General features: G+C 39.7%; 1 protein-coding gene across 3 annotated transcripts; it reads right to left on the bottom strand.

Moving 5' to 3' along the window:
* Window positions 1-23,250: 23,250 nt before the first annotated feature.
* RAB2A (RAB2A, member RAS oncogene family) lies at window positions 23,251-112,911 on the bottom strand. Of its 3 annotated transcripts, XM_002915709.4 has the most exons (8): window positions 112,588-112,909; window positions 79,921-79,992; window positions 71,108-71,175; window positions 61,404-61,486; window positions 60,901-60,993; window positions 52,021-52,132; window positions 26,623-26,691; window positions 23,251-24,572 (listed from the first exon to the last, which is right to left on the bottom strand). In XM_002915709.4, exons 1-8 carry the CDS (start codon window positions 112,631-112,633, stop codon window positions 24,477-24,479), a joined length of 639 nt encoding a protein of 212 aa, XP_002915755.1. In that variant the 5' UTR covers window positions 112,634-112,909; the 3' UTR covers window positions 23,251-24,476. The 3 variants fall into 3 exon arrangements, with proteins under 3 accessions (XP_002915755.1, XP_034523992.1, XP_019651378.1); XM_034668101.1 differs by lacking the exons at window positions 23,251-24,572; window positions 26,623-26,691 and adding an exon at window positions 43,906-44,004 and having other exon boundaries at window positions 112,588-112,911; XM_019795819.2 differs by lacking the exons at window positions 23,251-24,572; window positions 26,623-26,691 and adding an exon at window positions 46,427-47,444 and having other exon boundaries at window positions 112,588-112,911.
* Window positions 112,912-140,599: the final 27,688 nt, after the last annotated feature.

Genomic DNA, 140,599 nt, shown 5'->3' with positions numbered 1-140,599 from the left:
CGGCGCGGTCCCGCGGGCGAGGCGTCCGTGACCCGCGTGCCGGCCTCGGCGTCCGGGCCCGGGCGTCCGCGAGGTGGGGGCGGGCGGCGGCGGGGGTGTACCCGGGCTGGGGACTCACGTGGCCCCGAAGGCCCCCCCACCCTTTGACCCGGCGGCGCTCCCTAGCCGCGGCTAGTCTGGCGTCCCGCAGGGACTGGGAGCTCCCCGAGGGGCCGTCGTCGTCGCCAGCCCGGTAGCCCGGATGTCGCTGCCCCCCGCGGCGGGGCCGCCGACGCTCTTCTCTGCCCCGGGAGGAGGCTCGTCTTAAAGGGACAGCGCCGAGTTCGAGCCGGAATGGGCGGTGCGTCCTGCCCTCCGTGCGCGACCCGTGTCCCGAGGGGACGCCGCGGCGCCCGCACCACGGGTCCCCTCCTCTCGGCAGGGCGCAGTTGGAGCGCGGCGCGCCCTGCCCCGGGATGGCCGCAGATGGCCGCCCAGAGGCCGGGTTTTCTCGGGCCCGAGCCGTGGCCGGTGGCGCCGCGCGGGGCCGGGAGGCGCCGGCCTGTGATTGGCCGAGGCCGCCGTGAATGCAGGACATTGTCTGGTCGCGGCCGTCTCTGTCCCTGCCCGCCGCCCTTCCACAGACCAAGATGGGTGCGGAGCGAGGGCTCTGGTCGCCGAGGTGCCCCCGGCCAGGGAGTGCCTTCAATGGTGGGCACACCACAGTGGGAAAACGTAACTTTTACGAGATCGTGGATTCTGAGAATGGCAAAAGGTGCTGTTTCAAGATACAGAATCATTCCCAACAAGGAAATAAAATCATTGTGTTTGATATAAAGGTTTCCTTTAAGATGAAAAATATTAAGGTAATCGGAAAGAGCCAACTGTCATAAAAACGGAGTAGTTTTGTCTTCAAGAGTCCTTTGATTAAGACCTATGATAATTCATCTAAATATCCTTTATGATATTTTAAGCTATATAGTCATACATACATATTCATATGTATATGAAATAACCTTTTCTGGATAATACAGCCTCTCTGGGTCTTAGTTTCCATATATGTAAAAAAGACTGAACTGGTAGCTTTCCAAGTTTGTTTCTATTGTTAAAATGACTCTTATTCTGACCCTTGACTTAAAATCCTGGTATGTCCTATGTGTTGGATCACATCTCAAGGTCTTGGAATAAATGAGATCTTTTAAAGAGCCCTCGAGGAGATTTCAGTTCTCAGATCATCTTTGAATATATGTGGGAGTTATTTAAGTGGAGTTGTAATCTTTCAGTGTGTAATTTTGGAGTAAAGGGAAATGAGAGCAGTAGAGAAATGTATGGAGATCAATCAGTTATTAGTCAATGTGAAGAGCAGGGTTTTCTTTCATCCTAAAGAAGTTTTCTAGGTAATGGAATATTATAATAAAGAATAGCCATCTTTCCTATTTTGTTCCCAGTATCAAAGGAGTAGAAAGATGGTAAAGGAAAGAAGAGATAAACAAATGGAAAATGTTTGGAGAGTTTTGAATAAAACTAAGTTGTATTTGCTTTTTAAAAAGCTGGCTAGGAAGAATTATTGTAGAGTTAAAAGCAGACTTGTGTTAATACAGATTATGTATATGTTTATATATGTATGTATACGATTACATTTATATATTTAAATCTATTTTATCTATTTTAAGATTTTATTTTCATTCCAGTGTAGTTAACATACAGTGTTTCTATTAGTTTCAGGTGTACAAAATAGTGATTCGACAATTTTAGGCATCACCAAATAGATTATATTATAATATATTGTAGCTTCAGTTTAATGCCATGTTCAAAATTAGAAAAAAAGTCAATGATTTCATTTAATTGAACAATCAACAAAAATTAGAGACTTGGACATGACAAACAAATGAAGGAAGGAAAACATCCAGAAAACAAGATAAATTTAATGGACATGATTCATTGCAAGAGACATGACCTCATTCCTTATTAGAGGGATTTCCACTAAACCAGTTTTGATGTTAAATAAATTTATTTTACAGACTTTCCTCAAAATTATACTAATTTAATATGTTTTCTCGTTGTCGTTGTTTTGTGGTATGGAAAAGGGGAAAAAAGAAGAGATACAATGAAAATTTTAAAACATTGTTGCAGCTTCCTTAAATGATAGTTGTTCCAATCTCCTCTACATCACCCATCTTAATATAGGAATGAAAAACAAATCATCAGCATAAAGATTCTAGCTGTCCCCAGAAGTGACACGTGAATAGCTGTGATGTGAATTTAGTTTTGATTAAACTTCTAGAATTTAAATTGTTGATTTCTAGAATAAAACTGATTTTACTTACAAGTTATTGGATAAATTATTGAAAGGGATTAAGCTAAGTGAAATAAGCTGTTTATAATAAACACAAGGTTTTAGAGTCTCTAAGGCATGAAATGACTAGCCAAGTAAGTTTGAGACTTTTCCAGCAAGTCTATTCCTTAAGACTTTTGCTTTGGTATTCCATATAGAGCTATAGAATAATGTGTACAGAATCATAATATTTATGGAACAGTTGGTATACACCAAACACCATTTTAAGTATCTTCTTAGATCCTCACAAAAATCCTAGGGAGCAGTTACATTACTCTCGCCATTTTATTTTATTTATTAAATAGGACATGTTTTATTTTTTATTTTATTTTTTAAGATTTTATTTATTTGAGAGATTGAGAGCATGAGCGGGTAAGGGGCAGAAGGGAATCAGAGAGGCGGACTCTCCCGCTGAGCAGGGAGCTCGATGCAGGGCTCCATCCCAGGACCCTGGGATCATGTCCTGAGCCGAAGGCAGACGCTTCACCGCCTGAGCCACCCAGATGCCCCTGTTATCCCCATTTTAAAGATGCAGAAAGGTTGGGCAGCTTGCTGAAGTCAGACAGTTGGGGGGCAAAGCTGAGAATCGGGCCTCGAATCCTATCTGACTCTGCTCAAAGCCATGTGGCTCTGTGTTCTCAATCACTCGCTGAACAGACTTCATTATTTCTAAGGATGTGATCATTCATCCACTTTTGATCAGATTTTTTTCAACAGTTACATATTTAAATATTTTGCCCTCTCATCCATTTATATTTCAGGTGAGCCTGTGGCTACCGGAGTGCCATCTGTGCTTAGTTTGCTACAGAAAGTCAAGCATGCTTGTCACCTTTGAAGAGAAACACCCCCTGAAATTTGCATCTCTGTTCTCTTTTAAGCAGACATGGACATGGGCAGTAGCACATGGGAAAGTCCGCTCACCTTCTGCTTTTCTGCATTTTCTCTTTCTCTTCTTTCTTTTCCTTCTTTTGGGCGTATGGCTTCATGGGACCCCGAGAATACCGGCTGGTACATCTAATTGGTGTCAGTCCCAGAAGAGGTGCTGGCGTCCTCACTCATTCAGTATTGGCCGAAGGCTGACAAGTCCCTCAGTTGTTCAGAAGATGGAGAAGGGAGGAGGAACCAAGAATACATGACAGGAATTTGGGGATTCAGTAGTGTAAAGCTGAGAGAAAGCGCTGGTACCATCAAGACTTATTTTTTTCTTTCTTCTTCGGTCTGTACCTTTGGCTGAGAAGTGGCACAACCTTCATAACAATCAAGGGTAAAGGGCTGCTGCCCCTCGCGTTCACCTTGGCCTCTTTAGGCCTGGTTCTACAGGCGGTAGACAGCTAGCCTCTGTAGTTCTGCCAAAGACAGGGGAGAGGGGGCAGTGGGTCTCAAATCATTCCCTGTCATCGCATGTTCACGGTGCCTGGATCGGGAGGGTTACGAAATTAGAAATAAAATTATTCTGCAGGGGATCACTTGCGACTCATTAATCCATGTGATTTCTGATGCTCGTTATCACTGAAAATTGAGTTGCCTGAGTCTGTTTAACTTTTGTGATTAAGGATCAGCGTTAGGATTTGAGGTTCCGGGGACAGAGAAGGATGAAAGGATTGTGTTCAGCTGTCCTCCGCCCCCACCTGCCCTACAGCCAGCACCCAGTGCTCTTTGTCTTGGCCAACAAGTGCTTCTCCATCTCCCCGTGAAACACTGACTGGGAGGCTGACAGCTCAGCATGGAGGACGGGCCAGCCTTGGGCGACCCGATCCACAAGTCCCACTGCCATCAGTGGATGACAGGCACAGCCGCAATCAGTGTCTTTGTCCCTAAGGTGCCTAGAGGGGCAGATCCAACTGAAGACTGGCCACATTAGCCAGGGGTTGTCTTTTTATTTTATTGTAGTTTTACAGTGTTCCATAACTAAGCTCTTACCAGCTGATATTTTTCAAATTCAAATATTTAAACATCTTTTGAATGTGTAACACTATTTTAAATCTAATAGCAAGCACCTACTCATGCGTCCTTGTACTAGCACTTCTCACTCAACAGGTGGCCACCCTCTCTTCCTGGGCTCCAGCACACAACCAGATTCTGGCGCGCCATCTTCTTTCTTCAACTCCTCAGCCTGGGGTGGGGATGGCTTCCCATGGCGGCCGACAAGGATACCTCACCTTGCTGATTCCTTTCACTCCGCCCATACTTCTCAAGTCTTTTCCAAAAGTCCAAGTGAATGTGTCCTTCCTTCCCTCCTTGGATGGGGCCTGCCTCAGACATCCATCATGATCTGGGCCCTTATGGACACCTCCAGTTTCGTCTGTGGCCTTTCCCTGCTGCGTTCTTTCCTCCTCTCACACAGCAAACTACTCCTGTCCCCCTCACACTTTGACCCTCGAGGGTGCTGTTTTTTCTGTCAGGAAAGCTCCATGAAGAGTTCCTTGGGCTCCTTCCACCTGGGCTGCGTCTCTTACGACATGGACCACATTGTATCGGAATAGCTGCTTCCCCAATTGGCCCTTCCCGAAATGGAGGCTCCTTGAGGTCAGAGCTCACGTCATTCATCCTCACATCTTCGTGCTTAGCTCCAAGCCGAACACACGCAAGAACAGGATGAAGGAATAGCTAAATACAAATCGAAAATGGTTCATTTCCTCTATTGATTCTTTTTCCAGATCAGCTGTCTGGCATTTTCAAAATTTAATCAATTCAAAATTGAAGTTTCATTTATTTCAATCTTGTCAATATTGATGTAGATAAAATGACACCCATTAATTAACATTTCCATGATAGCATGCTTTTACTACACTGGATACACCAGATATGCTCTCAAAACTTGAGTAAATTAATATTTCGAATCCAAGTGTTTACAATTTAAGGCAATTTGACTTCTTTATTAGTGGCAAAGCTTCTTCTTTTGTATAACAGTCATTTTCTAGGTTATTTATTTGGGAAATGCTGCTTTCCTTGTATCATATTTGCCTTAAGAAAAGGAATTCTGTGTTGTACTCCACTGCATAAGCAGGTTTAACCGAGAAGCGTCATTTTGCTATTTTTTTGCCTTTGTAAATAACAAAAATAACAAGAACAATGTAACAGCCCTATTCTTTTCAAGGCAACTCCACTGTCTGTGTGTTTTCGGCAGTGAGAGCAGAAGGACCAGCTTCTCCCCTGTCCCTTCCCCGTATTTCTTTAGCTCTAGCAGAGACGGTTTCTGTAATTGGTTTTCCACATTTGCCAAGAGTCTGTTTCCTCTTAACATTCAACATGTTTAACAGAAGTCTTGTAATACTTCCAAAAATAATAAAGCTGGTCCCAAGCATAAAAATGATCCATACACAACACATTGTTTTTTTTGTCGTGGCTTTGGTTTGTTAAGTTCTTTTTAATAATTTTAGTGTCAAATCATGTGGTAGATATAAAAAGATTTTCTTCACGGTAATAAAAGCCACTGTAGAACCAGAATCAATGACTTGTGCATTGGGCGAGTGTTACCTGCCGAGGCCGCCCTGGGACAGTGTGGCCACCTCAGTGTCTAGCTCTTCTTGCTGTGAGGGAAGTGGGGGGTTCCAGTTAAATTTAACGCTGCACCCCCAGAAGGAACAAAAGCGTGTTCGAGGTACATACTTCCGATATGTTGGGAAGGCTATTCTTTTTTTTTTTTTTTAAGATTTTATTTATTTATTTGACAGAGATAGAGACAGCCAGCGAGAGAGGGAACATAAGCAGGGGGAGTGGGAGAGGAAGAAGCAGGCTTCTGCCGAAGGAGCCTGACGCGGGGCTGGATCCCAGAACGCCGGGATCACGCCCTGAGCTGAAGGCAGATGCTTAAAGACTGAGCCACTCAGGTGCCCCAAGGGGAGGCTGTTCTTAATCTGATGAAATTTATTTCTCACATTGTCAAATGCTAACATAAAAAAGCATCACTAGCTTACATTTTATCCGCCCCCACCCATCACTCCTAGGAGGTGGTTAAAGTGTCCCAAAATAACTTTCTCTGTTTTAAATAATTAGATACTGGACAAGTGAAAAAAATGTAGATTTCCTTTAAACTTGTTACTTAATTTATTGTTGTTGTAGTTATTATGATTATTACCACCACTGTTGTTATGAATGAAACATCTTTAAGTGTTTAGGGCATCTGGACTTAGGAAGAGCTTTACAATTCCATAGAGAAATCAGAGGCACTGGCAAGCAGGTAGTTGTGGAGCTGACAACACAATCTCTATGATTTTGTGCAATTCATTTTAACCTTTTCTTCATCAGTGAATTGGAATCCAAATGATAAGCCCGGGGTACCTCAATGTCTATAGCAGTGATGTCCACAACAGCCAAACTATGGAAAGAGCCGAGATGTCCATTGATAGACGAATAGATAAAGAAGATGTGGTGTAGGGGCGCCTGGGTGGTTCGGTCGGTTAATCGTCTGCCTTCAGCTCAGATTATGATCCCAGGGTCCCATGATCAAGCCCCGCGTCAGGCTCCCTGTTCAGCGGGGAGTCTGCTTCTCCCTCTGTCTGCTGCTCCCCCTCCTTGTTCTCTCTCTCTGACAAATAAATAAATAAAATCTTTAAAAAAAATCTTATATATATTTATATATCACATTTTTTGATGGAATACTACTCAACCATCAAAAAAAAAAAAGGAAAGAAAAGAAATCTTGCCATTTGCCACGACGTGGATGGAACCGGAGGGTATTATGCTAAGCGAAATAAGTCAATCGGAGAAAGACAATTATATGATCTCACTCATATGTGGAATTTAAGAAACGAAACAGAGGATCATAGGGGAAGAGAGGAAAAAATAAAATAAGATGAAACCAGAGAGGGAGACAAACCATAAGAGACTCTTAACCATAGGAAACAGACTAAGCATTGCTGGAAGGGAGGTGAGTGGGGGATGGGGTAACTGTGTGATGGGCGTTAAGGAGGGCATGTGATGTAATGAGCACTGGGTGTTATATGCAACTGATGAATCACTGACCTCTACCTCTGAAACTAATAATACAGGATATGTTAATTAATTGCATTTAAATTAAAAAATTAAAAACCAAAAGATCAGCCTGGGGCAATAAAAACAATAACCCTGGTGAAGGGATGTTGCCCCCTGCCTCACTGTTAGAGTGAGCATCCCAGAACCCATGGGATTCTGTCCCCTGACACACACCCATGTTTGGGAAACCTGTTTCATCCTTTCCCCAGATCCACTTCTCTCTTCTGGGGGAGCCCACTCTTTCCCACAGGACCTGGACAGACCCTGAGCTAAAAGTCTCGCTGCTCCACGCCTGTCTGGGATCCAGCAGCACCCATATGACCAGAGACCACTTTGGAAACGCAGAAGCTCAGGCTGAACCCGGATCTTTGGAATCTGAATCGGCATCTTAACAAGGTCATGGGGGGACCAAGGACAACCCTAACATGAGAAGCCTGGCTTAGAGCACCCCCAAATGAAGATAAACCAAGAGTGCCACCCCTGGGGAAGTGAAACCCCCTTATATATTGTATATTTTATCCCCGTGTGTATTATACCCCCTCGTATATTTTGGTGTATGTTTCCAGGGAATGGAGATATTTGGGGTGGCGGAGGGATAAGAAAGAGTACTTACCTCGCTGCGCTTGGTCAATACATGTAGTTCAAATGATATGACCACCCTCACGGTAAACAAAAGGAAACACTGTGCTGGGCCCAGGTGTCATTCTGGGGAGAAGTATTACATTTTGAATCTGTATCGGTTTCCCAGGGCTGCTGTGACACAGTAGCAGAGGCCGGCTGGCTTCAGCGACAGAGCACCCCCTGGTTCTGCCTGCTGGAAGTCTGAAACCCACGCTCCCTCTGAGTCTCTGGGGACAGCCCTTCCCTGAGTCTTCCGAGCTCTGGTGGCTCCGGGCCTGGCTGTCCTTGGCCTGCAGCTGCCCTGCTCCGCTCCATGCCTGGCTCGGCACCTGGCACTCTCCCCGGGCACCTGCCTCCTCTCCTGGGGCTCTCTCCCTCCTCTGTGGAAACCGGTGATCATGGATGAAGCCCCCTCTCCCCCAGCTCCAGGATGTCCTCTCCTGCAACGAACGATGTGCTTTCCTAGTAAGGCCACATGCTGTTAGACCTGGGGATCCTGAGATGAGGAAGACGTGGCCTTTGGAGGAGGTCCAAGTCGGGGAGACCGCGGAGCAGCAGGAGGGGCTCCCAGGGTGTCTTCCAGCTCCAACTCCTACGTGGATTCCATGGCCCTGGAACCTGGATGTGTAACAAATCCCAAGCGATTCTGCCGCAGACAGCCTCACTTGCAACCCACCGCCAGAGGCATCAGGATCCTAGCAGAGGTCCCCATGCCTCCCAGCTTGCCCAGAGTGGCCCCCAAGTGCGCTTGCAGACAGACCAGCATGGTGTGTGTGTGTGTGTGTGTGTGTGTGTGTGTGTGTGAATGACTCTGAGCAAGAGTCCCTAGTTGTGGAGAGAGCAATCAGGAATTGGTTGTTAATGTACAGGGACAAGTGACAAGAGCCCTTCACAGTGTCATGACAGGCACTTTTATTGTTGTGAAGTCTATACACTAAACTCAAGCATTTCAAAACAGAGGTGGTTCATTCCTTCATCAAATACTTCAGTGTCAAGTCGTACTCAGTGCTTTGGGATTTAGGGGGGTTTGCTCTTAATTAAAAAAAAATTAAATAAATTTAGGAAACTAATATAAGGTTGCAAGTAACACATTTTTATTTTGCCAATTCTGGACATGTAAAAAGTGCCATCATCACCGCAAGGACATCAATTATTGTATTTTAAATTTGTATGTATTTATTTCTGAATAGGTTAGACCAAAAGGTATGAAGGATGGTGGTACAAAGTGAATGTCTCTCCCACAGAGGTGACTGCTGTTACTTGAGAAAAACTGTTTTAACACCAAAGAAGTAAGAAGGACATAATCTTAGAGAAAAAGAGAGCTTTTCCCAAAAGGTAACAGTTAGGAAAAAGAAAAATATGTGTATATATTTTTCCTTTCTTTTTTATTTATCCATCATTTTTTCCCAAGTATTTCCACACTCCTTTTATGAATGAGGCACTGTTCCAGGGGTGAGGAGTACATCAGAGAACAAAACAATGAAAACATCATTTCCTGCCCTCTTGGACTTATATTCCTGTGGGAACTGAATTTGAAATTGGGACACAGAAGTCCAAGCAAATGAACAGGGAGAAGCCAACGGAAGCTGAAGGAAGAGGATGTCCCAGCCAGCCACGAGTCCCCCGGTGTCCTCCAGGCACAAGGCGGACAAAGGTGGGCATGTGGTTGGAAATCGCCAGGTGGCCATGCCCAGCACTGCTCAGAGACTATGGAGGTCAGACCAGGTGAAGGACTTCATGTCTGGGTCTCATTGGCACTTGAGAAGCAGAGCCTGACCAGAGAATTTGGTCCAGACGTGAGTACAAGTGCAAGAGATGTGTGGTGAGGTGGAGAGAATCTTAAGGAGCAGAGAGCAGAGAGATTTTAATTTTTTGATAGGGTTTCTGTTCATGCAAGGAAACCAGCTGAATCTGTTTGCCATTTGCCTGCTTCCTTCTTCATTCTTCCAGTATCTGGGCGTGCCCCTCAAGCCAGGTAGCGACTGAGCTGTTTTGATAAATTACTGGCTCTCTGCCAATGGCTCTCCAATCAGGATGTCGGGTGGGAAGCATCAATCTCACTCTTCACACTTTTTTAAAATTAATAGACTTTTTTAAAAGGTTGTTTTAGAAAAAAAAATGAAATAAACAAAAAGTAGTTTTAGGTTGTTTTTTTTTTAAGATTTTATTTATTTATTCATGAGAGACTGTGAGAGAGGCAGAGGCTGAGGGAGAAGCAGGCTCCCCACTGAGCAGGGCGCCCAACGTGGGGCTCGATCCCAGGACCCTGGGGTCATGACCTGAGCCGAAGGCAGATGCTTAACGACTGAGCCACCCAGGCATCCCTAGTTTTAGGTTTATAGAAAAGTTTTTGTATATGCCCTCATCCACCCCAATTTCCTCTATTATTAACATCTTGCATTTGTGTGATAATTTGTTATAATCGATGAATGCATATTGACACATGATTATTAACTAAAGTCAGTAGTTTACCTTAGAGTTCCCTCTTTGTGGTGTACATTCTGTGAAGTGGTTTTTTTTTAAGATTTTATTTTTAAATAATCTCTACACACACTGTGGGGCTCGCTCGCAACTGAGATCAAGAGTCACATGCCCATCTGATGGAGCCAGCCAGGCGCCCCACGTTCTGTGGATTTTGACAAATGTATAACAACATGTATCCACCCTGTTAGTGTCACACGGGATCATTTCACTGCCCTAAAAATCCCCCGCACTCTGCCTAGTCCCCCCTCCCTCCCCTTGAACCTCTGGCAACCACTGCTCTTTTTACTAACTCTACGGTTTTCACCTTTTCCAGGATGTCACATAGCTGGAACCATACAATATGTGGTCTTTTCAGATTGTCTTCTTTCACTTAGTGATATACATTTAATGTATATACTATATGTATATGTAGATATACATGTCTTTTTGTGCTTAAAAGCTCATTTGTTTTTCGTGCTATCTAGTATTCCATTGTCTGGACGGACCACATTTGGTCCGCTTTGGTTGCTTGTAAGCTTCTGCAATCATGAACAAAGCTGCTATAAACTTCCGTGTGCAGGTTTTGGTCTGAACATAAATTTTCAACTTATATGGGTAAATGCTAAGGAGAGTTATCCCAGGAGAAAATGACAAGAAAATGTTTAACCTTTATCCTTTTCCTTCAGGAAACTCTTCCCTTAGTGTAAAATTTTGAATGGAGAAAAAAATGCAGCATAACATTTCGTCTTAAAATACTATATTGCATGTAAATTTTTTCTTGATATGAGCTTGTCAGTTTCGGAAACTGTATTTCACATTGCAACACAAAGCCAAAAAATGTTTTTAGTACAACTTCTTGGGCATTTGGCTTTAGAAAATAGGCTGTTTCTTAGAGTATTTTTATGTTCACAACAAAATTGGCGTTCCCATATACCCCTCCCCACATTCGTTTTTTAATGCTGTCATTTTTTAAAAAAGATTTTATTTATTTATTTGTCAGAGAGAGACAGAGAGAGAGGGGGAGAGAGCACAAGTGGGGGAGGGAGGGGGCAGAGGCAGAGGGAGAAGCAGGCTCCCCGCTGAGCGGGGAGCCCGATGTGGGGCTCGATCCCAGAACCCTGGGATCATGACCTGAGCTGAAGACAGACGCTTAACCGACTGAGCCACCCAGGCTTCCCTTTTAATGCTGTCATTTATAAAAATATAGTTACATGTAGATTTATTAGTGAAAATGCTGATTTAAAAAAACTTCTACAGGGGCACCTGGGTGGCACAGCGGTTAAGCGTCTGCCTTCGGCTCAGGGCGTGATCCCGGTGTTATGGGATCGAGCCCCACATCAGGCTCCTCTGCTATGAGCCTGCTTCTTCCTCTCCCACTCCCTGCTTGTGTTCCCTCTCTCGCTGGCTGTCTCTCTCTGTCAAATAAATAAATAAAATCTTTAAAAAAAATAAAAAAACAAATAAAAAAACTTCTACAACTTCTAAAGTCCAGGAGCAATAGCAGCTCACAGAAACAAGTATACGCAATGCACACTTGTGTAACCTCAGCATCATTTCTCCTGTTCCCACCCCGTCTGTCTTGGTCATCACTCAATTTGTGTGTAAGCTTGACATCAGTTTTCCATGCTTTGCAAGCATTTTTACACAGAAGTAGGGTTTTCTTCTTTTGTCATTATTTTCACAAATATGGATCCTACCATAAATATTGTCCTGCTAGCATAATTTGTTTTCTTTATATTATGAACTTTTCAGCTTAGTGCATAAAAACTGTATCTATTTTTTAAGATTTTATTTTTAAGCTATCTCCATACCCAACGTGGGGCTCGAACTCCCAACCCCGAGATCAAGACAATTGCCATATTCTACTGACTGAACCAGCCAGGTGTCCCTAAACCTCATTTTTGGAATTTTTATCTTTAATAAAAAATTTTTGTATTCCTTAATCTATCCCTTCTCCTAGTGTGGAAATTTAAGCACTTTTGCATTAAAAATCATGTTTAAGTAAACATTCTACATATTCATTTTTATGCATTTATGCTAAACTTCTGTAAGATAGAGTCAGAAGAATAGAATTATTATCATCTGGTCATTTTTCACACACACACACACACACAAACACACGCACACTCTCACTCATATATACGATTTCACCTCTTTAAATTCCATCAACATTTCATGAACAAGTAAATCCTTAATCCTGGATGTTATTAAGCATTTTTTTTTTTCTGACTTGAAAGACAAAAAATGGGTATCTCTTTGTTTCAACTTATATTTACTAATCTTGAACGTCTTTTCATATTCTTGGAAACTTTGTATTTCTTCTTTTGTGAATTGTCTGTTCACGCCATTTCCCTATATTTTCTCTTAATGTAATTTCAATTTTCACAAGTCATACTAATGTAATACTATGATTTAAAAGTTCAAACAGTATAGAAGTGTAAAGAATTAAAGATAAAAATTCTCCATCCAGAAACTAGTTATCATAGTCAAAAGTTGGGATGTATTTCTCTAATTTCCTCTGTGTGGGGGTTACATACATATCCAATGTGCATTTGTGTGTGTGTATGCATATGTGATCAGAATATATATATTATTCTCCATCACATTTTCAACTTAACAATATAGTTTGTATCGATTTATATATTATATAAATGGTTTTACTTAATAATATGTCGTATACATCTATCTAGAATCCTGATTTTTTTTATCATTATTTAGTATTCCATAATTTTTTCCCTTTTTTTCCTTCCTATTTAATGAACAGGTATATACTGCCCACTGTGCATAAGGTACTCTTCTAGTGCTTCCTAACAATTAGCCCATTTCATTGTCACAGCTAGCCCATGGAGTAGATATTACTGGAATCCCCATTTTTATCAAGGAAACTAAGTTACCAAAGATTAAGTACTTGCTCAAAATCACACTGCTGGTCAGTTGCAGAACAGATTAAAATTTGACTTGAACATTCCCGTATTGATAGGCTTAAGTTGTTTCCAGTTTTTTGCTCTTTCACTTAGTGCTGCAATAAACATCCCAGGGACCCAGCAAGAGGCCTAAGGAAGGGAACGGCAGGAAGTCAGGTCCAGAAGCGCTGAGAAGGTTTGAAGGAAGTGCCAAAGAGGCAGGAGAAAGAAGGGCTAAGGCACCTGATATAGTCTGCAGGCAGTCTACAGAAAGAACACATCCTTACAGCTTTTCTAAGGAAGGACTAGACCGCGGAGCCAATCGAGTACAATATGTCTTAAGGACAAGGTCAACAAGAGCCAGCCTGCTGGGCAGGCTACCATGAGGAAAACTTGATTATTAAGCCACAAGCAAGAACTCTGATAGTCATTATTTTTCAATAATTTGGATGCTAAATATGAAAGATTATCACATTATGTTATCAAGTAGCATATTAATATGATTTTACTCTGTTTACTTGGCAAATACTCTGTATTTGCGGAATGTTCACTCATATTGAATTGAATGAAATGCGTACAGAGTGAATATTTGCTGTTTCTTTTTGGATGACATTTTATAGCTAAAAGAAGAGAAAGGCTATTTTTTAGGATAAGGAACTAAGAGATGTATAGAAGAGAAAAAAAGGAGTTGAAAAACAAAAGTAGACGGGAAATGATAAAAATTAGTAGAAATTGTGAAATGCCTTAGACTGGTTAACCAAAAAGCAAAATGGGCAGAAATTTCCTCCCTAAGTTGCACTGAATTTGAAAAGGCAGACGTGAGATTAATTTTAGATTTTGAAAAAATCGAGCTCCTCAAAATTCTATTTCTAGAATGAACGTCATTATCTTAAAAGTCCTTGTTGCACAGAAGGACATATCTTGTTCCTGGGTGGGAGCATTTAATATCACAACAATATCAACTTTTCCCCAAATTAAACTATACATTAAACACAGCTTTTTGAAATTCCAATAGAGTTTGGAAGGTTTTGGGGCGCCTGGGTGGTGCAGTTGGCTAAGCAACCTACCCTTCATTTCCCCCCAGGTCGTTTTCTCAAGGTGATGAGTTCAAGTCCCCACATGGGCTCTGGGCTCTGTGCGGAGTTTGCTTAAGATTCTTTTTCCCTCTCTCTCTTTCTCTCTCAAATAAATAAATAAATCTTAAAAAAAAAAGAATTTGGGGGTTTTGAGGGGTAGTGGTTACAGAAATGTAGAAATCTGTGGCATAATAAGAACATCAGAAACAGGTCCAAATATGCATATAAAATTTTTGTCATCTGACATTGAAGCATTTAGATGTAACGAGGAAAAGATGAACTGCTTCATACATGGCACAAACCAAAGATCTGGGGGTTGCCCATCAAGCTGCAAAAGATTTTTTTTTTAATAAGAATTTCCATTGCTGGTAATACAGTACAGAAAACAGAACACTCCTGAAGTCTAGGTGGAATATAAATTGATACATTTCTTTTCTCTTTTCTTTTCTTTTTTAAGATTTTATTCTTAAGCAGTGACCACACCCAACTTGGGGCTCCAACTCGCAGCCCTGAGATCAAGGGTCGCATGCTCTGAGGACTGAGCCATCCAGGTGTCCCTAATTTGATACATTTCTGGAGAGAAATTACATATATAGAATCTTTAAAAATGTCTATACTTTATGAACCAGTACTTCTAACAATGTATTTTAAAGAAATAATTATTTATGTGTCCAAAGATTTAGCTATAAGAATGTTAACTGAATCGTGACCATTTTGTCTAAATTATTTATAAACCTAGTCAACAGAAGGTGAGGGTTAGAGCACATCCACACAATGAAGTCCTATATAGTCACCAAAATTATGTAGAAAATCGATGAGCTAACATTTATTGAGTACTCACCATGTGCCAAGGAAATTTCTAAGAACTTTCCATGTAATAGCGCATTTCACCTCCCGGCCACCCTATGAGGTAGGGCAATTATTACTTTCATTTTATAGATGAAGAAGGTGAGTGAGGGGGTCTGATCCCTTGCTAGTAGGTGGTAGAACCAGTATCAGAACTAGACAGTGGGGCTCCTGAGCTTACATTCCTACTCATTACAACTGAGGAGATTAGGTCACAACAATGGGAAATTTGTATAATAGAATAGGTGAAAAAGAGTGGTATGCACCGTATGATTCTATTTTCATAAAAGAACATATGTCCGTATAATCATAGAAAGAAACTGGAAAGAAACACAGCAAGATGCTAAGTCGTTTTCTCTGGGGGCTGGTACTAAGTCATCTTTTTTTTTTTTTTTAAAGATTTTAAAAATTTATTTGACAGAGAGAGACAGCCAGTGAGAGAAGGAACACAAGCAGGGGGAGTGGGAGAGGAAGCAGCAGGCTCCCAGCGGAGGAGCCTGATGTGGGGCTCGATCCCACAACGCCGGGATCATGCCCTGAGCCTAAGGCAGATGCTTAATGGCTGAGCCACCCAGGTCTCCCCTAAAATAAATCTCAGGTAGAAAGAAAGAAAGAAAGAAAGAAAGAAAGAAAGAAAGAAAGAAAGAAAGAAAAAGAAAGAGAGAAAGGAAGGAAGGAAGAAAGGAAGGAAGGGAGAAAGGAAGGAAGGAAAGAAAAGAGAAAAGAAAAAAGAAAAGAAAGAAAAGAAAAGGAAGGAAGAAAAGGAAGGAAAGAAAAAGTATTCAGGCTGAGAAAGAAGTGGGAAGGCAAGAAGAATTGGAAAGCAGAGCACCACAGCTCATGCCATAGTCTGAGGAATTTTGTTACGCAGACGGGTGATGCTGCCTGACAGGATGACACGAGGCCCTCAGAACAGGCGACCCGATGGAGACATACACCCACAGCCCCATGAAGTCATGAGCCAAAGGGCCTGGGTTCCAATGGGTCTAGATTATGTAGGAAGATATTTGGAATCAGGAAGAGAATTCCATGTGCTGAGTTTTTCTCTAGATTTAGTAGACACAGATAAACATAAGAAACATTAAGGGAGCGTTCTTTAAAATCTCTTTACAGCCAGCTTGTTCATGTCCCAGATGGTGTTCCCCAAATCCCAGCTTCACCATGAACACTTATTGGGCTGATTAAAGAGCTAAGTGCTTCTCTTTCTTACTCTCTAAATCCATAATCCACAAGCACATTTGTTATGCTCTGAATTGTGTTCCCCCACTTCTGAAATCCTAACCCCAGTACAGACAAGGGTGGTGACCTTATCTGGAGAGAGAATCTTCACAGCGGTAATCCACTTAATTTGAGGTCACAGGGGTGGGCCCTAATCCAATAGGACTGGTGTCCTTGTCCTTATAAGAAGGGGAAGTTGGGATACAAACACACACACATACACACAAAGGGAAGATGATGTGAAGAGACACAGGGACAGAGGGCCTTCTCCTCCCTCACAGCCCTCGGAAGGGGCCAACACAACCCCTGAGATCAAGGGTCACATGCCCCACTGACTGAGCCAGCCAGGTGCCCCTGAACTGCACAGTCTTTAATACTTTGTTATGACAGCCCTGGCAAACTAATGATACATTCCCTAACAATCCTTGCTTTTCCTCCCTAATATGCCCATTGTCTGCATAAATACCTTGCCCGTCATGCAGTGGCTGGTTGCATGGAATAAACTCACTGCGCTTTCATTTTTTTACTTATTCTTTAAAGATTTTATTTGTTTATTTGCGAGAGAGTGAGCACAGAGGGAGAAGGAGAGAGAGAAGCAGGCTCCGCGCTGAGCAAGGAGCCAGACGTGGGACTCAATCCCAGGATCCTGGGATCATGACCTGAGCCGAAGGCTGATGCTTAACCAACTGAGCCACCCAGGTGTCCCCTCACTGTCCTTTCAGACTGTAAGAGCCATCTGTGACAATGCTCCATAAGTACTTTTATTAGACTAATTGCAAAGAGGGTGTTGGACTCAGTGCTTTCACAGGAACTGGCACCCGCTCGAGGGAAAGGTATCAAGTGGAGTCTGGCGAACTTGTACGCCAGCAGCTCCCAAGTCGCACACGGGCACGTGTGAGAAGGCGTAGCAGAGGGTTGACTTTGCGGCCACTTACCAAGTTCTTGTAAATGTGAGTTCTGTGGGACAGCAGCTCCCGGGGACCGAAATGCGGCTATTTTAATGCAAGATTAATTGTCAGATGTGAGACCGCAGCAGCCCGCTCTCCGGTGACTGGCTCGCCCTCTCGCTGAGTGCCTGCCCTCGGTCCTCGATGCTCCATAGCTTGCTAGCAATGCTCGCATTATCATACATGATTTCAGTATCTCAGACCCAAAACACAACCCTCTTGGTCAGCTCCCCCCCCCCGTAATTTGTTCTTTCTCGCTTATTTCCACAACACGAAGGACATCGTTTCTAGAATTTGTATGATATCTCCACTCCAGTTGTATACCGTTCACACCTGCTTCGATTTTAAGCTGAATTCCGGGCATAAGGAATGATAAAAATTCTATCTTTAATGTCCCATCAAGAAAGTCCTATGTGTTACACCTGTGATTTTTCATGCAATCTCTGTGTACAAATATTTCATGTTCCGAATAGCATCTTGATGTGTAGATTAAGTTACTTTGAGGCGGGAAGATGTACTATCCCTAGAGACAAACGCTTCTCTCAGGAGAAGCTGTGCGTGTGCGGGGCAGTGAAGCGGCTGTTACTCTCCCCAAAGCCCACGGATTCAATGCGACCTTTTACTGAAGGTACACAGACAACCCATCAAAAAATGCCCCCGTTCACAGGATAGAAGGGATGTATCAATTTCCTAGGGTGGCTGTAACAAAAGGCCCCAAATGGCATGGCTGAAAATGGAAACTTACACTTTCACAGTTTGGGAGGCTAGAACAAGCTCCAAGTCAAGATGTCAGCGGGGCTGTGCTCCCTCTGATACCTGGAGAAGCCTTCCTTGCCTCCTCCTAGCTTCTGCTGGTTTGCTGGTGATGTCTGGCACTCCTTCCAGCCTCTGCCCTCATCGACACGTGGCCTTCTCCCTGGTGTGTCTCTGTGTCTTCACGTGGCTATCTTCTTATGAGGACCTCAGTCATACTAACTTCATTTTAACTAATTCACATCTGTAATAATCCTATTTCCATATCAAGACACATTCTAAGGTACTGGGGGTTAGGACTTGAGTATATTCTTCTGGGGGTGGGAGGGTGTAATTCAACCCATAACAAGGGGATAAGGTAAACCTCACACGTTTCAGTTTTAAGGGCAACTCATAAGGCAGCATTTTTGTTTAACGAGACGAGATCTTATTTACAAGAACGTGTGCGTAAAGCACATAAGCATAGTTAAAAAATCGCAAGGCAAGTATCTATGTAACCCCCACTCGGATCAAGAAACAGAAACTTGCTCATTCCAGAGAAGCCCCCTGTGCACCCCTCTTTCGTCGCAACCCTCCTCCAGGGTCCATCCAGCATCCCACATTGAATTTAGTTGTCATGTCCCTCGAATCTGACAGTTCCTCATTCTTTGTCTTCCATGACCTTGGTGAATACTAGTCACTTTTTTTTTTTAATAAAGATTTTATTTATTGGAGAGAGAGTAGGAGTGGGGAGGGCAGCAGAGGGAGAGGGACAAGCAGACGCTGCCCTGAGCACAGAGCCCAATGCGGGGCTCGATCCCACGACCCTGAGACCATGACCCAGAGCTGAAATCAAGAGTCGGAAGCTCAACTGACTGAGCCACCCAGGTGCCCCACTAGTCACTTATCTTGTAGGATGTTCCTCAATTTGGGTTTGTCTGAGGTTTCTTAACGATTAGGTTGAGACTATACATTTTTGGCAATAATCCCACAGAATCGTGCTCTTCTCAGTGCATCCCACCAGCTGGTACATGATGTCCTTACATCTTATTGATCATTTGATGAAGGTGGTGTTGAGTTGGCTAACCGTCAAGTTAGTATTTTTCCTTCTGTAATATCTTGTGGGGATACACTGAGCCTATGTACATATCCTGTTTCCTGTCATTCTTTTGCCCACTGCATTTAACATTCATTAATGATACCTATCTTTGACAGTTGCTGTGTTTCTGAGGATTTTGTTTACATCATGTCTTCTAGCTCTACTAATTGGTATTCTACTGTAAGGAAAAGCTGCCTCTTTCCCTCATTTATGTATGCAATTATTCATTTATATCATGGATGCTGAGTTCCATGGTTTACAATCTATTACTGGCATGAGTTATTTTTTTCAAAGCATTCCAGATTTGGCCATTGGAAGCATTGAGTCCATTGTCATACCCCCCTTTCCATCCCTATCATTTTATGAGCACTCCCTTACTTTTTTACCATCAAAGATGTTCTGGACTTTATGATTTCCCTGCCTCAGCTGTGGAATCAACCATTTCTCCAAGGTGCCCTAGCTCCCTTTATAGGAGAAGGTCCTTAGAAGCCAGTATCTGTGTACGAGGTATGCTTACTGCTGCTGGGGTGTCTTTAAGGTCCTTCTCTCAGTAGACAAAACTAGGAAAGATCTACGTGTATTCTCACACTCATCTATCTGTATTTCTCTATGCATCTGTACATATAAAAACCGTGAGTTCCTAACACCTCCGATTTCAATGCAACACCACAGGGCTCATTCTAGTTTTTCCCAACTTTTACTTGTGACTCCTTTTTTCAATAATGAAAAAGGTTTTCATTATGGATCTTTCATTATCCACAATATATTTATTTGCTCTATCTAAATATGCTAAAGGTGTTTTTAGAATTGCTAACCTATACCCTTTACTACCTACAGTTTAATTGCGTATAGTTCGTTATGTCTTTAGCCTTATACGGTCATCCTGTTTTCCAAAGTTGCTGGTTGTATGCTAGTTTTCTTTCCTGTCCCCTTCAGTGTGGTAATGTTACTCACTCATTTGTAATACAGGCAGGTTCATTCATTGCTTTTTATTTCAAGTTCTCTGAACATCATGGTTGGTTTTAATTATTTTTGGAGTACTGAAAACACAACTATGGTTCTGAGTCAGAGCTAAACAAGAATGTACACTGAAAGAGGGGTCACTTGTCCCAAATACCCCATTCCCAATCCTCCTTACTTTCCACACTGAACCCACTCACTCTCTGTAGGTAACCAGTCTCAGTTTCTATTCTTGCTGTGTTTCTTTTACACAAATGAGCAGATACCTGCATATTTTCTTATATTATCGTCTCTACCACGTTATGATAACCTATAGACACCCTTGCATTTTGCTTTTCTCACTTAACTATATCCTGGATATGATGACATCAATTCATAGAGCTCTTCCGCATGTTCTGTACAGCTGCATAGGACTCCCTTGGGTGGGTGTACCATAGTTTATTCAATCACTCTATGTATAGACATTTAGGTCATCTCCAATTATTCTGCAATCACAACCAACGTTGCAGTGAGCAACTTCGTGCATTATGTGCTTTTGCGCTGTTGAAAGGTTACCGTCAGGCTATTTTCCTGGAAGTGAGATCACTGGGTCGACAAGTGCACTTTGGTTTTCTTAGGTATGACCAAGTTCCTCTCCAGAAGGGCAGCGCTAGTTTGCACTTCCACTGACAACATCTGAGTGTGTTTCACCAACAGAATGTGTTCTCATACTTTAAACTTCTTCCAATCTCACAGGTGAGAAATGTTATGTTTTAATTTCTGTATGTTTGAATTTTTATATTTTAGGGATATTTAAAAATCTTAAGGGTGAACTGTCTCTTTTTCCATTTTTTTTCTTCCTATCAGGATTTTGGTCCTTTGTCCTTCAACTTTGGGAGTTGGCCTCATGATATGAGAAAGTTTATGAATACTGAAATATACACACTGGCCTTTTAAAGTTTCCCATCATGACTTCAACCACATACTATTATCTAGTAAATACCAGTGCAGTATGAAATGCTCTACCATGGGGCTAGGTTCCATTTTCATTTGAACACCAAAGCACATGTAAACTCTTTTCTTAAGAAACACAGGTCCGTATTTTAGTTTGTCTCTTAGTATAGTCAATTCTTGTTTATTATGAAACAAGATCTTCTTTGTATTATTTTTTAGCTTATATAGTCAAACCCTATCCTGTCAGCCTTACTACTGAGGTTCGAAAGGGTTCAACTACCTATGAAAGAATGAATATTTAATGTGTTCCAAAGCCAGACATAAATCATTGTTTGAATGATTAGACACATTTTGGTATCATTTACATTCCCACCCTCTTGACTATGAGAAGATAAATAGGGGCTATTTTCCTGTTAACAGGCTATTTTATTTATTTATTTTTATTTTATTATTTTTTTTTTAACAGGCTATTTTAAAATTAAAAACAAACTGTATGAAGATGAGGGAGTGAGTACTGTGGGTGTCTGTGATATCCAGAGAGGATAGTTCCAGGCAGAACAGCATGAGCAAAGGCCCTGAGGTGGGATCAGGCATACCTGAGGCTGTGGTCCATCCACACCCCTTCTGCAGGGCCCTCCCAGCACTGCAGACCTATCAGCTAAACCAGCCCCATACGAATGGGGTTCAGCTCCCATGCTGTTTGAATTACCTATCAAATTATAGCTACTCTTTCAAAAATTTGCTCCTGATTCAGTTGTCTTAAATTCAGAGGACAATAGTAACACTGTCTTTATGAAGATTACAACTTTGGAATTTTACATGTTTTTTTTTTTTTAAACATTTTATTTATTTATTCGACAGAGATAGAGACAGCCAGCAAGAGAGGGAGCACAAGCAGGGGGAGTGGGAGAGGAAGAAGCAGGCTCATAGCGGAGGAGCCTGATGTGGGGCTATCCCATAACGCCGGGATCACGCCCTGAGCCGAAGGCAGACGCCTAACCGCTGTGCCACCCAGGCGCCCCTGGAATTTTACATGTTAAGACATTAAAAGTTGTATTTAGTTTTTTTAGTGACTGATTTTCTAGCTCTTAAATGTGTTCACAAATGCTGCAAAAATTTATCAAAGATCAATTAAAGACTCCAATATGGTATTAAAGCTTCAATTATAGGTGCCAATATTACAGTATTTATGATAGGGATAATAAAATGAGCAAAGAGTAGAAACCAGACACTGACACCGCTTTGTCAACTGACGTAAAGGATTCATCACACATGTTTCTAAATTGTAGATGAGATCTGTGGAGAAAGTGGTAATGAATTATCGAGAAGTCTACTACTCACCCCTGCTGCCCAAGACGGAAGCAAATTAAGGTTGCTGTGGTAGGGCTGTAGGAGCGCTCCATTTTTTCTTAGGGTATTAAAATACATGTGCTAGTCTGCTGTTGTTTGTTTTTACCATTTGTTTCTCCTCCTATACTTGATTTATAAGAGAATCAGGGGAGATGGCATGGAAGAGAGACACATTAAACTTTTGGAAAAGTTCGCAGTGGCTTATAACTACCAATTTCCAAAGACGCATCGCATCCCCTTCCCGGTAGAGAGCAGAACAAGTCCTAGCTGTCCAAGGCTTTTCTACTCATCATTAATGACAGCGAATCGTGAGATCCGTGAATTTTACATGACCACTTTAAGGAAAGACAAGTTTAGAATAACAAAACTCAAGAAACCTGAATTCCTCTCACCTTTCCCTCTGGCCTCCAGGAGCTCCTTAAAACGAACCTAAGGTAACAATAGGTGTTTTCCCACAAGAGTAATGGCAGAGCTCTGACAGAGTACTGCTGAACCTTCGGGGAAGACCCGCAGAAGGCTGAAGTCAGTGAGTGAACTGAAAGTAGTTTCATACTTAGAACTTCTTTATAAACCCTGCTTACAGCTTGAATGCGCTTCTGTGCTGGTTTGAGAGGTAGGAAATACTTGCTTACATTGTCAGTAACAAAAAGAATTTCCATATCGTGAAGAGTTTGATCACATTTAAGCAAAATTCTTAAAAAGGGTGTTAAACATGTTGACCCTTTAAAAAATATACTCAAATAAATACATGTGGACAGACTAAAAAAATACATTTAAAAAAATGATGTGGTCATAATAAAAAAAAAAGGAACACTTTTATACATAGGATTTTATTTTGCACTGCTGTAACAATTTCATTATAGACCAAGGGAGAGGAAAAAAAAAAAAGGGATAAAACCACCACACTGAGTAAATTACTAAAGCTTTTCTACTTTTGACAGGATTTTCCATCTGGTAGATTTATTGTCATATCCCCTTCAAAACAGACAAGATGCTTACCATATTTTAAAGATTATAGGTTGCCACTGAAAGAAAAATTTTACACAGTCACTGTACATCAAGGTTGAAAAACTGTCCTGCATGAAAAATATACTTAGAAATCATGTGAATAAAAGCAAAAGAAAACATTATTGTGTTTAAGGAAAGATTAAAGTCCTCATAATGTGCCATCTAAAAGTGGACATTCATTCTTCTTGGAGTCGCTTAGATGTAGGGAGTTCTTGCTTCTGCCCATTTCACTCATTATACTGTGTTTTTACCCAACAGTATTCATTAAGGCAAACAAATCCTTTTCTGAAGAGGTCTTAAAGAAATTGTGGACATACAGCAAACTTTTGGCATTAAAACAGGTTAACACATACATAGCTTTTAGTAATGTACATTAAGCATATTTTCTTGGACTAGTGACAAGAAAAGATGAACATGCTTGTTAACAATGTCAAAAAGTTTAAAATTCAGTGTCCAAGCAATTCCTAACAATGCTTCTGTAGCTTTAAGCTCTAAACAGTATAGAATTTATGCAAATGCATTAAAGAATTCAAGCTTGGCAAATTACACCCAAGCAGGTTAAACTGTATATACAGAAAGTAAGTGATAAATACAGAATTAAAAGAGTCCTTCTGGTTTTCCTTATAGCCTTGAAAATTGACAAACTTTTTGAGGACAGTTCTAGAATATTAAACATTAGGTCACCACAGGTGTGAAACCTAACCACACAAACTGATTTAAAATACTCAAGATGACTTTGTAGTGTTTAATACAGTTCAGTTCGTAGGTAAGGGCACAAGACAACATTTAACAAAAATAATCACATCAATTGACCTAGAAATCAAATGCAAATAGATATGAATACAATCTGCAAAATCTGTCTTTTTAAGTGAACAGTAACCATTTATTCAAAGTTATACAAGAATTTGAAGGATTAAAGTCTCCTGTGACATAAAACCATGTCAAATAGTTTCATGTCTCAGCTGAGCAGGAGGAGAGCGCGAAAGAGGAAGTGAGTTGCCGCATTTGGGCAGCGAAACAGTAAAAACGGACTCAACAGCAGCCTCCCCCGGCCTGCTGCCCTCCCTGATTGCCTGCGTGTGTGGCGTTAGTAGCAGCGTGCTGAGGGCCGATTTTAATGCCGTTTGCCTGGAAGAAAAGGGGGAAAGGACAAAAAAATGTTAATGGAACCAACCAGACAGTATAGTTTAACTCAATTTCAAGAACTCTGGTAAAAATGACATAATTTTACCAAACAACTCGAAAAAAAATACGTTAAGCAGATTTTTGCAACAATTACAACAGTATCTCTGAGGGGATGTTCCTTCCTTTTAAAAATAATACTGTGGAAATCTTTCTGAAAATAATTCTTTATCCTACCAGGTACTTGTGAGTAAACAGAACCCGGGTAGTGCCGCTTTCTAGGGCGTTCACATGGTGGAGAAACTGTTTCAAACCATGCCTGCAAGTACTCTTTTTGAAAGACAAAAATATGCACGGCCCTATGCTGCCCGAATACAACGTCAACTCTTTTCTCTAGACAGCACTTCTGCTCCATGTTGAATCAGCTGTGCGGGCTAAGGCCATATGAGTGTTCTGTGTCATCAATAATTTCTATGATCCCCAAAGACATGGCAGCTTGCCAAGAACCCACACACAGAGTAGCTCTTTCATTCATCAAACTCACACTTCTGTCTTAGCCCTCACTCCCTCAAGTGGATTTTACCTACAAATACAACACTTTGAGAAAAGTAATACAGTAGCTTCAGAAATTAAGCTCTTAAGGAAACTTTACGTCACAGTAAATCTCAGATTTATAGCGCTTGGCAGTTGCTCCGCAACAGTAGTAGCCCGGGGCTTTCTGGCACTAGCTCAGTATTGACAGCAGCTGATGTGGTTTCTTTTCGCTCTTTTGACTCCTCTTTAATAAAAAGCATGCCCTATGGCTCATTGGTTTTGCCCCCTCTGGGCTGGTAGCAACTTCTTGAGGAATCAAGGAGTCAGACTTGGCATCAGGCCAAATAAATCGCACGGCCTGTTGGCTCCTGACAGCACATTACAATCAACGCCGCACCAGGCCAGTAAAGCAGTCAGCTACTATATATGAAACCAGACAGAAACAATGAACGTGCCCTTTTAAACAGAGGCCCAATTACTGTTCAATCTATCTGGCATTAGTCTCTGAATGGTGTTGTCTTTAAAGGAACTCAAAATCTACTGCCATATAAGCCTACAAGATAGGATTTAGAAAATATATTACTCCAAATTAAAAGAAACGAGAAAATCAAGTACTTTTTGGAACCTTTAGGGAAGCTGTTGTTTGTTTTAGCAAAGAATATGGAGGCAGATATGGAAGGGCCTCGTGTATGTACAGGCCAAGAGCCACACATGCAATAAAGGATTCCTAACACCATGCTTTCCTAACTGTGACTGTGGGAGGGATAAGGTTCTTCTCTGGGAAGCACAAAGTCTCAATACGGAATGGCAAAACTATTCATGTAAAAGTAATCTACCATACAGCCACATCAACATTCTGAAATAAGTAAGTGCACTGTGGGAGTCAGGTCAGAATGATAACCTTTGGTAAACACTCTGAATTACATACTTCAAAGCTTTACATTTTATCCTAATCATATTCATCAAGTTATTTTACAAAGAAGACAAAACCAAAAACAATGCCAATTGCCAATTATATTTATTAGTCTCCTGAAAACATGCTATGCTATACTGGAAGTCATTTCCAAATTGGGTATTTCCCTCTTTCATACTAGACAACAGAGCGAGCATCTTGCATTAGTAACATAGTATGTGCATTTACACACTAGAAAATTATTCCCCAAAGCAGATGACACCATATGGACGCATGGATGAAAGTGGATTTTCTTCTCTCTTTGGAGGGTTTATCTTTTTTTGCATTGCTTGCAATAAATGGCCACTTATTTTAATCCATTTTCACAGACAGAGGGGTGCCCTACTAGAACATAAACATTACCTACTATAGAACATAGAACAAAATCTTCAGTTAGAGGGTTATAAACTAATAATGTGCTGACTGACATCACAGACCCATTTTAGGAATTTAAAAGAAATATAAACTCATGAATCCATGTAGTAATTAAAATTCAATTCTAAATTAGTATGAGCCAATAGTATTTATTTATACATATACATACATATATAGATAGAGATATAGGTATACCTCGTTATTAATGTCAAAGACTCCTTCTTGGATTTTCTCATAAATTTCTTTTGCTGTATTAATAAATGCCTGAAATATAGAGAAATTGATTTGAATTATTTAAAATCACAAAGATGAAAACATTATGTAAAAACTCTGTAGAATGTCATAAAATTCCACATAAGAAAATCAACCAATGTAATGCAGCATGTTAATTAATAAGGGACAAAAACCATATGATCACTTCAACAGAGGCAGGCAGAAGCAGCATTTAACAAAATCCAACAACCTTTCATGATAAAGGGACTTCGCAACAGCATCTATGAAAAACTCACAGCTAACACCACACCAAGTGGTGAAGACTTAAAGCTTTCCTAAAGATCAAGAATGAGGCAAGGGTGTATACGAATGTTCGTCATCAGCAGCAATAGCCAAAAAGTGCAAACAACACGAATGTTAATCTACTGATGAATAAAAAACCCAAAAGGTGGTATAACCTTTAATAACGCAGTATTAGTCATAAAAAAAAATGAAGTACCCTTCCTACTACAATGTGCATGAACCTTGAAAACACTGTGCTAAGTAAAAGAAACTAGATGTGGAAGACCACACAGAGCATGACTCCATTTACTGAAATGTCCAGAAGAGTTCAACCCATAGAGAGAAAAAGTAGATGAGTGGTTGCCAAGGATTAGGGAAACGGAGGTGACTGCTAATGCGTATGAGGTTTCTTTTGGGGTGATAAAAATGTTCTGGAATCAGATAGTGGTGATGGTGGCACAACTTTGTGAGTACACTAAAACCTACTGACCTGTACTCTTTAAAAGGGTACCCTATGATCCAGCAATTGCACTACTGGGTATTTACCCCAAAGATACAGACGCAGCGAAGAAAAGGGCCATATGCACCCCAATGTTCATAGCAGCGTTGTCCACAATAGCTAAATCGTGGAAGGAGCCGAGATGCCCTTCAACAGACGAATGGATTAAGAAGATGTGGTCCATATATATACAACGGAATATTAGCCATCAGAAAGAACGATTACCCAACATTTGGAGCAACATGGACGGGACTGGAGATTATGGTAAGTGAAATAAATCAAGCAGAGAAAGACAATTATCATATGGTTTCACTCATTTATGGAACGTAAGAAATAGCAGGAAGATCGGTAGGAGAAGGAAGGGAAGAATGAAGGGGGCTAAACAGAAGGGGGAATGAACCATGAGGGTCTGTGGACTCTGGGAAACAAACTGAGGGCTTCAGAGGGGAGGGGGGTGGGGGTTTGGGATAGGCTGGTGATGGGTAGTAAGGAGGGCACGTATAGCATGGTGCACTGGGTGTTATACGCAAATAATGAATCATGGAACATTACAGCAAAAACTAAGGATGTACTGTATGGTGACTAACATAACATAATAAAAAATTATAAAAAATAAATAGAGAGATAGGTAAATTTTATGGTATATAAACTATATCCCAAAAGAAAAATTCATCACTGGAGGCGGAAGGCAGGGATACCATAATGTGAGACTAGCACACAGAAGAAAAAGCTGTCAGTTCGGTAAACTGCATAAACTTTCTGTTGAAACCAGCTTACTTTTAGAGGCCATTGTTCCACAAAGGATCCTCTTCACCAGGGCAATGTGTTACTTAATACACAGTTTAAGAGGGAAAGAATCAAAGGACGCTTATGATAAAGACAGAAAAAGCAGCTCAGCTTGTTGAATGAAGTTTCACCCTTTTCCCACATAGCACACTACTAAATTGACCAAAAAAAAAAAAACAAACCCAAAAAACCAAAAACAAAAAAACAAAAACACCCCCCAAAACAAAACAGCGTTAAAACACTGACCAAATTACGCCTCTTTTTTTTTTTTTTTAAAGATTTTATTTATTTATTTGACAGAGATAGAGACAGCCAGCGAGAGAGGAAACACAAGGCAGGGGGAGTGGGAGAGGAAGAAACAGGCTCATAGCGGAAGAGCCTGACGTGGGGCTCGATCCTGGAACGCCGGGATCACGCCCTGAGCTGAAGGCAGACGCTTAACCACTCTGCCACCCAGGCGCCCCCAAATTACGCCTCTTATTCCCAAATGAATCCACAAGCATTCTACATGCATGTAAAATATCAAGCTACCAGGGGGCACCTGGCTCAGTCAGTAGAGCATGTGACTCTTGATCTCGGGTTTGTGAGTTCTGGCCCCATGCTATGAGTAGAGATTACTAAACACACCAATAAAAACAAAATATTAAGATGTTTTATACAAATAGTGCCAATGCTACCAAAGGTGTTCAGAACCTCACGTCTGAACTCTTCTGAGAGCTCACAGATAGCAGGGCTCACATCCTAAGTCAGGGCCTCTTCGGCAAGCAGTCTATGAAAATTCATACAACAAGGCTATTCTCCACTAGCACTGCCACAGATTTAATTCCAAATTTACAAAGCAAACAGGTTCATGGAGAGGAACCAGTCCTACCTTTCGTCTTCTCCGCACTGGAAACATCTGACTGCTGAACTTGCCACCGGAGCTTTTGTTTCCTAATTAACAGGACTGATATGTTTTCACCTTTAAAGGCCTTACAGCTCCCCAGAGTCATCAATCTACGGCAGCTCAATTACTGCACCAAGAACACACCAGTCAGCGACGGAGACGCCAGTGACTGCGGCAGGAGCGCAGAGATATGAATATGCATAAACTCTAAGTGGCTGATCGAATCATCAGAGAGGGTCATGAGAATTTGCAGCAAAATAATGAGAAGAATTAATCACTGCAGATTCACGAGGCACTTAGGAAGCGAGTGCGCTTTTCCTGTGTGGAGTTACAGGGAAGGAGAAATTGGCTTCCAGCCAACTCTGAATTGATTCACATTCCTCAAAATTGAAGTTACCCTTATAAATAAGGAAAAACTTAACTTTATTTCCAATAACATGTCAATTACGGTGATGGCCTTAGAAACCAGGCTAACTAAATATTGAAGTCAACAGATTCATAAATTCACAGGGCTCGAAATCCTTAAAGGGGCACCTGCATGGGTACATCTCCCTAGAACAGACAGAACTACAAGATCCCATAAATGAGTTATACCTTCATATAAACAAGCATTTGTATTATAAAAGATATATAAATGTGCCAATTTATGTAAAGAAATGCACATTTTTGCTAATCTGTTGATGAATCATTCTAAAAACTGGCCAAGAAAGCTATGCTATATGAAATTTTCTAAGTCACTACTAATTTTATGACCTGAATAGTACTTAATATTATTAAGCACCTTTAAGAACCGTTGTACCCAATGGACTTAAGATGTATTTTATATCTGAAGAACATGCAATTAATTTCATTACAATTGAGATACATACAAATGTATATATTTCCTTTCGTAATTCTCATCATCAATGAAATAGTCTTTGGACAATGCTTTATTTACTTGCCATCCAACTCATGATTATATACTGAAAACACTGAAATAAAGTATCTTCCACTCCTCTGGGTGTATTATAAAGAGAATATTATATAAATGGGTTGTTTTGTTTACATGATGGCAAAATTAATTATATTTAATATGTATTATTAAATGATTAATGATCAATTTTAATGAATCCTTAGTTTAAAACCCGATGTGACAAATGCAGACATTAGTTCACATGTTTTAAAAGCCGGTGGCTATCAATTGAAACTGTTGAATCCCCAAATATAATGAACATTAACCAAATACTGTTAAGGCTTACTAGAGATGAAATGAAACTTCTAACAGCAGAGCCTTGGGTGTTACAGACAGTATCTGTCCCCTAGAGCTGCAAGCATTTCAAGAACTCGGAAAGACAAGAGATACCTCTTAAAGTAACTGGCTAGAATTTTAATTGCAAATCATTTTACTCTAGTCACTAAAAAGCAATCCCCACATAGATCTTTCAGTGTAGCAATGTGAAATACCTCTAGAACAGACACCAAAGAGGAAATGAGCAACAATTTAACTAGATACTACAAAGCCTTTACACCAAAGCTCTCATGTTTTCATAGGATAGTCTTAACTTGAAATTCCTTCCAGTTCTAAACATACCTTTAACCAGTTTCACTTCTTCTTTTTTCCCATGCTATAGAAACAAATTCTAAGGAGGGAGCAGGATAAAGAAAAGGGGAAGGGCGCCTGGATGGCTTAGTCGCTTAAGTGCCTGCCTTTGGCTCAGGTCATGATCCCAGGGTCCTGGGATTGAGTCCCGCCTGGGGCTCCTTGCTCAGCGGGGAGCCTACTTCTCCCCCTCCCTGCTGCTCCCCCTGCTTGTGCTCACTCGCTCTGACAAATAAATAAATAAAATCTTAAAAAAAAAAAAAAAAGGGAGCATGCATGAGGGCGTGTCTGTGAGTGGTAGGCTGGGACAAACCCGTGTAGTATTAGGGCAGAGGAAACAGGGGAGCCTGCATATGGCGGCAGCTGTGGGGACAGCAAACCGTGGACATCTCACAGCTCCTGACGGCGGAGTACATGCACTAATGATGATGGTCCATGTCATTAAGGAGAGAGGCTATAACCTGGTAAACTAATCTACCTGGAATACTTATTTCTTTATTATCAGAAAAATGAAGTTAATGGCACAGCTACAGAAAATTTTTAGCATAGTGCAACACTTTCAAAGCATGACAACCTTAAGATCACTGTTTTGTAACTTGTAAGTTAGAACTGTAAGCAAGAACATTATACACTTCTATAATCCACAAATACGATCAAATCTGAATATTAATAAATAGGTTACAGAACAGGAAAAAACATTTGCTAAGAAACCGATGTCAAAAGATTTCATTATTAGCACTGTGAAACAAACAATATCTAGGCAGAGCCACAATTATGTAGTAGAAACAGATTTCTGTGTAGCTAACTTAATTTGGTGAGCCTCTTGCTTTCCCATGCAAAATCAAAGGCCTGACTCTCTTCATTTTGCCATTAGCTCTCCCCCTTTGCCCTATTTGATTAATTGCCATGGTCAGTTCTTTACCTTCATTAGCCATTAATTGCCTTCCACCTCAGACACTAATCTTTCAGCCCTTGGCTGTAGTTATCTGAATGGTTCTAATACCTAAAGTTAAGTCAATTTTCACTGACTTCCCCAGCAAAAATTAAAATGAACATAACCACAAAGAACTATAAATGCATTATAATTCAAATAAATATTCAACATACAAGCTGATGCGTATCCTATCATTCATCATTCACCCAGGGATACCTACTGCTACCTGAGACCCAGCACTTCCCTAGGTACTATGGAAGATATAGGGAAGAGGATATAGTTCCTACTATTGTGAACGAACACAATTTAGTTGGGAGAATTGAAGCATAGGGACTTAAATCTCTGTTGAAGATGCAGGAAAAAGAAACTTTCTGCACTGACAGAGGGAGAATGCGTGCAGGGCAGGACTGAGGGAGGTCTAGATGTGGGCCAAGGACAATGCGTTCAGGGCCTTCCTTTACAGCCGATGAGAGAGGACAGAGGCAAAGGGGTACACAGAACAATGTTTCATTTTTATTATGGTTTAACAGTTTTTAACACGAAATACTGAAAATAGATTGTCTACAACAGAGTAGAAGATTTAAATTCTTTCTTTATGTCACATGCTGCCACCTGGTGGCAAGAGGAAAAGTATACCATCTGACAGGTAAGAATTCAAAATAAATCAAAGTATCTTGGTTTCATTTAAACATCTTGAACAGGGGTGTACCTGGCTGGCTCAGTTGGTGGAGCGTGTGACTCTTGATCAGAGGGTTGTGAGTTCAAGCCCCACGTTGGCTGTAGAGATTGCATAAAAGTAAGACTTTAAATAAATAAACATCTTGAACAGATACATGCTAGACAGCAAAGTACCCTGTGAAATCAGTGATTCTGTAGTTTTTTTCTTACAACTGGGAAACGTGAGGTAACTAGAATGTTGTTTAATTTTCTCCTCAATTCCGAATCAATGCTATGAACACTACAGGTGTCCATGTGATGAAGCTAATAATAACCAATATTTACTAAGTACTCACTAATGGGCCGGTCACTATGCTAAGTAATTTGCACAGGTTTTCATTATTTCTGAAGGAAATTCAAAATATGTATAAAAATGAGGAAATTAATTTTAATTTTCTTTCATTTGCTTCCAAGAAGATCTGTGGGATGAAGGTATCCTTATAAGATTAGGAGAATGGCTAAGGGGGGAGTTCTAGAACCAGACTGTTTAGGTTCTGACTCTAGCACCACCGCTTACTAGATGTGTTGCTTTGGACCCACTGCTTACCCGCTCTGCAGCATGAGGATAATAACGGTGTCTACCTCACAGACTATTTGGGAGGGTGAATGTGTAAAGCGCTGAGAACAGAGCTTGGCAAGCAGTAAGCACTCATGCCTTGTTAGCCTTCAGCATCATAAATGTGTGAGTGCAATGACGTGTGGGGAACAACAGAAGAGGGTAGAATGTGTCCTGAAACACAGCAGACAGAGTAAAGGAGAGAGATGGTGATCAAGGGGTGCCTGGGTGGCTCAGTCGGTTAAGCGTCTGCCTTTGGCTCAGGTCATGATCCCAGAGACCCAGGACAGAGCCCTGCATTGGGCTCCCTGCTCAGTGGGGAGTCTGCTTCTCCCTCTATCTCTCATCCTGCTTGTGCTGTCTCTCTCTCACTCTTTCTCTCTCTCCAATAAAATCTTAAAAAAAAAAAAGGTTAAAAAAAACCAGTAATCAATATTCTTCAGTGAATTAAAGCATCTTGAATAAATAAAAACTAAACATTAAAAAAGTAAATTTGGAACACGCACCACGTACAGTGAGCTCTGAGAATAAAATATATTGAGGTAAGGCTTAAATATTATGCAAAGACAGGGAAGTCTTGTGGAAAGACCATCAGATCAGAATTCAAGATTAGGCAGTTTAAATACAACCTCCTTCAGATCCTGTGGCTTTAAAATGTTCTATCTGATCTAGTCTCGGGAAGAGAGAATTCATACACATATCGTCCAATACAATGAGTTTCAAATTGTATTTCACAGACATCTTGCAGGGGCCACCTCTTGGGATGAGGTAGGAAGTAGGGAGAGCCCAGTGAAAGGAGAATGAAAACTCCTCTTTCCCCCTTTCCCATGGCATCCCACTCTGCTTTTCTTTCATACAGTTTCCTGCATTTCATTAGAAGGAAGAGGGCCACTGCTAAATCTACTGATCTATAGTAACTCTCACTTTATAGACAGGACTGAGCTAGACAACGAGAGATGACTCGTGTAAGACCACGCACAACTGCGGCAGAAGCAAGATTAGCAGGACTGACATTCTACCCTCGTTTACCTTCCCTTTATCAGGATGACTTAATCTTTTTTTTAAAAGATTTTTATTTTTATTTATTTATTTGACAGACAGACAGAGAGAGAGAGAGAGAGAAAGCACAAGCAGGGGGAGCAGCAGGCAGAGGGAGAGGGAGAAGAAGGCTCACTGAGCAGGGAGCCGAACTCGGGGCTCGATCCCAGCATCCTGGGATCATGACCTAAGCCGAAGGCAGGCGCTTAACGACTGAAATACCCAGATGCCCCAGGATCACTTAATCTTTAACACAACTCAAAGGAATTTTCATTTATTTCATGTTTTCATTTTATTTTATGATGAATTTATAAAGAGGCAAGATTGGCAACAGGGAGACCAGTACAAAGTCTAAAACAATAATCCAGATAAGAAATGACAGCCTGACAAATTAACTGTGGCAACCAGAATGGAAAGCAAAGATCAAACTTAGTATCTACTTTGGGGAAATTAACAGGACTTGGTAAATAACAGGGCAAGAATGGTAAGGTATTTAAGGGTGACTCCACTTTTGGCTGAAGTGAGTGACATGGAAGGCTATGCCATGAACTGAGATAAATAAAATAGGAGGGGCACCTGGGTGGCTCACTCAGTTAAGCCTTCAACTCTTTGATTTCAGCTCAGGTCATGATCTCAGGGTTGTAAGATTTAGCCCCGTGCTAGGCTCCACGCTCAGCAGGGAGTCTGCCTCTCTCTCTCCTCTGCCCCTCCTTCTGCTAGTGTTCTCCGTCTAAAACAAACAAATCTTAAAAAAAAAAATAAAAAGGAAACATCGGGTTTCAAGGAGAGAATGAAGAGTTTATTTTAGACACATAGAATTCTAATGCTTATGTCAGATACAAGGGGAAAAGTCTTGGTAGCTGTGATCTAGATAACTGTGGGCTTATATATGAATATGCACTATAAATGTGTGAGTACGTAAGTGTGTGATATGCACATATCAGCAGGACTTTCTCCAGTCATGTTTAGCTACCATAGTTTAGTAGAGAAAGCAGATGTAACTTTCAAAGTTAGTTTGGCTTGGATGATCCAAGTTGTTGGGTGATGGCCAAGTAAGGGGTGGAGAAACCAAGGCTAGGCAGCAAAAATCTTCCCATTAGGGGAAAAGAATAAGTATTTATTAAACACTCCTCCACGGATGCTGGAAACCTGATAAGGTCAGGTCAAATTTCCAGTGAAAAAGTCGTGTGGTACCCTTGACACTGAGAACAGGGTTAAGGGGACAAGAAAGCCTTCGGTTTACGCCACATTCCAGCCTTATAGAAATACCTGTGCCATCACTTACAATACAGCCCAAGGCAGGTAAGATGTCCTCTCAACGCAAATTAGGTCTGGAGGTACTGGGACAGGAAACAAGCATTAGCAAGGGGTCTTGAAATTGGTGTTCTTAGTTACACAAGTCATGTGTTTTCTCTAGACACAAAAATCCACCTATCCTGTGAGATGGCTTGGCAAGCTACTGCAATCTGTCTCAGGGCCAGTTAGCTGACTATGTTTTTAGCTATTATCTTGGCTGTATCTTTATTTATTTTTGCTTAGATTTTATTTACTTGAGAGCATGAGTACGAGAGAGAGAGAGACAGAGAGTGTGTTTAAGTGCACAAGCAAGGGAGAGGGGTAGAGGGAGAAATAGACTCCCCACCAAACAGGGAGCCTGATGCAGGACTTGATCCCACGACCCTGGAATCATGACCTGAGCTAAAGGCAGACACCTAACCGACTGAGCCACTCAGGCGCCCTTGGTTGTATGTTTTAGTACTTCAGCAGCTAAGCCAGGAATTGCCAGCCTTGATTCTTCAATAGCTCAAGATATTTTATTTAAAGATTTTATTTTTTTAAGTTTATTTATTTAAGTCATCTCTACACCCAACACAGGGCTCAAACACATGACTCCAACATGAAGAGTCAGTCAGTTGCATGCTCTTCCAATTGAACCAGCCAGGTGCCCCTCAAGATTTTACGTACTCTACACTCAACGCGGAGCTCAAACTTACAAACCTGAGTTCAAGAGTCAAGTGCTCCACTGACTGAGCTAGCCAGATACTCAAAGAGTTTAAGATTTTTAAAAAGATATTTCAAATTACTAGACTTCTGCCTCAACGTTGTTTGATGTTTATGTATTTTTCTGGCTTCCCGTAAGTAAAATGATGAACATAAGTAAAAATAACCCATCAAATGGCTAATAGAGTGAGAATACCTGATACGGAGACAACTGTTAAGCAAATGGCAAGTTTAACCACAATACACACCACAATCATCTTTAGTTCCTATAGGGAATATAATACTATGAGTTTTGGTAGTGTAGAACTCTTGAGAAAATGGAATTTTACTTTACAGAGAAAATACACAGAGAAAGACAGGGAAGGATATATATATATATATATATATATACACACACACACACACATATATATATATAACTACACACATACACACAGTTACATATATAACTATAATAATATATCACTTCTGGGGCATTTTAATCTTCATGAAGTTAGCATGAGGCATTTGGGAAGGGGTATTTTTCCTAGCCTACTGTAATCTTTGTGACATTTATTCCTGGGTCTAAAAAAATCTTTTCAAATTACCAAGACCTTAGGTAGCTAGTGAAGGAAGCTCCTATCAAAGGAGGAGCCAACCTGTTCTTCTGGGTTTCAAAAATCTCATGGGTTTTAGAATGCTTAGAGCAAAGGTTTAGGGCAGAATTCCACCTACATATTAACAAGTGGGACCAAAGCATAAAAGACTGAAGACTGAAGGAAAAAAGACAAGACTGAAGTAATTAAATAAATACTTAACCATCCAAACATTTATTATCTACTATGCCGAGGAGAAATTGTGCCAGGTGCTGGGAATGCAGAGATGAAAAGAAAATCTGTTTTCAAGGAATGCTGCCCTTATGCTGAACGAACATGAAAAACAAGCATCATGACAGAGTGCTAAGATAAATTCACACTCAGGAAGATATAGGAGGCATGAACACAGAGAAAAGAGCATGTAACTGCTGACTATGTATGCATGTGGCTGGTGGCTGGTGGTGGAGGGGGCAGGGAGGGTGTGCTGTGTCACGGCATTCCATGAGGAGGCATGAGACTTCGTTATATCCTTGAAGGATCAGGTAGGAAGAAAGGGCATCTCAAGAGTACAGAATACTTTCTGTGGAGGCAGGCTGAAAGAGCACCACCCAGCTGATGGACTCTTAGTATAAGAGAGAGAGCACATTGTATGGAGTTGGCCAATAAGGGACTTGTCTTCCAAGCTAATGAGTTGATTCTGAAGCTCTAGGGAGCCACCGCACATGGTTTTAATAAAACTGGGGAGTGACATTCAATTTCCATTTTTAGGAAGATCTTAGAAGCAACATCGTAGAGGAATGAAAAATTAAGACAGGAAATCCAAAAGCAATGATAGAAGAGAACAACTTGGGGAGATATTTAACAGGGAGAAATAACAAGACACAAGTGGAAAGCAACATATATTCACTGAATAAATGACTATAAAGGGGTAGAGAAAAAGAAACACTTTAGGACATATTTGAAGACTGAAGATATTTGAAGATTCAAATATCCCAAAGGAACTGTTTAAGGTAAAAACAGTCAAGTATTTGTTAGGACTGGCAATTAGGAAGTCCAGGGTAACCCTGGCCATGGTAGAGGAAGTTGACCTGTGAACTGACGTGTGAAGAAGAATGAGGAAATGGAGATGGATCTTACTAGAAGATAGAAGAAGAGGACATATCCAGAACTGGGAATGACAGGTTTCTGTTTTTAAAATGCTTGAAACTTGATTATGTAACTATATGCTGAGAGTTAAGAATCACTAGAGAAAGGGAGGATGAAATCATTTGAAGGAATGTTTCTGAGGAACAGAAAAAGATAGTAGTCCTCTGGGTTCTTCTGTTAGGTGACAGAGCTGAAGGAACTTCAGTTCTACACTTCTCAGAGCCTGCCCAGGAGCAACAGCCACGACAACACTAGACAGCTGCGTCCAAATGTAGGCTTTCAGGCCATACCCCTGACCTACGGAATCAGAATCTGCATTTTAACAGGATTCCTAGGTGATCTAAGCATACATTAATGTTTGAGAAGCACAGCTCTAAATATAACTGATTGGGGGGAAAACTGTTTATTTTTATTTATTCTTTTTAAAGTAAGCTCTATATCCAATGTCGGGCTTGAAAACTCACAACCCCAAGATCAAGAGTCATACCCTCCACTGACTAAGCCAGCCAGGCCCCCCTGGAAAAGAATGTTTTTTTTTTTTTTTAAGATTTTATTTATTTATTTGACAGAGATAGAGACAGCCAGTGAGAGAGGGAACACAAGCAGGGGGAGTGGGAGAGGAAGAAGCAGGCTCATAGCACAGGAGCCTGATGTGGGGCTCGATCCCATAACGCCGGGATCACGCCCTGAGCCGAAGGCAGACGCCTAACCGCTGTGCCACCCAGGCGCCCCTGGAAAATAATGTTTTTACAAAATATTCTGAGCTAAGGAAAAAGCAGTCTCCACACCCCCAACTGCAACCCATATGTTACCATAAAGTAAGAGAATGAGCAAAATAAAAAAGACATTCATCTTTCAGATATCACATATCCCCTACCCCAATTCCATTTTTTGGGAGAATGGTTAAATCACATTGGGAAACCTCTGGGTTAAATAAAAGTGAACTAGTTTCTTAACAGGGGGTTCTCAGAAACTAATAAACTATCGTGAATTCTGGTTTTCTACAAGGGGGATATACAACAGCTCCTCCTAAGCACATCTGACCATGGAACCCTATGCAGAGGTGACCATTTTATTATTAAAAAAGATTTTATTTATTTGAGAGAGAGAGAGCACAAGGAGGGGAGCGACAGAGGGAGAGGAAGAAGCAGACTCCCCGCTGAGCAGGGAGTGGACCCTGTTATCATGACCTGAGCTGTAATCGACTAAGCCACCTAGGGGCCCCTAGAGGTGATCATTTTAATTAATACTCCTCAAAGGAGGACAGAATAGTCTTCAATACTGCTATTCTCTACTGTGTGGCACAGCAGAAAGGGGCTAACACATGAAAGAACTTTGACAACGTGCCACACAAATATACAACAGCATTATTTCAGGTACTTGGCATGTTTTAATGACCTGAGAATTTTTCTGAAATAGATTTTCCCCTTAAGAAACACTTTTCTGAATGCCGATACCACATGTGTGCAACCAACACCACTGGGTTCCAGTGACAGCGGAGCTTCTTGTAACCTTCATACAACTCCTCCGTTTGTCACAGGGCAGACCACAGAGGCCAGATTTTCCTGGGACACTGCAGAGTAGGACACTAAACAAAACTGTGGTTCTAGAATGAACCGCCAGAGAGGCGCAGCTGAGGAGGTGAGGTGTTTCCATGAGGAGCCAGGGCAGTTACCAGGTACACATGGTATCTTGGTGTCCTCAATGACCTTCAGGTCTTGGATGAAAACAGAAGTCAAAACTAATATTCAAAAATATTTACTGCTGGTCACATAGCTGATCCTTATTTTCCTATCGGCAAAACCTTTAGTAAAATGGAGGTCAAAGTAATTTTTTTCTTTTTTGTCAGAGAGTGAAGAGCCTAAATCTCATTTTCCTAAAACGTAATGACACTATAAATGCTCTGTATATTCAGCATAAGTATTAGTTGAATAAATGATAGGCAACTAAATGGGTTTTTCCCTCCACATGCTATGAACTCAAATACATGTGTATAGCATCCAAATATCATGTTTAAAAAAACAGTACCAACAACTGAAAATGCAGAGTTAAGTTCTGGTCTCCTATTACTGTGGGAATACCATATAGACAAGCCTATTTTGGTTGAAATTGGCTTTTTGATTTCATTGAGGTTTAGGAGGTGAACTCTGGGGTGTATTTCTACTATCATATTTATGGGTGTATTTCCTCAGTTAATAACAAAAAGGATAAATAATAATAGCACATTTAGAGCTATCCCAAGTTGTACAAAAAGTGACTAAAATCCACTTCATAGGAAGGATGAATTCCCTTATTATAACTTGTAACTCAAAAATTGTAACTTACGGTTTGGAGACCAATATACTTAACATAATATTTGTATCCTACAGTAGTTTGCTAATACGTGGAGGTTTTACATGGAGAAAGCTTTCTATGTGTGTACATAATGTTTATATGTGTGTGGCATTAATGTTATATATGATTTTATAAATAGTAGATCTTGAGGAATTCTTATCTTTGTAAGTAATATCTAGTTTAGGTAGACTAAGGTATTTTATTTTCATGCTCTCTAGAAAATAATTTGAAAAATAATTTTTTTTGAGGGGTGGAGGAGGCAGAGGGAAAGGGAGAGACGGAATCCCAAGCAGGCTCATGCCCAGTACGGAGCCCAATGTGGGACTCAATCTCACGACCCCGAGATTATGACCAGAGCCAAAATCAAGAATTGGATGCTTAACTGTCTGAGCCACCCAGGCGCCCCCCAAAAATAATATTTGAAAGTACAGTCTTGGCGTCATTTTAAATTTAAGATCCCAGCTGAAGATCAGAGCATAAATTTGGGTAAGAGCAAGACAGTTGGTATATGAGAGGGTAGAGTTAAGGAAAATATAAAGTTCGAGGTATTGTAAGTAGAGCAGTGCTGAATGATGGTGTTAGTGGTGGCTGACATGGAAAGAGGTCAGCAGGGGTGTGGGATAGAACGAACTTGGATCCAGGTGTCAACACCATCAGGAAGCTGCTGAGAACAGCTGAGGATACTCACTGCAGAACTCACAGGTCAGAGAGAGCCCGTCAAACAGAAGAAGTGGTGTCACTTCCTAATAGCACTTTCCAGTCCTCACTCTCTCCCCCAGATTGTCATTGAAATTAAACATTTTTAAAAAAGATTTTATTTATTTTAGAGTGAGGGGGAGAGAGAGAGAGCGAGAGTGAGCGAGCATGCGTGTGCACAAGGCGAGGGAGGAGGGGGAAAGGGAGAGAGAATCTCAGGCAGACCCTGCAGTGAGCTCGGAGCCTAACCCAGGGGCGGCAGTGGGGGGGGGGCGGATGGACACTCGATCTCACTACCCTGACATCACATCTGAGTTGAAATCAAAGAGTTGGATGCTTAATCAACTGAGCCACCGAGGCGCCTCTGAAATAAAGCATTTTTAAAAAAGATTTTATTTGAGAGAGAGAGAGAGAGTGCAAGTGAGAAAGAGCATGAGTGTGGGGGAGAGGTAGAAGGACAAGCAGACTCCCTCAAGGAGCAGAGAGCCTGATGCGGGGCTCAGTCCTAGGACCCTGGGATCATGTCCTGAGCCAAAGGCAGATGCTTAACCAACTGGGCCACCCAGGCGCCCCTAGGTTTAAATATCTAAAAAGAACTTTCAGTCAAATGGCCGATGATCAGACACTGGCTCTGTGTAAATCATTCTATCTTTTAACATACAGTAGTCCCCCTTATCTGTGGTTCTGCTTCCCATGGTTTCTGTTACCCCTGGTCAACCGTGCTCCAGAAGCAGATGACCCTCCTTCCGATGTACAGTCAGGTCACCAGCAGCCTAGAGCTACACCACAATGCCTACGCCATGCACCTCACCTCATCTTATCACACAGGCGCTGAACCATCTCATAGCACAAAGGTGAGTACAGTGTAGCACAATGTTTTGAGAAACCACATTCACAGAACTTTTATTATGGTATATTGTTATAATTGTTCTATTTTATTAAGTTGTTGTCAATCTCTTACTGTGCCTAATTTATAAATTAAACCTTCACTGGTATGTATGTGCAGAAAAAACAGTGCTATATAGGGTTTGGTGCTACATGCAGTTTCAGGCAACCCATTGGGGGTCTTGGAACATATCCCCCCCACCCCATCTCGCAGATAAGAAGGGGAGAAACTACTGTAATTCTCTTCTATATAAAAAAATGGCCTTTAAGAGAGTTGTCTTTCAATGCAGGGGTTCCCCAACTTCCTCTCTACATATTACAGTCCAAGACTGGCTAGGAATGAACTCTCAACGGATTACAAAAAGGGGATAACGGGGGTGCCTGGGTGGCTCAGTCCACTGAGTGTCCAACTTTTGATTTCAGCTCAGGTCATGATCTCAGGGTTGTGGGATCGAGCCCTGTGCCGGGTGCTGTGCTCCACGTGGAGTTGGCTTGAGATTCCCTCTCCCCCTCCTTCTGCCCCTCCTACGTGTATGCATGAGGGTACACTCTCTCTCTCTCAAATAAATTAAAAATGGGGGTGGGGGATGAGCTGCCCGAACAGCAACTACCACTCTCACTGGGTGAGAAGGATGTGTCATTAGGATAGCTGTCTTACTCTTTTAACTGCTAACATGATCCACTCTCCCAGAAATGGGTCCTCCAAGGTAAAGCAGTAAGCTGACCATAAATTCTGTCTGAGCTCAGAGCCTGAGGCTCTACCCACTGTGCTAACTGCCTCTCCCACAGAGGATGGCATGGTAAGACACAGTACTTAGAACTAACTTCCCTGAAATTCATTCCTATGTGCTCCAACGCCAAGTTTAAGCCACTATGAACCTGCAGACCCTGTTAAACTAGCATACTTATCTCTTGGGTTTCATCATGATTCCTCTTTGGATTTAATTCTAGCAGGCTAATTCTTGCTTAAATCCTGGAGGTCGTATGTTGCAATTTTATGTGCTGTACACTTTCCCCCGAGGTATTGGCTCTCCTGCTACAGGCACTGGTGCCGAGTGCCTATTACAAGGCAGATGCCTGATAAACGCTTAGCTCTCCTTCTTCCCTCTCCTCAAAGCAGAAACACCACCTGTTAGACTTCTCTGATCTCAAAGAAAGAAACTGGCACTTGTTTTCCAACATTAATTGCTGAATGAAATAAAAAGGATGCCGTTCATACTTGATATCAGATACTATGAAGGAATTACTAAGTTTGCTATGTATAATAATGGTATCATGGTTATATGTTTTTAAAATTATTGCCACTGAAATATTTATAGGTAAAATATTTCTGGAATTTCCTTTAAAAAAAACCAGAGGACGTAATAAAAAAAAATCATCAAAATGTCAAAATGGTGATAACTTCTGAAGCCAGACGATGGATATATGGGTTTACTTTTTTTTAAGTGGTGACAGCTATTTAAACTGATTTAAAATAGCAGCGCCACCAACCTTACTGAGTCAACCAAAATGCTTTAATATGGGTGACGTAGAAAAATAAACTAATGGATAAACATACACTGTCATATAAATGCTCTTTACTTAATGATGTACTTAATAGGGTTTTAAAGTCTGACATCCACAAAGGTCATGAATGAACTCAGTTTGTTTTAAAAAAAAATACTAGATTATATACGAAAGTGCAAAACATCTAATGTTTAGCCCAATTTTGGAGTTCTTCCCTTAGTTACTTTGCTCTACATAAAACTCATTATTTCTTCCAATCAGGTCTTTCTAAGTGGTCTCTTTTATGAATATTAGTATAATTTCTTCTTTAGTTACTTCTGAGCAACCTTACTAAGAGAGTCTATGCATGCATAATAAAAATCTCAATAGTAACTTTATTATTTGTTAGGCATAAGCTAAAACACATAATATTCAGCATGGAAGAACTTGGTTGTTGTAAAAAAAAAAAAAATTGCTCTGTGCAAAAATGTGACAGACTCACCAAAGAGCCATATTTTAAAAAAATGAGTAACTTAATAATTTGAAAAAGAAACTGTGTTCTTTGTAAATCTAAAAAATATCACTTATATAACTATGCTCCATATTCTCACATTGGTATTTTATTATAATACAACTGTGAGGCTTCTTAATCTTTAATTTCTTTTAAAAAATTGCCACTGTGATCTTTAAGAACAGGTTACTTTAATTAAAGTTGTTTGTATGTGGTTATTATTATGTTTTGATCAAACTTTCTGAGGTAATTATAGATTCATATGCAGGTTTAAGAGATAATACAAAGAGGGGCGCCTGGGTGGCACAGAGGTTGAGCGTCTGCCTTCAGCTCAGGGCGTGATCCTGGCGTTGTGGGATCGAGCCTCGCATCAGGCTCCTCTGCTGTGAGCCTGCTTCTTCCTCTCCCACTCCCCCTGCTTGTGTTCCCCCTCTCGAGCTGGCTGTTTCTCTCTCTGTCAAATAAATAATAAAAAAATAAAATCTTAAAAAAAAAAAAGAGATAATACAAAGAGATCTTATGTAACCTTTACCTGGTTTCCTCTTATGGTAGTATCTCGGGAACAAACGGTACATTGTTACATTCAAAATGTTGAAGAGATACAGAACACTTCCATTATTATAAGGATCCCCCCTATTGGTCTCTTTATAAACATACCCACTTTCCTTCCACCCTGACACCCTCTCTTAAACCTGACCATGACTAATCTGTTCTCCGTTTCTCTAATTTTGTCACTTCAAGGAGGTCATATAAATAGAACCATATGGTGTGCAATCTTTTGGGATTGACTTTATTCACTGAGTTCATGTAATAAAAAAATAAATAAAATGTTAAAAGAAAGAAACCAGACATTCGACTACCATGCAACCTAGCAGTTGCACCTCTGAGTATTTATCCCAGAGAAACAAAAATTTTCTGGAGACTCATCTAGGTTGCTGCATATATCAACAGTTCATCCCTTTTTACTGTTGAGTAGTATTCCATGGTGTGGATGTACTATATTCCTTTGTCTAACCATTCATCCGTTGAAGGACATCTGGGTTGTTTCCAGTGTTTGGCCATATTGTGAATAAAGATACTATGAACATCTGTGTACCAGTTTCTGGGTAAACAGAAATCTTTATTTTTTTATTACGTGAACTCTACCTCCAACATGGGGCTCAAACTCATGACCCTGAGGTCAAGAGTTGCATGCTCTATACGCAACTAATGAAGCATCACTTTACATCAGAATCTGGGGATGTACTGTATGGTGATTAACATAATATAATAAAATAAAATTAAAAAAAAAAAAAAAAGAGTTGCATGCTCTACCGACTGAGCCATCCAGGCGTCTCTGAATGTATAATATTTAAAGAAACTGTCAAACTGTTTCTAGAGTGGCCTTATCATTTTACGTTCCCACCAGTAATGTATGAGTGATCTAGTTTCTCCATATCCTTGCCAGCATTTGGTGGTGTCACTTTTTTCACTTTAGCCATTCTGATGGATGTATAGTGATATCTCATGGAGGTCTTAAGTTGCATTTCCTCAACATTTGGTTGATGTTGAGTATCTTTTCAAGTGCTTATTTGCCACTTATATATAATTTTTGATGAAATCTCTGGTCATGTCTTTTGCCCATTTTTAATTGGACTGATTTTTTTTTAAAACTATTGAGTTTTGAGAGTTTTTGTATTCTAGATACTAGTCCTTTGTTGGTATTTGGCTTACAAGTATTTTCTTCCAGTCTGTAGCCTGCATTTTCATCTTTTTATCAGGATCATTCATAGAGCAAAAGTTTTAAAAGGCAAACTTATCAATTTTTCCTTTTACAGATCATGCTTTTAGTGACAAGCATGTCTACCACTATGTCCTCAAGATTTTCTTTTTCTCCCCCTAAAAGATAAATAGCTAAATGTTTCACATTTAACTCCATGATCTGAGTCAGTTTTTGTGTAAGGTATGAGACTCAGGTTCATTTATTTTGTCTACGAATGTCCAATTGTTAGAGCACCATTTATTGAAATGGCTATCCTCTTCTGTGAATTGTTTTTGCACCTTTGTTAAATCATTTGGGTGTATTTGTGTGGGTCTATTTACTGTTTCTCTATTCTGTCCCACTGCTGTATGTATCTATTCCTTTACTAATATCACACAGTCTACGTTAAGGCTTGAAATCAAAGAGTGACTCCTCTACTTTATTCTTTTTCAAAACTGTTTTAGCTATTCCAGGTTCTTTGCCCCTCTATATTTTATAATAATACTGTCAAATCTACCAAAAAATCTTACTGGAACTTTGATAGGAATTGGGTTAAACCTCTGTATCAATCTGTGAAGAAGTGACATCTTTATTAGGTTGAGTACTCCAAACAATGAACATAGTATGTCTCTTCATTTACTTACATCTTTCTTTCATCAGCATTTTGCAGTTTCTAGCATACATGTCCTGTCCTGTCCATTTTTTAGATTCATAGCTAGGTATTTTTCTTTTTGTGTGATTATAGATGCTACTGTATTTTAAATTATGGTGTTCATTGCCATATATATATATATATACACACACACACACACAAATTTTTATGGGGCCAGGTGCCCCATAAATACAACAGATTTTTATATATTTGTCTTTTATCCTGTAATTTTCTTCAACTCACTTATTAACTAGTGTGTGTGTGTGTGTGTGTGTGTGTGTGTGTGTGTAAATTCCTTGGGATTCCCTACAGAGACAATCGTCAGCCACAAATAGAAAGTTTTATTTCTTCCTTTCTGAGTTGTCTGCCTTTATGTCCCTTTCCTGCTTTATTGTACTAACTAGAACTTCCACCAATATCTTAAATAATGGTGAGAGCAAACATTTTGCTTTATTCCCAATCCAAGGGCTAAAGCATTTAGCCTTTTATGACAAGTATAATGTTAAATGTGGGTGTTTTTTGTAAATGCTTTTTAACAAGCTGAGGAAGTATTTTTCAATTTTTTTTTTTTTTTTTTTTAGTTTTAAAACATTTACGGGTGTTGAATTTTGTCAAATGCTTTTTCTGCCTTGACTACTACAATGTGGTTTTATTTCTTCTCCTAATTAGAATGCTAGATTATATTGACTGGTTTTCAAATACTGAACCAGCCTTGCATCCCTGGAATAAATTCCATTTGGCCATGATACATACACTTTACATATGTACATGGTTATGATTTCATATATTGTTGAAATTCTGTTTGTTGATACTTTGTTGAGGAATTCTGCTTATACATTAATAAGAGGTGTCAGTCTGTACTTTTCTTTTTTGATACTTTCTTCAGTTTGGGTTATCAGTGTAATAGGAGCTTTATAAAATAAATAGGGAAATGTTCCATTTCTTTTTTTGGGAAAGATGCTGTAGAATTGGTGTTCATTCTTTAAATGTTTAGAAAAAAAATGAGTGATTGTATCTTTGGTAGAATTCTCCAGTGAAACCATCTGGACAGAGATTTCCTTTTAAGGAATATCAGTTTCCTTAATAATTATACAGGACTATTCAAATAATCTATCTCAGGGACACCTGGGTGGCTCAGTTGGTTAAGTGTCTGCCTTTGGCTCAGGTCATGAGCCCAGGGTCCTGGGGTCAAGCCTGGCATCGGGCACCTTGCTCGGAAGGGAGTCTGCTTCTCCCTCTGCCTGCGCTACCCCTACTTGTGCTCAGTCTCTCTCTCTCTGATAAATAAATAAATAAAAATTAAAAAAAAAAAAGGTCAAATAAAAAAAAATCTACCTCACATTAGGTGAGTTGTAGTAGTTTGTGCTGTTTTTTTGTCCATTTTATATATGTCTGCAGGATCTGTAGTTTTATGTTCAGTTTTGTTCCTGATATTGGTAATCTCTGCCTTCTCTCTTCACTTCTTTGTCAATCTTGATAGAGGTTTGTCAGTTTTATTGACCTTGAAAAAACACAGTTTTTCATTCATTTTCTCTATCATTTTCCTGTTTTCAATTTCACTGATTTCTGCTCTTACCTTTATTATTTCCTTTCTTCTTTTTGCTATGGGTTCCTGAGGTGGGAGCTAAGATTCTTGATTTGAGATTTCTACTGAATTGTATGCATTTAATGTTATACATTTCCCTCTCAGTACTGAATTACCTGTTACTTATAAATTGGTATGTTATAGTTTCATTTTTATTCAATGCACTGTATTTTTAAGTTTCCTTTAAGTCCCCTAGACACAGATTATTTAGAAGTGTGTTGTTTAGTTTCTAAGTCTTTGGAGATTTTTTCCCCCAGTTATCGCTTATTGATAACCAGACTAATAGAACTGAAAGGAGAAACAGACAAATCCATAATCATAACTGGAGACTATTTTTGATAGTCAGTTTCCACTGTTTAGCTTATTTCCAGTTTCTTACTGGTTTTTGTTTCACATGTCCTGCAGCTCTATTGTTTGATATACACACATTTAGGATTGCCATGTCTTCCTGGCAGACTCTTGTTTTATTATTATATAATGTCCCACTCAGTCTCCGGCAAATTTCTTTGCTCTTAAGTCTACTTTATTTGATATAAATAGAGCCACTCTTACTTTCTTCTGATTAATGTTTATATGATATATCTTTTCCAATAATTTTATTTTCAACTTGCCTGTATCATTATATTTGAAGTGAGTTTGTAATCTTACAGACACCCATATAGTTGGGTCATGTTCTTTAATCCCCTCTGCCAATTTCTTTTGATTTGTGTATTTAGATCATATACATTTCATGTCATTATTGCAATGTGAGGGCTTCAGTCTGCCATTTTGTTTTTTGTGGGTGGTTTTGGCTTTCTTTTTCCTGCTTTTATGAGGGTTAACTGAACCTTTCCAAAAATTCCATACTGATTTACTTATTGTTTATTAGTTTATCTCTTTGTATAGTTTTTAGTATTCCATAACTACTACTTCCATATTCCATTTATATATATGTATATATATAAAACTTATCACAGTCTACTAGTGTTGTCATTTTACCAAATCAGGTGAAATATAGTACCCTTACCTCCCCTATGTCCCTTTCTCTACCATGGTTTATGGTATTTCCTGTACATACATCAAGAACACATTAGACATTATTGTTCTGCTTCATTTGTCAAACATAATTCGTAAGACTTGAAAGTTTTAAGAAAAGTCTATTGTAATTATCTGTACTTTGGGTTACTGGTGTTCCCTAAAAGAGTCTTTCATCATTTCATTTCTGTTAGATAACTTCCATTAGCCACTGTTTTCTAGATCTGCTATTAATAAGTTCTTAGCTTTCTTTCATCCTGATTATGTCTTCATTTTCCTTCATTCTTGAAAGGTATTTTTGCTAGTTCTAGAATCCTGAAAATTATTCTCTTTCAGCTCTTGAAATTGCTGTGTATTTCTTTCTGACCACCACTGTTTCTGATGAGCAATCTGCTGTCATTTGAATGGGTAAGCTGTTTCTTACTGCTCTTGTAATTTTTGTCTTTAGCTTTCAGAGATTTGACTGTAAACACAAGTTTGGCGTGGTGTGGATTTGGCTGGGTTTATCCTGTATGGAGTTAGCTCAGCCTCTTAAATCTAAGTTCACGTCTTCTGCCACACTTGGCAAGTTTTTGGTCATTATTTAAATACTTTTAGAGACATTTTCTTTCTTTCTTTCTTTTTTTTTTTTTTTAAGATTTTTTTTTATTTATTTGACAGAGAGCAAGAGAGGGAACACAAGCAGGGGGAGTGGGAGAGGGAGAAGCAGGCTTCCTGCAGAGCAGGGAGCCTGATGCGGGGCTTGATCCCAGGACCCTGGGATCATGACCTGAGCCGAAGGCAGACACTGAACGACTGAACCATCCAGGTGCCCCAGAGCCATTTTCTTTCTGCTTTCTTCTAGGAATCTGATAACACAATGTTAGAGTTTGTGTTATAGTTCCACAGGTCCCTAAGGCACTGCTTGTTTTTTTTTTTCCAGTCTATTTTCTGTCTGTAGTACAGACTGAGTAATTGCCATTGTTCTACCATCCAGTTCACTATTTCTTTCCTTTGTTCCCTTCATTCTGCTGTGACCCCATCCACTGAGCCTTTTTTATGTTAATTATTATACTTTTCATTCTAAAATTTCTATCTGGCTCTTCTTGTAACTTTTGGCTTTTACTTATAACTTTTGCTGAGACTATTTTTCACTTGTTCCAAGCATGCTAATTGTTTATTGAGGCATTTTTATGATGGTTGCCTAAAAAATCTTTGTCAGTTCTAACATCTCCGTCATCTTGCTATTAGCATCTACTGATTTTTTTTTTTTTTCATTCAGTTTGAGATCTTTCTGGTTCTGGGTATGAAGAGTGATTTTCTAATGATATCTAGACATTTTGGGTACTGTGCTATGAGAGTCTGGATCTTATTTAAACCTATACTTTTGCTGGCTTCCTCTGGCACCAATACCACAGGAAAATGGTGAGTATGGGAAAACCTCATTAAAGCAAGCTAATGGTAGAAGGAGCACTGCAATTTTTTTCTGCCACATTTGGCTATAGAAGAATGACTATTTTCTAAAAGTTTTCTGGCTAGGCTTTCCTGGTCCTTTGGCTAGAAAGTAGGCTTCTTTTTTTCACCCTCCTCCTGCTGGCCTTTCTGGATTGTCAGTTTCTCTTGAACCCAGTCTGACAAAAACCAAGGGAAATCACTGCTATGTCACCTTCCTCAGGTCCCAAGGCCTCTAAGCTGGTCAGCCTTCTTCACTCTACCTTTCAGTCTTCTTGAAATTGTCTTATGTACAATATTCAGAGTTTTAGCTGTACTTGGCAGGTGGAAGAGGTGAAAGGAAGTCTACTCCATTCTTCTAGATGCTGAAGCCCTTTGGTTATTGCTTTCATGTTCAATCAGTTCCAAAGTCATAGAGATATTCAGATTTGATTTTGCCCTTTGTGGATCACAGAATGGTCCTCCCTCTCTCTACCTTCTCAAAATACTTTATCATGAAATATTTTTAGCTTTTAGGTAAAATCTCATGGATGATTATATTATGTAATGCTTGTCTCTGAATATTTTAAAAATGGAATTAAAAAAGGATTATTTCTTAGTATGTTTCGTTTCTGAAAAGCAAATTAATTTACATAATTAAGTAAAGTTCTCTCATGAGTATAGAAATTCCTGTCCAGATCAAATTTAAACAATTATTTTTATTACTAACACAGAATTTCTGTAATAAGTGCTGCCAAAACATTAACGGAATTTATTTAAGCGTTCAGCCAAATGACAATAGTAATTTGCTGCTTACAAATAAATACCTACTGTTACTAGTTAAGAATAAAGAAAATGAACACAAAGGGATGAGAAACAGAACTAGAAATCTAGGATTACTTTCTAGTATTTGATGCTTTGTCATCTGACTTCATAGTATGGTCTTTATTCTTTCCAAGTTTTATTTACTTAAGTAATCTCTACACCCAACATAGGGCTTGAACTCACAACCTGGAGATCAAGAGTTGTATGCTCTTCTGACTGAGCTGGCCAGGTGCCCCACAGTATGGGTTTTTTTAATCAAAATGTACTCAGTTTTGGCCTTAGGGTTCTCAAAATCAGTAAGAAAATAAATTATAATCCATAAGGATATGTTTCAGAGGTCTTGAAATCCTCAAAACTCATTAGCTATTATGGTTTCCAAATACAACACCTCTAATAAAGGAGTGCCTCTCTGAAACAGGCAGCTTTACCTCTCTATTTTAAGTTGAACAAAGAGGCAGAACAAATTTCTCTCTGGGTACACTGTGCAAAGTACAATATTACTCTTGTATGTTATCAAGTTGTAATTATGGGCAACAAGTAAAGCATTAATTGGTGGCTGTAGGAAATGCATTAAAGGACAGTCACAGAGCGCCTCATCAAGTGTAGATAAGTAGAATAGCATGCCTTAGAAAGAACTTTCCAGTGAAAATACCAATGCTGTTGAATTACTATAGTCAATTTCTGGTTTCAAAGTTAATTAGAAGAGCCCCAAGTACATTCTTAATAAAAATTTACTCACTGTTTACTATACTAAAGGCATAGTGTTAGCTGCTGCCTAGCATCTTACTCTCTGCTATCCTTAGAAAAATGACATTTTAAAATCATTTATTTTCTAGAATCCCTTTTTGTAGCTGCTGCTAAGATTCTTACCCAGAAGGTGCAAAGAACAGCATTACTCTAGGCAAACTACTTATTTTTTTAGCCTCTTTCCTGCCTTTTATAAAATAGAGTGTAGCAATACTTTTACTTAGAATTAACTACTACTCATTTCTGTATGGTATATAAATACCATATCCAAATACAGAAAGCATAAAAAGAACATGTGTTCAGAAAACTTGTAGCAGTTCAGGCTGATCAACGGAAATAACTGAGATACAGCATTTCAAACAGAAGAATTTTCCTACTCTATGATACTCAGACTAAAAAGCTTTTGGAAGATATACCAATAAGTGAATATTAAAGTATACAATACATTTCAATTAAATGAAAAGATGATGAACATTTAAAAGGGCCTCTTATTTACCTCTTCTACATTGGAAGCAGTCTTAGCAGAAGTTTCCATGAAGATAAGTCCATGTTCTCGTGCAAAAGCTTCACCTTCTTCTTTTTTTACTTCTCTTCTAGATTCTAAATCACTAAATATAGGAAATAAAAGGCCATATTATTAACCAACACAGTATAAATAGAGGTATCTGTGGAAAGTGTACCAAAAGATTAAAAATTGTGCTGACTATAGTTTCAATTAATTTTTAATCAACTGCATTATTCCAGGTATTATGAAGGTCAAATGGCTAGAACACAGTACCTAGTTTCAAGGAACAAATGATCCAACAGGAGAAGATTCTGAGTTAGAGTCCTACAGCACTAGAAGTAAGAGAAACCTAAATGGAACATCTACCCAACACCCTGCTCTTGAGTACAGTGGGTTCCCAAAGAAGGGAACCTTTTTACTCAAAATGATTCAAGAGAGTAGAGCTACACCAGTCTAATCTTTCAGTCAGACTGAGTTTCTATGAATGTGATTTAAAAATAAATCACATAATTTCCGGAAGCTCTAGGAAATTGCTTAATAAAATCCAAAGTACTAAAGACACATTAATTAGATTATTAATCTTACTTGGTTTAACTCCTAGTAAAACTGTTCATAGAAAAAGGGAGAGAGAAACAAAAGTCTAAATTAGAAGTTTTGGGGGGAAAGCACAGTATTTTTTTTTATTATACAGGAACTGTATTAATAAGATGGGGGGAAAGAGTAGTGGTCTCTTTCATGGGTATTTTACTGTAAAAATTTTAAAACTTTATTATAAAGTGTTTTTTTATTATTATAAAATATTTTAAGTATATAGAAAAGGATGGAGAATAGAATACCCACATACTTGCATCAAGCCCTGACATTATTTTGACACATTTATATCAGGTTTCTTCACTGTTGAGAAATAAAATCAAGTTACAGTTGATTCACTTGTGTACCTTTCTGTTCCTGATCTCCTTTTTTCCTTTCACCTCCAAAGGTAACCACTTCTCTGTATTTGGTGTTTTCACTCTCATGCATGTTTTTTATATGTATACACGTTTATAGCCATACAGTAAAGGGTTTTTTGCACATTAAAAAAATTCAGATGTGGTGATCATTCTACAACTTGTTAATTTTGGTCAACATGATGTTTTTTGGATTCATTGACATAATATATGTAGATCTAGTTTCTTAATGTTTTATTGCTATATTATATAGTCTACCGAATGAATGCAACACAATTTATTTTTAATTTTTCATTTGAAAAAGTTATTTATAATTTTTATTATAAACAACGTTACAATGAAAATGTATACATTTTTTGGTGTACATGTGCCAAAACTTTTCCAAGGTAGTGAAATGTTACAAAGTACTGTATTTTCCAAGTACAGTATTTGGTGTATATGCACCATGACTCAGTGAACTTTTCTTCACTTAATATTAGAATCTGTATCATTGTATCTTTTCCACAAACACAATTTTTAGTGACTAATTAATAATATCCCATCACAATTCACTTAACCATTTCCTTGGATGATGAGTAACACAGTATTAAACCCAGTACTGTGAGGTGTTTTACATGGATTATCTCATTTAATGCACTTGACAGATGAGGAAATGGAGGAACAAAGAAGGTAGGTAAAGCAACCAAGTTCACAGCCTAGGAAGAGCTGATGGAGGAGGTAGCATCACCACCCAGATCACCATGCTATATAAGGATTACTTTTTCTGATAATAATTGAGGACGTTTTTGTCAAATATGGAAAAATACAAAGAAAAAATTACCCATAATTTTAATTTCCACAGGTAATTAACATCTTGAATACAATTCTATATTACTCCTTTATTACTGTCTATTTCTTCCTACTGGACAATGCTCATACCCATTACTGTATTTTGTCTTTTTTTTACTTACTGTATTTTGTGGATCGTTTTCCCATTTTGCAGTCTTTTACAATATTACTTTTACTGATTGTAAAGAATGGTGGTATTTTATGCAAACTTACATCATACAAATTAGAGATAAAACAAAACAAAGATGTTAAAGTCTCATCCACCTAGTTAAGTCATATCACTGTTTTAACTTTACAAAATTCACCAGGAATTGGATACCTTTAAGCTGGCTGACCAGATAAGCTGTCAATTATGTTTACAAAGTTGTCACTTAGCTCAATCAGTAACCACTGTTTACATAATTGAAACTTCTGAGTGATTTTAAAACTTTCACAGTTGTTATACTTTAAAAATAATTTACAATTTATAAAATGTCTATCTAAGCATTTAGTGGTGCAAACACTCAAAAAACACTCCTAAAAACTGAAATGTTAGAAAGTTTGATATAAACTACTACAAAGGGAACTGCAAATATGTGACATGCTCTTTCAATGCCCATGTTATCAAATATTAGTGGTAAGATGAGAACAAAAAGGAAGGCAAACTAAGCTTACAAATATTATAGCATAGTCAGGGATAACACACCCAACTATAATCTGAGGGCCTCCTGTGTGCCAAGCCCTTTCCTACATCTGGGGACAGACCACTCAGCAAAATAGATAAAAATCCCAAACCCCTGCAGGCCTCAAGGAGCTTATATTCTAGTAGGAACACAAAATGGGGGGGAAAACACTAGCAACAGCGATGTGGTAACATGCTCCTGGAATTCAGCCCCCTTATCTAACAGTCATTCTTAAGGGAAAATTAGCTTTCAAACACAAAATCTTCAAAGAAACAACTCTCCCTTTAAGTGCCCTTTATCCTATTTTAAGCATATACCATATCTTATTTAAACAATACCTTATTTGGGGATAAAATTACTGTTTTCCATACCATTATCTCTGATTACATTTGCATTTGCAAATGTTATCTTAGCAAAGAGGGTTAAGACCTGTACCTTTGAGGGAGTGTTCAAAAACAAAACAAAACAAAAAGAGCAAGTGGCAATTTAGGATGCATAATCTTTTTTTTTTTTTTTAATCATATCCTTCATTACTTTGGTTGTTTCCTCAGTTTTCCAGGCATAAAAATCATAAAACATCTGAACTGTTTTCATTACTTAATTATCCTTCTTTCCTAAACCTTCTCTTAATTCACACCCCCTTTTTGTTTAGGGTTTGTATAATAATCCTTGACTATTAAGAATTTTTCATCTTTGTAGACTCTGCATCTTCTTTTTTGTACAACCAATTTAAAATGCCATAGTAAGAAAAATCCGTGTCATCTGTTACTCTGACTAGGTCACTGCCCTTCTCAAATCCCTTCACTGGCTCCCTACTGCTTAATGCATCTAATTCAAAAATTGCCTATTCCCTGTTTCCATGTCTACTCCAATTCACCTCATCCAATAATAATCACCTCATTTATCTCTGTTCATTCCCATTCACTCTTTGCATGTCATATATTCTTTGTTCCCTTATCCTAGTTTCTTCCTTAAAATGTCTTTCCATAGCTACTATACTCTTAATTATAAGGGCCACCCACCTATAATCATTAGGAACACCTCTTGTATATCATATGCTTTTTCTTTTTACATTTAGACTATAAGCTCCTCATGGGCAGGAACAGAATTTAAGCCATCAGTAAGTTGCCACCCACCATGTCTGAGACACAAGGAAAACACTGGTAAGATTAAAAGTATGAAAATTCTCTTTATTCTCCAAATATTCTATTATTTCACACATCACCACTGAATGGTAGTATGAATACTTCTATATCACAAAGGCTAAAGTTTCCCTACAAAAGCCTTAATCTTCAAAGGTTTATTAGTGAGAGAATTTGAATGAGGAAAGAACCACCATGAAAGGCCTTGAGCAAAGGCCAAGATGATAGATATTTCCAGTTACAAAGAAGTAATGAATAATTGGCCTTTTACAATTGAAATATCACTTAAGTAAATATTTTCTCTTAACAGCAAACTTCGATTTCTATTAAAATAACTTTCTAAAACTAAATGTACACAGTAAAACACTATCTGCTATCTTACTATTTTTACAGCTTTACTGTGGTATAATTGACATAAAAGAAACTGCACATTTAATATAAATGTTGAGTCTGGCATGTTTACCTGTGAAGCCATTTTCCTCTCATAGGTCTCCTCATAATCCATCCTCTTTCCTCTCACTTTATCCCAGGCAACTAATGGTCTGCTTTCTGCATTTTCCAGGATTTTACATAAATGTAATCAAATAATATGTCTTCATTTCTGTCTGGGTTTTTTTCACTCAGCATAATTATTTTGAGATTCATCCACTTTGTTACACATATCAATAGCTCATTCTAATTCTTTATTGCTGAGCGGTATTCCATTGTATGACTATATCACAATTCACCCATTCACTTATTATTTGAAATGTGGGTTGTTTCCCACTTTTGGGCTATTACAAATAAAGCTGGTAGAATATTTGTGTATAATTCTTTGGCCCTATGAGAACATGTTTATGTTGGATAAATACCTAGGAATGGAATGGCTAGGTAGTATGTTAGATGTATGTTTACTTTCTAAAGACACCACCAAATTGTTCTGCGATGTGGTTGTATCATTTTACATTCCCAAAAGCAGTAGAAGGGTTTCAGTTCTACATCCTTGCCAACACTCAGTGTGTTAATCTTTTTAATTTTAGCTATTTTAGTGAGTATGTAATGGTATATATATCATTGAGGTTTTGTTTTTTTTTAAAGATTTTATTTATTTATTTGAGTGAGAGAAAGAACACGAGTAGGGGGAGGGGCAGAGGGAGAGGGAGAAGCAGGGAGCCTGATGCGGGTGCTTGACCTGGGGACTCCAGGATCATGATCTGAGCCGATGTCAGATGCTTAACCAAGTGAGCCACCCAGGCACCCCATCACTGAGGTTTTAATGTGCATCTCCCTCATGTTTGTGGCGTTAAATATTTTTTATGTGCTTACTTGCCAACAGTACATATCTTCTTTAGTAAAGTGCTGGTTCAGATATTTTGCTCATTTAAAAAAACTGGGCTGTCTTTTTATTAATGAATTGTAACAATTCTTCATATATTCTAGATACAAACGTTTTGTTGGATATAGGTTTTATGTTATGATATTTTCTCCTAGTCTGTAGCTTCCCTTTCATCTTTGAAACTTTTTTTTTTGAAGAGCAAAAGTTTTCAATTTTGTTGAATTTGAACCTTCAACAACATGGGTTTGAACTGCAAGGTCCATTTATGTGTGAATTTTTTTCAATACATACAGTATGGTACAGGGGAGTGCCTGTGTGGCTCCGTTGGTTAAGTGTCTGACTCTTGACTTCGCCTCAAGTCATGATCTCTGGTTTGTAAGACTGAGCCCTGCAAAAGGCTCCACGCTGGGTGTGGAATCTGCTTAAGATTCTCTCTCCCTCTGCCCCTCCTCCCCCTGCAATTTACAGTATAGTACTGCAAATGTGTTTTTTCTCCCTTATGATGTTCTTAATAACATTTTCTTTTTCTCTAGCTTATTTTATTGTAAGAACACAATATATAAGACATATACAAATATGTGTTAATCGACTATTTGCTATCAGTTAGGCTTCAAGTCAACAGTAGCCTATTAGCAGTTAAGTTTTTGGGGAATCAAAGTTACATGCAAATTTTTGTGTGTTGTTCAAGGACCAAGTATACAGCTGTTGTTGTTGTTTTTTTCCCCTTTTACACCTTTTTTTCTGTCCCATTTAAAAAATGTTTGACGAATCAACAAAACTAAAAGGCAACCAATGGAATGGAAGAAGATATTTGCAAATGACATATCAGATAAAGGGCTAGTACCTAAAATCTATAAAGAACTTACCAAACTCAATACCCAAAAAATAAACAATCCAGTTACAAAATGGGCAGAAGACATGAACAGACATTTCTCAAAAGAAGACATACAAATGGTTAACAGACACATGAAAAAGTGCTCAACATCACTCATCATCAGGGCAATACAAATTAATACCACAATGAGGGGGTGCCTGGGTGGCTCAGTTGGTTAAGCGTCTGCTTTCAGCTCAGGTCATGGTCTCAGGATCCTGGGATCAAGCCCCATGTTGGGTTCCCTGCTCAGCAGGGGTTCTGCTTCTCCCTCTCTTTCTGCCCCTCCCCCTGCTCTCTCTCAAATAAATAAAGAAAATCTAAACAAAGAAAAACAAAAACCCCACAATGAAATACTACCTCACAGCAGTCAGAATGGCTAAAATTACCAACTCAGGAAATAATGGATTTTGGTGAGGACGCAGAGAAAGAAGAAACCTCTCATACTGTTGGTGGGAATGCAAACTGGTGCAGTCACTCTGGAAAATAATACAGGGGTTCCTCAAAAAGTTAAAAATAGAACTACCCTATGACCCAGCAATTATACTACTAGGTACTTATCCAAAGGATACAGTGATTCGAAGGGGCATATGCACCCCAATGTTTACAGCAGCAATGTCCATAAGAGCCAAAATATGAAAAGAGCCCAGATGTCCACTGATGGACAAATGAATAAAGAAGATGTGGTACATATATATATAATGGAATATCACTCAGCCATCAAAAAGAACAAAATCTTGCCATTTGCAACAATGTGAATGGAACTAGAAGGCATTATGCTAAGTGAAATAAGTCAGTCAAAGACAAATACCATATGATTTCACTCATATGTGGAATTAAAGAAACAAAATAGTTAAACATAGGGGAAGGAAAGGAAAAAAAAAAAAGTAAGATAAAAACAGAGAGGAAAGCAAGCCATAAGGGACTCTTAACTACAGGGAACAAACTGAGGGTAGCTGGACCGGAGGCAGGTGGGGGGATGGGGTAAATGGGTGACGGGCAGTATGGAGGGCACTTGTAATGAGCACTGGGTGTTATATACAAATGATGAATCACTAAATTCTACCACTGAAAGTAATACTACACTGTATGTTAACTAACTTGAATTTAAATAAAATCTTGAAAGAAAAAAATGTTTGGCAAAACAAGAGTCACTAAAATTGTTTTCTTCTAGAATTTAAAAATATTTTTATCTCTTACCTTTAGGTCCATAATCCACTTCAAGTTAACTTTTGTATATGGTGTGAGGTAAGGGTCAAGGTTCATGTTTTGATACATGGCTATTCAATTGTTCCAGCATCATTTGATGAAAAGATTATCCTTTTCCCACTGAACTGCCCTGGCACCTTTGTCAAAAATTAACTGACTATGTATATAAATGTATGAATCTACTTCTGGACTTCTTACTCTGTTCCACTGATCTATGTCTATCTATGCCAAAACCAGACTAAACTGATTACAGTACCTTGTAATAAATCTTGAAATCAGTATAGTGAAACCAGTAAATCCCCCAACTTTGCTATGACCTTGGCATTTTCATACAAATTTTAAAAAACAGCTTGTTAATTTTTGCCTCCTTAAAAAAAAACCTAAAAGAATTTTGATTGGGATTTTAATGAATCTTTAGGTCAATTTGGGAAGACCTGTCATCTTAAAAATATTTAGTTTTCCAGTCAATGAATACAGTATATCCCTCCATTAATTTAGGGTATTGTTTTGTTTTGTTTTTTTGACTGAAGGACTCTACAGTTAAGAAAGCAGTCATCTCACACAGGAAGTTTAGGAAGACCATGGTAACTATAGCTTAGAACTGGAGGATCAAATAGCTGTGAAAAAAATATTTTCTTAAAAATTATTTAGGGATTATTGGTTTATTTTTAAAGATTTTATTTATTTGTTTCAGAGAGATTGGGGGAGCACAAGCTGGGGGGAGGGGCAGAAGGAGAGGGAGAAGCACTGAGTAGGGAGCCCGATGCGGGAACTGATCCCAAAACCCTGGGATCACAACCTGAACCGAAGGCAGACACTTAACTGACTGAGTCATCCAAGCATCCCAGGGATTGTTTTATTTTTTATTGAGATACAATTGACATATAACACTGTGTTAAATTTAAGGTATACAATGTGTTGATTTGATACATTTATATAACACAATATGATTACTGCCACAGGCCTTAGCTAGCACCTCGATCACATCACGTAATTATCATTTCATTTTGTAGTAAGAAAAACCTTTGTTCATGTTATGCTTTTCTTTTTCATACTGGGACCATAAGGTTCTCATGGGCAACAACCAATTTTGAGTCATCACTAAGATGCTACCCACCATGTTTCAGACACAAGGAAAACACTGGTAAGATAAAAGTATGAACGCTTAAATGTGCTAATTTTATTTGCTGCCACTGTAATTTTAGACTAAATTAGTGAAAACTTTCCTACACTCTTTAAAATCTGGAGAAACGATGGCCAAAAAACTGTTTTCCCATGTACTATTATTTTAAACGCAGAGCACAAGGACATTCATTGCAAATAATGCTCCCTAGAGTTCTAAAATGAAGTAAGATAAAAAAACCAACATTAGGATGACACGAAAATAAAGCCTTAGACAAAAGCTTAAAAGTACTACTAAACAATATTAAAAATGTGTAAGTGGAAATAAACCTGATTAAGAGATGTATTGCATGAACTCGCAATGCACATTAAGTCATAAAAAAAGAGAAAAAATATTTGAGTTCTGCACACATATTTCTACTGTGAAGTATTTAAAATAATCTGGATGATATTTAACAGTAACCTATCCCCCAAATAAATCAGTGGGTTTTCTTTCAATTACTAAACAGATGAACTTCCTTCAGATTATTCTTTCAAGTTTACCTTCCAAGAAAAACTATTTCTTACAATAATCATGATGATGACGATAATGATTTCCAACCATGCTTATTATCTGTATTTTAAAAACTAAAAGAAACATCTTAGGATTTTCAAAATCTTATAATTTAAGAAATCAATAACTCACATTTGGACAAACACATAAGATAAGCAGTTATTGCATAAACAGCTATCCACAGCCTTCATCATTAAAGCAAAAAAGATTTAGTCTTTTTACCTTTTATTTCCAATAAGCATAATGACCATGTTGGAATTGGAATGCTGGCGGGCATCCTCTAACCAGGTTGTCAAGTGGTTGAATGTATCTCTCCTAAATATAAAAGAAAATTTGATTACTATTTTCAAAGTGTTTCCCCTAGTAGTGTACAATGAACAATATACATTCCATTAAAGATAACTATTTTTAGCCATATCCACTTATGTAATGAGAAACAGATCTCAAGTACAGTATTTGGAAATTAAATGTAACCTTACTTTGGAAAATTCCAATGTATAAATACTATTACCAAATTGATTAACTTGGGGGTACTTATTTATATAAGAAAATAATTTTGTTGCAGATCTCTGTAGTAAATTTAAATTTAATTAAAGACACACAAGTTTTAAAGTCAAATAGCCAGGGAAAAAAGGCAAAACCATACTTTCATAACTGGCAATCATGTTTATTTAGGGAAAGTCTCTGGATTGACCAAAAGAATGGATACATTTCCAAGTTCTCACCTGGTAATATCATACACTAGTAAAGCCCCTGCTGCACCTCTGTAATATGACCTTGTGATGGAACGAAAGGACTCTTGCCCTGCCTGTGAGGAAAGAAAAGGTTGAGAGTTTTCTTTAATAAATTGTCATCTACATTTTCTTTTTATTTATATATAGAATATGGGCAGATAGGGAATGAGCACGTAAAGGAAAAGAAAACTTCACCAGTCTTAGGAAAAAGTCACAAAATACCACTATCGCTCAAGTCAACCAGACGCACATGCACCCCCCCACCCCCAAACAAGACCTCTAAACCTTTTTTTGGCAATCCCTGACAACCCAATTTACTGAATGGCTTCACAATACATGAATCATTATTAGAACACAGAATGGACTCCTAGCAACTAAGCTCTGAAGACAAATTTGAAAGGAAGCAAATAACCCAGAGCCTCACATTTGAATTCAATAACCCACTCCCTGGGGCAGCTGTTGACACTAGAATAAATAAAGTCCATTGTAAATAAATGATGAATGACATCTTTACGCCCACCATCTGCTGGTGTAAAGGTTGTTGGAAGGCCAAGGATGCAGATTTTATCAGTTATATCATAAACTGCAGTGAGCTTTCAACAGTCATCAGATGGAATTCTTTGAGCAATCATTTTATTATGAAAAACAGAAAATGGTTCTGAATTGAATTTATATAATTTTTTCTCCACACTTAATCAATCTCCTCTGTATGTGATATATAATGCTTGTCAAACGGCAACAGGATATAGAAGTCATCTTTACATCCACTTGTGAAAACAGACTTCAGAGATTATGCAAAATTAGTTAATTTCTCTCTTTTACTGGTGGCACTAATGTTCTGGTTTTTAAGAAGGCTGGTGAGGGTGAGAGACTGTGGACTCTGGGAAACAAACTGAGGGCTTCAGAGGGGATGGGCGTGAGGGATTGGGATAGGCCGGTGATGGGTATTAAGGAGGACACATATTGCATGGAGCACTGGGTGTTACACGCAAATAATGAACCAGGGAACATTGCATCAAAAACTGGGGATGTACTGTATAGTGACTAATATAACAAAATAAAAATTATAAAAAAAAAAGGCTGGTGAGGGATATACGTATTGCCTCTGAGTTTAAAACTGAGACGGTTCTTATTAAAAATACTTTTGCATTTTTAATCACTTTTCTACTTTTGAGAAAAAGTATGTAAATTAAGTAAACACAACACCAGTTTTCACAATCTTTGTATTCAATATCTACTAACCTAGAAAATATTCATGTTTGTATGCTGAGTTTGATCTTTCAGTTTAACTACTAAGCCCTTCCAACCCTCAGAATTCACACAGACAACTCAAGTTCTGCAATTCTTGTTCTTCTCCGGCCCTCGCAATATACTCCCTCCCTCCCACGGCCCCCACCCCCAGTGCCTAGCACTGGGTCTGGCACACAGCAGGCATGCAGACAAAGCCTTACCAATGAAAGAATGGACCTAATGTTTTTTTTTTTTAAGATTAAAAAAAAAAAATTTATTTATTTGACAGAGATAGAGACAGCCAGCGAGAGAGGGAACACAAGCAGGGGGAGTGGGAGAGGAAGCAGCAGGCCCATAGCAGAGGAGCCTGATGTGGGGCTCGATCCCATAACACCGGGATCACGCCCTGAGCCGAAGGCAGAAGCCCAACCGCTGTGCCACCCAGGCGCCCCCGAACCTAATGTCTTAATCAAGTGCACAAAATAGTCATTTTGTTTTTTAGGACATCAGTAAATCTTAACATGCCAAGATTCAGTAAAAATAACTTCTCTTATGTGGAAACTAAAGATTAGGCTCTCTCTTGGTAACTTGCAAGCAATTCTGGCACTTTGAATAATGTCTTATGCTAAACTGAATACTGAGAAAGCCACCACACAAAAGAACTGTACAAATAACCAACTCATTTCACATAGTTTGAGGTTAAAACATTAGATGATACTAGCTGGAAGCATGAAATTTCATTAAAATTATTTTTATATAATTCATTGAGATGTATCTTTCCAAAAAAGTTTTTTTAATAAGTCCAAGTTCAAAATGTAAGCATTATGGGAATTTCTTTTTTAACTGCTTAGCATGGTTGAAAACTAAGGACTACATTTTTAGATTTATTTCACTGTGAATTATATATACCAACGAAGAAGTCTTCGTAATAATACAAAAAAGATAATTTTTTCTTTAGTTAGTAATCAGGTTTAGAGCTCTAAATATTGAGAAAAGGCAAAAGTCCTTTAAAACAATCTTGCAAGGACATTCTGTGGGGTGAGTTAAATGAATATACTGTCGAGAGGAACATCACTGTACAATTTAAAAGCTCAGATTAAAAAAAAACAGTAAAAGGGAAAACAGATTTTTATTATTTATTTTTAAGATTTTATTTATTTGTCAGAGAGAGAGAGAGAGAGAGAGCACAAGTGGTGGCGGGGGGCAGCAGACAGAGGGAGAAGCAGGCTCCCCACTGCGCAGGGAGCCCAATATGGGACTTGGTCCTGGGATCATGACCTGAGCCGAAGGCAGACGCTTAACCGACTGAGCCACCCAGGCGCCCCAGGAAAACAGATTTTTAAAAAGGAGAACAGCACATGTCTATACACCATTCTCATTCCTCCTGTATTATTTTACCAAGAAGATGTTATAATATGGATATACTGTATAATGGATCACTTTATATTGAATCCATTCAATCTGGTTTTGCCTACCATTACAAATCAAAAACTCGAGCAAATAAAAATCCAAACTTTCCAAGTGAAGTCTATGAACATAACCACACATCTTAAAATCTATGATTACTTTATAGTAAGCAAAGATCAGTATTCAAAATAGTTTCTGAGTTCTTGAGATCTGCCTGGTAAGAAAGACGCCCCACACATTGGCCTAGTCTCTCTGTTAATGGTACTGATAGCCATGAAACAAATCGTGCCCTTAAATTTTTTACTATGGCTTCTTTAACTATACACAAACTGTTAAACAACAACCGCATAAAGCTAGTCCAATGTTAATTATCTTGAGCATATTAAAGCAATCTAGTTTTTTTTTTTAAAAAAAAGGTTAATATAAATATGTCCAAATGCTGGTTAACCTATAAAGTTTTACATGAAAAAGAAGGTTAACTTAGGAAATACAGATGTTATTTTTGACTCTCTTCATTATAAGGTGTTGGCTTAAAGAGATTGTAGAAGCTTGAAACTGAACAGTATATAGAATTATTTGCAGTAAGGGATTTCAGATAGTAGCTAAGGGTATTAAAGAAAAACGCATTTAAAGAACCGAGAATAACTGGCTAAGTGGACAGCACCAGAAAAACCTCGTCAGGAGTGACCACAGCGGATCGTGAGCTTACCAGCTCACGATATAACTCTTTGAGTCCTGTAAAAAATCAGCAAGATACCCAGATATCAGCCTTGCCAGATAACGGAACATGATCATTTTCAGTAATGCTTAGTACTGAACAATCAGAATCATAACATCTCTGTGAAAAAGCTTTACAGACCTTCGTTTTCCATGTGGGGACTGCTAAATCAAATAAACTTGATTATTGAGCCCATCATTTTCTTGCTTATTTATTTAGTACAATCTACCCCTAACGTGGGACTTGAACACATGACCCCAAGATCAAGAGTACCATGCTCTACTGGCTGAGTCAGCCAGGCATCCCTAGCCTATACCTTTAAAAGTGATTTCCAACTGCCAGATAAAGATCCCCCAATTTCGATTCCCCATGTGCCTGCGTCTTTCCATTGCCAACAATTTTTGTGGTAAACCGGCTGGGAATTTAACTCCTCTTCCTCTCCTGTTACCTCCATAACATACAACTTTTCACACAGTAAGATACTGCTGAAATATTTCTAAATACCCTGGTTTTAAGTCTTAAGCTCTTGGGAATCTGATCTCCATTTGTTTCTCTAGAACTTTATCTTCTTATTCAATAAAGTCTTGTTCATACAGCCAATTTGTTTTCCTACCGATAGCCTGCCTCTACTCTGAATATTCCTGCTTTTGTATTCCTGTGTAACTCTGCCTGAAGAACTATTTTCCTCCATCTACCCAATTTCCCTTTTCCTTGAGGACCTGTTCAAATGCCCTGATTCTCTCACAAAGCTAGGAAACTTGTCTACCAGAGTCCATAGTTACCCATTTCTCCTCACATACCTAAGAGCACTTCCATGTGATCATTTGGTTCCAGTACTATTGATTATATAAAAGGTACACACTGCTCAAATGCTGGTCTTGTTTCCTCTTTTAGTTCTCTTTGAGGGATAGCCTAACTCAGAATACTGAAGTACATACAGCAGGCACTCACATTATGTTATCCTAATTCCAAAGGGCCAATAAAGTTAGAAAATTAAGATTTGTGAGAATCAATATTATAGTAATGCCTCTATTTTCATTGTTAATGATTTATCTAACAATTCCAGCTATACAGAACCCAGCCAAGAACCAAAAAGAAGAAAAGGATTTCTAAGTAGCCAGATAAGTTGTCCAGTGCCCAAGAATGAAATCTCAGGTACTCTACTAAAGATTCAACTTAAACATCTAGGTCTGTGATCAAGGAACTGCTATCACTCAGGAAAAATGATTTTGAAAACTACACACATGAACAAGACTTGTTTTGGATGACAGTAACATTAGTAAAAATCAAAGTGACTTTTAGGCTGCCTGTGTTCACAGTAAGGACAGAGAAAAAGTCAACCTGGGACTATTTAAGTCTAGGCTTTCTAAGGGAGACTCCCGCAGAAACAAAAGTAGTTCACCCTGAGAAGAGAAACAGGATTGTAAATATCTAGAAAAGAACACAGAAGTTAAATTCTTTAAAAAAATTAAGCACATTTACTTTGAAAAAGAGAGGATTTCAGATTCTTTTAACACTGCCATATAAAAAAAACTGGAGACCATAGGTGGGAAGTAAACATTAGCGAAGAACGAAATGTCTAAGAGAGTTCCCTGTCCCTGCAGTTGTTCAAGAGAAGGCTGGTGAACAGCAGCCGCAGGAGACAAAAGCCTCTCTACCCCCGGGGTTGTGGGCATGGGGGCGGAGAGGAGTGCCAGAGGCAGAACTATGTCCTGGTGCTTGGTTCCAGGCCCCTTCCCTGGTCCTACTGAATTCTGGTCATCTCCTTACCACTCCACTGATATATAAAAACATCCATTGTTTGGTGTAAGAAGTTGGGTATAAATGGACACATTTTACAAAGGAGAAAAATGCCTGTCATTTGCTGAAAAAGGTACTTTCAGCATGTAGGCTGCACACGAGTGTTTTTTTTACACAGTTTCAATGTCTTATTTGAGGGGAAAATATTAGTCAATCTAAAATATTTTGAGGGAAGTTGAGCAGAAACATAGACTTTTAAAACATCCATAAGATAAATCTGGGGAGAGAGAATAAAATTTATTTGGATATACTGGGAAGGGAACTGAAAATCTGACAAAAAACAAAAAGAGGAATAAGAATTAAAAAAAGGTGGGTAAAGGCTAGATGAGAGTCTAAGAGTGAGAATGGACTTCTTTTTTTTTTTTTTTAAAGATTTTATTTATTTATTCGACAGAGATAGAGACAGCCAGCGAGAGAGGGAACATAAGCAGGGGGAGTGGGAGAGGAAGAAGCAGGCTCATAGCGGAGGCCTGATGTGGGGCTCGATCCCAGAATGCCGGGATCATGCCCTGAGCCGAAGGCAGACGCTTAACCGCTGAGCCACCCAGGCGCCCCGAGAATGGACTTCTTATGCCCTCCTTCCATCAGTCAAGGAATAAGAACTGGGAGCAACTTGTTTTCTTCTTTGACTCACCCTGACAGAGACTAAGAATATCACACATCTGACTTCTGACAAAAGAAAAAAAGTCACACAGGGACAAAGGAAAGTGCTTTAGGGGAGGCACCGATACACTGTTACCACTGCTTGCCGCAAGGCCTCCCACCCGGGAGTTATCTGCTGGCCACTATACTTACCATATTCAAAACAAAGCAAACATGCTGGATGGTGGATATGGAAATTTTGCAAGGAAAACTCCTTATTTTTATTTTCTGTGAATGGAAATGGATATACAATGGATGATAAACACCCTAAGATACTGGGACTTAGTCACTGGGGGGAAAAATCATTTCTTTAAGGCTGATGAAACAAATAACTGTATTTGGCAAATTTTTGCCTTAAGGAGCCTAGGATGGTTTTGTAAATGTCCTGGGCCAGGAAAAGACATGATTCTTGTACTAAAAATGTAGTTTCCTATCCAAATGTATAGACACACTGCAAAACATCAATGATATGGGAAACCACGTTCCACTCGGATATAAAACAAAGTGTGGGACCAACCTTAATGTATGTCAGAGAATAGTTTTGCAAGTTAGGTGAAAGTAAGAAGAAAACCACTAACAGTAAGAGGCAAACCTCTAAGGCAGAGACTCAAGAAGTAGCTTTTAAAAATAATAAGTTAACAGACTTGTTTGAACATTCTTTAAAATCTGAAACAGGCTACTGTGTTCCTAGTACCCCATGTGGAAGCCTCAGAATTCTTTTTTGGGAGTCATGATGTCTTCAAAGGTACCAGTCTTTCTCTTTTAGATACAGAGGAGAGAAGACTATTCCTCTGCCTTTATAGAGGAAGTGTGAACAAGGTTTTTGTTTGTTTCTATTTCCCTTTCATACTGGTCCAAAATAAGTAATTACTACAGATTTCTTCTGAAAGATCACTGCAGTATAAAATAATCAACTCATAATCTAAGGGGGGGGGGGAAGGCAGGACTAGTTAACCTACAAAAGAAACAACTGGGAAATGAATGATTTGTTCAAGTTTCAAAAACTGGAGGGCAGGGGACTATTTAAGAGAATACCTTAAGGATAGAAGAACAATTGAATACACCAGAATAAACTACAGTGAAGTGGTTTGTTCCTCTAATGTCACATAATTCTCATTACAATATCAATCTCCCCTTTGGAACTATGTACTTCAGTAATGATATCTCATGAATATATCCAATGATCCTACAAGCTGCTTAGAATGAGAGGTTTACACTCATTTATTCAACAAAATTTACCAAATATTGCATCAGTCAATCATCTATGAATCTAAGACACAAAGTTGAGTACAGTACAGATGGTCCTTTCCCTCATGATTATTCTGAGGAGGGTAAACAAACAACTATAGTAACAACAGGATCAGAGCTCTAACAGAAATATGCATAAAATACTATGGGGAGAATCACCTATCCCATGGGTGTCAGAAAGGCTCCACAACAGTTGACATCTGAGCTGGTCTTAAATGGAAAAAGGGGGTAAAGTACTTTAAGCAAAGCAAGTATTCATGCACAGTAGAAGGTATGAAAAACGTGTTTATTATAGGACACCAAGTAGGCTGGTTCACACTTACACTGTGCTGCATGAGTTTATTAGCTAAATAAGCAACGTAGCTTATGCAAAAAATTCAGTTCTGAAAAAGAAGAGTAAACTATTTTAATATAGAAGTAGAAAATACTTCCTTTTAGCTGGAGAGCATTAATTTTAAATCTCTAGAAAGGAAGGGACTTTGCATATTTCATTTTTCTCTTTTCCATGCAGTTTTGAAATAATATTGCCTGAGAGAATATAAATCAAAAAGGTTATGACACTACAGGCTCTGGGTAGGGGGGCCCCTAAGAAATAGTAAAAGCATAAACCTTCACTTAAAAAGAAGAGCTAAGAAACCACAAGAACCTAGAGTCCAATGTATAACTGGGACAGAGCAAGACAGAGATTTAGGGTTTTCCATTTCAGGACGATTATGTGATACGTAGGAAGTGTCAGGAAACCTAGGTCTCACAACAGCCTGCAGCAACTTGCTTGGTCTTCTTGGGAATCCAGTCTGTGAGACTGTCCAAGGTTGCTTCCTTCAATAATTGTTATATGTGACAGGTAAGAAACCAAAACTGAGTGACAAGAGAAAAAAACAAAACAAAACTGGGGTATATAATGATAAAATTCCCCATATTTTATATTTCATTTACTAGTTTACAGAATATGCAGAAATAACAGGTGATCTTTTTTGATCTTTCTCAACTGGGGATCTGTGAGGAATTAAGTCTTAATTGCCCTACAGCAGTGGTTCTCAAAGTGTGATTCCAGGACCCCTCGGAGTTCCCAGTTCTTTAACAGTCCATGAGGCCCTCTGGTTCCCAACTACCTATTTGTGTGAGGTTGTAGCTTCTTTATACACTCCAACTAAACAACACACATAAGACTCAAGGCATAAGCAAATATGAGAATCCAAGCTGTTTTCTATTAAGCAGACAGTGAGGAGATTTTTCAAGATGTAACAAAACAACATTTCTCACTAGAAAAATAAAGTTTTGTTTTGGAAAAACAGTCAATTTTTTGTTTTGGAAAAACATAGTCAATTCTCATAAAAAATGCTTTGCTTACCCTAACATATACTGAGTTTCTTATGCTTATTTTTTAAAAGATTTTATTTATTTGAGAGAGAGAGAGAGAGAGAGAAAATGCGCATCAGTGCACGGCAGGGGAGAGGGGCAGAGTGGGAGGGGGTAGCAGACTCCCCGATGAGCAGGGAGCCCTACAAGGGACTTGATCCCAGAACCCCAGGGTCATGATCTGAGCTGAAGGCAGATGGTTAACTGACTGAGCCACCCAGGCGCACCATTATGGTTACTTTTAAATGTCTGCACTGGGCAGGGAGCCTGCTTGAGATTCTCTCTCCCTCCTCCTCTGCCCCTCTCCCAGCCTTTCTCCCTCCCCCTCTCTAAAAAAAAGTTTTTTCCCCCTCAGTTTTGATTTCTAATATGGTAAATACTGATCGCTATAATAAGGCACATAAGCAAAGGCTCTCTGGGGTCCTCATTACTTTTTAAAAGTATAAAGAAAGGGATTCTGAGACCAAAAAGTTTGAGAAACAGTACCTTAAGGCATTCACTGTATATAATAAAGTAACTTCTCTTTTATGCATTTAAGCTGGGAGAACCGAGAAAACAAGTCACTCAAGTACAATTCTGTGGTTCAGATGACAAACTGCTATTAAAAGCCATACAAGATGGCACAGAATAGCACTCAATGAATTTGAGTGAGAGAAGCAAGGTGGCTTCAAGTGGTTGAGACTAAATCAAACTTATATTTTTATCTTTAATTAAAAAAATTTTATTTGACAGAGAGAGAAGAGAGCTCGCGTGAGTGTGCACAGGCAGATTGAGAGGAAGAAGGAGGCTCCCGGCTGAGCTGAGAGTCCGACGTGGGGATCGATCCCAGGATCCCAAGATCATGACCTGAGCGGAAGGCAGACACTTAACCGACTGAGCCACCCAGGCGCCCCTCAAACTTTTATTTTTAAATCAAACTTTTAAAATTAACAAACTTGATCAAGTGACTCCATGGTGTTTACATTCATATTTTATCTTGTATGTGTACTTTAAATAAGCTGCTTTATTTTCTTAAAAACATAATTTCTAAAGCATTTCCATTTAGACCACAAAGCCTGAGCATTTGTTCAGGTATGTTCACTAACACCCAACACCTGCAGTACACCTGCTGAAAAACATCGCAAAAGAAACCTAATCTTTTCTGGCACCACATTTCATCTCATGACTGCAGGGGTGCTGGTATCCAACAAACCGTAACAGGCATAAAATGACATTAAAACAAAACAAAACATATACTGTACTTTCATAAAACAACTTTATTGAGGGCATACAATGTATTTACTATACTTACCGTATCCCATATCTGAAGTTTTATCTGTTTCCCATCAATAGTTATCATTCGAGCACCAAACTCTACACCTGAACAGACAAAAAATGATTTGTTACACAAACTAGAGGGACTATATTTCACATTTAAGGATTTTTTTAAAAAGTATGTCTATTTCCAGGACATACTATGCCAGGTGATACACAGATGAACTTCAACAAATATCGCTCCTACCCTTAGAAAAAAACATAATCTAAGGCAAAGGTGCTAAAAGGCATAAGCTAAAGACACAGTTAAAATACTAAGATATTCAAGTCTAGTACAGTTAGAAAACAAGCTGTGGTCTTCCTGTTTCACAGGCTCAATGATATAAAAACAACTAGAAATTAGATTCAAGAACAATAATTATTAGTAACAAATACTAAAATTTCCTAAAAACTATTAATGTGGTATAAAAATCACTGGAAGGGATAAATGCACTTCAACGTCACAGTTTTGGTTCCCAGTGTGGGTTGTCAACTAGAAAAGAGATCTCCAAATCTACCCAGTAGAAATAACCATCGTTTAAACATACTTCTAGACACTGCTCCACGGGTAGCATATTCTGTATATACACACAGAAATATACAATTTATATAAATGGGAACATATAAATGCTGTTCTGCAATTTGCTTTTCAGTCAATAAAATACATTATTCCACATCACAAATCTCATTACAAATCATTAAATATATAAAACTATGCCATTATTTTTGATGGCTGCATATTAAGCCAGCTTTACTGAGTTGCTACAAATTCAGGTCATTCCCAAATTTTCACTAAGTAGTTAAAACTGAAATGAACTCTCTGCATACATTTTTCAGCCAATGATTATGATTTTAGGCAAATTACAGGAAACAGAATTGCAGGTCAAAGGGAGTACATACTTTACACTTATAAGTTAACTACTTTGGCTTTTTTCCTTCATTTATCATCTTTTTTGAAAGCACTCAGGCAATCATCAAAACAGGAGGAGAAGGAAAAAAGGGGATACTTTCAGAACAGCACACAGCTGTGAAGGAGATTCTGAAAGAAGTCTATCACTTATATTACACCAAGTCATTACTGCTTGGAGTGTGCTCTATCAGAATTTAGATCAGACTCAGGGTGAAGGGAAGACACACATGGTCCTCAGAAACCAGATGTCACCCTGGCAGAAAAACAGCTTCTAGTTGCCCAAGGAAGGGCATACCGCCCAGTGTTAGAATTCCATTTCAGCATCTCCTATAATTCCCCCAACCATGATCAGGAGGATGGGATAGACAGGTAATTTGTCCTTTCATGATATGTAACTTGAAGATTTTAGTCTACATTTTAATACTGATTTCATCCTAGGGACGTAGTCAATACCAAAAAACTAATGGTACGTTTCTCAGACTCAGAAATAAAGAAAAGGTAGAGAGGCCCAGGAGTCATGATGTACTAGAATGAAAAATGCAAAATTCCAAAATTATGCCATATAAAACCATTTTTTCTATCTACCTATGTATACATACATTACAAATACATAAAAGTATATACATACATATATTTACACGTATTCTGTGCCACAGGGTGGGAGACAAACAACCATTCACCAGCTTACCATTAATGACATGAAAATGAGAATAGCTGAGGGGAGAAATCAGTGGCTAAATATTATACAAATGTTCTTTGAGGTGTCAGTATTTAAAAGGAATGTACTAATGTACAAAATCCTACATAGGTAGGTATTTAACTCACTGGCTAGAGCCTTTTCATGACTCTATTGTTTCTAGCCACAAACTATAGAGAGAGAAATCCTGTTTTTCCTTTCACTGTCATAGGTGAGCTTTTAATCACAACCCAAAACTGCTGCATTGTTCACTGGAATTAAAGATTTCTTCAACCCAATGCATAATGTCAAATCTGACAAACAACAACAACAAACAACAATGAAAAACTAGAAACAGACCCTTGGACTGATACCAAGCTTGGACAGGCAAGGCCAGCAAAGGCAAGCAGATGCTCCTTCTTGGGAACTGACATCTTTTTTTTTTTTTTTTTAATGTTTTTTTTATTATATTATGTTAGTCACCATCCAGTACATCCCCGGTTTGGGAACTGACATCTTGAGTGGAGGGACGCAGATACGACAAGTGACCGGCATGCATTCTGTCCCAGCAGATGAAAGGCCGAGAACAGCTCTGCTGCTGTAGGATGGCAGCTATGGCTCCCACTTCCTGGCCCCTCAGATGCTTTATTCCTGCCCACTCCGAAGTCCAAGGTTTCCTCTTCTGCAGGTTCTATATAAAACTCCAGGCATTCTAATATATTCCTTTTTGCTTAACTTCAGCACAATTGCGTTTTGGTATGTTTATCTCTTTTTCAAAGTAATAAAGATTGTTTGAAACGAAACAAAAACAGATCTGATTTCAGCTTCAGAACCATAACACTTTCTCATTTACCTACTTGTAACTGGGCTCAATGCGGGTTTTACCTTCGTAGTCTATGTGGCAAAAGAAAATACTAAAACCTAAATGTCCTGTTAAGACTTGGTAACACACAAAAAACCGAAAACCTTATTTCTCTTCTGCATTATTAAAAAATTTTAATCTTTTTCCTTAAGTATATACATATGCTTGAGAATTCCATTTTCCCTATCTTTTTTTCATGGGATAAACCATCATCCCCTATGCCCTTGAGGCTCTCTCCCCAGATACATTTTCAATTAACAGCCAATTTGGCTGCCAGAGAAACTGTTTGTGGAGCCAAATGCAAGAAGGCCTCATTTACCTGACATTGTTAGGGAGCGATTCTGATTTCTTCAGATATGTTATTCACTTGCAACCTTCCAGAACAAAATACTCCGAGTGTAAATACATATACTTTTTAACTCTCTCTAGATCATTATCATCCTTCATAGTAAGAACTTGAAACCTTGCAGAGTAACCATTTATTGAGTATTCAATGATCAATACCTACTAACTGTGGGACCTTGGGCAAATTGTTAAATCCCTTCTGTGTCATAGTTTTCTTATCTGTAAAATGGTATTAAAGATAGACATCTCCTAAGATTGAGATTTTTCTACTTTAAGGGGTTACTATACACAAGATACAACAGTGTTTGGCATACAGTAAGTACTCAGTATGTGTGAGCTATTATTATTATTATTTCATACTGTACACCAAAATTTCTAAACCACCACTCACATAAACTAATGATGACAGCCTGTTTGAGAAAGGGCCCCCTATCAGAGCCAGGTGATCATGGGGGCTGCCAAAGCAGAGAGGAGAGGTAGGCCAGCAGGAGAACATACAGATTTGTTCTAGGACCTAGCCATTACAGAGGTTCAAAACAGAGAATTGTGGGAAGAAGGCTTTATTCCCCTAATTCTAGAAACAAGAGGAAAACTAAATATTAAAGAGTAATTTCCTTAATTTTCTATGAAAAATGAACAGCACATGCCATACTTAAAGGTAAACCACCAGAGGAATTCAAATTACAGAAAAAATGATTATAATGCCCTCAACTTGTAAATTATTCTAGAGATTTTGGTCACGAATTACAAAAATAAAACTAAAAGGTACAAATGTTAGCTAAAGAAAAAATTATGACTTACAGATAAGACCAGTCTTCCCAGAGTGCGCAAACTAAGTAAACAAAAATAATGGTGGAAAAAAACCCCATTCAAAATAGTAACAAAATCTATAAAATACCAAAATAAACTTTAAAAAAGCACAAGGCCTGTATGAACAAATTTGTAAAACTTTACTGAAGGGCATTTAAAAAGTTGTAAAAAATGAAAACACATGTGTACATAAATAGGTGATCTTAATATACTAAAAACATAAATTGTCTCCCATAAATTCAATAAAATTCTTCTCAAACTTTAAAAGCCTCACTAAAAATTTTGCCATTTGGCAAACTGGGACTAAATTTTAACTGGAAGAACAAATTCACAAGAATGATCAAGAAAACTTAGAAAAGGAAAAATGCCAATCACATATTAAGTATACTACAATTACTATAAATACCAGTGTGGTATTTTCTCATGAAATAGAAGGAGAAAAAACCCCAAGCAAAAAATCCCCCAAAACATAAATGGAATTAGATTAGAGAGTCCCCAAATAGGCTCGCTTACATATGGAGATTTAGCATATGATAAAGGTAATAGTTCAAACAGGAAAGAAAGATGGCTTATTTAATTAATGGTGTGGGGCCACATCTTATACACAGATTAAAGAAAATCATTTACGTGGCTATATACTAGATAGGGTACAAATTTATAGTATTCGAAGAATAATTAAGAGAATATTATGTAAATTTTGTATTGGGGAGTCTTCCTTAGTAAGGCCTGAAAGCCATAAAGAAAACCATCAAAGGATCTGACTAACAAAACAAAAACCAAACTAGTACTAAGAAGGGGCAAAGATAAAAACAAGTAATTCAAAGAGAAAAGACATAGAAGTAGTTCTAAAACATATAAAAAATGCTCAGCCTCACTGAAAATTCAGGAACTGGAAAGTAAAAAAACCACTTTTCTCTATTTCACAAAGAATTAAAAACCTATAAGCAGCAGTGAAGGGCAAGGACGAGCAGAAACAGGTATTCTGTTCAGCACTCTGCTGGAGGGAGTGCAAATCAGAACACCTCTGTGTGTTTATGAATACATTTTGAAACTCTAGAAGGTGACATACACACCACTGGATGATGGAGGGCCAAAGGCAAGTCATACGGGGAATTGAACTTTCTCTGGATTTTTAACAATGTTTTCATAATAACCACACCCTGTCGAGGAAATACATTTACATTTAATTATTCAGATAACACAGACTTTCTGAGATCTAAATTAGATGTTCACAGGTCCTCTAAGCTACCTTCCTAGTTCTTGGCAATGTTATTTTAGCTAACTAGAATTAACTCAGAAAACTGAATCCCAAATAAATGAGGTGTGTTTTTAACTGATTTGTGGGAAACCAGGTACAAGAAATAATGCTTTGACTCTACCACTTTTCCCCCCAATGACTACTGGCAGTCATTTCTTATAGGATGACTCATTTAAGGACTAGGGGGAGATGGGTAGGAAGGTATTAACATATAAATGGCCTGGCCTCTAGATCAGTGTTTGTCAAATTGTCCATTAGTAGGTAGCCAAATAAATGTAGTGGGAATTAGTGGGCTGTAACTAAAGTGATTTCTACACAATGTAATTAAACAGCATTAAACAAATGCACACATCAAGCACTGTAATGGTAAATGTTATTTTCTGAAGCTTTCTCCCCAGACAGTATATTCTAAATTTAGAAAACATTTATAAGGTCTTTGTATGTACCGGCCCTGGAGATACAGCAATGAACAGAACAGATAACACTGCTATCTTGAACCTTACTTTTATACTGGTGGGAACCAATATTCACTTACAATCACTTGTATAAAAAGTTAAGGAGAAAAATAAGTCTAGGCAAGAGGATGGGTATGAGGGTGTGTGTGCGTATAGATATGCTTGTGAAGACCTAGCAGGAAAATAATCAGGAGCTATTTGGATCACGTTAAGTTTGAGATGCCTAATAGGTATCTAAGAGAAAGGAGATGTTGAGGAAGCAGCTGGATATGTACACATGGGGAGGAGAGAGCTTACTAGAGAGAATTCAAAAATGAAGGGAGGAGAAGAACTAGAGAAAGAAAATATGAACAATTCTTTCTGAGGACTTTTGCTAAAAGAAAACAAAAGGATTGAAAGCTGGAAAAGATAACAGTCACAAAGAATAACAATCAAAAAGGGAAAAATGAATTGACACCGGGGAGAAAAAAGAACTGCAGAAGTAGTGTTCTTGAGCAGGCCTCGGCTAGCAACTCCCAGTTCATCCCCGTAGCAAGGAAAAGGCGGAGTTTATGGGGGCGGGTTTGGTGGGTCTATGTGGTGCTGGAAACCTGTGAAAATGGCTCTTCTACTTGCCTCTATTTTCTGAAATAGAGACCAAGGTTATTATACGAGAGTGAAGATGGGAAAGGTGGTGCATGCTTAAAGAGCAAGAAGGTGTAACACAGTTGTACAGGACAGCAGAAAATGAATGGACTGGAAATAAAGTGTAATTGTGAAGCAGTTAGAAGTCAGCATCTAAGAAATTAATAGGAGATTAGTTAGCATGGCTCTGTGTTTTTCTCCAAGCAGGATGGAGTGGGTAGTCAGATTTAACTTATGGGTTAGCCACAAGAATGTGATGGAGCAAAGGAGGGGGCAGGGGATTGAGGGTGCATGCAGCAGTGATTATAATGACAAAATTACAGTGGCTAGAATTAAAGCTGGGTAAGGAGGGAAGCAGGACCACCAGAGGGGTGAGAGTAGAAAGAGAGCAGGATCAATGGATTACAAATAAATGCTCCATCAATGGATGGAGCAAATAAATCATTAGTGTTAGCAACTAGAGGGTGTGAGTTGGAAGGATGGGAAAACAGTCAAAAGGCCGGATACATGAAACTAAGATTCTGGAATGCTTCCAGATACTGGTAATGATCAGGTCCTGGGTGTGACAATGGGAGTGAGTAGCTGAGGGAGAAGAGAAGCAAGATCAGAGGAGAGGTAGTAAAGCAAATGAGAGGCCAGGATGTGTGTGGGCGGGTACGCTCACATGTATGCAAAAGTCAACAATACAAAACAAATTCCTAGCTGGGTAATCAATATTTAAAAGCCACTGCTCCAATGCTTCTCAAACTTTTCATATGAATCACTGGGAGATCCTGTCTAAATGCAGAATCTGACTCCGTAGACTCTTTAACAAGCTCCCACAGAACACTCATGTTGCTGGGTCAGTGCAATAGGCTTGAACACACCTTCTGAGTAGGAAGGTTCTAGTCTAGACCTTCAGCGTAACTGGATCCAGGAAGCTATTCGTAAACTGCTTCTTTGATTCCTATGTTAACAATTCTCACTGAGACAGTAGTCAAAGGGTAAGGTGTATTTCATAGACTCATCCTTGTCTTTTATTTCCTCTGTTCCACTGTTTAATACTTTTTAGTCGTGACCCGACCTTAGCTTTTTCACCTTCTTCTATTCATCAGGCAAAGGAAAGTATGCAGCAGAACAAGATAATGTCTTACACCTATTTCAGCAACCATTCCAATGTTCTTTTAAAACAAATACATGCTAATAACCTGAAAAATAAATTGCCATGATGGCAGTCAGGGTCCAATCAGAAAAACAGAAACCACATTTAAATATTTAAAACAGAGGGAATTTAACGTAGGGAGTTAGTTACAGGAAAGAAAGCTATGAAGCTCAAAGAAGGGACGGTGAAGAAGCCAAAAGATTAACACCACCGGGAAAGTGCTACCATCCCAAGGCTGGGGGAACAAAGAGAAACTGGTGCTGGCAGACCTTAAGAGCCAGACCATCAGTGGGCCTGTCCTCACCAGAGGCTGGGGGTAGAGCTCGGAGGAGATAGTTAATTAAGCCAGGCAGACAGAGAAAAGAAGATGCTTGGCTTCCCTTTGCTTTTAGCCTCCAACCTCCCAGAGCTGCCCACCAGCAAACCCAGAGGGAAGCCAGCTGGTACAGCTGCATGAGTTACAGCTCCAAACAATCCCCTTTGGTCCATCTCCTTCTCTCTCTCCACAGGTATAGGCCTTGTTGATTTCTGACAGCAGGCTTGGGCCCGTCCTCTCCATCAGGTGTGCCATAACACATTAGAAATGTATATGAAAGCTTCACGAAAAGGGAGACACTTTTGTTTAGTTCCCTATACTAAAACCAACTGTGTGGCTAGTTGCATCAGGACTGAGTCAGGCCTACGAGAGAGCTACCCAGGTTTAGACTATCTGGGCAAAGAGCAGATCCTACACAAAACTCAGCTCACCAAAGTTAAACTATGAAGTAAGGACCAGCATGAAACAGCAGTACCTGTTTTACCCTTCATTACTGTATATGCTTAAAACTAGCAAAATTAAAATGGAATCTGAATATTCTCATTGATAGTAGCCACTTGGGAGAAGATTTCAATATATCCACAAAGTACATGTGGTTTGGCTGAAAACTATTAATTCATCTAAAATTTGATTGGCAAACTCTATGTTTGATTTGGTATTCTAAAAATATACAGGACACAAGAATCAACTTTCTTTTAAGGATGATTTAAAGATATCTGTAGAAAATAAGCAGTCACCGGCTGAGAAGATACACCAAGCTATCAGTTATAAGATCAATTCAGTCTTAACAGTTACTGGTAACTGGTAACTGTCTCATTTATTCTTTGCAACTTAGGACACTAAAAATGCCCGCTGGCAGTTTTTCTCAATTAATAATTACAGGTAACCTAGAGCATCTACCATGTTGCCAGGCACTCTTCTAATGCTTCACATTTCTTAACTCATTTATTGCTCACAATAACTTTGTGAGACTGGTACCACTATTACTCTCATTTTACAGATAAAGGAAACTGAGGTATGGAGTGGTAACGTAGCTTATCCAGCTAGTTAGTGGCAAAAGAGATTACTTTGATTTGCCTTGATTTGAACTCTGACAAGCTGATCCAGTCTCTGATCATACCGATATGCTATATTGTTTTGCAATCATTTGTTTCATCATTAAATACAATCAAAATACTAAATATTTATGTCTTCCTGTTTTCCAACCACTTTTACAAAGTTGCATAATATTTTTACCATACTCATATACTTGTATTTTTAAAAAGTGATGAGCTTAAACTCTATACAGCAACAAATAACTCTAGTTTCACGGATTCTTTTTGACTCATCACTAATAGAATGGACCCCTGTTAGCACATTCCATTTCAACGACCCAAAATTTCTGAATGTTTCTCATCTCTTGTATAAAACTTACCGATAGTCAGGTCATGCACTGGCTGAAACCTCTTGTCTGTAAACTGTAGCAATAAGCATGATTTACCAACACCTGAAAGTTAAAAAAAAAAAATTATGAGACAAAACTCACAAAAATTAAGAAACACTTTACAAAAGCACATAGAAAAGAGGCAGCTAGGGTTTCTGGTGCTCCATGAACAATCTACCAGAAATTCTTGGTGCTCTGATTTCCTGGGAAATCATGGGATTGATGACTTAGGTGGAAGGTGTTAATCAATCCCAAACACCTTTTCATCCTTTGTTATTCACTCGACATTTTAATCGGAAAGATAAAACTGACAGGAACTCTTAGGAGACAACCAAGCAGGTCCCTGCAGTAGCCCCTACCACAGTACTCTAGCAAGAGTTCATGCACTTTGTATTTTGTGTAGTAGTGAAAATATTTTAAAAACAAAGTAACCTCTTTTTGTAGTTTATCTTACTTTCCTACAAACTGACAGTTAAATGTGTGGAATCTGTTTTGCTCTATCTTCTGGCTAACAGTATTCAGGATCAACTCTAATACAGTATTCAGGATCAACTCTTTTTTTTTTTTTTTAAAGATTTATGTATTTATTTGAGAGAAAGAGAGAAAGAGAAAGCCTGAGCAGAAGGAGGGGAAAAAGGAGGGGCAGAGGGAGAAGCAGACTTCCCGCTGAGCAGGGAGGCGATCCCAGGACTCTGGGATCATGACCTGAGCTGAAGGCAGACGCTTCCCCGACTGAGCCCCCCAGGCGCCCCCAGGATCAACTCTAATCTGAACTGCATCCCGTCCCTCTACCACCAAATTCACTTCATTAAGGTCATGAATAACTTCCACAGTCCTAATTCAAGACAAATTTTCTGTGTTCATCCTACTCGTCCTCTGAGAACCGGTTACTGACCACCACAGCAGCTTCCTACTCATTTTCAGGCCCGTATCTTCATAGTTGAGCAAGTCCACTTCCTTGAGAGCATCCTGTGCTTAGTTCGTTCTTTCACTCAAAAGCCTTTACTGAAATGCTAACTGTGCTCTGCACTTGGGCCTTCAAGATACAATCACGTGGAATGCTTTCTTCCTTACAATCGAATACAGGTAGAAAAATTAAACACTAACCAATGACAAATAATCTATATGAACTGTAATTTGAATTACAGTAACTGCCATTTGAATGGAGAGAGTACTATGGAGGAAGAGTAACAAGATTAATTTAGAATGAAGGGCTGGAGAAGGTCTTTCTGAAGAAGCGACACTTACACTAAGCTGTTCAAGGTCTTCTAGATTAGAAACTCAACGTGAGGGGCACCTGGGTGGCACAGCGGTTGGGCGTCTGCCTTCGGCTCAGGGCGTGATCCCCGCGTTATGGGATCGAGCCCCACATCAGGCTCTTCTGCTGTGAGCCTGCTTCTTCCTGTCCCACTCCCCCTGCTTGTGTTCCCTCTCTCACTGGCTGTCTCTCTCTGTTAAATAAATAAAATCTTTAAAAAAAAAAAAAAAAGAAACTCAACGTGAGAAGGATGAATATCTTGCTGTAGTACGGCAGAGATAAGGCAATTAATGATTTCGCTGGGTGATTGGCCCTAGTGTCAAATGTTACAAAGACACTCAAAATGCCCAGCAAACAAATGAAAGAAATGTGTGCATATATGGTTATGCTTTGGGAAATACTTTAGTTGGTCGAAGTTTTCTGAATGTTTTAACTAAAAATAAACTAGAATTTTAAAACATTTGACCTTAGTTTTCTTCTTTTTTCTTTTATCCAGGATTTGTTTTTTACATTGCAAAAGGTGTAAAGCCAAACTCATTTTATCAGATTTCTAGCTCTGAATAGCCTTTCAGATCTAGGAGAGAAAGGAAATTATTTTTTAAGTGTGAAAGTACAAAATAAGTGAACATTTGAGATATGAATCTTCAGGGTTTTTTTAAGATTAAAAAAAAATTTTTTAAGTATAATCCACCCCTCAATGGGGGGTTCGAACTCACAACCCCAAGACCAAGAGCCACAGGCTCTACCAACTGAGCCAGTCAGGGGCCAAGGGTTTGTTGTTATTGTTGTTGTTGTTTTCTCCCCCCAGATTTGAGGGGTGGGAGCAGAAGGAGAGGGAGGGACAGAATCTTCAGCAGGCTCCGCAACCCTGAGATCATGACCTAAGCCGAAATCAAGATCTGGACACTTAACTGGCTGAGCCACCTAGGCAGCCCCCATCCTTTTTAAATAGACTTTTAATTTTTATTTATTTTTTATTTTTATTTTTTGTAGGCTTTTTATTTTTAAGAGCAGTTTTAGGTTTACTAAAACTAAAAACTGGGCAGAAAGTACAAGTTCCCATATACTCCCTGCCCCATAGAAGCACAGCCTCTTCCACCACCACAATCTACACCAGAGCCATTAACACTTGCTATAATCTGTGGACCTACACTGACACAGGATTATCAAAGTCCATCGTTTACATTAGGGTTCACTCTTGGTGTTGTCTATTCTACGGGTTTCGACAAATGTATAATGTGTTTACCACTATGGTATCATACAGAATAGTTTCGCTGACCTAAAAATCTCCTATGCTCTGCTTATTAGTCCCTCTCCCACCCACAATTCCTGGCAAATGGTCATCTTTTTACTGTCTCCATAATTTTGCCTTTTCTAGAATGTCATATAGCTGGAATCAACAATATGTAGCCTTTTCAGATTGGCTTCTTTCACTCAGTAGCATTTGAGATTCCTCTGTGTCTTTTCTTCATTTCTATTTTTAACATCCCAAATTTTCCCAAATGGTATAGAAAAAAATTATAATTAATCATAAAGCACGTATATTATTACTGAGAAACCTCAAGAATCATCTAACAGACTGGAAATCATTTAACTGATACAAGAGCCTAAAAACCTTTCTTAACTCACAACAGAATATGTATTGCTTTAGTGATATTTATACCACTTATTGTGACCAAGTGCTAGTTAAATACAGAAAAGGCTTGCTGTTTGGTTTTTCACTTTAAACACTCCATATGCTTTCTCCAGGTAATCAAAAGATCTTTCAAGTTAGAGGATTTGGGTAATTTGCATCCTTTGCAGGACATCTTTTATTTAATACTTATTCTTTTTATAATATAAAATTGGCAAAAATCTCCAAAGTTTCTTTCACCAATTTTCCTAAGAGCCTCTCTTAATCCTTGATATTCAGAGAGTTCTTTAAAAGTGTCCTCCATATCTTTCCTCTTGTCAGCTATTTATTAGTCTAAATATCAGATCCCCATTCATCAATGGCATTATACAGAATTCAAGCAGTGCCCCAACATTTTTCCGTACTTGATGAAATCCTATATATTTTGTGGGACTTGTAACTGTTTCATCCTTCATTTTCACAGAAAATGATAGTCAAATATGATGATTTTCCTGAGGGGAGACACTTAGAAAAGATAACAGAATGAAGCATACTTTAAGTGGCCAATGAATATTTTCATGTTATTGTAGCTGTATTGTCAAAAACTTTGACATACTTAAAATTTATGATTCCCAACAACAGATAAACTTATATAAAGCTTCTCTCATGCCAGATATTGTTTTAAGCAATTTACGTATGTCAGCTCATTTAATGCTTAAGAACAGCATAACATAGTGGTTATGATTTCTGACTCCAAAGCCACACCAATGCCTTGGGTTCCAACCCCAGCCTTGCCGATCACTATCAACAGAACCTCAAATTAGTTATCTTCTCAGGGCCTCACTTTCCTAAATCTGTAAAAAGTAGGCTAATAATAGCTAACTCAGATGTTTATTGGGATTGTTAAATGAGCTTGTGCATTAAGTGCTTAAAACAGTATCTGGCACATAATAAAATTCAATAAAGAATTCAACAAATGTTTGTTACTACTATTAATGCTATCACTTATTACTATGTCTATGCATACCTCAAGCTCCCTAAAAGCTGGAAGTGCATTTTATTCATTTTTAGTTTCAACACATGTACTTCTAATACATGCCAAAATTCAAACTTTCTAGAAATATTTGAGAATGTACTATGTTCTAAGGCTAAGCAACTAGAATATCAGCAAAGAATAAGATAAAGGCTCTGCCCTTCTGGAGTGAGAAGAGACTATGAAAAAAATTTTTTTTAAATGTGTATATGTTTGTATGTATGTGTGGATGGATGGATGGATGAATAGGATGTGGTAGTGCAGAGCATTATGTGTTACGGTACAGAGAAAAAGCTGAGCAAATACATGGGAACTGGAATACTGGGGGGAAGGAAAAAGAGTGTAGTGTTTAAATGAGGTGTCTCTCACTGGGAAGGTGAGGTTTAAGTCAAGGCTTGAGGGGTGAGGAAACAGGCAGGTGGATTACTGAGAGAAGAGCACTTTAAGCTAGGGAAAGGGCTAAAGGGGGCACCTGGGTGCCTCAGTCGGTTAAGTGTCGGCCTTCGGCTCACGTCATGATTCCAGGGTCCTGGGATCAAGTCCCACATTGGGCTCCTTGCTCAGGGGGGAGCCTGTTTCTCCCTCTGCCTCTGCCCCTCCCTTTGTGCCCTCTCTCTCTCTCTTTCAGACATGTGCTCTCTCAAATAAATAAAACCTGAAGAAAAAAAGAAAAAAAGGAAAGGGCTAGAGGAAAAGCTGTAAGTGGGACGTGTCGGAGAAACTGCCATGAAGCCAAATATGGCTACATCTCAGAAGGCAAGGGAGAGCCCTGCCCCTAAGAGCTGAGGCTGCAGGCATCATAGGGCCTGATCACGCAGACTTCATAGGAATTTTAAAATTTACTTGCGATAAAACGGGCAATTCACTGGAGGGTTTTGAGCAGAAGAGTAATATAATTTGACCTAAATTCTAAAACAATCATTGTGGCTGCTACATTGAGAATGACCTGTTAAGTATAAGCAGATGAGAGAAGCAGAGATTGGTTAAGGAGGCTTTCTCAATGAGGCAAAAAATGGTGTCTTGGACAAGGCTGGTAGCAATGGAGGGGTTTGAAGTGACTGAATTCGATATACATTCTGAAGCAGAGCCAAGAGAATATGTTGATAGTGTGGAAATGGGTTTCAAGAGAAGGAAAAATGCATTAAGAATGGCTCCAATATTTTTGCCTGATCAAATGGAAGACTCAATGAAGATGGGGAAAACTGTTAAGTGAAGCAGAAAGGACTATCAATTCCAGTTTAGTTATTTTGAGTTGAGCTGTTTATTAGACATCCCAGTGGTACAGCTGGGTAGGTAACAGAATATATGGGTTTAGACTTAAGATGCTGAGGTTGGAGATATAAATTAGAACCGTCAGCATAAGATGGTATTTAAAGCCACAGAAAGAGAGGAACCAGCAAAAAGACATGTTTGTTTTATAAAAACACACGTTTGTTTTATATAATTGCAGAATTAAACAGAAAACAAATAATCCTTCTACCACTAGTTTCCACTCTATATCTGGAACCTGCAAGCCTTTCAAACATCCTCTTCTCACTTTCCATGCAAACGGACTCCCATGGCTGGTTTCTCACCGCCACTGATGCCTTCCTTCCCCAACCATTCTATGTAAAGTAGCTCCCATTCTCTACCCATTAGAAGTTTTAGATCTTGATGAAAAAAATCACCAAATCCATATCAGGTCTCAACCCCAGAGGTTCTGACTGAATTGTCAGCACTATGTAGTGGTTAAAAGCACTACCTGGGTGGCCCTGGATGAACCACTGATCCCTGTGGTTTTTTTGCTATGTAGAAGCTTTTGAGTTTGATGTAGTCCCACTTGTTTATTTTTGCTTTCATTGCTTTGCTTTTGGTGTCAGATCCAAAAATCATCACCAAGACCAATGTCCAGAAGCTTACTGCCCATGTTTCCTTCTATAAGTTTTATGGTTTCAGGTCTTACATTGAGGTCTTTGATCCGTTTTGAGTTAATTTTTGTGTATGATGTAAGTTAGTGGTCCAGTTTCATGCTTTTGTATATGGCTGTCCAGTTTTCCTAACACCATTTACTAAAGAGACTGCCGTTTCCTCATTGTATATGCTTGGCTCCTTTGTCATAAGTGAGTTTACCGTATATGTGTGGTTTATCTGGGCTCTCTATTCTATTGATTCTTGTCTCTGTTTTTATGCCAATACTATACTGTTTTGATTAATACGGCTTTGTAATACAGTTTGAAATCAGGAAGCATGGTGAAGCTTCCAGCTTTGTTCTTTCTCAAGACTGCTTTGGCTATTCATTCTTTGATTAATACAAATACTTAATAATGCCACTGTTAGAGTTCCTACCATGAAGTCACCTTAACTTTTTCTTTTACTTTGGGTCCACATTGCCATCCACTCAGTAGGACAGTACTGTGGTGAGAACTGAGTACCTAAGTACCACATGAATGCCAAACAATTACAAGTAATACTCATTAAACTACATTCCTAAAGCCCCACCCCAGAGCTTCTGATTCAGGAACTCTTTGCTTGGATCCAAAAATCAAATTAATAAGCCCTCCAGTGATTTTTTAAGGCAATGTGTCCATAAGAAACAATGGCATAAGTGCCAGGTATTCTACTAAGGTTCATTTGCTTAGTCCTAAATTGACTTCCACCAATTTGAAGGTCATTTTTAAAGAACTGGTAATGGCTCTGTTTTTAAAAAATCATAACACAGAGAGATTTAATTTAAAATAAAAATTTTAGGGGCGCCTGGGTGGCACAGCGGTTAAGCGTCTGCCTTCGGCTCAGGGCGTTATGGGATCGAGCCCCACATCAGGCTCCTCTGCTATGAGCCTGCTTCTTCCCCTCCCACTCCGCCTGCTTGTGTTCCCTCTCTCGCTGGCTGTCTCTATCTCTGTCGAATAAATAATAAAATCTTAAAAAAAAAATAAATAAAATAAAATAAAAATAAAAATAGGGGCGCCTGGGTGGCGCAGTCGTTAAGCGTCTGCCTTCGGCTCAGGGTGTGATCCCGGCGTTATGGGATCGAGCCCCACATCAGGCTCCTCCGCTATGAGCCTGCTTCTTCCTCTCCCACTCCCCCTGCTTGTGTTCCCTTTCTCACTGGCTGTCTCTATCTCTGTCGAATAAATAAATAAAATCTTTAAAAATAAATAAATAAAAAATAAAAATTAAAAAAATTTTTAAATAAAAAAAGCAAAGGTATGAAAAGTACCAGAGCTAACTCCTAACCCACTGATGAAAAGTTTTGTCCAACTATCATTCTGAAATCCTAGCTGCATATTTTCATCTACCACACTTGGCTCTCAAAAACAAAATGTAACAAAAGTTCTATGAATGAATGACCTATCTCATGACTAAAAGTAACCCACTGAAGAACTGTATATTTTATTTTCCTGATTTTATTTGAGGCCTTTCTTTTGATAAGTCTGGCTAAAGGTTTATTAATTTTGCTGATCTTTTCGAAGAACCAGCTTGAATTTCACCCATCTGTCCTACAGTTTTGTTGTTGTGGTGGTGATGGTGGTTTTAGGGCTGTATGTTTTAAAGTCATACCCAAAAAACCGACAGACCTCCAACACAGATCATTCAGAGATGTGGTGAGCTGGCTGAGATATTAGTAGCTTATTTTGCAAACACAGAAAATTTTATTCTTCTTTGCACTAACATTCCAAATTGAGAAACATGTAATGAAAAAACAATAAAGTCTTCTCTTTTTAAAAAGAAAATTAATAAACTCAGAAGGAACACAAGCTTTACAGTAGAAACACCAGTGTTCAAGGCCATATGTAACATTTCATAACCTGTGAACTCTGACAAATTAGATACAGAAACTATGTTCCATTTCCACATCTGTAAAGTGGGGGAAAAATATAGTATTCCTACTTCAAAGGAATATCATAAAGCTCAAATGTGATAATTTCAAACTTTGCAAATTCAAAAGTTTTAATAAAAATGTTAAGTTGAGGATTCTTCAAGATGAATACAGCCAAGGAGCAAATCTCCCACCAAACCCATCTGATTTTGAGTTCAAAGTTTTAAATACATATTTTCTAAAACTAACTGAAGAAAACATTCACAAATCTATAATTTTCTTTTAAATAAAATGATTTCATAGTTGTTCTTATGCTACTGGTTCTCCATACACTGTCCTCCCTCACATCTAAGATAGCAATCCTCTCAACTAATTCAATTAGGTGCTGATCTGGTTCCTTACTGTAGGCTGAAGGGTGGCCCCAGACGAGATATGTCCAAGTACTAACCCCGAGATCCTGTGAATGTGATCTTATTTAGGAAAAGGATCTTTGCAGATATGATTAAGGATTCTGAGATCATTTCAGTCTGGATTTTGGCTGGGGCCTAAATCCAAAGACAAATGTACTCATAAGAGAAAGGCAGGGGGAGACAATGACACCTATAAAGACAGAGGTAGAGACTGAGTTAGGCGGCCACAAGCCAAGGAACACCCGGAGCCACCAGAAGCTACAAGAGGCAAGGAAGGATTTTCCCTGGTGCCTTCAGGGGGACAGCAGCCCTGCAGATACCTGAATTCTGGACTTCTGGCCTCCAGAACTACAAGAGAAGAGGTTTTTGTTGTTTTAAGCCCTAAAACAAGTTTGTGATAATCTGCTACAGCAGCCCTATCAAGAGTCATCTTTTATTCCTCCTCCTCCTGGGACTGTTATGTTGTTAGTCTTCCAGGCTTGTTGACGTCATCTGTAATAATTCCTACTGTCATCAGTAAAGTGCCTCAAACACCAGAAATATTAAGAGCAGTAAGGGAAGAGGAAATGGGGAATATAGAACATTTATTTGAGAAAACTGTCAGTGAAGGCTAGGAGGAAAGGTTAGAGACAGTCACTCAAAAAATATTTATGGAGTACTTACTATATCCCAGGCACAAGTAAAAATAAATTACTAATAAAAATAAATAAATTAAAGAAAATTTCCAAGAGGATGTAGCTTTCAAAACACAAGACACCTTCTCCCTGAAAATGGAAGGTATGGAAACAAGTATGCTGACAAAGCTGAAAGAGTTGCTAAAGAATCAATAAAGTGAGGGACACCTGGACGGCTCAGTCAGTTGAGTGTTGGATTCTTGATTTCAGCTCAGGTCATGATTTCAGGGTGGAGGGATCAAGCCCTGCATAGGGCTCCATGCTCAGCGGGGAGTCTGCTTCTCTCCTCCTCCCTCTGCCTCTGTCCCTCCCTCCACTAGCGTGCACACACAAATGCACACACGCTCTCACTCTCTCTCTCAAATATAATAAAGCTTTAAAGAAAGAAAAGAATTACAAAGCAAAAAGGAAATAGGAAGTTGTCAGGATACAGCCCTCGTGCCTTGAAGCAAATCATCTACTCCCATTTCTCTATCTTTGGTTTTACAATATTAAAGTACCCTAAGTGTACTAAGTACACTTCTGGGATGAGGCTAAAACCATGAAAACGATTCAAGCAGACAATATCAGCATTTCTTAAACATCTGGCTATTTGCACATACTTGTTTAGCATACTTTAAGTTCTTTCCCCAAAACTCAGTGACTTTGTTCTACTTAGCTAATAGCTACTTACCTTTACAACTTAACTCAAGAGGCACAACCCCTGAGAACACATACCTACCTTCACAAAGTGAGCTAGGTAATTCTTAATACGAGACTTCCTGTGTGTATAAAATAAACAATATAACTGTCTGTTTTCAGGGGGAAAAACAATATCCTCTGCTGTCGATGCTGGGAAGGAAGAACACTGATGGCCTTCTATGATGCTCTCACTTGCCCTGGGTGTGGCATGGACTCCAGGAAACCAAATCTAGACCTGAGCTCAAGACCAAAAGATGAACTCAGGCCTTACTGAGGAGCACAATTCATTTTAAAAAACAGGCTTAAGAAGAGCTCCAACCCAACTATTTATTCAAGCACTATTTGCTGAGGACCTATGACAGCTACATAACAGTGAGTGAAGAAGCCTTATCTTCATAGCTTATTCTGTACCCTGCATTATTTATGAAACCTCTTTGCTTTTACCTCTCCCCAAGTTTTGATTTTTTTCCCTTGCTTTTCACCCACTGTCCTTTTTCAGTCCCAGGATCCCATAGAGGACACCATATTACATTTGGTGATGATGTTTCCTTAGGCTCCCCTTGGCTTTCTCAGACTTTCCTTGTTTTTGATGACTGTAACATTTTGAGGAGTACTGGTCAAGGCATTGTAGAGTGTCCCTCAATTGGGATCTGTCAGACTTCTCCCCCATGACTGACTGGACTTACTGATGTTTGGGAGGAAGACCACAGAGATAAGTAGATTTTCCCACCTTTGTAAAAGTACCCACTATCCTAACAAGGGTACGTATCACTGACATGACTGATTACTGTTGACCTTAACCTTGGTCACCTGCCTGAGGTAGTTTGACAGGTTTCTCCATTGTAAAGTAACTGTTTCCTTCTCTTTCCAAAGGATATTACTATACTCTTCCAAAGGACATCACTACGCATAGCCCTCTCCTTTGGGGAGTGGACCTTACCAAAGTTTTAACCACTGACCTGTTCCTCTATGTTGTCATCTTTCACCACCATGTCCCGCTGCCCCTAGCCAATCTTCTACCCTTTCACAGTGCTTTAACATTATCATGTAGACTTATTACTTTATATTTAAAATAAATGAAAAATAGCCTGTATTTGAAGTACTCTTCTGAAATAGAAAAATGGCTGAAAATTACCTTCATCTTTAATTTTTTCACTCCCTACAATGTCCTTCCCTAAACCCTGTTAATTCCAACTCTCACCAGTAACCACTTCTTCATTTTCACTACCACTGCCTTGGATAAGACCTTTATCACCTCTTTTGGGGACCACTGTAATAACCACCTAATTATACATGCTCCTGCTTCCTCATATGTCCTACACTGACCGCCCCAGGGATGGATCAGAAAAGAAGACAGAAGGAAAGGATTGCATTTAACATCTAGAATGTCTCTGACACTGTACTATAATCTGAATATATACACATGTGTATTTAGTTTCTAATGTTCATAACTCCAGCCTAGTACTCTTTTCATTTAAAAAACTCCTACCTTTTCTACTGTCTACAGAATAAAGTTCAAATTCAACCACACTATCACAACCTAAGTTCAATATGTTTAATGAATTTATCTTTCCAGTCTTATTTCCAGTAATTGTCTGATATGAGACTATACCATAGTTAAACTGGATGGCTTTTACTGAGGAAGGTACAAGGTGTGGCACTTTACAGATGCATGATAAACGACAACTTTTTTCCCTATTTTTACATTTTGTTTATTTACCATTTCTACCTGTCTAAATTCTACGCATTTTTCAAGAACCAGCTCAAATGCCATCTTCTTTTTTTTCTCTTTTCTTTCAATGCTCAATTTTTTTTTTTTTCAAATGTCATCTTACTCTAAGGTTTCCAAGGAGGAGGACAGGCATTCTGAATTCTGGAATTTCTCATGAAATTCCAAGCTTTTCCAGTATCTCCATCAGAGCCCTTATCGCATTCAATCAGCACTGCTAAACTATACACCCCCTAAAGGCAGGGGCATATGTAATTCACTTCTAAAACCTTCACAGTAGTAGTCGTCCGGTGCTTTACATTTGGAAACTTTTACTGTAAAGCCTTCTGCATTTCAAAGTACACCACTAATTTAAGAGATAATAAAACTACTGGACTAGATTAGGATCCTGTGTGTGACACTGGAAGGAACCAGTTTCCTTCCTTTCCAGACCTTGTTTACTTCTTTGTATAATGGTAATCATACCACCTACTTTATTCATAAAGCTATTTTGAGGAATACAAGAGATAGCATGCAGATCACATGCTTCTTTTCCTTCCCCAGTGCTGAAAGGCAGACTGACACTTTATCTCATGCTAAGGCCATAGTACTCTATACATACTTTATTAAGCACTTATCGCATTATAGTTTTATTATTAGTTTCCACATCTACCTTCCTCCTTCAGGAGCAGTAACATTCACCTTTTTGTATTTTTGAAAACCACCTTGCACTGTGGCCCAGTTTAGAAGGCAGATGCTCAGTGAATACTGGCTTAATGTAACGCATGCTCACTGAAAAGGTCACAAAGTGAGACTAGCCTTTTCTATGTAATGACAAACTCTAGTCTACATTAAAAAAAATCAATTTCTCAAAAAATAATAAAAAATAAAAATTTTTTCTCAATAGTGAATTTTTCAGAGACGAAAATGACGCTAGAGAATGAAAACTTTACTGTGCTGAATTCGAATTCCATCTCTGATTATCATCAGCCTCTAACTTAAGTGTAATTTTCCTTTGAAAAGTTCAGCTTTTTAATGTGTACATGAGTTATCAATCAAGAGCTTCCTAGCTCCAAACCTTCATTGCCCTGCTGGAGAGACTAGAACATTTCTCCCTTGCCAGCTGGCGTGACAGCAAGTGTCATCAGCAGAAGGCAGCACTCCGCACCTCTCTGCAGCCAACTTCCCCCCAGCACTCCTTCAGGCTGCTTCCCACGAAGGTCCTCCCCATGGAAGGCTTCCCACAGCACACAGACGGCAGCTTTCCAATCCATCATATACAGCCCCTCAGTGAAATTCTCTGCCACCAGCGGGCCTCAGCCGTGCCCCTCCAAAAAGGTCTGGATGCCAGATTGGCTTTTTCCTTCTACGCTCTGCCTAGGTCTTGGGGTAATGACTGAGCCCTCTATCTGCTGTTACTGGACACTTTGGAGTACTCTTCACCTCTGAGCCAATTCCCTGTTACTCTAATCCCATGGTATAGGTAATGATTCTTTACATTGGATTTTCCCTATGCAAATTCCTGTGTGGTTTCAGTCTTCTAGCTGGACTCTGACTGATCCAACCAGTATGGTTAATAGATCCCTCATTAAGACAAACCAAATTTAATTTGGTGAAGTGGAGGGTTTCTGAATATAAGCCAAGTTTAGATTTTTTTAGGGAAGGCCTAGGTGTTTGGTTTTTTTTTTTTTTTTTTGGTTTTGTTTTTTAAAAGTGCAATATTTTATTTTATTTTATTTATTTTTTTTAAAGATTTTATTTATTTATTTGACAGAGATAGAGACAGCCAGCAAGAGAGGGAACACAAGCAGGGGGAGTGGGAGAGGAAGAAGCAGGCTCATAGCGGAGGAGCCTGATGTGGCTCGATCCCATAACGCCAGGATCACGCCCTGAGCCGAAGGCAGACGCTTAACCGCTGTGCCACCCAGGCACCCCTAGTGCAATATTTTAAAAAACTACAAAGCCACATACAATTTAAATTTTTAAAAACTAAAATAAAATGGAGCATATGCTAATTTCCATAGGGAATAAACGATAAAATATTAAATCTAATAGCAAGTAAGATAGCACAATGTGGTAAAAATAACATACGTTTCCTTTCTTCTTCCCAACTCCGGGGGCTTTCCTCCCACTTGTTTTAATGGTGGAAAATGGCTGGAGTGTTTGAGAAGAATCAGAATGAAGAAAGCTGAAGTACAACTACCTCTCAGAATCTTAAGTGTCACAATTTGCTGGAACCATAGAGGTCCTCTGTGCTGTGTTTTTTAAACAGTAGAATGTAACCAGTTAGGTCATGAAATCAATTTAGATAACAACCAGCATAAAAAAAAGACCCAGAAAATAGCAAATATCAGACTGTATGTTATACAAGGATAAGTACTATTTGAAAACTTCTATTTTAAAGAGATATATGCACTTACACACCTATCTGGACCTTGGGCTGCAATCAAGTAAGTACCTATTACCATGACCTACAGAAACAAACTTGGAAATTACTTTCTAGTGTCTAATCCAACCACACACCCAATGAAAGAATTCATCTACAATACTTTTGCTAGCATTCATGGCAAAATAAATCTGCTGAAGAATCCAGAATACCTATATTCTCTTAATTAACATTTAAAAGGACAGAGATCTTGGGAAAAAATCTGACTGTATCATCTGCTGGCAATTTAATGTACATACCTACATAAAGAAATAAATACAACTTAGGTATCATGAGTCACCCACCAGGTGATAATTCTATTAGAGACACCTCTTTGTAAAGATTTTTCCATTAGGTGAAATTAGGATGACCCTATACCCTGGTTTGCCAGCGAAGGCTCAGTAACTCCAGTTTCCCTAATAAATTATGGATCAGCTTATTTGATAAGTTATACGGTTTCCCTAAAGCACTGATTTTCAAAATATGGTTGTCACACCAGAAGCTTAAGCATTACCTGGAAACTTAGAATGCAGAATGATCAGCCCCACCCCAGACTTACTGAATCGGAAACTGAGGTGAAGCCCTGCAATCAGTTTTACCAAGGTGTCCAGGTGCTGCTCCTGGGTGAAGTTTGAGAACCAGTGTCCTAGATAGAGCGAACAAAAATGCTGGTTTCCATGGCCAATCCTCTTCAGTTTAGTTTTTTTAGCTGTAACTAATCTGAAGCCCCTACATGGTTGGTACAACATAAGTAACTGAAAATACCGGAGATAAGTTTCCCCACAGTATGGGGTAAAGTTCAAAACACAGTTATCCTGGTTTCCACTTAGTATCTCTGGCAAATACCTGGCTTAGAATAGGTGGACTACACGCTACCTGCCAAATACCCAAAGGACTCACTTCAATACAGATAGTCTACCTTTCTTTTTTATTGCATCTAAGCAGTCCTGCAATCAAGTTATGCTAATATACTTTTGTCTTATTTAAAGTTAACTTATTTAAAATATCTGCATGGCTTTTGGCAGTTTGAAGGTCTAAATATGCTCCTTCCTCACACACAATCTTATTTGACCATACTAGTAAGCCTGTGAGGTTAGTAAAGCAGAAATGATAACCTCCTTTTAAAGACGAAGAAACTGAGGCTTAAATGATAAGCCTCAAGTAAGAGACAGAATTGAAACTCCAAACTGGGTTTTCTTTTATTATTATTATTTATTTTAGAGAGAGAGACAGAGACAGGAAGAGAGAGAGAAAGAGATCGTGAGTGCGGGGAAGGGCAGAGGGAGAAATTGTAAGCAGACTCTGAGCTAAGCACAGAACCCAACGTGGGGCTTGATCTCACAACCCTCAGATCACAACCTGAGCCGAAATAGAGAGTCTGGTGCCCAACTGACTGAGCCACCCAGGCGCCCCTTAAATCATATTTTTCCACTCTACCATCCAACCTCCTCAATTTATTCTTTTCAGATACACTGCAACCAATACATTTTCTAACTAAAAATAATGAGAATAAGAGAAAGAAGGGAGTACTCTGTAACTAAACAACTGACAGGGCAGAAATGTAATAAAGGAAGAAGGTTTAAAAAGAATAAATACGATTTCCTTGACACTAACTCTATCCCAACAAGGTTTCAGTTAATACATCAGGTATCTTACACTTGTATCTGACCATTTTCTTAATCCTTTCATAAGCAGAGATTCCAAGTAAGAACTGCAGCATCTCAAAATCACATTTCAATGAAGTACCTTGCAGAGGATACTTTTCCATGATGTTATAGAAGAAGTGTTTTGTGATGTAAATGTACACTATAATTATTACACAATAAATTTACTGTACATGATCTCTAAGTAGTATGCTATGATGTAAACGATATCAAAGTTTGAGACTGTAAGCAAAAAGAACTATTTCATGCAGTTGCTAGATGAAACTGGCAATAACCCAAAGCACATAATAGTTAACTAAATCAAACTGCTAAACTCCTAAACATAGACTAGGCATCGGTCAACACAGACTATGTTGAGATTAGCCTGTTGAATTAAGTACACAAAATATATACCCCGCTCAAAATTAGATATTCTTTCTAAGTCCATTATTTTTAATGAAAGGTGATTTGGCAGTATCTATCAAAATACAAATATAAATCCTAGTTGGCCACAGATTTTACTTCTTACACAAACCCACAAGAATTGTGTTACACACTGTATGTAACAATATTCACCAACAGGTCATAGGTGAACATTTGTTATTTCTGGCAACCTAGCATCAGAGTACTTTTCTTTGAACTCCCTGGCAGCTAGCATATAAACATGTGACCTAAACTCAGCCAATCAGATGCTCTTGTCCAGAACCTGGAATCTTGAAGGAGTGCTTCAATAACAGGGACCATAAAGAGAGAATCCATGGTGGCTACAGTAGAGATGAACACCACTGACACGTCCCTAGCATCTTCTTCAGCAGGCTGTCGGTACAGCTTTGACTATGCCTTGCCTTCCTTGGTTTTGCCATTTTCAAGCTGGATTACATTGCTTTCCTATCAATCTATGAACATTCAATCTTTCTAATAAAATCTTCTGCTTAAATTAACCACAGTAGGTTTCTGCTGTTTGCTACCACAGACCAGGAATAATAGAATCAGGAACTGAATAATTATGGTTGAGTTATGCAGGTGTTTAGAAAGAACGAGATAAATTTATATATGTGATATGTTAAGACGCCTAAGATGTACCCTCCTCAAGAGAAAAAAAATAAAGGTGTAGAACAGTACTAAATGTATAATCCTATTGGTAAAATTGGGACACACCCATATACACAAGCTTATGGATGGATGGAAAATTTCTGGAAGGATACCCAGAACCATTGTTTACCATACTTACACGAGGTGGTAGAGTATTTTCATTTTTTATCATGAGCATTTATCACTTACACCATTAAAAAATAAATATAAGTTTTTCAAAGGATCTATTTTAGCATCAAACACTACATAAGCAATACTTTCATGCGCCTCATCTAACAATCTCCATATTGATGTGGCTTTCAAATAATTAGCAAAACTTCTTGTGTGATCAAAAATAGTTACATTAGGGGCGCCTGGGTGGCACAGCGGTTAAGCGTCTGCCTTCGGCTCAGGGCGTGATCCCGGCGTTATGGGTTCGAGCCCCACATCAGGCTCCTCTGCTATGAGCCTGCTTCTTCCTCTCCCACTCCCCCTGCTTGTGTTCCCTCTCTCGCTAGCTGTCTCTATCTCTGTCAAATGAATAAAATCTTAAAAAAAAAAAATAGTTACATTAAATGTTGGTCTGCGGAGAAAATTATGAGAGCCTGTGAGTAAAATAATGTGCTATGAAAAGATTTTGATTTCCTTTTTTTTTTTAACTCCTAAAAGCTGCTAAAGAATACTAATCAGTAGTACTTTTTAACAAGATTTACTGACAGCTAAGCTGAAAATTCACATATTCATGCTCAAATCCAACATGGTTTTTCCATTTCTAAGGTAAATTCTCCAAGAAAGGAAACCTGAAGCCAGACAGAATGGGGGAAAAAAGGGCCAAAAAAGAAAAAAAGAGATTAAAAGGTGGAAAGGGATCACTAATTCCTGCCATAAATCTGAGTGAAGGGTAGAAATTTATACCATTTAGAGATGAGGAATCAGGCTTTTGTGCAGCACCCAGAGGATGAACAAAGCAACTCGCTGAACTATGGCACACAGTGCTCTTCACAGTATGGTCCCCAGGCTGCCTTTAGTCTTAAGTCCCCACAAAATCCTGACAAAAACCCTATCCTGCCACACTCTGTATAGCCTGACTGCGAGGTGCTCAGCTCAATTCTCTGTTCTCACATAACAAATATAGAAGTAGGAGCAAAAGTACAAACTGATTCCACAGGATTGTTAGGTGGGGGAATTATTCCAACAAATGAGACCATGTCTGATGGTATCATACCTGATACATAATTTGTAAAACGGAGTCCATAGGTACCTAGGGTTACTGTGAGAACATAGATGAAAGCCAAAGCACAGCACTCTGCACACAGCTGGTGCTCAATAAATGTTTGCTGAAAATGTGAGTATGTTATGAGCCATTCATTGCAGTTAGAATTAATCCTCTCCATGCTCCTTCAGTACTTTGTGCCCACTGCTATTACATTATCTTGTAATTACTGTGGCAAATTGGTCTTCCCAGTTAAGATGAGATAGTCCTGTTCATTTTTCTAACTATAGCACAAGGACTACCCACACAGTACCTTGAATTTCTTTAAAAACAAAAATGAGGTGGGGGGGCCTTGGTGGCACCGTTGGTTAAGTGTCTGGCTCTTGGGTTTTGGCTCAGGTTGTGATCTCAGGATCATGGGATCAAGCCCCAAGTGGGGCTCTGTGTTCAGTGTGGAGTTTGCTTGGGATTCTCTCTCCCTCTCCTTCTGCTCCTCCCACTCGTGCTCTCTCTTTCTCAAATAAATAAATCTTTAAAGAAATAAATAAAAAAAAAACAAAATGAGGGGTGTCTAGTTGGCTCAGTTGGCTGACTGTCTGACTCTTGTTTCAGCTCAGGTTGTGATCTTAGGGTTATGGCACTGAGCCCCACATCATGCTCCACAGTGGGCACGGAGCCTGCTTGGGATTTTCTCTCTCCCTCTGCTCCTCCCCATCCCCTACCACTCGTGTGTGCACCCACACTCTCTCTAAAAAAACCCAAAAAACAAAACCAAAAACGAATCCAATCCTGTAATCTTTGCATAAATTCCATCCTCCAAGTCCTAATATGTGTCAATCAAACCTCTATCTGAACAACTCCAGTGACAAACCAACTTACCACTTAAAAAAAAAAAAAAAAGAGGAAGAGCTTGTTAAGTTTTTTTCTTTGTTTTTAAGTCATCTCTATACCCGGTGTGGGGCCTGAACTCACAACCTCGAGATCAAGAGTTGCATGCTCTTCCAGCTGAGCCAGTCAGGCACCCCCTCCCCCTTTCCATTTCATAGGGAATCCAAATCTACCTCTTTTACTCATGGTCCTGGTTCTGCCCATGAAAAGTAACAAAGGGTAGGTTTAAGTCTCTTTTATTTGAATACCTAAGTATTAAGTCATTATTATATGCTCCTTTAAATCTCTTCTTTTTAGGTTAAATGTTTCCATTATTTCAGAGTACTGGGAGGGAAAATTAAAAACAAAAATGTTTCCCGTGCCTGGGTGGCTCAGTTGGTTAAACTGTCTGTCTTTGGCTCAGGTCATGATCCCACGGTCCTGGGATAGAATCTTGCAGATAGAATCTGCTCAGTGGGGAGTCTGCTTCTCCCTCTCCCTCTGCCCCTCCCTCCTACTCATGTGTGCTTTCTCCTCCTCACAAACCCCCGCTCTCTCTCAAATAAAATATACATCCAAAAAAAAAAATGTTTCCGTTAGTTGTTCCTACAATGTCATGGTTGATACAGCCTTCATACTACCCTGATTGGTCTCTTGAGCATAGACTCCAATGTGTAGATATTCCTCTGAAACAAGCTTCCGTAACTGAATTATAAAGTAGAGTATTACCTGCCTTGTCTGTACATTATACTTTTACTAACCCGCATCATATTTATTCCTTTGTTGGCTTTATTACTCATCTGACTCATACTGAACCAAGTCATGTAAAACTTCAAGTGTTTAGACATGTGCTATTTACCAGCAGACTTCCATCTTGTAAATTTATGGTTGTTTTTACTTTTTTTTTAAAAAAGATTTTTATATATTTATTTATTTCAGAGAGAAAGAGAGAGAGAGGACGCATCCCAAGCAGACTTCACGCTGAGCCCAATACAGGCCTTGATCCCATGACCCTGAGATCATGACCTGAGTCAAAATCAAGAGTCGCATGCTCAACTGATTGAAACATTTAGGTGCCCCTGGATTATTGTTTTTTTAAAGTAAATATAAGGCTTTAATTTCATTAATTTCCATTTTGCTAAATTTAGCCAATCACTCTGCCTGACAAGGTCATTTTGGATTCTATCTAGTATAATCTACACATTAGCTCTTTCAACCAAACTGGATTTTATCCAAGTTGTTACTAATATGAAATGTAAAAAAAACCAGGACTGAATGCAGCAGCATGCTCCCTCCAGCTTGCCTACAGGGGCAGCCCTTTATGGATACAGTTATTCAACCACTTAAAAATCCATCTAGCTGTGAAACCAGTAGAATTTCTTCACCTTATACCAAAGGTTATATTGAATTAAGTATCACACATATTTTTACTTTAAAGACAGGTGAATCAATTCACCAAGTATACAATTATTGCTTTAATTTATAATTAATAACTCATTTTTCTATTTATTAATTTTTATATCAAATTAAGTAAAGCTTTGAGCATAACTGATTTTGGAAATGTGTACTTTTATTTTGACCTTTGAAATGGTTAAGACTAAACTGAACTAACAATACTTTATCCAAGCTGATAAAAAGATAACCTTTGATCAACAGATTCATTATACTGAAGACTTCTGTAGACCTAAAAAAAAAAAGTGATTCTTTCCAAAGGGGTTCAAAAGGGGTTCAAAATCGAGAGAACTCATCCAAGAGGTATCTCAAGTTACCAAGAGTGGGTGCAGAAGAAATCAAGGAAACAACTATTGATCTTAACATCTCTTTCCTGAAGACTAGTGAAAAAGAGCACCTCCTACTTGATATTATTCTCAATCTCAAGTGGCTGTGAGGATGTCTGAGATAGGAAATGACTTTCTTTTACGGAGTCCAAAGAAAATTTCAGGATCAAAGAATCACCATTTTGCGTATTAACATGTGATCTTATTTCCTTCAACTCAAGTAATTACAGTTTGAAGTCAGCACAATGAATAGCTTTTTCTATAGACAAGACCTCCCCCACTAACTTAATTTTAGGATGCTCAACAGGTTAGAAAAATTATCTCTAAGATATTACTGTTAATAAAGCACTGCACAGCTTACAAGGCACCTGCACACATTTTTTACTTCAGACATAAAAATCCTGTGGGGAAGATACAAGCCAGGCGTTCCTGCTGTCTTTTTCTAGATGAGAAAACTGGAGTTGAAGAGGTCTGAACTTCACCAAGGTAACAAGCAGAGGAGCCCCTGAACTAATCAGGATATTGTAATTACAAATACTACACTCTCGGAAAATTTTCAAGAGTGCTGTCTAAGCTAAAATAACCAGAGAGGACTTAGAATAACATATTACAGTCGACCTTTGAACAACATGGGTTTGAAGTGCACGAGCCCACTTATATGTGGATTTTTTTCAATAAATAGAGTACTGTAAATATATTTTCTCTTTCTTATGGTTTTCTTCATAACATTTTATCTTTAGCTTACTTTATCTTAAGAATACAGTATATAATACATATAACATACAAAATATTTGTTAATTGGCTGTTTATGTTATTGGTAAAGCTTCTGATCAACAGTACACAATTAGTAGTTCAATTTTTGAGGAGTCAAAGTCATATGTGGATTTGACTGTGTGGGAGCTGGTGTCCCTAATCTCCATGTTATTCAAGGGTCAACTGTATCTGCCTCCTAGATGAACAGTAATTATTGCTAAGGTGGACAAATGCTAAAGGAGTCATTCATCAACATTAATAATCCTGGGGTCACAAGAGTGAATACACCATTTATACTGACATATCAACTGTAAATAAATGAAGGGAAACAAATTAATGACACCTGAATTTCAAAGACAGCCATAAAGTTTGAAAAAAAACAAAAAACAAAAACCCACAGCATTGGTGAACAAGCCTATAGAGGGTGCACTTAGCAGGTACTATATTCATTTCACAAACAGGAAACTCAGGAATTTTAGTTAATTGTTCTTTTGCGCAAATAAGAATTAGTGACAGGTATCCTCTTTCCATTAGACTCTTTCTACATTGTTCTACAAGGAATAGGTGACATTATACATGCTTGGGAAATCTGACCATCATATTGCTTTCTATGTGGGACATAGTAGGACATAACAGGACATAGTGCCTGCCTTATTCAAAAGCCCATGGCAAATGAGCGTGCTTGAGAATCATGCCTTGATCCCTGCCCATGTGACTGAACAAGGGTGGGACCTGATATTATAAATTAATTCAAATTAATCAATGATTGCGGCACCTCAGTGGCTCAGGAGGTTAAGTGTCCAACTCCTGATCTCAGCTCAGGTCTTTATCTCAGGATCCTGAGTTCAAGCCCTGCAATGGGCTCCACTTAAAAATAAATAAATAAATTCACCAATGATTAAATTCTCCTAGTAAAAGCCTCTCAGACTGAATCTTTTAATAAAATAGCAATGGGCTTTATAAAAAACACAGGCCTTAGGAAAAAAAAAAAGATGACAGTAGAGCTGAAAGAACAAGAATGAGAGTTAACTGATAACTAAAGAATGATTTAGATTCACAGATAAAGCGGAAGATGTGCATACCTCACACCCACAATTCCACTTCAAGGTTTATCTCCAGAACTCTAGCATACATGGTTCAAGGAGGCACACACAAAAATAATCCATGTTGCATACTGCCTCTTTTTTTAAAGATTTTATTTATTTGATAGAGCACAAGCAGGGCGAACAGCAGAGGGAGAAGCAGGCTCCCCACTTAGCAGGGAGCTGACGTGGGGCTAGATCCCAGGATCCTGGGATCCTGACCTGAGCTGAAGGCAGATGTTTAACTGACTGAGCCACCCAGGCGCCCCTATACTGTCTTTTATACCATGACAGACAACCCAGCCTAAAATTTCCTTAGATGAATGGAATGGGAAAACTGTGGTACAGTCAAACAACAGGATATAATAAAATTAAACCAATCCAGCAATACCGATAAAATAGAACAATCTATTAATACCAATAAATCTCCCAAAATAATGTTAAACAAAAAAGTTTGAAAGCAAATACAATAAAATTCCATTAATATAAAGTTGAAAAAAATAAACAATTGCGCACTGTTTACAAATACACACATGCATATGCAGTAATCATTTGGAAACTTTCACAGAAATAATAAACACCAAATTCAGGAGAGTGGTTACCTCTAGGGACAAAGGGCAGTGAAGAGTATACAAGGGGCTTCAACTGTATCTGTAATATTTATTTTCTAAACAAAGCACAACAAAATAAACCCTTCCTTCTTTTCCAAAGAAAAAAGGAGAATTGATGAAAAAGCACATACTAATATGAACCAAAAAATAAGATTCAAAATTATTATCAAACACTTGAGTACCCAAAACTACACTACCAAATAAACAATATACAAAAAACACACAAAAAACCCCATAGTATGTAAAAAGTGGAGGGTAACTTAATGACAAAGAATAACTCTTCAGTGAGCTATAAAAAACTGAGCACCACAAACACCTTACAAATTAGCCCTCAAATTTACTGGGAGGAAAAAAAAACCACTCTGACAAAACCAAAAACAAAACAAAACTGTTGTCATAATAGATGCTAACATCTTACCCCAAAACTCAAGAGACTATCAAGAATATATAGATACCAAGTCTGATCTCATGAACATGTATGGAACCCTGAACCAACCATGTACACAATATACTTTTCAAGCACACACAGACTATGTACACACACTGACCAAGTAGCTGGCTACAAAATTAGCTTCCAAAACTGAAGAATCAATAAACACAGTCTATATGCTCTTACCTATGTGAAATAAAGTCAGAAATCAGTAATAAAAACATCATTAAAAAGAAAAAAATACATGTTCAAAATAAAAAAAAAAATGTGGTGCCTGGCTGGCTCAGTCGGTAGAGCATGTGACTTTTGATCTCAGGGTTGAGAGTTTGAGCCCCACACTGGGTATAAAGATTACTTAAAATAAAATCTTAAAAAAACCCAAAACCCCCAAAACAAAAAACACATGGGGCACCAGGGTGGCTCAGTTAAGCGTCTGCCTTCAGCTCTGGTCATAATCCCAGGACCATGGGATGAGCCCCACGTGGTCGGCTAGCCACTCAGCAGGGAGTCTGTTTCTCCCTCACCCTCTGCCCTCCCCCCCCTCGTGCTCTCTCTCTCTCAAATAAATAAAATCTATGAAAACAAAAACAAACAAAAAAACGAAAAACACATCCATAATTATCTCAAGGGTCAAAAAAAGAGGCCATCAGAGGAAAACATTTCAGAGTGGCTAGTTTCCTAACATTTGTTTACCATTTTTCTTAGTTTCCTATGGGCACTCTTTAAATTATTATCAAAACTTCTTTTCTTGAGCTAGTTGGAGTAGGTTTTCGATCTTTATAATCGAATAGGTCCTTCTAGAACAAAACCCTATAGTCTTTCTAAATCATTAGTGGACTTGTATTGTCATGTAGACTAAATTAGGCAAAGGTGCTAAATACATATATACCTGGAATAGAATGAATCTTGATAAACAATTTTGGATCTTGTTAAATCAATGTTGATAAAGTAAGGAGCTTTCCATAAAAACTTTCTGCTACATGCAAACAAATATAGTAAAAATACAGTAAGTGCAAGAAAATACCAATAATATTAGAAAAGAAACAATTAGAGTCAAGAAGAGTAGACTCCTCAAAGTATCAGCTGGCCACAAACTAGCTAGCTAAGCAGGGATGTGGGGGGAAAAAGATCAACATCTTAGGATACACAGAGGACAAAAGAAATTATTTTTGCTATGAACAGCATTACTCAAACCTATACAACATTGGTTTGTGTTACTTTTTCAATGCACCTGAGGGAAATTATGGTAACATTCAAAGAAGCAGGATATAAAATTAAGATGAAACAGTAACCATTTCTCATTCAAGTCACTATTACATATCTTATCTCATTTATTCATTCCATTTTATAGATGAGGACACCAAAGCAGATTAAAGATGTTGCCCAAGCTCATATTGCTGGTAAGGAGCAGAGAAAGGACTTTATTCTTGTTTTATATAGGACTTCATTGTTGTTTTATCCTTTATCCCCATTTTGCATGAGTGGATGTGGTGTCTGTTTTAGTAAAGGGGACTGAGGGACTATGTACTCCCACAACAACTCAACAAACTATGCAGCAGTTGGTGAGCCAACAAGAGGTCTGAACAGAATTTGTGGGAATCAAGAAAAATGTACGATGTGGGAGAGTATGGACTTTGGAGTCAGAAAGACCTGGGTTCAAATTCCATATTCCAGCTTAGTCAGTTACTAGGTCTGTGATGTGACAGCAGCCTCCCTTTCCTCCTCTGTAAAATGGAGCCTTCATCGTAGATATTACTGCTCAGATTCAATGAGTTGTACCAGTAGAAAAGGCCCTATAAATATATAAATATACTGGTTGTATATTTACATTCTTCACTCACTACACTGTAGTCTTTTAAAGAGCAATCAGAGGAAAAATGCATTTCAAGACCCATGATCAGGAATAATTAAGTATACGCATACGTGCTTTTAAAAAAATAATGCATACTATAATTAAAGTAAACGAGCAGGGTTCTCTCTTTGCATAGCTTAATACAGTGCCCACTTCAAAAAGGTGTACACAAAAAGTCAAGTATTAATGTTGCTTCTGACTAATTTGCTGTTTCTACTTACTGTTTCTCCTTTGCCCTCAGTGGTAGGCAGAATAATGCCACTCTCTACACAAAAGAAATGTACACCCTAATCCCTGGAACCTGTGAGTATGTTACTCTACATGGCAAAAGGCACTTTACAGATGTGATTAAAATTATAAACTTTGAGATGAGATTATCCTGGGTTATCCAGATAAATCCAATCTAATCACACAAGTCCTTACATGCAGAGAACCTTTCTCAACTTCGGTCAGAGAGATGGGATAGCCCAGGAAGAGTCAGAAAGATGCAACACTGGAAGGGACTTGGCCAGCTGTTGCTGTGCTTGAAGATGGAGGAAGGGGGCTGACCACAGGCCAAGGGAAGCCTTCAGATGACAGACAGCAATAAAATGGAGATCTTAGCCCCACAGCTGCAAGAAAGTACATTCTACCAACAACCTGAAAGAGCAACCTGAATCCCTCAAAAAGGGAACCCAGCTCTGCTGAAACCTTGATGTTAGCCTGCTGAGAAACATGTCAGGCTTCCCACATATGCTGATGTGTACATGGACTTAAACAGAACTTTAGTACTGTTAAGATAATAAATTTGTGTCCTCTGAGCTGCTTTAGTGTATGGTGGTTTGTTATGGTAGCAACACAAAACTAATGTACCTTCTTTTTCCCATTTGAATTAATAAAACCATCACAAATTTTTATATAAATGTCGCCTAAATCTTTTTTGAAACAAAAAGAAACAAATTGGCCACTGCACGTAGCCTACCCAGTAGAGGCTACCTAGCACACGTTCATGATTTTCTGAAGTGCCATCTCTGCGCCAGGCACCGTCTAGCTCTGAGAGCTTCACTGCAGCGTGAGTCCATCAACAGTCATTTTCTTCCCGTCTCCCTCAGGTTTGACCAGAAACACACGACCTATCAGCTACACCTGAAAATAGGAACATTCTGAAGAGCAAACTGGGAGAAACTTAAAGAGCTACACCATAGCTGTGAAGAGTAAAAACTTACAAGGCAAGAAATACATAAACAACTTGCCCCAAACGACACTCAGTTTCTTCATCTATAAAATGCTAACCTCATATATATATTTTGAAGCAATAAAAAATGAAAAGCTTTTGATAATGTGTACAAACTATAAGAAGTGTGAAGAATGGCTCATAAGAATCTACTACATAGACAGTACCAAAAACTAATGTGATGAAGAATTCCATATAAACGCAGCTGGATATACTTTAGGGATTAACTTAAAAATCCAGAAAGCAGAAAATCCGACAACAGGAAAAAAAGATAAACCAGAAAAATATACACAAAGGTCCATGACAGACCTGCAGAGGAATGTCATAATACTACCACTAAAAAACAGTGCTTTTAGGGGTACCTGGTGGCTCAGTCGGTTAAGCGTCTGCCTTCAGCTCAGGTCATGATCTCAGGGTCCTGGCATCGAGTCCCGAGTCAGGCTCCCTACTCAGTGGGGACCCTGCTTCTCCCTCTCCCCCGCTTGTGTTCTCTCTCTAATAAATAAATAAAATCTTAAAAAAAATATATAAAATAAAAAACAGTGCTTTTAAAAAATACAGATGTCCAGGACTCACTGCAGGTTTTCTTAAACATTATTTCCAAGGATAAGACCCAAGTTGTTTGCATTGAGAAATTCTGTAGGAATTAAAAGGGAGGTGACTACATGTGAATGATAGCAGAGGGAATCTAGCCTCTTTTTGCCAGGTGTCTTTTATTTTCAAGTGAAGAACAGCAACTAGAATGTATTCTAAAACTTGCAAATAAATGAGGCTAATGAACCAAATGGGAAAGTTTCACATAGAAAGCAAAGTTAGAAAATGGGACAAGAGGGGCGCCTGGGTGGCACAGCGATTAAGCGTCTGCCTTCGGCTCAGGGTGTGATCCCGGCGTTATGGGATCGAGCCCCACATCAGGCTCTTCCTCTATGAGCCTGCTTCTTCCTCTCCCACTCCCCCTACTTGTGTTCCCTCTCTCGCTGGCTGTCTCTATCTCTGTCGAATAAATAAATAAAATCTTTAAAAAAAAAATGGGACAAGGGAAGTCAATATGCGCCTGCATCCTTTGTAGCAAAGGACACAGACTCATAGATCAGGATGAGCAAAGAATAACAAAATGGAGCATGCACAGCTGGGCCAGAGTGAGAGGGAAAAACAGTTGAGCAGGCAAAATTAGGATCTGTTCAAAAACACGGCAAAATTACTGGCTACTGCAAGAGGCGGTGAGCTGTCGAGATAAAACTGGGGAGAGGGATCAGAGGGGCAGATAGAAGAGAAAATTCATTTCATGGTGGAGCAGAAGCAGGAACAGAATGAGAACAAAAGGGACAAGAGCACTGAGGAAGAGAGGGGCATTATTTGAGATGAGGAGGAGGCATGTTCACCAGGAGAGATGAAGGGAAAAATGACGAGAACAACAGGAGCATGGCGTCTATGATTCAACAGAAGCGTCAGTAGCAATGTAAATGTTATGGGGAGCAAGCAGCAAACAAACTGGTTGGGGGAGAGAAAGAAAAAAGGGAAGGGCTAGTCAAAAATCTTAAAAGACTACAAATAACATGCATAAAGCAACCATTAAGTAGACCAGAATATACTGTCAAGGGGAGCCTGGGTGACGCAGTTGGTTAAGCGTCTGACTCTTGATTTTTGGCTCAGGTCATGATCTCAGGGTCCTGGGATTGAGCCCCATGTCGGGCTCCGTGCTCAGCATGGAGTCTGCATGAGGTTCTCTTTCTCTCTCTCTCTCCGCCCTTCCCATTTGTGCTCTCTCTCTAAAATAAATAAAAACTTAAAAAATATATACTGTCTAAATTCTACATAATGTTAAAAGGTATGTTTCAGACATGTTTTAGCTCTCTCACTGAATAAAATTAACACAGCTAATAACAGACAAAATGAAACAATATGGAGATGCAAAAGTTCCACAACTATGAAGAAAAGCAAGGGAAGGATTAATACTGAATTCAAGCTGGTGGAAGCCTGGGAAAGGAAGATGTAGGTGATGAGGATCTGTGTTCCTTTAGCATGGGTGTGTAATAATCCATTACTGTTCTTTAAAACTATTAAACTATACATACATAATATATACATATATATGCTTTTTATATGCATGCTATATTTCATCATAAAATAAGTGGAATTTTTCTACCTTTGAATTTCTTAGTTTTTCCCATTTGTTTTCTGAACATAGTCTAACAAATTTGTTCATATAATTAAATAAAACGGTTGGTGTTTCTGGTCTCAGGTTTTGCAACAAGGAGCTTCACCTCAGACCTAGTGAACCAAAATCTCTGGGGTTTGGGCCACTGAATCTTTATTTTAAAAAAAGAAAAACACACCGTAAGTGATTCATAAGAACCTAAAGAGACTCAAGTTTAAGTCTCCCACAGGACAGGTCTTCCTTCTGTCACAGCTCTAAGCTCTAGAGAAGTTGACACCAAGTCCTCTGGGATTTTGCCTCTATGTTGCATTTTTTTGACCTTTCAACTTTAAGTCTCCCCTATCTTCACACACATACACACTCAACACCCCCTCACATTCCCGCCAACCTGATCTTTTTTTTTTTGTTTTTTAAAGATTTTATTTATTTATTTATTTATTTGACAGAGATAGAGACAGCAAGAGAGGGACCACAAGGGGGAGTGGGAGAGGAAGAAGCAGGCTCATAGCGGAGGAGCCTGATGTGGGGCTCGATCCCATAACGCCGGGATCACGCCCTGAGTCGAAGGCAGACGCTTAACCGCTGTGCCACCTAGGCGCCCCCCTGCCAACCTGATCTTGCACTCAACTCTTCACTTCTTACTTTCCCTCTCTTTCACAGTCTTCAATAAAATGGCTTACACTATACCTCTATTTTTAATTTTATAAAATCACCAGTAAGTAGTATATGTGAGATTGACTGATCAAGCAGTAAACATGTACTTCCAACTACCTACCAGCCATTTCCCCCATGCCCACCTGGCAAATCCCCTATACATCCTAATTTCAGCTCAAGTATCACCTTCCAAATAAAGCTTTGTAGCACGTCCTCCAAGGGCCCAGCTACTTATCTATTAAAAATTTTATTTATTTTCTTCTACAGCACTTGTCCTCAAAAGATTTTAAGAAAAAGAAAAAAAAAGCAGGTGGGAGTGGGGAGAAGGGGGGACAAAAAATGAAGGAAGAGTGGAGGGGGTGAGTATGATACAACAGGGAGTAGTGGGGTTTGTCAACAATCTTAAAAGAATGGATGCACAAGACTTGGTCAGGTGAAAAAGTTTTGACCCAACCTTTCTTTTCATCTTTTTTTGGGGGGGGGCAAGGCAAGAGGGTCATTTCAGATAGAATACAACTGGGTTGGGGCTTTTGTGTGCCTCGTTGAGTGGCATGGAGAGGCAGGGACGGTTAGTGATCAGGTTAAAATGGTAGGCAGTTGCCAGAATTTTAGGAGCAACAATTACAGGTTTATTACAATTTTTCTCTTTCCATATTTGATAATTATCTGGTTATGCTATTAGGACAGGCTTGCTAAAAACCAATTTCCACTTTATATCTAGATTTAAATGACACATTTACCTAAATGATTTTTCAGGAACAAGACACTACCAATGAAAAATTTTAAAGCTACATTTTAACAGCACTTGGCTCCAGAGTTAAGAGAACAAATATTTCAAAAGTATCATCATAATCATGGAAAAAGTTTTAAAATGTCTCTTTTATGAAGCGGGAACTCTGAAAAAATGTGCATGGTACTTTCATATTTGTTCTCATTTTATCTCACTAAGAGAAAAGGAAAAGTTAAAAATGAGAGTTTATTATAAACTAGGGAAAGTGAGAAACAGGAAAAGTAGCAATTTCCTTCATTTTAAGATACATATTTTTCATACTATGACTTTTGAAGACATCAGGATGGATATCACACTACTGATTTAATATCCTCTTTCTGTGGGGAGGACCACATTAAGTGTCCCTTACAACTGTGCACATATTTTGAATTAAGGAAACACGGTAAAGGATTTTGGCCAAAGTCGGTGAAAAAAGTGACAGAACTGGGCTAAAAAAATCCTACAGTCAAGTCATTAATGTATATTAACATGAACATAGTGGCCTGTTTGGCTATTCTTTCATTAATTTAACTAAATGTACAGGGCCTTCTACTAGGCTCTTCCTGAAATGCAAAGCTATACTAAACATCTTTTCTGCCCTCCAGAGGTACATAATCAAATACAGATGTCTACACAAGTATCTATAAAACAGTCTGGCATTAATATCAGAAAAATACAAAGTGTGATACATCCAGATAAAGGAGTAGTAGTCACTGCCAGCCAGGATACCAGAAAAAGCCTGACACATCAAAAGAGCTTAATATATGTTGACTCTGAAAGCATTATGGAAGACCTGGGTTAGACTTTGAAGGACTGAAAGAATTTCCACGGAGAAGGTACTCCAAGCAGAGGGAGCCGTAGGAACCAGGAAAAAGCACAGCAATCAGCCACCGGGCCTCACGGGCACAAGGCAGGCAATAGTGGGAAAGCAGGCTAGCAAAGAAAACAGAGGCTAAAATAATGGAGTTCCTGGAAGGTCAAACTAAAGAACGTGAGCAGAGGAAGAGTCTCCTAACAGCCAGGTTTCACAAAGATTAATCTGACAGTAAACTAGACTGGCTGGAGTGGAGAGAAAGTATTACTAGACTGGCTGGAATGGGGAGAAAGTACTGCTGTCAAGTATTCCGTGCCTGAAGAGCAATGGCAAGAAAGGAGTCGTCTTTCCTTTAAACTGCCTGGGGTGTTTTTGAATGGGCGCAAATTCCAAGAGCACAGAGCACCAGCTTGCTACGGGTTTGTAGCTCCACTGCTCCCAGAACAATACTCTACCCACAGTAGGTGCTCAATTAGTAAGCTGAAAGAAGGGAACCCGCAAAGGCTAATTTGCATCTTCACCACTGCTAAATGTCTATATTCACCCTTCTACTTCTCAAACACATTCATTTCATAATTAACAAAAATTCCCTCTCCAACTTGGGTTTACAGCCTAAATAAAAATTTTCTAATAGGCTTTGAACCCAATTCCTTCTCCTTCAAAACATGCCACAGCTTTTTAAAAAAAGGTACATAAATTTCCTACTAAACATTTGCAAAACATTCCTCTACCCAAGACATTACATAGAAAACCATCCAGCCTCTGTACAGACACACATCAAAAAAATCTTGCTAATAAGCCATGTTTATAGCAGCAAGTTTTCCTGGGGTGCTTGGGTGGTTCAGTCAGTTAAGCGTCTGCTTTGGGCTCAGGTCATGATCTCACGGCCCTGGGATCGAGCCCTGCCTGCATGGGGCTCCCTACTCAGCAGGGAACTGCTTCTCTCTACCCCTCTGTGATCTCTCTCACTCTCTCTCAAATAAATAAATAAATAAAAAGGAATATATAACAGCAAGTTTTCCTTTTAGGCTGTAATCAACACGTGTTCTTGTGTTACTTATTGAATTTGCTACAGCACTAGTGCAACCACAAGCGGCTGCCTACGTTTCCAAAGTTGTGCAAAGGGCCCAAAGTTGTGCAAGAGTCCTCAGTGAAATCAGACTCTGGTATATAAATAGTTGTAACACCTGAACAAGCCTTAGTTATATTATTAGATTCAAAATAATGTCAAAATCACAGGTATTAAAAAATATTTTACAAGGACTTTGTTTACTTATCTGTGAAATATACTCAGATGCTATTTCAAGTGAGAACAGCTGAATTTCTTTCTGCTTCAAATGTACATCAGGTCACCTGAAAATCGGCAGCTGCGACCCTGAATCTGATATATCCAAGAAATCACAGTGCCCCCAACACACACACAGGCACACACACACGCAAGCACACACCCAGAGCACTGAACGGCCTTGCATTACTACCAAATAACCCCAGTTTACACGTGGCAAAATCGACAGAACTTTCATGCTTTAATGACCTCGAAAGGTACTCCCCAGCAGCCAACCGATGGGACATGACTTATTCTAACTTGGGATTTGAGGGTGTTAAAAAACAATTTTTTTTTAAAGGTTCCCTTCTCTCCTTCTCAGCTGGCTGTCCCACACCAGGAGCACTCTGCCCAACCCCTGACAGATGCGTGTAGGATGGAAAAGGTGGAACTGATCAGGGAACCCAAGACCCTCCTCCCATCACCTTCTGTTCTCCTTTGCCTGCCTTTTTCTTTCTCGAGGGCGGCGAAGAGGCCCAAGGTGAGGGGCCCTGGCGAGGGAATGCAATCATCTAAGTCAGGCCCTGACGGCCCTCGGCTGGGCCGCCCCTTCTGTCACACAGTTCCTAGATCTTAAGTCGCAAACGGCTGCCGCGGCCCCCAGCTGCAGGGCTGTCCCGGGCGGGGGCCGCGGACAGGGCCCGGCCAGGCCGCGGCCGCTCGCAGTGCCCACGTCACCAGCTCCAGCACTGCGGAAATGGAGCGGCGCGGCTGGGAGGGAGGCGCCGGGCGGCGTTGGCGCCCGTGCCGCTGCCAGACGCCGTTTGCCCCTCAGCCCAGGCCAGGAGGCTGCCGACGCCCGCCTGGCCGCACCCCGGGCCCTCACCTGTGTCGCCGATGATGATGTACTTGAAGAGATAGGCGTACGCCATGGCCGCGGCCGCTCGGTGCCAGGGCACACGGCTCCTCCTCCTGCTACTGCTCCTCCTCCGCGCCCCTCACCCCGGCGCCGCTCGGCCTCGAAACGCCAGGCCCCGCCCGCCGCAGCCCGTCGCCGTCAGCCGCCGGGAGTGAGGGGCCGAGAGGAAGCCGGACAAACTGACACCCGCAGAGCTGACGGAGACAGCTCCCGGCCGAGCTCAGTCGAACAATAACAGCCGCCGCGGCGCCTCCGCCCCGCCTCCGCGTCGACCCGGAAGTGCTGCGGCCGCCGGCGCCGCAGGAGGAAAGGGGAGGAGCCCCGCACGCTGGCCGGAGCCCCGCCCAGCCAGAGCCCCGCCCCACCCTGCCAGAGCCCCGCCCAGCGCCGAGCCGGCCGCGCCCCGGCCGCCCCACGTCCACCCAGAGCCGGGCAAGGCCCGGCGCCGGTCGTTCCGGCAAGTTTGAGCGGGCGACGCTGGGGGAGGGGAGGGAAGTGGAGGATTCGGTTCCGTCGCCGCGACGCGCATGGGCGACGCGTCTTTCCGCCTTGCAGTGGGGGCGCGGGGCACGTGTGGGAAGGCGGAGGTCGCGTTCGGTGCAGGGGCCCCGCCCTGGGCTTATGAAAAGGTGTTTGAAAGTGCGGGAGCAGCTGGGGGGTGGGTTGGAGGGCGATGATGTTTCTGTGTTTGGGGGCCGGGGCTTGACAGGGAAAATGGAATTATTTGTAAATTGCAAACCGTAAATCAGAGAATGTGAAGGAGATTGTGGTTATGCCCTACCGTGGAATATTACACGGCTCTTAAAGCCTGACAAAGAAAAAAAAGGCACAGAAATCGGTGCATACATATGTTTATATTATATGTATCACTTATATATGATATATAACGATTATATGCTTAATATGTTCATATATTGGTAAATTATATTTTATTGTTATATAGAAAATATGTATATCGTTAGAAAAAATGACAAGGGTGCACTGGAAAGTACCCATATGTGCGTAGTCAAGCTGAAAGGAAACACGACTGGCACCAAGGAGAGGGTGGATGGGAATGGAGGAAAGATCTACTTTTCCCTGAATTTTCCATGCATGGTTTGAGCTTTTTTTGCAGTGTTCATGAATTACCTATTGAAAATATACGTTTAAGGGAAAAAACAAAGTAATTTTTTTGTTCATTCAACTAACATTTATTAAGTACATACTATGTTTCTGCTTGCTAGGCATTGCAACTGAAGGCCGACCCTGTTCTGAAGGAGCACAGTTTTGGAAGAGGAAGTAGTCATTTAAGCGGTAGGATAGGTTACCTAGAGAAGATGATGTTTGAATCAGGAATAAGAATGACGAGTAAAATTCGTTGAAAGGACAGAAGTTTGGGAATGGGAAATGAAGTTCGGGCAAAGGTGCAGAGTCTGCAAAGTTCATGGCTCCGCTGACGGAATTTAAAGTTGCATGAGGAAGCTCATTTACTAACCCATATCCTCCAAAGTTGGCAATGGAAGGACAATCTTTGCTGGGGAAAAGTCACTAGGATTTAGTGACCCTGGTTCCTCTGGCCTAATATCCTCTCCCTTTTGGGATCTCTCATTATGTATCTACTGACACTTTCGTGCTGAGCTGGCTACTGTTGGTTAGTACATGGTTTGAATGGCCTTGCCAGGTATGAACTCATTGATTGTTTCTGGAGTATTTGGAGGGCATTTTTACTAAGGTTTCAGGGATAGCACACAAGAATTTGACATGAGAAGTTACCTGGAATTGTGTAAACTGGTTCCTTCGTCTTTATTTGGGGGGAGGGGAGGTCCCTGGCCGAGGCCTCTAGGTTCCAGAGGCCATTTGGTCCTTCCCAACCGAGTGCCTTCCCTCAGGTCTTTTATGAGTGATAGACATCCAGAATCCTCTCAGTTGTTTTCTACTCTCAGAGGTATGGCCTTTACTCATAGCCTCGGCAGGGGAGCTCTGTCAGGATGACACACAAAAACTGAACATCCTGTTAGAGGGGGAGAGTTGCTGGCGAAGTCACTGGTGCTGGGTCATGCATGGTCTTGTAGCCATGTCAATATGCATATAGTACTTTACCTGGAGGACACAGGGGAAACCGAAGGGAAAGATCAGAATTTGGCATGTAAAAAAAAAATCATAGAAATGGGTGTAGAACTATAGAGTAAAACAAAACAAAAAAACTTAGGAGGCCTGGCTTCTGGTTGTGGCACTACCATGAACGGATCGGATGATTGTGACAGATCATTTGGCCTCTCAGAGCTTCAGCGTACTCATCTGTAAGGTGAAGGAGTGAAGTGTTACCTTAAAGGGCTATTCCACAGTCTAATTTTATGTCTCCCAGCCTCCAGATCTGAAGCTACCTGTATCAGTAATCCTCTCATGACAATGCCAGGGCCCCAGGAGTCAAATGTATATCGTTCTTGTACAGAACTTGGTAGCGCCTCTTCGTTCCTGTGATGCATGGGAGTTGTAGTGATTGCTTGCTGCCTGGCAGTGTAATCTTTTTTTTTTTTTTTTTTGATGTTATGTTAGTCACCATACATACATCATTAGTTTTTGATGTAGTATTCCATGATTCTGTGTTTGCATATAATACCCAGTGCTCCGCGCAATACCCTTAATACCCATCACTGGGCTAACCCATCCCCCCACCCCATCCCCTCTAAAACCCTCAGTTTCTTTTCCAGAGTCCATGGCCTCTCATGGTTCATCTCCCCCTTCTGATTCCCCCCTTCACCATCCCCCCCACCCCCCACCAGTGTGATCCAATGAAAAGAAGAAAGACTCGACACTCAAGTCCTTTGAGTCTCATTTTCCCCATCTGGAAAATGTAGATAATAACTGCCTCACAAAGTCAATTTAGGATCCAATATGATATTGTATGTGGAGATATTTTATAAGATATGAAAAATATATACTTAATACATAACTCTTAGTACTGAGTAATTATTTAAAATTACCTTGAGTTCATATTTTATTTTATTTTTTAAGATTTTATTTACTTACTTGAGAGAGAGAGAGCACAAGCAGGGGAGGGGCAGAGGGAGAAGCAGACTCCCCACTGAGCAGGGAGCCTGACATGGGACTCTATCACAGAACCCTGGGATCATGACCAGAGCTGAAGGTGGATGCTTAACCCACTGAGCCACCCACGCACCCCAAGAGTTCATGTTTTAAAATCAGCTCCATTCCTGGCTTTATTTTATGTCTCTATCTTTATTTTCTTTCTACATCTAATTCATAATATTTTGTTATATTTTCTCTATGTCTATATGCTGTCTTAAATCCTCTTTGAAACAATATAGGGCATAAATAAAAACCATACAAACTTCATTTGAAACATCTGATTTAGCCCCCAAAATCCAAAAACATTTTTCAAGAAAAATTCCTCAGGCAAAATGACAGAAATAAACCTCTTTTCCCCTAAGTGGCAGAATACTTCCTGAGATTTTCCATTCAGTTTGATTTTCAGCTATTTCACTCCCTTGGGGATGAATTCTGATGACCTCATCTCTCAGTCTTACATCATATTTGGTCTGAAGGTCAAAACTGTGAAGTTTAAAGATTGTTAGACTACATTCTCTAAGGTCTCCTCACTGAAGTTCTCCATGACATTTTAAAATACAGTATTATATTGGAATTTTGCATTTACTATTCCCAATCAGACTCTTCCTGTGTTTACATTTTCTCTGTTTTTTTTTTTTTAAGGTTTTATGTATTTTATTTGACAGAGAGAGACAGCGAGAGAGGGAACACAAGCAAGGGGAGTGTGAGAGGGAGAAGCAGGCTCCCAGCGGAGCAGGGAGCCCAATGCGGGGCTCAATCTAAGGACCCTGGGATCACGCCCTGAGCCGAAGTCAGACTCTTAACAGCTAAGCCACCCAGGCGCCCCATTTTCGCTGGTTTTGATTGCTCTCAGACTGTGGAAAGAGGGAAGCAGTGGGGTGGATGGAATGGGAGAGGGGTGGTTTGCAATACTCTAATCCACATTCTCACTTTAGTTTCCATGGCTCCTTAACTAGTTCTTGAGTGCTCTCTGAGGGCTCTGGGCCCTCCAGAAATAGTATGCAAAATGCTGTATGTGTTTGCATCTGTGTAATTTTATGGGAGAGATTTTATGGGAGAGATTCTTGCATGGGGCCGTGACCCAGAAATCATTAAGAACTACTGCAAAATGTTTTCTCTCAGCCATTTGTAAATGCCATGATAGAACTAATTTTCCAGTAAATACTTAAATCAGCTCAGTACCAGCGTTAGAGAAAGAAAGAACTAGGTTCAAATCCTGACTTTACTACTTATCAGTTGATAAATTGATGGATAAATTACTAAACACTCTAAGCCTTCGTTGTCTCAGGAGATGACACGAAGTGTCTAGCACGATGTCAAGCTTATAGTAGATATTAAATAAACATTAAAATTATTTCCCCCTTCCTTTCATCCTTTTCCTGTTCTCCACCCCCAACCTGTTACCAGGGGTTGTTAGGAATTCAATGAGCCTGAGAGAGGCCCTGCCTTAAAGTAGATTAGAGTCTCTTTGTGCTAAGTCATGGGTAGCTTTGGTCAGATGAAGTCCACAGGAGAGGTAATGTGTCATTTTAGAGGACAGAATTTTGTTCTGGGAAATGAGAGAAGATTTTTACAGAGGGCGAGCCATTTAAGTTGGGCCTTAAAGGGTTTCATCTTTCATAGTTATTATGCCTTTAACTGGTTCTTTTCAGGTGCTCCAACAGCCCTCCCTTTTCCTTTGCTTGTCTTATCCACCCCATCTGCCATTTATATTCTAGTTGGGTAATACACCTAATATTCCCTGTTCTATTTTCTATTTGTGGCCTATTTCTGACCACTTGTCAAAGCCAGAAATGACTGTTCTCTCTCCCACTTCATTCTGCTTATCCTTCAAAAGTTTACTTGAAGAGTATAAATTTAATGATCACAAATTCATACCCTTAGTCAATGTGTGTGTAGGTGTTTGAAGAAACTTTCTTTTATATGTCGGCTACTCTTTTTACTAATGGACAGCTCATTTGTAATAAGAGACCTACATAAGTGCACAGATGAAAGAAACAGTGAATATTGGAATAATAAGCTCATGTTATAAAATAGTAGATTAAAAAGTATAACTACAGGGGCGCCTGGGTGGCACAGCGGTTAAGCGTCTGCCTTTGGCTCAGGGTGTGATCCCGGTGTTGTGGGATCGAGCCCCACATCAGGCTCCTCTGCTGTGAGCCTGCTTCTTCCTCTCCCACTCCCCCTGCTTGTGTTCCCTCTCTCGCTGGCTGTCTCTATCTCTGTCAAATAAATAAATAAAATCTTTAAAAAAAAAAGTATAACTACATAAACTACTTTAAATTAATAAGAATTTTAAAAAACTTTAAAGTGAGTTGAAACCCAGGATAGTGGTCTTATTTAACTACTTTTTTTTTTTTTTTAAGATTTTATTTATTTGAGAGAGAGAGGGAGAGAGCCCAAGTAGGGGGAAGGGCAGGAGGAGAGCAGGGAGCCCCCTGCAGGGCTCCATCGGGAGACCACAGATAGGATCATGACCTGAGCCAAAGGCAGATGCTTAACCAACTGAGCCACCAATGCACTCTAATTAACTACTTTTCTAAGTCCTTTACATTTGCCTAGTGTTTTCAGCAGAGAAAGCGGTCTAGAGAAAGGCCTGATGTTGAATTCCAGGAGGCCTGAATTACAGTCTTCCCTGCTGCTAACTAGCTGATTTCGAGAAAGTCCTCTTCAAACTTTTGTCATCTGTTCAATAGAGATAGTAATTCTGGTTGCTTACATAATAAAACTGCTGAGAGATAGAAGTGAGAGCACTCTGAAAAGCATGTCATTCCCCAGAGCAAGCATAGATGCCAAATTGCAGGTGAATGATTTTTGCAAATGTATATAAGTAAATAAATAAAAGACCAACTCCTACAGAGCAGTGAAACATCAGCAGTATTTTATTATCTGCCGTGTTAGTCCTTTTCGTCAGCAGAAACTAGAGCGTGGGGGCGCCTGGGTGGCGCAGTCCTTAAGCATCTGCCTTTGGCTCAGGGCGTGATCCTGGCGTTCTGGGATCAAGCCCCACATCAGGCTCCTCCGCTGGGAGCCTGGTTCTTCCTCTCCCACTCCCCCTGCCTGTGTTCCCTCTCTCTGGCTGTCTCTGTCAAATAAATAAATAAAATCTTTAAAAAAAAAAAAGAAAGAAACTAGAGCGTGCAATTGCTTCAGACCCTACTCTCCATTTATTTCTAATGTGTTGTAGGTCTTGTGTTAACCTGTAGGCATTCCTTGTTTTGGAAAAGTTGGGGTTGGAATGAGAAGGGGGATGCATGAGGCATATATCTCACACCGGCTGAAGACAGAACCACTTCCGTCCCATGAGTGCCTCAATTTGTTTTAATCTCTATCCCTAAAGGTCTTCAAATTTTGATAAAGAGAAATCCATTTTCTCTCCATTTTTGAGGAAATGATAAGCAGGCTGTGTCCCAGTGGGAGATATAGACACAGAAAACCTTCTGTCACTGATGTCTTTTGAGTGAGAAGGGATCTTAGAAAATAAGTGGTACAGGGCCTTGTGAGATCATGTTTCAGCCCTCGGCTATCCCCCCTCCCCCTCTGCACTCTTATCTCTGCTTCGAACAATCTCACTGTCAGAATTTTTAACATATATAGTGAAAGAGGGGAAAATGATCATCACAGAATCATTATTTCACTTGTAATCTGGAGAACACAGAGTATATTTTCCCACACTTTCTTATTTTTAAAAATAAAAATGATTCAAAGCATAAATATGTTCTTCAAAATTGAGATCTTATCTAAAGGCTCTCACATTTAAAAATCCACAAGGCTAATTTAGGTTTGTGCCAAGAATTACTGCTGTGCTTCTGCCCTTTTAAATTCTTGATCTGAGAGGCACCGGGGTGGCTCAGTCAGGGAAGCATCGGCCTTTGGCTCAGGTGATGATCCCAGAGTCCTGGGATCCAGCTCCACATGGAGCTCCCTGCTCAGCGGGGAGCCTGCTTCTCTCTCTCCCTCTGTCCCTACTCCCTTTTCCTCCCCCTCTTCCTATTCATGTTTTCTCTCTTTAAAATAAATAAACAAAATACTTAAAAAAATAAATTCTCAATTTGAGCAATCTAGGGATTAATTCTCAGGAACCTCTTCAAATGGGGCGCCTGGATGGCTCAGTCGGTTAAGCCTCTGACTCTTGGTTTTGGCTCATGTCATGATCTCAGGGCCATGAGATTGAGCCCCATGTCAGGTTCCATGCTCAGCATGGAAGGCTGCTTGAGATTCTCTCTCCCTCTACCCCTCCTCCTGCTTGCATGTGCTCTCTCTCAAAATAAATAAAATCTTAAAAAAAAAGAACCTCTTCAAATAAACATTATGAAAAAGTGCAAGACAACCTTAAAGCAGCAATAAACATTGATTCTCATACAATTGTTGTGCATTAGAAGTTGGGAGCAGCTTAGCTGGTTCGTAATGGTGTGGGCTCTCTCATGGGGTTGTACTTAATCTTTCAGCCGGGGCTGTAGTCCTCTGAAGGATTGACTGGGGCTTCAGGATCCACTTCCAACCTGGCTCTCTCCCTGCCGGCTTTTGGCAGAGGCCTTAGCGCTTTACTACATGGAGCTCTCCCTAGGACTCCTTGAGTATCCTCATGACAGAGCAGCGGATCACAGGCCAGAACTTCAATGTCTTTTATCATCTAGCCACAGAAGTCACATGCCATCACTTCTGCTGTATTCTTTTGGTCCCACAGACGCACTATGATAAAGATATAGGAAGGGACTACACAGGGCATTAACACCAGAGGCAAGGACCACTGAGAGTTATCTTGGATGTCACCCTAGAAGCATCACAAACCTGAAGAGATCAAGAAGTGAAAAGAGGAATCTAATAAATGTCTCACCATCTGAAATCAGATACATTTGGGGTCAAACCAGGTCCATTTAACTTGTCTACAATAACATTTTACTACTGGGATGCCTGCCTTTGGCTCGGGTCATGATCCCAGAGTCCTGGGATGGAGAATGCCAAGAGGCTCTCTGCTCAGCTGGGACCCTGTTTCTCCCTCTGACCCTCCCTCCTCTTGTGCTCTCTCTCTCTCCCTCTCTCTCAAATAAATAAATAAAATCTTAAAAAAAATAAAAAATCGTATTTCAGAACAATTGTTTTGAAGACACAATGTAATGACAAAATAGCACTCAAATAGGATTTTTTTTTTTAGCTGCTGTTTTCTCCTATCCCAAGTCTTTAATGACTCATGTGTTTCAACAGAATAAGCAAGTTATTTTCAACTTCTCATTAACTTCTTTGAATAATTTTATGGGAACTCAATATTTTTCTACCTACAAAAACTCTTCTATCCAAATATTACAGTGGTTGATTATGCATTTTAAGTTTCAAGTTAAAAGAAAATCTAGATTAAGCAAAGGTAGGGGAAGCCTTTAGTTAAGCAAGTTTAAGATACAAACAAGTAGAAGTTTGACTATCATCTTATTCCCTGAAAGTAGTCTTTTCTGATACTATAGGTTAGTAATCTTCATTAGGAGAACTGCAAACTCATATCAATTTTGGAATCATATTTTGAAGTTATCATTACTAGACTTAATGCAGAACATTTTTTACTCTTAGTAAGTAGGTATTTACATTTTCTTGCGACCTCATCTGACACAAATTACACAGAAGCGTCTGTTAGCAAGAACAGATTATTTGGCATTGATATACTCTACTTTCTGTTAATTTTTCCTTTTGAAGATTGATTATGGGCAGAACTCTCTTTGGAACTAGAGGGGTCCTCTCTTTGAATCAAGTGAATGCATTTCTGGAAGGTTATCCTTTCACTTTACCCCAAAAGACATTAAATCCGGACATGAAATATGAGATTGTCTCATCTGAACCTAGAGATAAACCATTTTGCTTATCTATAGAACAGAATGAAAGCTAATTACTAATTATTAATTGAAATTCCCAAACTGAATTACTTACCTTTTCTTTCTTGGAAACAAGCAGAGATGAGGAAGTCAATATATATAATATTTTTATTATGAGTGACCCAGGATACAAGAAATAGAAAGTGAACTCCATAGACAGGCATTCCTCAATTAACATTTAGTCACTTAAAATTTTGAAGTCACTGAAGTAAGCAAATACTTAATGATTGATTTAATATAGCTACACAAAAGAGAATTATTTGAGACCTGCCATTCATATGCCAGGTACTAAGAATACAGAAAGAGAAAGAGATTTACCATGCAGCTAAAAAAGCTGAAATTCAGGCTCCCTTACTTGTGTGAAACCCTTCCAAGGTGAATATATTCACATGGATAAATTTCTTTTGGGGGGGGAGAGGTAAAATTGGCGAAGTAAGACATTTAAACCTTAATCAGTAAATTCGGTTGTCACTCTCCACTCAGACTTCCTATTTATCACATTTGCCTTTGTGTTGGGGGTACTAGAGTATCTCCAATTATTTTATTATTTGGTACTGATTAAGGGAGAGTTGAGTTGGGGCACATTTGGCCTCATAGGATACACTTATTCAATCACTTGTGTGTATAGCCAAATTATTGCAAATTATCCGTTGTAGAAATGGTTTCCAGGAATATTGTAATCCCTATTGTGCTGATTCATACCACATCATATGGTGTAGAGGTCATATCTCAATATAAACAAGTTCTACTGGATTCATTTTCTATTACTGAGTGATAAGCAAACAAACAAATAAATCTTTTTTTTTTAAAGATTTTATTTATTTGTCAGAGAGAGAGCACAAGCAGGCAGAGGGAGAAGCAGGCTCCCTTCTGAGCAAGGAGCCCAATGCAGGACTCAATCTCAGGACCCCCAGATCATGACCAGAGCCAAAGGCAGCCGCTTAACCTACTGAGCCACCCAGGTGCCCCAAACAAATAAATCTTAATGGCAGAAAATAGACCTATTAACTATGTTACAATTCTGCAGGGCGGCAGTCTGAGCGTGGTGCAGATGCGTTCCCTACTCAAGGTCTCATAAGGCTAAAGTCAAGGTATCAGCTTAGTTGTATTCTCATCTGGGGTCCTTTTCCAAGCTTACACAGTATTGCAGAATTAAGTTTCTCGCTGTTGTAGGACAGACATCCCTATTTCTCGCTGGCTATTATCCAGGCACCGCTCTGAACAACTAGAGGCTGCCTGTGGCCCTTGCCACAAGGCTGACTCCATCTTCAAGGCCAACAATAGAAAATCTGCTTTTCATTTTTTTTCTTTTAAAAGGTTATTTATCTATTTGTTTATTTGACAGAGAGAAAGAGCACAAGCAGGGGGAGGAGCAGAGGAAGAGGGAGAAGCAGACTCCCCACTGAGCAGGGAGCCCCATGCAGGGCTCGATAGGGGGCTCAATACGGGGCTCAATCCCAGGATTCTGGGATCATGACCTGAGCTGAAGGCAGATACTTAACAGACTGAGCCACCCAAGCACCCCTTACTTTTCATTTTTAAGCCCTCATGTTTTGAACCAATTTTTGTCAGAAAGGGCTGGTTCCTTTTAAGGATTCAACTGATTGGGTCTGGCCCACCCAGGATAATTGTCCTATCTTGAAGTCAACTGATTTGAGACATTAATTACATCTATAAAATCCCTTCACTGCAGCATCTAAGTTAGTATTCAGTTGAACAACTGGAAGAAAGTTTGTATGTAGAATGGAGTGGAGGGCTTGGGGGCCATCTTAGATTTCTGCCTACCACACTTACTATGCCCAGCACTGGACATATGTGGGTTAGTGGAAGGTATACCTCTTATAAAGCTTTTCTTAAAAAAAAAAAATTAAAGTAGGCTCCACACCCAGTGTGGAGCCCAAGGCAGGGCTTGAATTCACACCCCTGAGATCAAGAGTCCAGGGGTCCCAAAGGTTTTCAGCTCAGAATATGTATCTTCAAAGACTTGGAAGAAAAATTCCAGCATAAATAAAATGAAAATTTTTTTAAAAAATTGACACAGCTCTAATATACCATTTTAACTGCAGTGTTTTGATTAAAACCAATACAAAATTACAGACTCCTAATTTATTAGAAACCTTGAGTTTTTTATTTATTAAAAACAAAGCATTCATATAAAAATTAACAGATTGTACAATAAAAGTAATAAAGACGAGTGATAAAATTAATAAAAAGTATCCTGTCATGGAGAATTAAATTGTAACAAAGGGTCTTACGGAACACACAATTGTATATTACAAGGAAGAAGTAAATTTTGAAAAGAGGTAATGAGTAGTCTCAGTGTCTGTCTTGGACTCAGAGGAGAGGGGCTCTGCCCTGATCCCTCTACTTGAGAGCACCTTGCACATTACAAATCCTGAAGCACAGGGGAGCCTTGGTGGCTCAGTTGGTTAAACATTTGCCTTCAGCTCAGGTCATGATCTCAGGGTCCTGGGATGGAGCCCCGCATCACATTGGGCTCCCTGCTCAGCGGGGAGTCTGCTTCTCCCTCTGCCTCTCCCTGCACTCATGCTCTCCCTCTCTCTCTCTGATAAATAAATAAAATCTTTTCAAAAAAACAAAAACCAAAAAACAAATACTGAAGTGCAGAGATCGTGAATGTTCTTTTTGACCTCATAGGAAAATTTGGTGACCAGCAGAGGACCAGACACTATGAGAGGATGATGTGTAAGGAGGCTGTCCCCAAGGCCGGAGGAGAGTGACTGAAAGCAGAAGACAGTGTTTGGGTTAGGAAGAAAGCTGTGACCTAGCCCATGGAAGCCAGGGAATTGGGGGCTCCTTCTAGTTGGTCACCCCAAGTCACCTAGGTTGGCATCCAGGCATATTAGTGTCCCTCGACATTTGCTCTTTTTTCCCTCTCTTCTGCTCAGCTGGTGTAGCTTTGAAAGGTGAACTTCCAGAAGGGAAGGGATTTTTGTGAGGACAGGAAGAAGGCAGGTGCCCATCCTGGCTTGCTGAGGAACTTAACCAGGTCAGTCTTCTCTGGCTTCTGGGTAGGTCCAGGTATCACCCAGGAGTCCAAGTCTAGCTAGCCCCAGCTCACTGACACAGTGTAATTGGAAGGAATGGGAAGGAGAAAAATTAAGCACAGTTCCTAGGTATCTTGCCTGATGAACAGGGTGATAAAATTAATTGAGGTGGAAGACCAGGTGTGTGGGAAAGAAGGGAGAGAATCAGACTTCTGTTTGGGGCACATCGAATTGAAATGCCAACAGGCATCCAAGTGGACATGTCCAATGATCAACTGGACATCTGAGTTTGGAGCTTGTGGGGAGTGATCTGAGCCAAAGAGAGAACTACCAAATAGCTGGTACTATTGTTGGGAACAAATGTTTTTTCAAGTGCTTGATAGATATTTGGAGTTCCTCCATTGTGGGTTATATATTTGTATCATCTACTTATTTATCTATCAAGTCTCTGACAATTATTGTTAAAAATTCCCTATCAGCTTAATACCATTGAAAATGTGTGACAAACCATGCCAAATCACCTAATCCTCACAACAAATCTGATTCAGTTTTTTTAAATCTTTATTTTATAGAGAAAGAGATGGAGGCTTAAAGAGATTAAATAATTTCTCATGTCATGACAGCTAGTAAGTGGTAGAGCTGGAAGCTGGATATATGGGCCTAATGAGAGTTCTGACCTCCACACACAAATTTAGAAGTCATCAGCACGTAACACCTAAGAAAAATGTGTTTGTCCTCCACAAGGAGGTGATGGACGCTTTCTGCTTACGAAGAGGAATATATTGGGTCCCCCAAGAGAACTCACAGGATGGTATATATAGTAAATCAGGATTAGAAATCAGGATTTCTCTGCATATCAAGAGTGAATCCATCTTTCAGGAATGGACTCCCATTAACCTAGTTTATGGGTCTGGGTTTTAAATGGAGAAAGTCAAATTGCAATGAGAAATCACTGCCCCAGAAACAAGAATATGTTAAATCTACGCAACTAGTTTTTGCTTATCCTGGACAATGAATAAAGTGTATGGAAATATTTAATAACTTTAAGAGAACGTGAGACATCTGTCTCACTTTTGGGATCATCTTTCCAGGGAAGAACATCTGGCTTATCAGTTCATTCGCTCTCTCATTTCATTGTCTGATTTTCTCCCTCTGACCTGCATGATGTATCCATTTGGCCTCTGATGGCATTTGTAACCCTGGCCCAATGGCCTTAACCAAGTACCAAACACTTTGATGAGTGAAAAACTCCCCCGAGGAGTATTTCCATAGAGAATGCCAATTTTTATCTCTAAGATCTTCCTTTTGTGAGCTTCGAAGGCTGACCAACCTTCCTTCTGATATATAGTCACTTCAGACACTAACAAATTCAATCAAATTACCATCAGGCCATGGCCCTGGGATCCAGTCTGGATCTTTAGGTCATTCCCATAACTTTATTTTACAGGATATTAAGCCCTCAGTCTCATTAATTACCGACTACATGACGTAGCCAAGTCTTTGATTCTGTCTATGCTTCAGTTTCTTAATCTGCAAAGTGGGGAAGTCATAGGGTTACTGTGCAGTGCCCAGGATGTGGCAAGCTTTCAGGGTGTTTTCTGTTATTATCATCATTATATGCTGAATTTTAGCATTAACTCTCAAGGCACAAATGTATTTCCAAGTTCTTACTTGAACCTTTGCTGTAAAACCCAGTGACTATGATGGCAGTCACAGGTGGTTTTGAGGCTAAAAAAAGGGACAGTGGCTTTGTAACATGAGCTTCAAAATTGAATAGAGGGGCGCCTGGGTGGCTCAGTTGTTAAGTGTCTGCCTTCGGCTCGGGGCGTGATCCCAGAGTCCTGGGATGGGGCCCCATATCGGGCTCCTCCGCTGGGAGCCTGACTCTTCCTCTCCCACTCCCCCTGCTTGTGTTCCCTCTCTCGCAGGCTGTCTCTCTGTCAAATAAATAAATAAATAAAATCTTAAAAAAAAAAAAACAAAATTGAATAGAGAAGCAGTTGGAGGCATTTTTTAAAATTAAGCAGGAAACATTACGCAGGGTTTTCTTTTCTCCTTCTCCTACTCCTTCTCCAAATAATGATTTTAAAAGTACAAAATAGGGGCACCTGGGTGGTGCCCAGGAGGTTGAGCATCCGACTCTTGATGTCAGCTTGGGTCGTGATCTCAGGGTTGTGAGAATGAACTCTGCGTCGGGCTCTGTGTGCAGTGGGGAGCCTGCTTCTCTTTCTCTCTCTCCCCCTCACTCTGCCCCTCCCCCTGCTCATGCTCTCTTTCTCTCTCTCTCTAAAATAAAGAAATAAATCTTAAAAAAAATAAAGGTACAAAATAAAGTACAGTGGATTATAAAAAATTAAATTATATTGGAATTATTATCCAAATATTCCCCAAATTTGTGTTAGAGTAATATATGAGCTTCTTTATTAATATAGTAATTAAAAAGATCTAACATGCGGTCTAATAATGACCATAGTTTAGCATTTGGGATGAGAGTAAATAATAGGATAAGATATTTATACCAATTATATTGTATAATGAAAACATCTGTATTTCTATTGGTGAAAAGCTATAAAAGCTACTAACACCAGCATGGTTTGTTCACAGCAATCATAATTGAAGAAAGTTACATTTCAGCTAGAGTTAATACAAATAAAGATGCAGTTTCTCCATATCTATGTGGTTCACGGACCCTGCATTAGGAAACTATGTATCAGAGAGTGGTAGTACAGTCACCAAAAGAAGAAATTTTGAAGGAGAAACTGATTAATGCCCTTCACGGGAAGATGAGAAATTATAAAGGTGAAAATGCTTATTGGGTTTGTTTAGGAGATCATCAGAGAACAGTGCAGTTTCATTAGAGCAGTTGGGGGCATAAATCAGGTAATAGTAGTTTAAGGATGAGTGGGGGAGGGGAGTGCAAACACGAGCCAGCAGAGAAATAAATGTAGACAACACTTTTAAGGGGCTTGGCTGTGAAGGGCTTGAGAGGGACGTTCCATAGATAAAAAGTGCATTAGTCTGACGGAGGGCTGGGTTACTAGGAAAGAGGTCTGGGCATAAAATGTGTGCTTTGCGTAAAGAGCAGTACAAGAGGAGAAGTTGGGACAGTCAAGAAAGGGGGAAAAATACATGATGGAGAGACACGTGTATGGAGGCAGGAGGCATGGGGACCCAGAGGGCAAGCAGAGGAATCCACCCTGGACTGAAACTGGAACACTGCTTCTACTGAGAATGGAGTGACTTGGAAGCCAGTGCAGAAAGCAAGCTGCAGTAGCGACCAGAAAGGAAGGTTTCCAGATTGAAATTTACGCCTTTGCCCTGCCCTTTGCTGCCACTAGCCTAAAAGGGCATGTTCTCTAGGTAGAGGCAGTAGGACCTAAAAGCCTACAAAAGATCTATCAGGTGGGATGTTGACCTCTGTAAACAACAGAATGCCCAACATTTGGGATTTATTATTTAACTTCCTTATTTTTTTATTATAATAATATTTTTTATTATGTTAGTCACCATACAGTACATCCCTGGTTTTTGGTGTAAAGTTCCATGACTCATTAGTTGCATATAACACCCAGTGCACCATGCTATATGTGCCCTCCTTACTACCCATCACCAGCCTATCCCGTTCCCCCATCCCCCTCCCCTCTGAAGCCCTCAGTTTGTTTCTCAGAGTCCATAGTCNAGAGTCCATAGTCTCTCATGCTTCATTCCCCCTTCTGATTATCCCCCCTTTCTTTATCCCTTTCTTCTCCTACCGATCTTCCTAGTTCTCATGTTCCACAGATGAGAGAAACCATATGATAATTGTCTTTCTCTTCTTGACTTATTTCACTTAGCATTATCTCCTCCAGTGCCGCCCATGTTGCTGCAAATGTTGAGAAATTGTTCTTTTTGATAGCTGAGTAATAATCCACTGTATATATGGACCACATTTTAATTTAGCCATCTGTTGAAGGGCATCTCGGCTCCTTCCACGATTTAGCTATTGTGGACAGAGCTGCTATGAACATTGGGGTGCATAAGGACCTTCTCTTCACTATGTCTGTATCTTTGGGGTAGATACCCGTAGTGCAATGGCTGGATCATAGGGTAGCTCAATTTTTAACTTTTTAAGGGACCTCCACACTGTTTTCCAGAGTGGCTGTACCAACTTGCATTCCCACCAACAATGTAGGAGGGATCCCCTTTCTCCACATCCTCTCCAACAATTGTTGTTTCTTGCCTTGTCTATCTTTGCCATTCTAACTGGCGTAAGGTGGTATCTCAGTGTGGTTTTGATTTGAATTTCCCTGATGGCTAATGATTTTGAACATTTTTTCATGTGTCTGTTAGCCATTTGTATGTCTTCATTGGAAAAGTGTCTGTTCATATCTTCTGCCCATTTTATGATTTGTTTATTTGTTTCTCGTGTATTGAGTTTGAGAAGTTCTTTGTAGATCTTGGATACCAGTCCTTTATCTGTGGTGTCCTTTGCAAATATATTCTCCCATTCCGTGGGCTGTCTCTTAGTTTTTTTGACTGTTTCCTTGGCTGTGCAGAAGCTCTTTATCCTGATAAAGTCCCATAAGTTCATTTTATCTTTTATTTCTCTTGCCTTTGGAGATGTGTCGTGAAAAAGGTTGCTCTGGCCGATGTCATAGAAGTTGTTGCCTATGTTCTCCTCTAGAATTTTGATGGATTCCTGTCTCACATTGAGGTCTTTCATCCATTTGGAGTTTATTTTTGTGTATGGTGTGAGAGAGTGGTCAAGTTTCATTCTTTTGCATGTAGCTGTCCAATTTTCCCAGCACCATTTATTGAAGAGACTGTCTTTTTTCCACCGGATGTTTTTTCCTGCTTTATCAAAGATTAGTTGCCCAAAGAGCCGAGGGTCCATTTCTGGGTTCTCTATTCTGTTCCATTGGTCGATGTGTCTGTTTTTGTGCCAGTACCATGCTGTCTTTGTGATCACAGCTTTGTAGTACAGCTCGAAATCCGGCATTGTGATGCCCCCAGCTTTGTTTTTCCTTTTCAACAGTTCCTTGGAGATTCGGGGCCTTTTCTGGTTCCATACAAATTTAAGGACTATTTGTTCCAGTTCTTTGAAAAATGTCCTCGGTATTTTGATCGGGATAGCATTGAAAGTGTAGATTGCTCTGGGTAGTATGGACATTTTAACTATGTTAATTCTTCCAATCCATGAGCATGGAATATTTTTCCATCTTTTTATGTCTTCCTCAATATCTTTCAAAAGTGATCTATAGTTTCTAGGATATAGGTCCTTTACGTCTCTGGTTAAGTTAATTCCAAGGTAACGTATGGTTTTTGGTGTTATTGTAAATGGGATGGATTCCCTAATTTCTCTTTCTTCAGTCTCGTTATTCGTGTATAGAAATGCAACTGATTTCTGGGCATTGATTTTGTATCCTGCCACCTTACTGAATTGTTCTATAACTTCTAATAGTTTGGGAGTGGATTCCTTTGGGTTTTCCATATAGAGTATCATGTCATCTGCAAAGAGAGACAGTTTGACTTCTTCTTTGCCGATTTGGATACCTTTGATCCCTTTTTGTCTTCTGATTGCTGTTGCAAGGACTTCTAGTACTATGTTGAATAATAGTGGCGAGAGTGGGCATCCTTGTCGTGTTCCTGATCTTAAGGGAAAGGCTTCCAGCTTTTCCCCATTGAGAATAATGCTTGCAGTAGGCTTTTCATAGATGGCTTTTATGAGATTGAGAAATGTACCCTCTATTCCTACACTCTGAAGGGTTTTAATCAGGAAAGGATGCTGTATTTTGTCAAATGCTTTTTCTGCATCAATTGAGAGGATCATATGGTTCTTGAGTCTTTTCTTGTTGATATGATGTATCACATTGATTGATTTGCGAGTGTTGAACCATGCTTGCATCCCAGGTATGAATCCCACTTGGTCATGATGGATAATCCTTTTAATGTACTGTTGGATTCTATTAGCAAGGATCTTGTTGAGGATTTTGGCATCCATATTCATTAGAGAAATCGGTCTGTAATTCTCCTTTTTGAGGGGGTCTTTGCCTGGTTTGGGGATCAAGGTAATATTAGCCTCATAGAATGAGTTTGGTAGCTTTCCTTCTGTTTCTATTTTTTGAAATAGCTTTAGGAGAATAGGTATTATTTCTTCTTTGAATGTTTGGTAGAATTCCCCAGGAAAACCGTCTGGGCCTGGAGTTTTATTATTTGGAAGGTTGTTTATCACTGACTCAATTTCTTCATAGTTAATTGGCCTATTTAAGAAATCTATTTCTTCCTGTTTCAGTCTTGGTAGTTTATAGGTTTCCAGGAAGGCCTCCATCTCTTCCAGATTGTTTAGTTTTTTGGCATATAGCTGTTGATAAAAGTTTCTAATAATCCTTGCAATTTCAATGGTGCTGGTCGTGACCTCTCCCTTTTCAGTCATAATTTTAATAATCTCAGTCCTTTCTCTTTGTTTTTGGACAAGTTTTGCCAGTGGTCTATCAATTTTATGGATTCTCTCAAAGAACCAGCTTCTAGTCCTGTTGATCTGCTCTACTGTGGTTCTGGTCTCTAATTCATTGATTTCTGCTCTAATCTTGGTCAACTCCTTCCTTGTCAGTGGGTTAGGCCTGTCCCTCTGTTGCTGTTCCAGTTTCTTGAGGTGAGAATATAGAAACTGCATTTTAGATTTTTCTATTCTTTTGAGTGAGGCTTGGATGGCTATGTATTTCCCCCTTAGGACTGCCTTTGCAGTATCCCATAGGTTTTGGACCGTTGTGTATTCATTCTCGTTGGTCTCCATAAATTGTTTAATTTGTTTTTTGATTTCCTGGTTTATCGAGTCATTCTTGAGCAGGATGGTTCTTAGCCTCCAAGTGTTTGAGTTTCTTCCAGGTTTTTCCTTGTGGTTGAGTTCCAATTTCAGAGCGTTGTGGTCTGAGAATATGCAGGGGATAATTTCAATCTTTTGGTATTGGCTGAGACCTGTTTTGTGTCCCAGAGCATGATCTATTCTTGAGAATGTTCCATGGGCATTTGAATAGAATGAGTATTCTTTGGTTCTGGGGTGTAGTGTTCTATATATATCTATGAGGTCCAACTCGTCGAGTATGGCATTCAAAGCCTTTGATTCTTTGCTTAGTTTTTGCCAGGGTGTTCTGTCTATTTCTGATAGTGGGGTGTTGAGGTCCCCTACTATTACTGTGTTCTTATCTATATGTCTCTTTATTTTGGTTAAGAGTTGGCTTGTGTATCTTGCTGCTCCCCTGTTGGGGGCATATATATTAATAATTGTCATATCCACTTGTTGAATACTTCCTTTAAGAATAATATAGTGCCCTTCTGTATCTCTCTCTATGGCCTCTAGTTTAAAATCCAGTCTATCTGATATGAGAATTGCTACTCCAGCTTTCTTTTGAGGTCCATTTGCGTGGAAGATGGTACTCCATCCCCTTACTCTAAGTCTGAATGCATCTTTGGGTTCAAAATGAGTCTCTTGTAGACAGCAAATGGATGGGTCATGTCTTTTTATCCAATCTGCAACCCTGTGGCGTTTTATGGGAGAGTTTAAGCCATTTAGATTGATAGAGATTATTGACAGATATGATTTTAATGATGCCATTTCTCTTTAAAGTCTTTGTATCGGTTGTGACTTGCTGCTCTGTATCACTCTTGGGGCCTTTTTACCTTTATAGAGCCCCCCTTAATATCTCCTGTAGGGCTGGTTTCGTGGTTACGAAATTGGTTAATGATTGGCGATTTTGGAACGTCTTTATTTCTCCATCAATTCTGAATGACAGCTTTGCTGGATAAAGGATCCTTGGCTGCATGTTTTTCTCTGAAAGAGCTTTAAAAATGCCCCCCCAAGCCTTTCTCTCATTCCAGGTCTCTGTAGACAGGTCTGACGTAATCCTGATACCTTTGCCTTGGTACGTGAGAAATTTCTTTGCCCTGGCCGCTTTCAATACTGTATCCTTGGATCTAATATTTGCGAATTGCACTATGACATGCCGTGGCGTAGGTTTGTCCTGGTTGAGCTTGGATGGGGTCCTCTCTGCCTCTTGGACACGAATGCTTGTTTCCCTTGCTAGATTAGGGAAGTTTTCAGCTACAATTTGTTCAAATATCTCTTCTAGACCTCTGTTTTTCTCCACCCCTTCAGGGATGCCGATGATTCTGACATTGGATCGTTTCATAGAGTCAGTAATCTCCCGTAATCTACATTCGTGGGCGTGGATTTTTTTAAGACCAGCTNTGCCGATACTTAGGCAACCTTGTTTGGGTACAGTCTCCGTGTCCCCTGCGAGGGGGGATGGGGATGGGCACGCTGTGAGCCGGTATTTCCAGGCTTTTGTTCTCTGGTGGCTTTCCCTGGTGGTTTGCTGTGCCTCTTCTGAGACTCAGAGCAGCAGCGGCTGAATCTCAGCCTCTGTCTCAGAACAGAGGGATCATGGACCGTTCTCCAGTGATGTTCTGGCCACTTTAACTCGTTTCTGTTGGTGCTGCTCAACCCTGCAGTGTCTCGGGTTGTGTGCCCCACACTTGGCGTCCCAGCCCTCACTTCCAGGACTGGTGCGCCTCTGTCCTTTGTGTTTCTAACACCGCCAGCCGCCAGCCGCCCCGCGCGTGCTCCTGGAGCTCCCGGTCTCAGTCTGGATCCAGTGAGCACACCGGGATTCCGGAGTTCCGTGAGATGTCTGGTGGCGTGCGCTCCTGGCTCACGGTCTCAGTCTGCTGTCTCGCGGGTGCAGGTCCGCTTGTCCACCTGTTCCCCCATGCAGGTGGCTACCGCTTCCTGGCGCCCAAACACGGCGGCTCCCTCTCCCTTCCGTTTATCTTCCGATATCTGTGTGTGGTTTCACGGCTCCCCGCTTCAAACCTCATTATTCAGAGCTGGAGATGTTCATTTGTAGAGATCCAGATGTATCTTCCTGCATCTCAGGCTGATTCCGTGGATGTTCAGGATGGTCTGGTACCTATCCAGCTCGACTCAGGGGACCAGCTGAAAAAGGGGACCCCTACTCCTCCGCCATCTTAACTCCGATCCTAACTTCCTTAGATTCAGGAATCAAGGTGATTTATTGGTTCACTCAATTGAGAAAGTCCAGAGATGACTAGCAGTTAGTTGTAGCCTTGCTACCTTTCTAAGAGCTTTTTAGCTCCCTTGCCTCCAGGATTTGGCTCCATGTTCAGGCTGGGGAGCCCCACAGCTGAAGAGTTCCGGGGTGCACCACTACGCATGAACGGATCCAGGGTAAACAAGCTCTTTCATCCAGGTGGGCCCTTTTTCGAGAACACTCTAGCAAACCTCCTCCTGCATGTCTTTGGCCCAAATTGCATTCCGTTCCTGGACCGGTCCCTGTGGTGGGGGAATTCCGTTCTGTGCTTGGCTTACCAACCACGGGCCTGAACCACCATGGGCAGACGGCACCGCACCCCCATGACACAGCCATTCTCAAGCTGAGCACTGACATGCTGGTGCGTGTTGGATATTTTGAGTTGTTAGAATGATTGCCTGTGGAAGCCAAGATGGAAAACATGCAAAGATGTATGGCACAGTCCTGCAGAGTGAAAAACTGGCCAGTTGCGGCCGGGGCTAAGAAATACTGCGGTAGACAAAGGGGCCCACCCTTGAATTTCACTGGCTTCATAAGGAGGCACGGTACAATAAAACATATGCATGGTCTTTCCCTGATTCCTGGTGCATAGCTCCTAAAACCCTTGGAATTTCCTGAGCAATAGGAGTATCTTTTGTTTTTTTATAAAGAACCCCTTTTTATTACACTTGATAATGCTAATTGATGTGAAATGTTGGGATCCAGGAGCTAATGGTCCAGAAAGACTTCTTGAGATGTCTTTGGTGCAAAAAAGGTGTTTTTATTAAAGCATGGAGTGGGACCTGTGGGCAGAAAGAGCAGCACTGGGGTTGTGACGAGCAACTGATTATATACTTTCTAGTTGGGAGGGGCTTAGGGATAGCATAAGTCTCTAAGGAATTTGGAAGCAAGGTTTCCAGGACCTTGAGGGGTCACTTACTACTTTACTACTACTAAAACCTTAGGGTCCCTTCAGATGTATATCAGTGGGCCATATGTTTGGAGGATGATTGCTAACATATATCTTGGTTGGGCAGGGTAGAGATAAAGGAAGTTTCCAAAGGGATTTTTATATGTTAAAGAAGACTTACAGGATACTGGATGTCGGGCTAATGTCAGGCTAAGGTTGCCTTTTGCCTCTAGCAACGCATTAACCTGGAGGCAGTTGAGTTCCTGGAGGAAGGTCACCCTGCCTGTCCCAAGTACCTGTCAATGGGCTGTAAGTTGTAAGGAAACTTAATTTTTTCTGTATTTCTTTTGCCTTTGTTCTCCACATCACTAATGAGGTGACTTAAGGTGGGGTTCCTACATGGCCTCAGGGTGGGGCTGGTCACCAGGGAAATGAAGTGATTAGAGGGTGGGGATTTCAAGGCCCACCCACCCACCTCTAGGAAGGGAGGTGGTACTACAGATTAGGTCCTAGGAAAACCGTGACCAAGGAGAGATATGCTGCGTGGCTGTGTTGGTGAACCCCTGGAGGTGCTGGGAGCCTGCTGCATCCTGACAGTGCGTCCTGTTCAGCTGGGTGTTCCTGAGTAGTCGTCCTTTATAATAAACAGGTCAATGCAAGTGAATGTTTCCCCGAGCTTTGTCAGCCATTCTAGCAAACTATCAGACCTAAGGACGAGGTCATGGCCAGTCAGCAATACAGGTGGCCCCTGAGTCTTGCAATTGGCGTATAAAGTGGGGGTGGTCAGGTGGGTCTGGGCCGTCAAACTGTGAGATCTGATGGTATCTCTGAGTAGTTAGTGTCAGAATTGAGTTAAATTTGTAGGACACCCAGTTGACGTCTGCTGAGCATTGCAGAACTGCTTGGTGTGGCTGGAAAACACCCCAGGAGAACATGGATATATCTGAACAAGAATCTGAAAGGGAAGAGTAAGCAGGTGCAAGGGAGGCAACCAAGTATCACAGATCTCAGAAGCAGAGGGCCTAGGGTTCAAAGCCTGGCTCTACCTCTTTGCAGCTGTATGATCTTGGGCAAGTTAATAAAGTTTTGAAAGCCTTATTTTCCTGAATAAGAAGAAATAGAATAATAGCTGTCTCCTAGATTACTGAGTCGATTAATAAGAAGTGGATGCAAAGCGTCTTAAATGTCCTGGGCCGCAGAAGGGACTCAATGCATGTTTCTTTTCTTCCTGTACTTCCGTGCATTAGTTTATAGTATAGCCACTTGATCGTATCTGGAGGGATCAGCACTTTTCTGTTTCCAACAAATGTTTTTTCAGGCACTAATATCTGCTAATGAGAGCAGGAGCCATCATTGAAACCATTAGATCAGGAACATTACAGATGGTCCCTGTACAATGTGTTCATGTCACAGATGGTTCGTAATAGCAAATCTGTATTAATAAGCAAGAATAGACATATCAGTTTTAGCTTTGGGCTTTCATTTCCTTCTTAAATATACTATTGCTATATAAAATACATAAAATATGTATGCACACATATGTTTGCCTTTCTATATGTTCCATAATTAGGTAAAGGTGTATAATACCTCTCATTCTAGTGCATCTTCCTGCCTTTCAAACACAGGTCTTTGTACATTCTGTTCTCTCTGTCTGGCAGGTAACACTTACTTCTCTTTCTGAGTCCATGGAAAACAAAAATTCTCTGGAAGGGCTCCCAATTTTGCAAACTAGATAGGACCTTGTGTTTTTGTTTTCATGGCCTTGTGTTTTTGCTATCGATTGCTGGGTTAGCGACCACCCCGAAATGCAATGGTTTAAATACTAATGGTATTATTTCCCATGATTCTTAGGGTCAGGGGGTTCTTCTGCTTCACGTGCTCTCAACTGAGGTGCTGAGATAGCTGAATGGTCACAAGGCTGGTGTATTGTGCTGGCCACCGACTGGGAGTTCAGCTGGGGCTGTCTGCTGGGGCCTTTGGGTATCCCCCACGTGGAGCATGCAGCCACTTAGCGAGTTTCTTCACAGAGTGGCAACCGGCTTCTAAGACGTGCGTTCCAAGGGGTCTAGTCCCATTGTGCAGGTGCACATCAGACCTCCGCTAGCACAGTGCTTGTAATGTCCCAAGAGTTAAAGCTAGTCATGTGGCCAAACCCGTGTCAACATGGAAGGGGAGGTTGCACATGGGAAAAATACCAGGGGGCATGATTCCTTGGGGGCCTCCAAGTCTACCCCATCCAGTGAACCTTTCCTTCAGAGTACTCACCATTGTTTACGATGATTTATTTACATGTGTTACTGTTTTCTCTCTCTCAACAAACTCCAAGATCAAGGAAAACAGGGATCTTTTTGTGTTTTTGCTAACTGTTGTGACATAGACCCTTAAAGATACTTTAAGGGTCTTTTAATCTTTTAATTTAATTTAGTTGAATTTTTTATCTTTTAATTTAATTTAATTTAGTTTTCTATGCTTGAAAGGTTTGGAAGAAGCTCAGGTGACTGAGAACTTAACCATAGATGTCACCGTGCAGGACTTGCCGAAGAGATTGGTCCAAAAGTGACCTGACCATTGCTAGTTGATCACCCACTTGCACACCATTCAGGAGAGGGATACAGGTGTTCTTGTCCTCTCTCCCCATCACGGCTGAGGGGAGGGGTGGGGCGTTCCTCTCTCACCTCTAGTCCAGTGAGAGGGATTTTAAAAACTATTTGGAGACCTTAACACGGGATCCTTGGATTCTGATGCGCCATCCCTGCTAACATCTCGTCATATGCGGGCACTAGCCTTGTTCACGGGCATCAGATCCTGCCGGGGGATTATCTCAGGAACCTCTTGCCAGGTTTTCCCTCTGAAGGGAGGCATGGCTGCCAGAAAAATCTCTCCATGTCCTGGACAGACCCCCCAATGATGTTTTCTGCTAAACAACATGAGCTCCATTTGCTGACTTCCTTCCCCGTACCGCAGGAGTCACATATGTTATTTCTAACAACCTGTATGACAACCCTGCAAGGTGGGTTGGTTTCATTCATATTTTCCAGATAAGAACACAGGTTGAATCGCACTACTGGGTGTTTACCCCAAAGATACAGACATAGTGAAGAGAAGGGCCATATGCACTCCAGTGTTCATAGCAGCATTGTCCACAATAGCTAAATCATGGAAGGAGCCAAGATGCCCTTCAACAGATGACTGGATTAAGAACCTGTGGTCCATATAATACAATGGAATATTACTCAGCTATCAGAAAGAACGAATTCTCAACATTTGCTGCAACATGGACGGCACTGGAGGAGATAATGCTAAGTGAAATAAGTCAAGCAGAGAAAGACAATTATCATATGATTTCTCTCATCTATGGAACATAAGAACTAGGATGATCAGTAGGGGAAGAAAGGGATAAAGAAAGGGGGGTAATCAGAAGGGGGAATGAAACATGAGAGACTATGGACTATGAGAAACAAACTGAAGACTTCAGAGGGGAGGGGGGTGAGGGAATGGGATAGACTGGTGATAGGTAGTAAGGAGGGCATGTATTGCATGGTGCACTGGGTGTTATACGCAACTAATGAAGCATCGAACTTTGCATCGGAATCCGGGGATGTACTGTATGGTGACTAACATAATATAATAATAATAAAAAAAAGAAGATCAGAAAGATTAACTGACCATTCTCAGGTAATAAAGCTAAGTAAAAAAAAATAGAAAAAAAAGGAAATAAAATGCCCCAAACACCTTTTTAAACATAAAATGCCATTTAAAACCAAATAAATGTAAAATGCTTTCCTGTGATCGGTTGACAAAAGTGTAAAAATACGTATGTACTCTAATTTGAAGAGCATACCGGGAAATTGATACTTCAGTGTATTCATACACTTTGACTCAGATTTTTTTAATTGTATTAATTTAGCCAGAGAAAATAACATGTCACACTCTCACTATCACAGTACCCATGACAAAACAGACACCTAATCAATATTTTTTGAAAGGATGTGAAAAAAATACTTTGCTATAAAGATGTTTATAATAGCACAAAATGGGGGGGGGGAACCCTGAAATGCCCCAGAATAAGGTATTAGTTAAATAAAGTTTGCTATCTTTATACAATGAAATGCTGTGCTACCATTGAATTATTTTTAAATGTGGAACTATACATACAAATATCAATAAATTAAAAATAAACAGTTTAAAAAGTTTAAAAAAAAAAAGAACACAGGTTGAATTTCCTCTCTAAGATCACACAGCTAATAAGGGGAGAGCTGCACTTTGAACCCAGGTGGGTCTGTCGTCAAAATTCATGTGCTTTCAGGGGCGCCTCGGTGGCTCAGTCAGTGAAGCGTCTGCCTTTGGCTCAGGTCATGATCCCGGGGTCCTGGGATCAAGCCCCAATTCGGGCTCCCTGCTCAGCAAGGAGTCTGCTTCTCCTTCTCCATCTGCCCCTCCCCCTGTTTGTGTGCTCTCTCTGTCAAATAAATACATAAATACAATCTTTAAAGAAAAATTCATGTGCTTTCACTACTGCGCCACTGCCTCAGGTCAGGCAGACATGGAGAAGATATGTCCTTGGGGGAAGACACAGAGACCCAGTTTGGGGTACAAGATATTTACTAGGGATCAACACTCATGAAAGGAAGAGGGGAAGCAGGATTAGGCAGATGGAGAGGCTGTGCTGGAATGTGGGCCTCTGTGGTCCCCCTCAAGAGCCCTGGAACAAATGTCCATGAGGGATCCCCTTCAGGTGGAAGGCAGGGCCTTACACCTCTGCCTCACCCAGGCACAGGAAGCAGCCGGCCCTGGAGGGATGGGTAATTTTGTGTTAACTTGACTGGGACATGGCATGCCCAGGTGTTTGGCTAAACATGATTTCGGGGTGTATCTGTGGGAGTGTTTCGGGATGAGATTAGTATGTGAATTGGTAGAGTGAGTGAAGCACACTGCCCTCCTCAGCAGGAGTGGGCACCATCCCATCAGAACAGAAAAGAAGGATATATATCTCTCCTCTTGGTTGTGTTTCTCTGGAGAATAATATTCCCAGGAAGTGCATGTCCTCGGGCAGAGCGGCTCTCTGCAGCTGAGACCAGCCCCAAAGTGGCTGCCAGCTGGAGGCCATCTGATGACTCCACACCCCACAGCTGGGCAGCACATCCTTTCTTGCAGGGCTCTTGGCAATATACCTCCCCACGTCTACCACACACCTCTGAGCTGTTCATTTTAAGTTTTCCTTCAGTGTTTTTATTAAAAAATTATACTATATCATTATTTGTTTTGATAATATTATTATCTTGAGATCCGTTTAATAGCTCACCAGATTTGAGTATGTGACTATTATGTTTAAAATCTGACACCAGGTTAAAATGGGAAATTTTATGGTATGTACATTTTATCACAGTGAAAAAAGTCTATGACTGCTACTTATTACCTATGTGAGAGTCTAAATCCCTTATCATGGTTCACTAAACCCAGCAGAATCAGGTCTTAAACTGCATTTACAAGCTTCTGCTATTGGTCACTCCTCCCCCACTCTCCGCTCCCGTCTCTGACTCCCTTGCTTCTGGACAATGCTTCGGCAACACTGAACTTCTACTGATTCCAGAATGTTCTGTCTCCTATAACTACTCAATATTTTTGCACTTCCCAGATTATCTGCATCATGCTTCCCTGACTTCTCTATCTGATGAAATCCTACTGACCCTTCAAGATAAAATGTAAATATTCTTTGACTCTACTGGCAATTTTTTTGTTGTATCCCTGTGTTTTCCCATTATGTAGCTTCTAAAGTATTCTTGATTTATATATACACATATGTGTATGATTTGGTTAATGCACATTGCATTAGGACGGTTTGGGCTGCAGGTAACAAAAAGATAGGCCTTGCCTCTCTATTGGCTCCATTCCCATTAGCCTGTAATTCTGTTTAATGTGAGTAGACATTGCAAAAGCCAGTGGATAGGTTTTAGTTCTTAATTTACTTGACTTCAGCTCTAGTGATCTACAGCTGTGTGTGGTATAATAACAAATGTGGGTCTTGTCTCAGGTTCCAGGCATAGGGCTTCACAAATCCTTGGAATT

Source organism: Ailuropoda melanoleuca, chromosome 9 (assembly GCF_002007445.2).
Source record: "Ailuropoda melanoleuca isolate Jingjing chromosome 9, ASM200744v2, whole genome shotgun sequence".
NCBI classification, from domain to species: Eukaryota; Metazoa; Chordata; class Mammalia; order Carnivora; family Ursidae; genus Ailuropoda; species Ailuropoda melanoleuca.
This window is presented reverse-complemented; position numbering and strand designations above follow the sequence as displayed.

Bases quoted from the DNA above. Each gene is read 5' to 3' on its own strand.
- RAB2A (XM_002915709.4), bottom strand. From the start codon at position 112,633: ATGGCGTACGCCTATCTCTTCAAGTACATCATCATCGGCGACACAG. The intron at 60,994-61,403 runs GTGAGAACTTGG...TTTTATATTTAG, and splicing joins CTAGTGTATGATATTACCAG to GAGAGATACATTCAACCACT. The intron at 24,573-26,622 runs GTATACCTATAT...CTTTTCTTCCAG, and splicing joins TCTTTGACATTAATAACGAG to GCAAACGGCATTAAAATCGG.